Raw genomic sequence first — 144179 nt, forward strand, 5'->3', positions numbered from 1 at the left:
ATTGGAAATCAATTGGCACTGAGGTATCTAAAGCGCAAGGAGAATAGGGAAGGATCATTGATTATTTATGACTCAGGAGTAGACAATTCAGTCCATCTTGTCAACTGGTCAGTAAAGTGTATCCCAAACAAATTGCTCCATCCAGTACTGGGTCTGTGACCCCACTACACAAGGCCCTCACACACTACTTCTGTCTCCATTGTCTTTTGCATGTTGCGTTCCAGACTCACCCACAATCTCAGTGTTTTCACTTTCACCCTTGTCTAAATCTTCTTCACTGCAATGTCACACATTGCCTCCTACAAGCTTTCCACGAGAGTATCGATAATGTACACTGTTCAATCTATCTCACTTCCACTGTAGAACTCAGGTTATTCCACTCGCAGTATCGAGCTGCAGTACACAGATGACGTATGTGTCTCTCTGCACTTGTTGGTGTGAATGTTGTATGGAAATTTGGAAATATATAATAAAAAATATGAGAAAATATTACAGATTGCCCACCCAAACTCCTAATGCTATCTTTCAATAGTCACAGGATAGCAGGAGACTTTCAAAAATATTGCTATAATCCCCACAGTCAACATAAACCTTGTTACCTTCTCAAAAGGATTCAATTGTTAATTAAGCACACTTTTAACAAGGTTTCCTCTATGTCTTTTTAAGTAAAGATTTATGTTGTCCCTTAGATTTAGTAATTTGCCCGTCAGTCCCACTGAAGTTCCAGAATCTGCTGAATCGCTTGTTTAAAGTAAATTTATTATCGAATTGCATATATGTCACCATATACAACCCTGAGATTCAGTTTTTTTGTGAGCAAGTCCATCATTGAATAATAACCATAATACAATCAGTGAAAGTCTACTTCAACTTGGGCAATTCAACCAGTTTGCAAAAGACAACAAACTGTGAACATACAAGAAATAAATAATAATAATTAACAAATAAGCAATAAATATTGAGAACATGAGATGAAGAGTCCTTGAAAGTGAGTCCATGGATTGTGGGAATATTTCAATAATAGGGCAAGAGAAGTTATCCCCTTTGCTTCAAGAATCTCATAGTTCAGGGATAATAACTGTTCCTGAACCTGTTGGTGTGAATCCTAAGGCTTCTGTACTTTTTCCCTGATGGCAGCATTGAGAAGAGAGCATGCCCTAGTTGGTGAGGGACCCTGATGATGAATGCAGCTTGCTTGTGATAATGCTTTGTGTAGGTGTGCTCGATGGTGGAGAGGACTTTGCTGTGATGGATGTAGCTGTGATAGCCATTTATGAAGTTAAACTAACTGATCTAATATTACTTGGCTTATTGTTTCCTTTATCTGTAACCAACATTACAACAGTAGCAATTGTCCAATCCTGCTACATCACTGATTTGACCACGGACAATTGGACAATAAAAAAAGTTCAAAGCTCAAATTTTAGTATCAAAGTATATATATGTCACCATATACAGCCCTGATATTCATTTTCAATAAATCTATAGAAAAATAACCATAGCAGAATCAATGAAAGATCACCCACATAGGATGTTCAACCAGAATGCAGAGGACTTCAAACTGTGCAAATACAAAAAGAAGTAATATTAATAATGAATAGATAAATAAATAAGCAATAAATATTGAGGACATGAGATGAAGAGACCTTGAGAGAGAGCCCATTTCAGTGATGGGGCAAGTGAAGTTATCCCCTTTGGTTCAAGAGCCTGATGGTTGAGGGGTAATAACTGTTTCTGAACCTGGTGGTGTGAGTCCTGAAGCTTTGTACCTTCTTCCTGATGGCAACAGCAAGTAGAGAGCATGACGGTGGTGGAGGGTCCCTGATGGTGGATGCTACTTTCCTGAAACAGCATTTCATGTAGATATTCTCAATAGTGGGAGGACTTTACCCGTTATGGACTGGGACATATCCACTACTTTTAGTACAATTTTTTTGTTCAAGGGCATTGGTGCTTCCGGACCAGGCTGCAAACTACTAAGGAAGTGGAGGTGCTGCTATTCTTTCTTCATAATTGCACTTACGTGCTGGGCTCAAGACAGGTCCTCTTAAATAATAATACCTTGGAATTTAAAATTGCTAACCCTCTCCAGCTTTGATCCTCTGATAAAGACTGGCTCAGAGACTCTGTAATTTCTTTCCATGCTTTTTTAACAGCCATTAATACATTTCATCTGGACCTGGTGATTTATCAAACTGCAGATGATAAACTTAGAATACCACAAGTATGGTTGCCAGGTTTGTTGATGAGACAAATATAGGTACAAAATTACTTTGTGAAGAGTACATAACAAAAATGTACTGGACTATACCTCTTCGCACCGTTACTTCTAAAAACGCCATCCTCTTCTCTCGATTCTTCCATCTCCACCATATCCACTCTCAAGATGAGGCTTTTCATTCCAGAATGAAGGAGATGTTCTCCTTCTTCAAAGAAAGGGGTTTCCCTTCCTCCACCATCAACACTGCCCTCAACCCATCCCTTCCTTTTCATGCACGTCTGCCCTCAACCTATTCTCCCGCCACCCCACCAGGGATAGGGTTCCTCGTCCTCACCTACCACCCCACCAGCCTTTGCATCCAGCACATAATTCTCCGTAACTTCTGCTATGTCCAGCGGGATTCCACCGCTAAGCACGTCTTACCCCTTCCCGCCCCACTTTCTGCTTTCTGCAGGGATCACTCCCTACGCAACTCTCTTGTCTGTTCTTCCTTCCCCACTGATCTCCCTCCTAGCACTTATCCTTGCAAGTGAAACAAGTGCTACAGCTGCCTCTACTCCTCCTCCCTTACTACCATTCAGGGCCCTAAACAGACCTTCCAGGTGAGGTGACACTTCACCTGTGAATCTGTAGGTGTCATCTACTGTATCCAGTCCTCCTGGTGTACGTTGCCCCACTTTCTACTCTGACTCCTCATCTTTTTTTCCCAGTTCTGATGAGGGGTCTCAGCCCAAAATGTTGGCTGTACTCTTTTCCATAAATGCTGCCTGGCCTGTTGAATTCCTCCGGCATTTTGTGTGTATTACTTGGATTTCCTGCACCTGCAGATTTCCTCTTGTTTGGTACAAAAATGGAGGTTAAGTAAGCGGGCAAAGACCCTGCAAATTAAATGAAATGTGAGAAAATGTGGAACTATCAATTTGGTAGGAGAAAGGAAGAAGAAGCATGCTCTGTAGTTTCAGAGCTCTGAGATGCAGAGCAATCAGGTTGGACCAATAGAAGATTTGTAAAAGACTCGTGCTCTGGACAATTGAAGAAATGTGGGGAAAGTGAATTTAATTAGGAAGGTTATGCTGCAATTATATAGGGCATTGATGAGACCACATGTCATATTCTGTGTTATGTCAGTGTAGGGAAGTTATTGGTGAGGATTCCTAGGGATAGAACTTATGAGCATTTGGAAAACCATATCCAAATTAGGAACAATCAGTATGGCTTTGTGTGGGGCAAGTTGTGTCTTACTAACTTGATTGAGTTTCTTGAGGAGATGACAAAGATGATCAATGAAGGTAGAACTTGTTGTCTGTATGGACCTTAGTAAGGTATTTCATAAGGTCCCTCATGGTAGGCTCATCCAGAAGATTAAGATGCATGGAATCTATGGTGACGTAGCCACTTGGATTAGAATTAGCTTGCACTTTGAAGTCAGAAGGTATTGGTCAATGGGACTTACTCTGACTGGAGGTCTGTGATTAGTGGTATTCCACAGGCTTTAATTTTGCTTGTTTTCATTGGTTGAGGCATTGAGTTCAAGAGTTAGGAAGTTATGTCGCAGCTTTATAAAACTCTGGTTATACCTCATCTAGCATATTGCATTCAATTTTGGTGGTCTGTTTTAGGAAAAAAGTAGAGACTTTGGAGAATCGAGACTTTGGAGGTTCACTAGGATGCTGCCTTGATTAGATGGTAGACAGAGGTTGGAGCTTTGTAGATGAAACAGCAAAAGATGGTTTAGTTAAGGAGACTGTACTAAGGAACTCCTGTTGTAATATAAACACAAGAGATTCAACATATGCTGGAAAATTTGAACAACATACACTAGATGCTGGGCAAACTCAATAGATCAGGTAGCATCTGTGGAGGGGAATATAAACAGTTGGTGTTTTGGACCACAGCCCTTCATCAGGACAGAAAAGCAAGGAGCTTGGTCTCAGCCTGAAATATCAGCTGTTTATTCCCCTCCATAGATGCAGCCTGACTTGCTCAGTTCCTCCTGCATTTTATATGTGTGGCTGTGTACAGAGCCTGCAACAGCCACAATCATCTCCCTTTGTTCAAGACACACCAACCACAGAATGTCCATTGATCTCAGCTTTACCAGAGCTTCTTGATGCCATATTCAGTTAAATACTGCCTTGATGCCTCTATACCCATGACTGTGTGGTTAGGCATAGCTCAAATACCATCTATAAATTTACTAATGACACAACCATTGTTGGTAGAATCTCAGAGGGAGACAAGATGGTGTACAGAAGTGAGATATACCAACCAGTGGAGTGGTGTCGTAGCAACAACCTTGCACTCAACATCAGTAAGATCAGTAAGATGAAAGAGCTGATTGTGGACTTCAGGAAGGGTAAGGCAAAGGAACACATACCAATCCTCATAGAGGGACCAGAAGTAGAAAGAGTGAGCAGTTTCAAGTTCCTGGGTGTCAAGATCTCTAAGGACCTAACCTAGTCCCAACATATCAATGCAGCTATAAAGAAGGCAAGACAGTGACTGTATTTCACCAGGAGTTTGAAGAGAGTTGCTATGTCAACAAAAACCCTGAAAAACTTCCATTGACGTACCATGGAGAGCATTCTGACAGACTAATCACTGTCTAGTATGGGGGTGAGGGGGCTACTGCACAAGACCGTAAAAAGCTGCAGAAGGACGCAAATTTAGTCGGTTCCATCTTGGGTACCAGTCTACAAAGTACTCAGGACACCTTCAATGAGCAGTGTCTCAGAAAGGCAGCATCCATTATTAAGGACCTCCAGCACCCAGGGCATGCCCTCTTCTCATTGATACCATCAGGTAGGAGATACAAAATCCTGAAGGCACACACTCAGCAATTCAGGAACAGCTTCTTCCCCAGTGCCATTGAATTCCTAAATGGACACTGAACCCATGAACACTACCTCATTTTTTTTAGAACATTTACAGCACATTACAGGTTCTTTGGCCCACAATGTTGTGCCGACCATGTAACCTACTCTAGAGACTGCATAGAATTTCCCTCTATTTTTCTGATCTCTATTTAACTATCTAAGAGGCTCTTAAAAAACCCTATATTTTAGGAAAGGATGTGCTGACGTTGGAGAGGGTTCAGACAAGATTCGTTAGAATGATACCAGGAATGAGAGGGTTAACATATGAGAAATGTTTGACCGCTCTTGGACTGTACTCCTTGGAGTTTAGAAGAATGAGGGGGGACCTCAGAGAAACATTTCGAATGTTGAAAGGCATGGACAGAGTGGATGTGGCAAAGTTGTTTCCCATGGTGGGGGAGTCTAGAACGAGAGGGCATGACTTAAGGATTGAAGGGCGCCCATTCAGAACAGAGATGCGAAGATGTTTTTTTAGCCAGAGGGTGGTGAATCTGTGGAATTTGTTGCCATGGGCGGCAGTGGAGGCCAAGTCATTGGGTGTATTTAAGGAATAGATTGATAGGTATCTGAGTAGCCAGGGCATCAAAGGTTAGGGTGGGAAGGCGGGGGAGTGGGACTAAATGGGAGAATTGATTAGCTCATGATGGAATGGCAGAGCAGACTTGATGGGCCGAATGGCCGACTTCTGCTCCTTTGTCTTATGGTCTTATATCCGCTTCCACCACCGCCTCCGGCAGTGCATTCCAAGCACCCCCCCCCCAATCTCTGTGTGAAAAACATACCCTCTAACATCCTCTCAGTACCTATTTCCAAGCACCTTAAAACTATGCACTCTTCTGTTAGCCATTTCAGCCCTGGGAAAAAGCCTCTGGCTATCCACATGATCAATGCCTCTCATCATCTTATACACCTCTATCAGGTCACCTCTCATTCTCTGTCACCCTAAGGAGAAAAGGCTCATAAGGTTTCTCATAAGGTTTGCCCTCCAATCCAGGCTACATCCTTGTAAATCTCCTCTGCACTCTCTCTACACCGCAGGGGTGTCAAACTCATTTTAGGTCACGGGCCGGATTGAGCAAAATGCAGCTTCATGCGGGCCGGATCAGTCGGACGCGTGCGAACGCAGCTTTCGTTATCTCCGTTTTTTCAGCCTGCTCTCATGTGTCTCAGTCTCTGCTATAACTACAAAGTGTTTCACTTTACAAATTCCATTTCTTATGAACAAGACTGCCGAATAAACACTAAAAACCCTGAAAACCTGGTACCTGAATAAACTCAGCATTAGCCATATCATACGCCATAGGCGCTTCGATTACTGGGGCCAGCTTTAATAGTAATTAGATATTATCTCGCGGGCCAAAGATAATTCCACCGCGGGCCGGATTTGGCCTGCGGGCCTTGAGTTTGACATATATGCTCTACAGCATCCACATCCTTCCTGTAGTGAGGTGACCAGAACTGAACACAGTACTCCAAGTGAGGTCTGACCAAGATCTTATATAGATTTAGCATTACCTCACAGCTCTTGAACTCAATCCCACAGTCGATGAATGCCAACACACCACATGCCTTCTTGACAACACTGTCAACCTGTGCAGCAGCTTTGAGTGTCCTATTGACACAGACCCCAAGATCTCTCACATCTTCCATACTGCCAAGAGTCCACCATTTATATTATATTCTGTCTTTAAATTGGACTTACCAAAATGAACCACTTCACAGTTATCTGGGTTGAACTCCATCTGCCACTTCTCAGCCCAGTCTGCATCCTATCGATATCCTACCGTAACCTCTGACAATCCTCCAGACTATTCACAACACCCCCAACCTTTGTGTCATCAGCAAACTTACTAACACATCCCTCCACTTCCTCATCCAGGTCATTTATAAAAATCACAAAGAGGCGGGGTCCCAGAACAGATCCTGCAGAACACCACTGGTCACCAACCTCCATGCAGCTATAAAGCTATACATTTTTAGTATATATTATTTCTGTTTTTGCACTTTTAAAAATCTATCCAATATACATATACATTTTTAATCTATTCAATATACATATACTGTAATTAATTTACTTATTTATTTATTAGTTTGTTCTTCTATATTATGTATTGCATTGAACTGCTGCTGCTAAGTTAACAAATTTCATGACACATGCCGGTGATAAAAACCTGATTCTGAAAGGCAGTCCCTGTAAACTTACCTCTCGGAGTTTCAGCTCTTTGGTCTGTGTGTGAATCAAGGCTGTGATGAGACCCGGAGCTGTGCTCCTTGTGAAAACCAAACTGGGCATTGGTGAACAGCTTATTCATGGGCAAGTCTAGCTGATAGCATTGTTGACAACAGTTTCCATCATTTTGCTCTCAATTGGGTCTGATTGGGTTTGTTTTGCTTCTTGTGGACGGGATGTACTGTGCCTAGGCAATTTTCCACATTTTTGGGTAGATGCCAATATTGTAACTGTACTGGGACAGTTTGGAATTTTACTGTAATTACTGGTGTGATCTTTTCTAACCAGGGACTTCTCCGTCCTCTTGAATTTTCCCATACTGTACTTTATTTGCCAGATTTTTGTCAACTTACTTATACAGCATCCCTTTCGAATCATTCAGTGCTTTTGCTGTGGAAGAAGCAATAACTTCAAAAGTCTTCACTTAGAACCTACATACAGGAAGCAGAGATGAGGAGGAGGTCTGGGTAGCACTGGATAAAAGGCTGCATAAAAGGTTGCACCATGTATCCCACAAAAAGACAAACACAGCCATAGCTTTGATCCAGAAAAAGTGGCAGAGTCGTTCAATGTGAGGATGAGGTGACCCTGAGCTAATGAGGATTAATTGGGCCTTTTTTCAAAGAAGCCAAGGCCTCTCACAACCTCCACCCCCCCCCCCAAACTGATGTGGGATGGGGGTGCTAAGAGATAAATCAGAGAAAACTGGAAACTGTCAATGTGGTAGAGAGCAGTAGAAAGGGAATAGGCCACAAAGGAAAAGATGGAGTCAAGAATGTACAAAGAGCAGGGCACCCTGGAGAGTGTGGTAGGACTTATGAGACCTAGGGGTACAAGTACATAGTTCCATTATACAGGTGGATAAGGAGTTGAAAAGCATGTATGGCATTTTTGCCATCATTGGGTTGGGCACTGAGAACAAGAGTTTTATGTCCATGCAGGTTGTTGGTAAGACTGTACCAAAGTATATTTCTGGTTGTCATATTTTAGGAAGGATACAATTAAGCTTGAAAGGCTGGGTCAACATACTGGGGGGTGGGGGGAGGAGATTTAAAATGGAGCTGAGGGGCAAGTTTTGTACTCAGAGAGGTAGTGGTATATGGAACAGCTGCCTGAGGAGGTGGTAGAGGTGGGTACATTTACAACACCTAAGGTTTAGAGCGATATAGGCCAAATCCAGGCCAATGCGATTAGCTCAGGAAGGCATGAATGAGTTGGGTCAATGGCCCTGCTTCCATGTCATATAACTTTGTGATGCTAAACTAAGGAGAAATAAGGTTAATCGGATAAACCCAGGCAGCACTGTTTGTGGATGTTGGCCAGCTGGTAGAAGCAGGCAGTGAGGAGTTGTAGAGCTCCAGCCTCACACAACTTGCTTCAACTTCTGCCCAAGGCCAGAAACTGCAGAGGGAGAAGGTCTGTCACTGTGTGGGCGTCATGGGCTATTGGTCAAAATCTGGGATTTGGTCTGGGGGATGTGGTCAGGAGGTATCTCAATGCTAACGTTTGGTCTCATTTCACCAAAGCACAACCTCTCTCTTTTTGGTGGGTTTAATTGAGTATATTTTTAGTGTGTGAAGTGCTACAAATTCAGAGGGAGGGAGGTATGAATGAATGAGTTCAATAGAACCAATGTCCCATTGACGTTTAACAAAGAAGAGCTCTGCAGAGTATAAGGGGCCAGATGAAAGCATCCAGTTGGTTTGAAAACTCTGATGTGAGAGAAATGTCTGCAGTTAGACTCCAAACCAAGGAAATGAGCATAGAAGTGGAGGCGGTAGAAGAAGAATTCAAAGTCGAGTTGGGCTCGGAATTCACTCACACAAAATGAAGCGGAGGCCACTGATGAAGGTCAATCCTTCAGGAACAGGGAGGGGAAGTTGAAACATGGCAGGAGCTGGAGCTGGGAGGAGAGGTGAGGTCAGAAGAAAGTGATGCAGGTGAAAGGTCAGGATTGAAATTTAAGGGCCATTGAACATTGCAATCTGTGACCTCTAAAAGGGCAAAAAAGTTGTCTGTTATATTTCTCAATGCAACAGAGAATAAAGAAGAAACAGGGACCATGGCAGACCGAATTGATCTTGTTGCAGAAAGTGATCACAAAGTATGGATCTGATGTTGTGTTCAAGTTTATTGTCATTCACCCGTACACATGTATACTACCAAATGAAACAACATTCCTCCAGAACAAGTGCACAACACAGTTCATATAACTGACACACAACACACCAAGTAATGTCACCACAAATAAATTAACAAATAACATATTGTGGCGAGGAACTGCAGCATAGCTTGAATACTCCAGCGATCTTGGGTGGATCAATATTGTGAGCTGTGAAATTACAACTGGAATTGTTCTGGGATGAGTCTAAGTGAGAGAATCTTTAAGAGATGTGGCTACGGAAGTGAGCCTTTGCCTACATCTTTTCAAAGAAGGTGACAGAGAAACAGAAATCCTGTTGGAGCAAAGAGCCGAACTTGGGATGTCAAAACAGTATCTTCCTTCAATGTTAACATTAATGGAAGAGAAGTGGCAGTAATTAAAAACTCTAGTGTAATTACAGTAAATGAAAATCAGCATACTGCAGGAGCTAATTATCTGAAACAGAAACTGAAACTGCTGGAACACTTTGTTCAGGTTACCTACCCTTTGCCTGTCCCATATCCGTCTGAACCATTCCAGTTCACAAACCCATTAATTTTTGTAATAGTATATCCCATCTCTTATGCTTTAATGCTCTTTGACTTCCCTTCTTAGCCACAATTGCCTCATCCTCCCTCTACCATACTACTTCTGCTTCGCCTTGACTGGAAACCATTTCAGCCAGTGAAACTAACCTTTCCTCAGCTTCAGTTCCATTTTACATTTCTCTTTCCTCTCTATTTCCACAACTAATCTAAACCTCAGGGTACAGTGAATATCGCTCAGATATTTTCACCACAAATGTGCAGACTTTCCTCGGTTGTGTTACATTCCCCGGAATCAGATGCAAGATCCCATCTTGACAGGAGCCCAATACCTCCAAGGTAGCCACTTCCTCCTTTGGCCTTTTCCCTAACATTCAAATTTGTGGTAACTAACATCCTCCCTCCTATTCTTGCCCCCAATATCTCCATAGTTCTTGTGTGTTTTTGCTAGTTCCCAGCAGATTTGCTCCACTCCTGCTCACTAATGGTCGCTCTTGTTTGCCGGTAGAAAACCCACTGTGGCAGTGATATTCAGCTCTCAACCTTTAACTCCAGTTCTCAAGGCTATCCTGTCTTTCCAACCCCATCACTTCCTCCTTACCCGAGTCATGGGATTATACAGTACAGATTATACAGTTTTATTCAAGTTGCCTACCTAAAATACTGTCATTTGCCTGGGTTTGTCCCATATCCCTCTGAACCACTCCAATTCACAAGCCTGTCTAAATATCTTTGAAACATTGTAATTGTATCCTCCTCTACCTGCCCCCTGGGCAGCTTATTCCATGTACTCATCACCCTCTGTGTAAAAAAATCTGCCCTCAGGTCTCCTTTAAATCCTTTCTGTCTCACTTTAAGCATATGCTCTCTAGTTCCAGTCTCACCAACCCTGCAAAAAAGACTGTGACCTCATCTATGGCCCTCGTGATTTTAAATCTCTTTATAAAGTCACACCTCAGCCTCCTTCAATCCAGGGACAACAGTCCCAGCCTATCCAGACCCTTATTGTAACTCAAGCCCTCCTTGCCCAGTAACATCTTGGTGAAAATCAGTACTGTTGCCCCAGCTCCCATTCTTTCCCGACCTGCCTTTTCAGAACACTCTGCCTTGAAATATAAACCCCCAGCCAGGTTATAGTTATCAATTTCCAAAATTACTATCTTGATTTGCAGTTTATTAATCTTAATCACCATACCATACATTTACATATACACATCAAAAGCTATTTTAATATTCAGGAATCTGCCGTCAATAACATTCATAGTTCTGATATCATCCAATGCTTCTTGATTACTATCTAAAACGTGCACTGGGTTGTTTACCTCTGGGTTTCCTGCCATGGCAGAAACACTGGGGGTTTCCACATCTTCGCTCCAATATGGGCTGTTGACGGAAGAAACGGAAAACCCCAACTCCAGAGGCACATGTAATAATAATTGTGTAAAGTAACTGCATGTTGCTTGGCAATTTTATAGCATTAGCACTGAAACAGGCTTCAGTTCACCATTTGCCAGAAAATGTGGAAGCGGCTTGACTTCAGCGCAGAGCAGCAGAGACGATTTGGCAGCGAGCAATAATTTTGATGACAGCCTGCAAAATAACAAGCCACGAGGGGCCAGAGACGAAGAAGAATCCAGATACTAAACATGAAAAAGTAACTGAAAGTTAGGAGAAATTGATTGAGGCTGGTTGGTTTGATGAGTGAACAAGGACTGTGGATGAGAGCTGGGTTTAAATAGGCTGCAGGTGATGAGTTGGAAATGAGCAGCTAACTCCTGTTAGCTGGGTGGAGACTGGGAGGTGCCTGTAAGTTCAGGCCAGAAAGGACCCTTCTCCTACAGCTAGCACTTGACTGCCCAGATCGATCTGGATGGATCCAGTGGAATTCTTCCACGAGGAATGGATCCAAGATGAAACTGTGCGGCACCCAAGACCTTTCCTCTAGACCGTATCCTTGCCAGTTGACCAGGTACTGCACACATCCCCCCTGCCCCCCATCCACAAGGACATGAATCCATCAACTGCTTAATCATGTCCACTGGACCACCCTCCACCATCCTGGGCTCTGGATGTGAGGACAAGGTGGGTTGAGTCATCCATGAACAACTGGTTTGAGGCAGGACACATTGAAGGTAGGTGTAATCCTCAGGGAAGGAGACAGCTGGAGATGGTAAGTGACCAGATCGGTGTGTTGGGTGCTCTTGAAAGGACTGATGAACTGGGGTGAGAGCTTGTGGGAGGCGGTATGCAAGGCAATATCTCAGGTGGACAGCCAGACATGATCTCCAGACCTGGTGCCAATGGCGGTTAGCTTGGTGGTTGATAGCTAGAATGACCCTCCCAAAAATTCCAGCAATGACAAACCAGGACCCTGGTGGACAGGACCTTCACCATTGGCTCCTCTGCAGGGTACAACAGGGGTTGGTAGCCATGAAGCACTTCAAAGGGTGACATACCCATGGCAGAGGAGGTGTGTATACTGTACTGTGGGACAGTTCAGCCCAGAGCAAATATCATGTGGAAGGGTTAGAGAGGGTGAAGCATCGCAGAAAATTCTTCACTTGCTCATTGGCTCCTTCTGACTGTCCATTGGTTTGTGGACAATAGTCAGAGGACCAACTCATTGTTGGAGGGAGCAGAAAGCTCACCAGAAATGGGGGACAAATTGTGGGCACTGGTCAGATACAATGTTCTGGGGGAAGCCACGGAGGCAAACTACATGTTGGAGAACCAGGTCTGTTGTCTCAGTGGTTGATAAAAGTTTGGGGAGAGTGGTGAAGTGGGCCAGTCCACTGCTGTTTTAGCCCCAATGGAAGGTGACAAACCCATGATGACATCCATGGCAATGTAGGACCATGGTTGTCCAGGGATAGGCAGGGGCCACAGGAGCCTAGAGGACTATGTGTTGGAGGGATTGGACTGGGCACATTAAGGGTAGGCAGTGACAAACTAAAGTACATCTATGATCATGGTGGGCCACCAGAGCCAACACTGCAGAATATCCAGGGTCCATCGTGAGCCTGGATGGCTGGAGGGAGGTGAGGAGTGGGCCCACTGGAATACTTCCGAGCACAAGGCCAACAGTGTGATTGTCAAGTGTGTCAGCCAGAGCAGGATAGTGGTGTAGGGCCTCGTGGATCTGGTTCTCAAAGTCCCAGATGATTTGGGCTAGGATCTGGGAGGATAGAATATAGGGCTGAGCATCAATCTCTATTTCAGCTGGGTCAGACTATCATGACAGGTCATCTGCCTTAGTATTCTTCGAGCTGGGTTGGTAGGAGATGGCGAAGTTGAATTGCTCAAAGAAGAGGTCTCAGCAAGCATGACGTGGATTAAGTTGGTGGGTCCTTTGAATGGATATGAGATTGTGGTGGTCAGTACCGATCAGGAAGTCTCAGTGTTTCCCATTTGCCAATATTTCCATTCCTCTGAACCACTTAATGGCATGTAACTCCCTGTTTCCTTCTCCATAGTGGCACTGTGTAGAGTTGAATTTCCAGAAGACACACGGGTGTGTCTTCCTGTCCGGTCCTTGTTGGGAGATGATGGCCCCATCAGATGCATCTACCTCTACCACAGAAATCTGGAGGGGTTTGGATGGAGGAGAATGGGAGGGTGGTACAGCATCTCTTGGCCTCCTCAACAGAGTGATCCATTGCACCAGACCAGGTTATCTATGTGGTAGGTAAGGGGAGTGGCAATTTGGTTATAGCTTCTGATGAAACAGTGGTAGAAATTGGAGAAAGCCAAGATATGCTATAGCTTTTGAGGGTGCGCATTTGGGGCCGTTCAACAATAGCGTGCACTTTCTCTGAGACCATGGTAATGCTTTGGGGTTAAAGCACATAATCCAAGAAGCAAACGGCTAGGGTGTGGAGCTGGCATCTCTCTCACTTGCAATACAGTTGGTTTTCAAGGAGATGCTGAAGGACTGAATGGATGTGACGGATACAGTCTGGGGGTCCTTGGAGAAGATGATGTTGTCAAGGTAGATGAACACATACTTGTATGGCATGCCTCATAGGATCTCATTGATGAAGGCTTGGGACACAGCTGCACTGTTAGAAAGTTTGAATGGCATCCTCCAGTGTTCACAGTGGTCAGCATGTATTGTGAGCGCTGTCTTCTGATGGGTGCAGATCAGGTTGTATGCATTCCATGGATCCAGTTTGGTGAAGATCTGGGCTCCACGAGGTCTTCAAATGCACTATCCATCAAGGGAGAGGATAGTGGTTGTTAATGGCAATGTTGTTAAGTATCGATGCAGGGACAAAGACCCCCATCTTTCTTCCTGATGAAGAAGAATTCTGCATTGGCTGGGGACTGGGTTTGTCAAACGAAGCTGTGCTGTAGCGCTTCGATGATGTAGTCATTCATGGCTTGGGTCTCCGGAGGGGAGAGGGAGAACAGATGACATCGGGGAGGGGTCATGCTCAGGAGGTGGTCAATCAGCAGGGTGCTGGCTTCTCTTATATTGAAGATGATGGCTAAGTCAGGAGTTTGGTGAGAATGCTTCCTCCGTCTCCATGGTGTTACAGCTGAGATTGCAGGCAGGTGGCCTGGCAGGTCCCTGACTTAGCAGGGAGCTGAATGACCAGGCGAAGTGAGTGGAGAGCCAGAGCTGAATCGAGGCAGAGTTGGTTGAGTGGAGAGTAGTTGGCCAATGGTTTCCTGCTGCTTCTGGATAATATGCTCCTGTTGATGGATGACTTCATTTAGGCAAGCAAACTCTGCTGGATGAATCTCTGGTTCACCCATCCTGTCAGGAAACATAGAGGAAGCTTCACCCAAACACAGAGGAGCAGAGACAATTTGGCGGTGAGTGAGATCTTTGATCACAAGCAAACTGAAAAATAACAATGCACAGGGGGTGGGGGCACAAAACAAGACAGAGAAGATACTTGACACGACAAGGCAACATATTCTGCATCTTGCTTATAAGGGCAGGTATCCCATGTGGCTTCCTTGTCACCTTACCTATCTGTGATGTCACCTTTAAGGATCCATACACTTATTCACCAATGTCCTTCTGTTCCTCAGAACTCTGTATAGCCCTACCATTGTGATGCACCATCAATAACTCACTCTGAGACGTAAAGGCGAGGTATCGGCTTTTATTGACTGGAAGAAGGAACAAGCAGTGATTGACCACCATACTACATCCTGGAGACAGAGAGGCCGGGCTCAGACCTCCATCGCCTTTTGTACAGGGGTCTGTGGGAGGAGCCACAGGAGCAGTCAGCAGGGGGCGTGTCCAGACAGGTATATGTAGTTCACCACACATTGATACTCTTAGTAGATCTCTCAAACTACTATGCCTTGTATATCAGGATTAAATTCCATCTACCATTACTCTAACTTAGCTACTGATCAATATTGTTCTTTCTACCAAGACTACCCCCATATCTATCCACTGAATCTGCTCTTTATACATTTTGATATACATCTTCCAATAACTTCAATAAATTGTTCAAATATTTTCTTTCAGGAAAAACAACGTGATGTCCATGAATCAGTCGAAATTACTTCTGACATCATCAGAGATTCAGTTTCATTTATCACAAGTACATTGAAACATTCAGCGAAATGTGTCATTTGCATTAACAAGCAACACTGCCGAGGATGCGCTGGGACAGCCCACAAGTGGCACCATACATAATGGCACCAACACAGCGTGCCTGCAGTGCTTGGCATAACAACACAGAACGCAGCAAGCAATGAAACAACAGCAAAACAAGCCCTGTTTCTCCCCTTCCAAGAGTTTCCATTATTTTCCTGATAACCAGTCCGTGTTTCATTCCTCTCCTACCATCTCCACTTCTGTCCTCCTGTCCCATTTCACCTTCTCATCCCACTCTTCTCACCCTCCCTCCTTTGCCACATTGCTCTACCCCTCTCCTGCTCACTTTCATCCTACCCTTCCCTCCCTACCTCCAGCTTTCTACTCCCTCCATCCCAGTTCCACTCCCTTCCTCTCCCCTCACTCTCTCCCTCTCCTGTCAACCTTTATTTCCCACTTCCCTCCCTCTCTACACACCCAACCTCCTCTTCTGCTATTGCTCCTCCATACCAACTCAATCCCCACTTACGCTCTCTCTCCTATATTCGTACATCTTTTTCCCTCACTCCCACACTCTTTTGCCACCTCCGTCCTTCTCCATTTCTTTCTTCCCTCTCATCTCCCTTCCTCGTCCTCACCCCTTCCTTTCTCCCCCTCATTTCCTCTGTCTCCCCACCTTGTTTCTCAATCTCACCCCCCTCAACGCCTCTCCCCACACACTCACTCTCCCTCTTTCCTGCCCTCACCTGGCCTTAAGCTCTATAGCCACCTCCCATCTCCTCCCTCATTTGCCCTACCTCTCCCTCCCTCACCATCCTTCCCACTCCCCATCCTCCTCTCTCTCCTCCACTCCATCTACCCAATGAACCCCCTCCCTCATATTCCCAATCTTCCTCTACCTCTCCCTCTCTTCCTCACTCCCACCCCTCCATCTCCCATTTTCTGTCTTTTTCTGTCCCCTTCCCCATCCCTCCCTCTCTCACCCTTCCTCCCTTCTCATCCCTCCCTCTCCCCACCCCCTCTTCCCACTTTCTTCCTCTTCTCTCCCTCCATCCTTCCATCACACCCATATTCCCTCTGTCCCTTTCAACACACTCTTTCCCATACCCTTCTCTCCCCTCTACCTCCCTCCTGCCCTTCCCTCTCTCCTTTCATCTCTCCCCTTCCCTCTCTTCCTCACCTCCCTACCTGTGTCCCCCTCTTCATATCTATCTACCCCTCCCTCCCTTCATCTGTTTCCTTCCTCCCTTTTCTCCTCCCTCCTGTACTGCCCTACACCATCTTACCCCTCTCCCTTCATCCCACTGTCCACTCACTCCACACCCACTCCCTCCCACCCTCCCCATCCCTCAGCCTTCCTTCTCTCTCCTTCCTCTCCCAATCTGATCCCTGCTCCCCCACTCCATCTCCCCACTCAAACTCTCAACCTCCCCCTGTCCCTCTACCACCTCCCATAATCATCTCCCTCTGGTCTCCCCTCCCTTCGTCCCTCTATCCCCATTACACCTCTCCCACACTCACTCTCCCTCTTCATTCCTCTCCTCCCTCCCTTTCTCTTTCCAAATATTCATTCCCTCCTCCCTCCCCATGACACCATCTCCCACCTGATAACCATCCTCTCACTCGCTCACTCCCACTGCCTCTTCCCTCTTGTCTGCATCTCTCTCCCTCCCCTCCTCCCTACCCTCACACCTCTCCCTCCCCTCACCACCCCTCATCCACATCCCTCTACTCTCCTCCTCATATTCCTTCCTCTGCCCCATGTACCTCCCTCCCCTCCTCCTTTCCCTCTCCCTCCCCAATCTCCACACCATTCACCTCCCCTTGTTCCCACTTTTTCCCTCTTACTGCCCCATCCCCCTCTCTCTTCCCCCACCCTTCGCCCCCTCACCCTCCCACTTTTCTTCCCTTCAAACTTCTCCCCTCATCCCTCCTCCCCCACCCTCTCTCCCCTCCTGTGACACCCCTACATCTCTCTCCCCTCGTCCAATTCCCTCTCCCCCCACTTTCATCCCCCCTCCCTCCGTCTCTCCACTCCTCCCTTACCCTATCCCACCTTTTCTCCACCCACCACTCTCCCCTCGACTCCCTCATCTCCTCCATTCCCTTCCATCACCCCCACCCTCTCTCCTCCCCCTCCCGTCACTGCTGTCATCCCTCCCCTCCTCCCCCACCCTCACACCTCCTCCAATTTCTGCTCCTCTCATTCCACTCCTCCTCCTCCCTCTCCACCCACCTGGTCCCCGTGCCACTCCTTCCCCTCCTCCCCATTCTCTCCCCCTCCCTTCCCATTCCACAAATTTCACCCCTCCTCCACCACCCTCACAACTCTCCCTTCCCTCATCCCCCACCCTCTCATTATTCTCTCCCACTCACACCCTTTGTTCCCCACCCTCTGCCCCCCACTCCCCTTGTCCCCCTCCCCACTAACTCTCCTCGTTCCCCTCCCTCTGCTGATCTACCTCCTTCTCCTCCACACCCTCAACCTCACTCCGTCTTCCTTCCACATCCCCTCCCCACCATCTCCTCCTCTCCCTCCATTCATCCCCCACTTATGCCTGTCCCTCCCCTCATCCCTGACATTCTCCATTCCCCCTCCCCCTCGTTCCCCTCTCTTCCCCACCCTCTCCCCTCTACCTCCCCTAGTCTCCACCCTTCTCCATCTCTCATTCCCCTTGTCCCCATACCTCACCTCATTGCTCACCACCTCCTCCACTCCCTCACTCTCCTCCTTTCTCCATCCCCTCCTCCTTCCTCCACCCTCTCCCTCCCCACTCCTCCTGCATCCTCTCCCTCCCTTAGTTCTGCCCTCCTCCACCCTTTCCCTCCCCTCATCACTCACCATCCCCTCCACTCCCTCACCGCCCGCCTTTCTCCATCCCATCCTCCCTACCCACCTCCTCCCCCAATCCTCTCCTCCTCCACCCTCTCCCTCGCTCCCCCACCCCTGCCCCACCCAATGCTCCCCTCCTTTACCCTGCCCACCCTCTCCCTTCCCCACCCTCCCCTCTCTCCCCACCCACTCCCTCTCTCCACACTCCCCCTCCCATACCTACCCGCTCTCTCTCTCTCCACCCCTCCCCACCCTCTCTCCAACCACGTACTCACTGACAGTACCTAACCCACGCCAGCCGTTCCCCACACCCACCCAACTCTGCACCCAAGACCTCCCCCTCTGACTCCGCCCTTGCCCGCCCCGGGCCGAGGCTGGGCGGCGCCCGTATCCCAGCCACTGTCGGATCTGGTGGACATTGGCAGGTTCGCTGTTGTTGGAGGCACACCGGTGCGGAATCCCGGAACTCGGGTGAGTCTCGTCGGCGGAAGAAGCGCGGCCCGGAACCGGCGTGAGCTCAGTCCGGTGGGGTTGGAGTCGGGGTGGATGGGTCGGTGCTGGCACTCTCAGCGCGTCCCTGGGCCGGTACCCAGATTCACAGCTCCCGGCTTCCATTGTGGGGAGGTGCTACCCCCAACTCGTAATGCCCGACTCTCCGTGCAACTCCTGAAACGCAATGTACGCAGGTCCCTCTGTAACTCCCCCACCGCGATGCACTCGGTGCCTTCTCCGTGCATCCCCGCTCTCTCTGAAACCTCCGTCTCCACTGTACCCCCAACTCCTCCGTATCCCAGACCTCTCCATATTTCTGATGCCCTCTCCCATCTTACCCCTGCCCTCCATATCTCTGTCCCCTTTGTACCCTGATCCCTCCATACCCTGATGCCCACTCTACCCTGGATACACAGTGATGACAAGTTCCCAAGTATTGGCGGCATTTCAGTGTTCAACAAGTCACTGGATTTTCTCAGTACTGGAGCTGGTGAGAGTTGTAGCTTAGCTGGTCGTCATTGTGTTGCAGTCAGAATGGCGAAGGACGCGGCGAGAGTTGCTCGGATCGTGAACGAAACGGTGGCGGAGGGCAGGAACTCTTTGGGTAAGTGCCCTGGGATGAAGCTGAGCCCTGGTGGTTTGGGGAATCGGGTTTCCATGCAGCTGCCTCGGATTGAAGTTAACACCGTGGGATGCAGGGACATTCCTCTGGAAGGGGCAGTGTAAGACTATCTATGTTATAATTGCTTTGGCTGCGGCTCAGAGAGAAAGCATGGTTCTACTTATAACTAAACCAGTGTGGCAGATAACACGACTCAGAACCCAGAAGGGCAAAGCAGGAAGAGTATATAGAAATATCGGCGGTGCAGTGATGCAGAAGCTGGTTGCTAGGCAACTCCAGGCTTGTATTTTAACTTTGTACGCTGTAGGCCCAGATGGAGAGCCAGAGTGGTTAGGATCTTAACAATTGGAAAGGACGTGGAACCGCAGGAAATACTGGTCTGAGGCAGGTGACTTGTGCACAGAGAACACAGGGTGACATATTAAGCTGTAACATTTGATTTTCCAATCCTAGTCCCCGTTGTTGGAGAGAAACACATAGTGGGTCCTGATATCTATTGGCAGAAAAGCGGAATTTTGCTCAAAAACCAAAAGTCAAGTTTATTGTCATATGCACAAGTATGTGTATGCACAGGTCCTATGAAAAACTTAATAACAACAGCATCACAGGTACATAGCATTAGAGACACAAGAATAAAAACTAAACATAAATTGTGCAAAATTAGACCAGAACAAACACAACTAGAACAGAAAAATCCCCATTGTACTGCAAAGTGGTCATAGTGTTGCTACACTAGGGTTGTGTAGGTTTGTTTAAAAACAGAATGGTTGAAGGGAAGTGGCTATTCTTGAACCTGGTGTTGTGGGACTCCAAGCTTCTGACCCTTCTGCCTGATGGTAGCTGTGAGAAGATGGCATGGCCCAGGTGGTGGGGACCTTTGATGACAGAAGTTGCCTTCTTGAGGTAGCACCTCATCGAAATACTGCAGATGGAGGGGAGAAATGGCCCATGAGTATTGGGCTGAGTTCAGCACTGTGTCACTTTTTACATTCTTGCATCTTTGAATTGTTGCACCAGACCATAATGCAACCAATCGGGATCCTTTCAACAGTACATCTGTAGTTTATTAGAGTGTTCAGCATGCACTTATAAGGTTATTAGAGTGTTGTTAACCTTCTAAATAAAGTAAAGATGCTGGCGTGCCTTTTTTGTAATTGCATTAGTGTGCTGAGCTCAGGATAAGTCATGTGATATGTTAACACCCAAGAGAGGACATTTAAAGCTGCTGACTCTCTTTATTGCTTATCCTCCAATGTATACTGGCACATGTTTGTCCTCCTTTCCCTTGATGAAATTTGTGATCAGTTCTTTAGTTTTATTGATGCCGAATGCGAGGTTGTTACAGCATCAATCCGGATCACTTTCCGGTAATACTTCTGGAGATGCAGCCACTCGCACTTAGAGGCAACCAAAATCCAGTTGTGCATCCAGCTGTGAAGTTTTCCTTCAGCTGAAAGCCTTTGAATGATCAGCTCTGGTTAAATGGAGAATGGCTGAGAGCATGGCAGCAAGAGGTCATTCTTGGGATTGTGCCAAGCAAGAATTCTGCGACATTGAGAGAAGAAGAGGACTATTAGTCAAAAATAGAGATGGAAAAAGTCAGGACTAATCCGCAGGTTAAAATCCTAAACTAGAGCAAGGCTAATTTTGATTATGGCAGGAACTTGCTAATATTGATTGGAAAAGGCTTTTAGCAGGTAAGGGAACACAGGCAAGTGGGAGGCTTTAAAAAGCCATGTTAGAGTGAAAGGCAATGTTGGCAGGATCCCTGGTTGATGAGGGATATTGAGGCTCTAGTCAGGAGAAAGGAGGCATATTGTCAGGTTCAGGTAACAGTGATGAAGTATGACCCTCGAGTAAAGGAATATAGAGGAGTACATTTAATATTCTATCAGTATATTAAAAACAAAAGGGTAAATGGGGAAGAGAGTAGGACGTCTTAAGGATTAGTGTAATGATGGTTGTGTGGAGCCAGATGAAATTGGTGAGGTCTTGAATGAATACTTACTGTCTGTTTTTAACAAGGAGAAGAATGTAATAGCTAATGGGTTCAGTGATGTTCTGAAGTGTATTGACTTTAAAAAAGAGGAGCTGGTGGTGGTCTTGATACACCTCATAAGGTAAGGTATATCCTCAGATGTTGAGGGATAAAAAGGATGAAATTGCTGAGCCTTGGCAGATATTTTTGTACTTTCATTAGCCACGGGTGAGGTAACAGAAGAAAGCGGATTGTCTGATGTGGACAAGACAGAGAACTATAAACTGGTGATAAAATTGAAGGGTGTAGATAGGCTAGATAGGGGCAGTATTTTTCCCCAGGGTAGGGGAGTCTAAAATTACAGAGCATAGTTTTAAGGTGAGGGTAAATATTTAAAAGACAGAGGATGGTGGGTATGTGGAAGAAATGATAGAGGTGGGTACAATTACAATGTTGAAAAGACATTTAGATGGGTTCAAGGATCAAAAATGTTTAGAAGGATATGGGCCCATGGCAAAGGGTTTCAGGTCAGGTCTGCATGGGTGAGTTTGGCTAGAGAACCTACATCTGTGCTACATCTATCTCCATGAGTATACAGTATATCAAAACGGAACTGGTAAAAATGCCAGTGTGTGCTGTGGCCTTTTGCAAATCGTGACCCTGATCACTGCCTGGCTCTGCATGATTATTTCCAGATTTCTAATGTGCCTAACCTTTATATGTTTATAAGAACAGAATCATTGTCTGCAGTCTGCCCCACAACTACAATCAGTTGGGAACAGAAGATAAACCCTTCATAAAGGATTGCCAGCTTTGCCTTGGATTTTGCTGGGAATTAAAGTGACAACAAATTCAACCCTTGCTCATCCCAAACTACTGCTTGCACTCTATCTCGCAGCAGGTTACAGGTGTGCTTCCTGTCCATTTCTGGGTCCTCTGTAGGATTAGGGTGGAAATCCTTCATTTAAAATTCCTTCTGTGGCTTCCCCCCCTTCTTCCCTCAGAAAAGTGTCCAGGCCCTGCAGGCCTGTATGTAAGGAGCCATTTTTGTCAGATGGCTATAAGCTTGTTGCATAGTTGGGTAAATCGTTGGTAATACAAGTAAAATAAATAATGGCCATATTTGAGGTACTTAATGTAATATTTACAATTTTTATGGAGTTCTTTCTGAAGGAAATCTGATGGAGATGACACTGATTTTCAGCATAACTTGATAAGCTACTAATAGGGCATTGAAGAGAGTGGACAGCAAGAAATACAGTACTGTACAAAAGTCTTGGGCACCTTAGCTATATATATATGTGCCTAAGACTTTTGCACAGTACTGTATTTCTTGTTTATGGTTCAGATGCAATGTTGAAGTTAAGAATATCAAAGATATGGCTATTCCGTAAATTAGTAGAAAAGGAATTCGATGACAATTTGTTACAAGAATATTAGTTAAGGGTAAGTGGGGAATAATCCTTTCCTGATTAATAAATAAGTAACTAGGGAGATAATCATTCACGGGTTCGTGGCTAAGAAAGGGTTTTGAGGGACATGGAGCAAATGCAGGCAAGTAAGACTCGCTCTGATGGACACCTTTGTTCTTCATGGATGTGTTGCAGCAACAGGACTGTTTCCATATTGGATACCTCTGTGACTATGATTATAGGATCTGTGTCAGAAGAATAACTAGATGAGGAGAATTTAGGCACTAACCAGAAACCGCAGGGGAGGTAGAAATAGCTTCTAAAACAAGTAGATTTGTTTTTGAAAAAGAGTAGAAGTAAAAGATTACATGGGTAGCGATAAGAATGGAACTAAGGGATGAGCCCAATCAAAACAAGACTCAGAATAATATGGTAAGTAGCATCCAATCAAAACGAGGATGGAGGGCACTTTGGGTTCATTGGCATCCAGTCAGTGTGAAGGCACGGGGCAATGGCATCCTCTACACTGTGAATTTTTCTGATTCTTTATTTTCCTTCTGACAGCGTACATTTGTTATCTTCATTTTCCCAGACCTGTCGAACTGCAAGCTAACCTCTTTTCCAGTTGCGCTCTTCAAAGTTATGAAGGACGTGCTGGAGAACATTCACTTCATTTCTCTGGAAAACAATGAACTGAAGTCCATCACCGGTGACTTCATGACTAACTTTAACCAGATGCGGGGTAAGGCTTCTCCAGGTTACCTGTGTCTTATAATGATAACTAGAGCATCCAATAGTTGTCACTGAGTAAATTCCCTGTTCCTTCCCTGACAACAGTTACAGCATCATGTCACAAAAAAAATTATACAATGAATGCATTGTTGAAAAGTACAATTCATTACCCCTTTTCTGTTCTGAATTTGGCTATTGCCTAGTTATACATACAATTCTTCAATCTCTTTTGAGCTGGAACATTGGATGCAGAATCAGGAGTAGATCATTCAACCCCTGATACATTCTTTCACATTTGATAAGGTCATTGCTGATCTTTTATCTCAGTTCCACTGCCCTGCCCTCAGTCAAAATACTTCGATTCCCAAAATACTTAAAAATCTATCAATTTGTCCTGATTCCAAATGATCAATAAATCAATTGTTTGGAATCAAATCAAAATCAAATAGAGAGTTCTGAAGATTTACTACCTTTTGCATCAAGAACTTTATTTTCATCTCCATTCTGTAAAGTTGACCATATATTTTGAGGTTATGACATATGATGTATAGACATCTCACATGAGGGAACTATCTTCCCTGTATCTCAGCTGTCAAGCCTTGTAAAAACATTCTATCTGTTTCAATGAGATCATCTCCCATTCTTTCATACTCATGACAGCACAAGCCCATTCTATTTAGTCTCCCCAAAAAGGACAAATGAACCATTCTAGGAATTGGATGAACTGTTGCTTCACTCTAGAACATAGAAGAGTGCAGCACAGGAACAGGCACTTCAGCCCACAATGTTGTGCCAAACTTATTAAACTGGTAACTATAATCACCAGATTCTGCAGATGCTGGAAATCTCGAGCAACACACAAAATGTTGGAGGAATCATCCAATCAGGCAGCATTCATGGAAAGGAACACATAAATATTTGATGCCTTGGTCCAAGAACACAGCCCACCCCCACCACCAGGATGTCCTAATGAAGGGTCATAGCCTGAGATGCTGATCAGTCCACTCGCCTGCATAGATGCTGCCTGACCCACCTAGTTCCTCCAGCATTTTGTGTGTTCCTTAACCTAGTAATTAAATAATTAACCAAACTAATCCCACGATGTCTGCAACTACTCACATAGGTACTTGCCACATCACCAGTTTGGTTAAATTTTTTTTTCCTGTTGACACCTTATTAGCACGGAACCACTAGAGGATATTTGAGACTGAATACCAACATCCCAAGCACAGGATTCCAGTTACTGCTCCGAGATCAAATAACTGTTCAGACCATCAGGACAGTGTCTTTATTTAATTGGATTGACTTTAAAAAGAGTCTCATTTAATTGTGATGGATTCAAAATAATGTGTTAAAAATCGAATTGCATTGTGTGTTTTGTTCCTGAGGTGATCTTACTCCTATGTCCATTATTCTGCTCTCACCTCCAGGAAACTAATAATGGAACACAATGCTGTCTTCTGTAAACATGTGAATGATGGTAGGATGCCCTCCTGCAGGAATTTGTATCACCCTCATAGTTACTAAGAAACTCATCACTCTCTTTCAAACTACTCAGAAGATTGTCCTGTATGCTCGTTGAGTGTCAATGGGGTCACTTTCGTTCTTCTGATTTTGAGAGAATGAAGGTTTAGCTTACTGATATGATGTGCTTCCCATCACGGGAAATAGTCCAGCGAATTTTTGCTCGGTCCCTTCATAGGAAGAATCTTCTTCTTTAGGAGAGACCAGAACTGTACACAGTGCTCCACTCATTGTTTTACTGAGGCCTGATATAACTGTCATAAAATTTATGTACCTTAACACTCAAATTCACTTGTAATAAATTATTTTATAGGAGATTGCATGTTAAAGCCACTGAACCCTACTGTATATCTTGAAATTATTGAATTATACAGCACAGGACGGGGCCCTTTTCCATGCTTATCAATGATAAATCCATTTGCCTTCATCCCTCTAAACTTTTCCTGTCCAAATGCCTTCAAATGTTGGTAATCATTTCTCCCTCTACCACTTCTTCTGGCAGCTCATTCCAGAGAACCACTACCTCTGCTTCAGATCTCCTATAAAGCCTCTGCCCTTAGCTGTAAGCTCCACTGCCTGGGATAAAGAATGACAGTCTATCCCAGCTCATGTGAGTCAAAGATGATCTGGGACGCAGGATGGCTGGCATATATAGGATTCTCTGTGAATGTGGAGCAGTGTATATTGGTGAGATGGGGCACATGGTGGAAACTCGCACCAAAGAGCTTAAGAAGTGTATCTGGGTTGTCCAGAGAAATCAGTGGTAGCAAAACACTGCATTCGTAATGGCCATAGGATTGACTTTGACGACACAAAACTACTGTGCCATGCCAATGGCTTTTAGGACTGCCTGGTGATAAAAGCCATTGAAATAAGACTAGAGAATAAGAATTTTAACAAAGATTAAGCTCTCTCTATAGGTAGGAACTGGAATTCAATTATAAACAAGGTGGGACTAACCAATCAGGAGGGATGGACAATGGGAGTATATATACCATCAGACTGAACATGCTTAAGCATCATTACTGGTGAAGATGTTGGAGTTTGTCATTGATATGTCATTTAAAATTGATACCTGTACCTGGCTGGAAGTCCAAGAAGAGTTTATTGGACTGTCTAAACTATTTATAATTTTATGAACCTCAGTAACCACTATAAAGTCATGCCTCAGCCTGCTATGTTCCAGTGAGAATAAACCCAGCCTATTCAATCTCTCCTTAGAACTACATCGCTCCAGCTAGGAAATATCCTGGTGAATCACTTCTGTTCCCTCTCTATTGCTACTGCATCGTTGCTGGAGTGTGGTGACTAGAATTGTACCCAATACCCCATGTGCAGGCTCATCAAGGTTTTGTTCACCTGTGATGTGACATCCCAACTTTTGTACTCAGTGTCTTGGCTTATAAAGGCAAGCATACTAAGTGCCTTCTTCTCTGCCTTATCCACCTCTGTGACCACTTTTAGGGAACTATGGACTTACACCCCAAGGTTGCATCCCGTTGCTCCTAATGTCCCTCCCATTTACTCAAAATGCAAGAAATTTTTTGTGTTGCCTAAAACTTATTAATTAGAGCCTCTGATCTCATTCATTTATATGAATTACGAACAAAAAGGTACCAGCTCCTGCAGTACACCACTTGTAACAGGCTTCTAGTCAGATAAACACTCATCCACAATGATCTTTGCTTCCTATCACCAATCCAAGTTGGGTCCCACTGTCCCAAGGTTAATGACAGAGAGAAAGGCTTGTTTCTTCTCAGTAAAATGGAGAATGCTGGAAATTATCCACAATTCTTGTGGTATTGAATTGAATTGTCTTTATTACTTACATCCTTCATATAAATGAGGAGTAAAAATCTTTATGTTACGTCTCTGTCTAAATGTGCAATTTATAGTCATTTATAATAAATAGTATGTACAGTTGTGTCAGCATGAGTTAAGCAGTCTGATGGCCTGGTGGAAGAAGCTGTCCCAGAGCCTGTGGTCCTGGCTTTTATGCTGTGGTACCGTTTCTTGGATGGTAGCAGCTGGAACAATTTGTGATTGGGGTGACTCAGTTCCCCGATGATCCGTCGGGCCCTTTTTACACACCTGTCATTGTAAATGTCCTGAATAGTGGGAAGTTCATGTCTACAGATGTGCTGGGCTGTCCACACCACTCTCTGCAGAGTCCTATGATTGAGGGAAGTACAGTTCTCATACTAGGCAGTGATGCAGCCAGTCAGGATGCTCTCAATCGTGCCCCTGTAGAAAGTTCTTAGGATGTGGGGGCCCACACCAAACTTCTTCAACCGTTTGAGGTGAAAGAGGTGCTGTTGTGCCTTTTTCACCACGCAGCCAGTATGTACAGACCACATGAGATCCTTGGTGATGTAGATGCTGAGGAACTTCAAGCTGTTCACTCTCTCAACCCCAGATCCATTGATATCAATAGGGGCTAGCCTATATCCATTCCTCCTGTAGTCCACAACCAGTTCCTTTGTTTTTGTGACATTGAGGTTGTTTTCTTGACACCACTGTGTCAGGGTAATGACTTCTCTGTAGGTTGCCTCATTATTATTTGAGATTATCTCAAATAATAATGAGGCAGTGTAGTGTCATCAGCAAATTTAATTAGCAGATCGGAGCTGTGGATGGCGACACAGTCATGGGTATACAGAGAGTAAAGGAGGGGGCTCAGTACACAGCCCTGAGGGGCACCTGTGTTGAGGATCAGAGGGGCGGAGGCGAGGGAACCCACTCTTACCACCTGCCGGTGATCTGACAGGAAGTCCAGGATCCAGCTACACAAGGCAGAGTGAAGGCCGAAGTTTCTGCGCTTCTTGTCAAGCCTGGATGGAACTATGGTGTTGAATGCAGAACTGTAGTCCAAGAACAGCATTCTCACGTAAGCATCTCTCTTCTCCAGATGTGTAAGAATGGTGTGTAGAGCTGTGGCTATTGTGTCATCTGTTGATCGGTTGTGTCGGTAGGCGAATTGTAGGGGATCCAGTGTGGGTGGTAACATGTTGCAGATGTAGTCTGTGGAGAGAGAGAGAGAGCTGATATCTAAGATCACCGAAACATTAAAATCTGATTCAGTTTTATTACCACAGCCATGCGTCATGTTGGTTTGTGGCAGTAATACAGCGCAAGACATAAAATTATTATAAATTACAAAAATAAATAGTGTAAAAGACAAACAACGAGGTAGTGTTTATGGGAGCTCGAACCATTCAGAAATCTGATGGCAGAGGGGATGAAGCTGTTCTTAAAACATTAAGTATGGGTCTTCAGGACCCTGTACCTCCTCCCTGATGGTAGTGATGAGAAAAGGACATGTACCAAATAGTGCAACACACACAAAATGCTGGAAGAACTCAGCAGGCCAGGCAGCATCTATGGAAAAGCGTACAGTCAATATTTTGGGCTGAGACCCTTCACTAATCCTGCTGAATTGTCTTAGATTTCCAGCATCTGCAGTTTGCACCAGATGGTGATGAATGCCACCATCTTGAAGATGCCCTTGGATGCTGTTGAGTTTGCAAATATTTCAAACATTTTCTAATGAATTTCAGATTTCCAACATCTGCAGTCGTTGGATTTTGGATTTTTTTTTCTTTCCCTGTTTCTCTTACCCTTATTAAACTGGTTTATTTTACCAAATCTTTGTCCTCAGAATTAAATCTTGAAGGCAATTTCCTGAAGCAGCTGCCTGATGAAGTCAAGACTCTGACACACTTGAAAAACATAAATCTTGCAAGAAACAAGTTCTCTAGCTTTCCACACCAGCTAACGGAGCTGACAGCGCTGGAAAATATTAACCTAGAGGCAAACGAGATCACTGGTGAGTGTTGTCAGTCATTTGTTTCAGATGTGGCTGGCAATAGCAAGGCCAGCTTTTTTTGCCCCCAGGAAGGTGGCAGTGAGCTGCCTTCCTGAACTCGTTAACTCTTCTCAGTGAAAGTACGCCCACACTACTGTAGGGTTGACAGTTTCAGAACTTGGAGTCAGCAATGATAATTCAATGACATATACTTTCATGTAGTGAATTTGAAGTAGCGAGAGAAAGAGAGAGAGACATCATTGCAAGATAGGAGCCATTTGAAAAGAACAAGTCTCATTGGGAGTGAGTTTTATTTGAGCCAATTAAAATAAGGGAGGTGTAAGGAGAATTGTTGGAGTGGACCATTGTTAGAGTGGTAGTTTTTAGTAAGCTTTTCTCTGCTCCCCCCCCCCCAGCCATGCTTTGTTTATTTGTACATAGGTTGTGCAATGAGAATGGGTCCAGATTTAGAGGCATGGTCTTTGTGTGAGATGTGGGAACTCTTGGAGACTTCAAGTCTTCCTGATAACCACACCTGCATGTACTGAGCTGCAGCTCTTAGGAAGTGTTAAGGAACTGGAGCTGCAGCTTGATGACCTTTAGCTGATATGGGAGAATGAAAATGAATGATAGAGTAACAGGGAGGTAGTCACCCTTAAGTTGCAGGAGGCAGGTCCCTGGGTGACTGTCAGGAGAGGGAAAGGGAATAGACGGTCAGTGCAGAGTAACCCTGTAACCATCCCCCTCAATAATAAGTATATTGCTTTGAATATTGTTGGGGGGAACAACCTACTGGGGGTAGCCATGGCAATTGGATCTCTGGAATTGAGACTGGTTTTGTGGCTCAGAAGGGAAGGGGGAAGAAGAGGAGTGCTGTAGTGATCGGAGGTTCCATATTTATTGGGGCAGACAGGAAATTTGGTAGACATGAAAATTAAATCCTGATAATATTTTGCCTCCCAGGTCCCAGGGTTAGGGATGTCTCGGAGCAGGTCTACAGCACTATGAAGTGGGAGGGTGAGCAGCTGGATGTCATGGTACATATTGGTACCAATGACATAAGTTGGAAAAGGGAGGAGGTCCTGAAGAGAGAATATGGGGAGTTAGGTAGAAAGCTGAAGAAAAGATTTCCTGCTGTAAGTGAGGGGACCAATATTCTTGTAGGCAGGTTTGCTAGGGCTGTAGGGAGGGTTTAAACTAATTTGGCAAGGGATTGGGAACCGCAGTGATGTGGTTGAGCATGAAGCAGTTGGTAAACAAGTAGATGCAGTGTGTGGTGAGACTGTGAGGAAGGACAGGCAGTGGAGTGAGTTGAAGTACAACACTGGGGCAAAATTGAAAAGGATGATGAATACAGGGCTGAAGGTGTTACATTTGAATGCACACAGTATACAGAATAAGGCAGATGATCTTTTAGCGCAGTTAGAGATTGTAAGTTACGACATTGTGGGCATCACTGAGTAGTGGCTGAAAGAAGATCATAGTTCAGAGCTTAACATCCAAGGATACACATTGTATTGAAAGGATAGACAGTTAGGTGGAGGGGATGGGTGCTTTTCTTGGTAAAAATCAAATCAAATCCTTAAAGAGGTGGCATACGGTACTGTGCAAAGTCTTAGGCTCATATATATAGCTAGGGTGCCTAAGACCTTTGCACAGTATTGTATTTGTCAATGTGGAACGGATTGCGAGTTTGTAAATCTGGCAGGAGTAAAGGATGTTGGAAATGGTGAGGGGTGTGGGACAGATGGCAGAGAAGTGCCGGGGTGGTGGGGGGGGGGGGGGGGGTGGCATGGGTGCAGAAACACCCAGCCTTGAAACACTAGGCAAGGTCATTTGATTCCAAACAATTGGTTTATTGATCATTGTATAATGTTCTTCTGGTGCTCCCAACTGCTTCCCCACTCCCTTCCACTTTTCCCAACCATGACTCCCCTTTCCCCTGCCCCTTTCCCACTCTCAGTCCACAATGGAGACCCATATCAAAATCAGGTTTATCGTCACTCATGTATGTCATGATTTTTTGCGGCAGTGGTAGAGTGCGATACAATTACTACAGCACTGTTCAAAAGTATTAGACACTCTAGCTCTATATATACATGTAAGAATTTTGCACAGTTCTGTAGTATTAAAAGATGCAGAATCCTTGTGGATAGAGTTAAGAAGCTGCAAAGGTTAAAAAGTCCCTGAAGGGTGTTATATACAGCCAGGCCTCCGAATAGTACTGGGAATGTGGGATACAAATTACAATGGAAGATGGAAAAGGCATGTAATGATAGTGATGGGGGTTTCAATATGCATGTATATTGGGGAAATCAGGTTGGTGTTGGATCCCAAGACGGGGAATTTGTAGAATGCCTAAGAGATGGCTTCTGGTTGAGTTCACCAGGGGAAAGGCAATTCCGGATTGGGTGTTGTGTAACGAACCAGATTTGATTAGGGAGTTTAAAGTAAAGGAAGCCTTCAGAGGCAGTGATCATAATTATGATAGAATTCGCACTGCAGTTTGAGACGGAGAAGATAAAATCAGATGTCTCAGTATTACAGTGGAGTAAAGGGAATTATAGAAGCATGAGAGAGGAGCAGGCCACAGTTGATTGGAAGGAACACTAGCAAGGCTGATGGCAGAACAACAATGGCAGGAGTTTCTGGGAGCAATTCAGAAGATGCAGGATTGATACATCTCAAAGAAGTAGTATTCGAAAGGTAGGATGAGGCAACTGGGGCTGAAAAGCCAAAGAAAGCATAAAAGCAAAAGAGGGCATATAATAGAGTAAAATATAGTGGGAAGGAAAGAAAAGATGAAATATGAAGGTAAGCTAGCCGATCATATAAAAGAGGATACGAAAAGTTTTGTTCAGATATATAAAGAGTAAAAATGAGGCGTGAGTAATATTGGACCACAGGAAAATGACACTAAAGAGGTAGTAATGGAGGAAACAGAAATGATAAATGAACTTATTAAGTATTTTGCGTCAGTCTTTGTTGTGGAAGACAACAAAAGTATACCAGAAATTTGAGAGTGTCAGGGGCCAGAAGAGAGTGTAGTTGCTATTACTAAGGGGAAGTGCTTGGGAAGCTGAAAAGTCTGAAGGTAGATAAGTCACTTGGACCAGATGGATGACACTTCAGGATTGAGAAAGAAGTAGCTGAAGAGATTGTGGAGGCATAAGTAGTGAGTTTTCATGAATCACTAAATTGTGGAATGGTTCTGTAGGACTGGAAAATTGCAAATATCACTCCACTCTTTTCGAAGGGATGTTGGCAAAAGACAGGAATACACCACCTAGCCTGACTTCAATGGTTTGGAAGATGTTGGAGTCTGTTATTAAGGATGAAATTCGGGGTACTTGTAGGCACATGATAAAGTTGGCCAAAGTCAGTATGGTTTCCAGAAAGGGAAATCTTGCTTGACAAATCTGTTGGAATTCATTGAGGATAGATAAAGGAGAGTCAGTGGATATTGTTTACTTAGATTTTCAGAAGGCTGTTGACAAGATGTCACACATGAGGCTGCTTAACAAGATAAGAACCCATTTTACTACAGGAAAGATACTAGCATGGATAGAAGATTGACTGACTGGCAGGAGACAAAGCGTGGGACTAAAGAGGGGCTTCTCTGGTTCGCTGCCAGTGACTAGTGGTGTTCCACAGGGATCAGTGTTGGGACCGCTTCCCTTCATAGATGACTATGTTGCAAGGTTTGTGGATGATATGAATATAGGTGGAGGACAAGGTAGTGTTGAGGAAGAAGGGAGTGTGCAGAAGGACCTAGATGGATGAGGAGAATGGGCAAAGAAGTGGCAGATAGTGTAGTGAAGTTTATGGTCGTGCACTTTTGCAGAAGAAATAAAGGCACAGACTATTTTATAAATGGGGAAAATATTCAGAAGTCAGAGGTGCAAGGGTACTTGGGAGTCTTCATGCACAATTCCCTAAAGGTTAACTTGAAGGCTGAGTTGGTGGTAAGGAATGCAAATGTAATGTTAGCATTCATTTTGAGAGGACTAGAATATAAAAGTAAGGATGTAATGCTTATACTTTATAAGGAATTGGTCAGACTGCAGTTGGGGTATTGGGAATAGTTTTGGGCCTCTTATCCCACAAAAGATGTGCGGAGAGGGTTGGAGAGGGTCTAGAGGAAGTTCATGAGAATTATTTTGGGAATGAATGTGTTGATATACAAAGGGTGTTTGATGGCTCTGAGTGTACTTGCTGGAGTTTAGAAGAATGAGGCATTGAATGAATGACTCTTTGAAACCTATTGAATACTGAAAGGCCAAGATGGATGTGGAGAGGAAGTAGTTGGGGAGTATTGGCCCATAGAGCACAGCCTAAGAATAGAAGGCATATCTGTAGAATAGGGACAAGGATGAATGTATTTAGCCAGAGGGTGGTAAATCTGTGGAATTCATTGCCACCAACAGCTGTCCAACCGGGTTCAAGAACAGTTATGACCTCTCAACCAGTAGGCTCTTGAACAAAATGGGACAACTACACTCATTTGAGGACTCTTCTATCTTGTTATTTCACGTGTGTTGTTTATTGCTATTTATTTATATCCGCATTTGCACAGTGTGTTGCCCATTGTTCATGTGTAGTTACTGTTTGACAGATTTGCTAAGTATGCCCGCAGAAAAAGAATCTCAGGGTTGTATGTAGTGACATGTATGTACTCTGATAATAAATTTTACTTTGACTGCGAGGGCCAAGTCACTGGGGACATTTAAAGTTGAGGTTGGCAGGTTCTTGATTAGTAAAGGTGTCAAAGGTTACAGGGAGAAGGCAGGAGAATGGTGAGAGGGATAATAAATCTGGTTTGGTGGAGCAGACTTGATAGACTGTATGGCCTTCTTCGGACCCTCTTATGGTCTTGCTGTTTTTAATAAGCTGCCTCACAAGGTACTATTGATCAAGGTTGGAACACATCGTACTATGTGTTATATACTGATGTGGATTGAGGATTAGTTCATGGATAGAAACTAGAAAGAAGAATAAATGGATCTTTTCTTGGATTGGAAGCTGTATCCAATGGGGTTCATCAGAGACTTCTAACAGATTAGTTAATGAGAATCGTAAGAAATTCCACAAGTCTATTAAGAACAAAAGTAAGTTTCTTACTCAGGGAGTGGTGAGTGCGTGAAATGGGCTGCCGGCAACGGTGGTGGAGGTGGATACGATAGTTTCTTTTAAGAGACATTTAGATAGGTACAAGGAGCTTAGTAAAATAGAGGGCTATAGGTAAGCCTAGTAATTTCTACGGTAGGGACATGTTTGGCACAACTTTGTGGGCCGAAAGGCCCGTATTGTGCTGTAGGTTTTCTATGTTTCTAAAAGGTTAGCCAAGGATCAGTGTGGTTGTCTATGGTGAGGTGGCACCATTGAGAAAGGAAGAGGCTATAAGATAAGCTAGACACACCTGGATAAGAGCAAAAGGCAGCACAATGATACAGTTAGTAATGCTCTTGCTTCATAGCCCCAGAAATGTTGTTCAGTCCTGACCTCAGGTGCCATCTGTGTGAAGTCTGCACATTTTCCTGTGACCATGTGGGTTTATTCCCACACCCCAAAGACATGGGCTGACATGCTAACTGGTTGCTGTGAAATGCCCCTACACAAGCCACGTTGTGGAATCTAGGGGCAAGCTGAAGCAAATATGGAGAGAATAAGATTGGTTAAGGGTAGAATTAGTGTAAAAGTGGATGTTTGTTGATCAGTAAGGATTTGCTTGGTGAAGGGTCAGTTTTCACACTGCATCTCTCATTCTAATTCTGTGTGACTCCTCAGGCTGCTTCCCCCTCAAGTTGTAATGTGTCATTTCTGGTTTATAAACTGTGTGAGGAAACGAGGAACATTGATGATGAGCTTTGCTGTTAGTATTCTAAGCAATTTAACTTGCCAAAGAACAGAAAATGCTGGTAACACTCAGCAGGTCGGGCAGCATCCGTGATTAGTGAAACAGAGGTAATGCTTCAGGGCAACAACCCTTCATCACAACTGGAATGTGAGGAAACAAGTTGGTTTGAAGATGCAGGGAGGGTGCTGAAGGGTTGGATAGGACAAAGGTTTCCAGAGAATAAACCTTTCCACATATGTTGCCTGGCTTGCTGATTACTCCACACCTTTAAACTTTTATTTCAGCTTTTAAGCATCTGCAGGTTTTTGATCGGTGAATAACAGTTTATACAATGCTTAACCAGCACAGAAACAGTAAATAGGAACATGATAAAAAACACGAAATGCTGGCAGAACTCAGCAGGCCAGACAGCATCTATGGGAGGAGGTAATAATGACGTTTTGGGCCGAAACCCTTCATCAGGAGGGACATGAATAGGCCGTTCAGCACTTGAAGCCTGCTTGACCATTCGGTACTATCTTAGCTGATTATTTATTTGAAAACCACAATCCCAATCTCTAGTGCACATTAGCAGACTTGCATATATGAGTAATATACACATATCTGAGTTATAGACTGAAGTCCCAGTTTGTCCACAGAGAAGTGACTTGACCCCTAGTCTCTGCTCCTGCCATCCTTTCTGAGTTGGTAACAAAACATTTTACAAAGCAGACGTTTCAAGCTACTAGTGTCTGGCATTTGGACCCGGTTTTATCCTGGTAAGTGCCATGGAGCTGTCCAGGAGGCTGAAAACTTGTAGAGGAAAGAGAGAAAGTGTGTATCCTTCTCTCTCTTCTGGAGTTGAAGGAATACCTGCTGGTGATCAATGTAGAATTGTCAGTTTTCTCTCCTGGCATTCCGTGAAGCTCTTTGGGATTTTAATGCTGAATTCCAAATACATCTTTCCTTCGAACACTGAACTGTGATATATTACATTAATGAAATGTGGGAATTGTGTTTTGCACAGCAAGATCAAACTTGCAGCAGCAAATTAAATAATCAATGTACATTATTAGTGGTGAGGGAGAAATAGTGGATTTGGATTGTTCAAGTTTATTGCATATTATAGTAAAATGATTTTTTTTTGTTTTTTTCAGAGATGCCACTTGAGACCCTCAACTCTATGCCTTCCCTCAAGTTGCTAAATATGAAATTAAACCCTCTGAACAAAGAAACCCTAGCAGTTGAACAAATGGAATTTAAATTTGAATTGCTGGTAACAGTTGAATAGCTAATGTGGATTAGAATCAGAACTTTGATGTTTGAAGTGAACGTTGCCATGTGCCACGCAACTGCTCTCTCTTCGTAACTACGGCACCTCCCCAGGATTTAGATTACGTGTGGCTAAATTTGTTATTGGTGTGTGGAGACCCACTGGTGATCATCTGACAATGAAAAAAACGTGAAATATTGTTTACAAACAAGAGAAAATCTGCAGATGCTGGAAATCCAAGCTACATGCACACAAAATGCTGGAGGAACTCAGCAGGCCAGGCAACATCTATGGAGAAGAGCATAGTCGACGTTGCTCATCAGGGTTGGAGAAAAGACGAGGAGTCATAATAAGAAGGTGGAGGGAGGGGAGGAAGGAACACAAGGTGATAGATGAAACCGGAAAGGTGGGGGGGGGGGGGTAGAGGGGTGAAGTAAAGCTGGGAAGTTGAAAGAGATACAGAACCAGAGAAGGCGGAATTTGATAGAAGAGGACAGAAGGCCATGGAAGAAAGAAACGGAAGGATCACCAAAGGGAGTTGATGGGCAAGTAAGCAGATACAGTGAGAGGGAAAAAATGCAAATGGGGAATGTTGAAGGAGAGGAGGGCAATTACGGGAAGTTCCAGAAATTGATTTTCATGCCATAAAGTTGGAGGCTACCCAGATGGAATACAGGGTGTTGCTCCTCCAACCTGAGTGTGGCATCAAAGATGCTGCCTGGCCCACTGAGTTCCTCCAGCACTTTGTGTGTGTGTCTGAATTGTTGTTTCTTCAGATTAACAATGAAATGTACAATGATTGTGCTGAATTCTGAGTTTTAGTGTGACATATGAGATGTTTTTCCCTTAGAGGCAAAGCAATTATATTGATAACTGTTTGGACTTATAACTGACACAGAGCCTCAAGACAAAACATCAATATTTTGTTCCACTCCATAAATGCTGTCTGATCTGCTGAGTTCCTTCAGCACTTTATCTGCAGAATATCTTGTGTTTGGATTTGTAAGTGACAAGATTAAAACATATTTGGAATATATATTATATGCAATTGAGCAGCAAATATATAAATTGCAGAGAAAATCTGTTTTTTATTTGGTAAACTTTTGGTTATCACCCTGTGAAATCTTTCACTGAAGAACTTCCACTTGAAGTGCATCGCCCATGAGCTGGAGTGTATTTTTGAAGTAGTGTTGCCTAGCTGATTAAAAGTAATTGCATGATTGCATTGAATGATTTACAATTTGAATTAAAAGAACTGTTGTGTTTGATTCTTATAAAGTTCTCGTTATGCCCACTGATACACCAGCGATGAATGAATGTACAGTGGTGCCCTCTGCAACAGTGTTCTTGTCCTACAAATTTTGAAGCACTGACCTTAATCAGTCAGGGCACTGAATATAGAAGCTGGGAAGTCATGATGTGGTTGTGCAGGACATTGGTGAGATTGGAATTGGTGTACTGTGTTCAGTTATGGTCACCATGCTATAGGAAAGATGTAACTGGAAAGAGTGAAGAAAAGATAACAAGGATGTTGTCATAACTCAATGCCTTAGATATACAGAGAGGCTGTACAGGCTGGGACTTTTTCCTTCTCTCCAAGGAAAAAGAGATGACTTTATGGAAGTGTTCAAAATCATTACATGCTGCACTGAGGTAGAACAAGGTACAATAATCATACAATGCAGAATAAAGTGCCAAGTCTACAAAGTGCAGAGCAGGGAAACAATAAGGTGCAAGATGATTATGAGGTCAAGAGTCCATCTTACTGTACTGGAGAACCATTCAATAGTTTTTTTTAACAGTGGTCTATTGTGAGATTTGTGGTATGTGCTTTCAGGCTTTTGTATCTTCTGGTCAATGGAAGAGGGGAGAAGAAAGTGGGAAAGATCTAATAGGACCTGAAGGGCAGGTTTGTTTCACACAGGTGGTATGTGCTGTGTGTGGAATGAGCTGCCAGAGAAGTGGTTGATGCAGGTACAATAACATTTTTTAAAAAATTTGGATTAGAGTAGAGCAGTAAGTCATGGATGAAACATTGACAAATAGGATTGGCTTGACTGGTCCGTCTTGGTCAGCGTGGACCATTTGGCCTGAAGGTCCTGTTTCCAAGCTCTTTGTCATACTGGAATGTATGATATATAGTATCAAACAGTAATGTGCAAAAGTCATAGAAAACTACAGCACAGAAACAGGCCCTTTGTCCCATCTAGTCTGTGCCAAACCATTTAAACTGCCTCGTCCCATCGACCTGCACCCAGACCATAGCACTCCATACCCATCCCAACCATGTACCTATCAAAACTTCTCTTAAACGTTGAAATCAAAACTGCACACACCACTTGCACTAGCAGCTCATTCCACACTCTCACCACCCTCTGGATGAAGAAGTTTCCCCTCATGTTCCCCTTAACCATTTCACCTTTCACTCTTAACCCATTGTCTCTCTTTGTAGGCTCACCCAACCTCAGTGGAAAAAGCCTGTTTGTATTTACCCTATCTATACCCCTCATAATTTTGTATATCTTTGTCAAATTTCCTCTCAATCTTGTATGTTCCAAGAAATAAGATTCTAACCTATTCAATCTTTCCTTGTAACTCAGGTCCTCCAGTCCCAGCAACATCCTTGTGAATTTTTTCTGTAGTCTTTCATCCTTATTTACATCTTTCCTGTAGGTAGGTGACCAAAACTGCACACAATACTCCAAACTGCAGAGGAGATTCCACAGGCCAAATGGCCTAATTCTGCTCCTATATCTTATGGTCTTAAGCCTCACCAACATCTGAAACAACTTCAACATAACATCCCACCTTCTGTACTTAATACACTGATTTATGAAGGCCAAGGTGCCAGGAGTTTTCTTTACAACCCTATCTACTTGTGACACCACTTCCAATGAATTATGGACGTGTATTCCCAGATCCCTTTGTTTTACCGCTCACTGTCCAACCTAACCTGGTCGGTCCTCCCAAAGTGCAACACTTGTCTGCATTAAATTCCAACTGTCATTTTTCAGCTGGTGCAGATCCTGCTGCAAGCTTTGATAGTTTTCCTCCCTGTCCACTACACCCCCAGTCTTGGTGTCTGTAAATTTGTGAATTTGGTTTATCCAGATTGTTGATATAGATGCAAACAACAATGGACCCAGCATCAATCCCTGCGGATCTCCATTAGTACAAGCCTCCAGTCAGAAGGCTTCTCCCACAAAGCCAATGTCTAATTTACTACATTATTTGAATACCAAGTGACTGAACCTTCTTGACCAACTTCCCATGCAGGATCTTGTCAAATGTCTTGCTGAAGCCCATGTATACAACATCAACTGCCTTACTTTCATCAACTTTCCTGGTAACTTCCACGAAAAACTCTGTTTGGTTATACACAACCTGCAATGCACAAAGCCACTATCACTAATCAATCCCTGTCTATCCAATTATGCATATATACGGTTCCTTAGAGTATCTTTCGATAACATTCCCACTACTGATGTCAGGCTCACCAGCCTATAATTTCCTGGTTTATTCTTAGAGCCATTCTTAAACAGCAGAACAACATTAGTTATCCTCTAATCCTCCGTTACCTCACCTGTCACTAAGGATGATTTAAAGATTTCTGCCATGACACCTGCAATTTCTACACATGCATCCCACAGGGTTTGAGGGAACACCTTGTCAGGCCCTGGCAATTTGTCCACCCTGATTTGCCTCAAGACAGCAAATATCTCCTCCTTTGTAGTCTGTATAGTGTCAATGATCATCTTGCTGTGACCATCTCCTGAGTAAATATAAATGCAAAACTCATTTAAGATCTCCCCCATCTCCTTTGGCTCCACACATAGATTACCATTCTGATCTTACAGAGGTCCAATTTTGTCCCTTGCCTCCCTTTACTCTTAACACATTTATAGAAGCCCTTAGGATTCTCCTTCACCTTGTCTGCTACAGCAACCTCATCCTTCTTTTAGCCACCCAGACTTCATTTTAAGTGTTCTCTTGCATTTCTTATATCCTTATGTATGTCATTTGTTCCTACCTGCTATGCACCCCTTTTATTTTCTTATCCAGGGCCTCCATATCTCTCGAAAATCAAGTTCCCTAAACCTATTGTCATTGATTTTTATTCTGACAGGCACATACAAGCTTTGTACTCCCAAAGTTTTATTTTTGAAGGCCTCCCACTTACCAAGTAAACCTTTGCCAGAAAATGGCACTTGCCAGATCCTTTCTGATACCATCAAAATTGGCCTTTCTCCAATTTAGAATCTCAGCCTGCCAACTAGACCCATCTTTTTCCATATTCACTTTAATGGATCAATAGGTACAAAGTCTTCCCCTACACACCCTTCTGTCACCTGCCCTCTCCCATTCTCTAATAGATCAAGTATTGGATACTTTCCAAGTCACCTTAAAGTCACTTTTAAGTAAAAGTTAAAAGTCACCTACTATCATAAACTTATGTTTCTTGCAACAGGCTGCAATCTCTTTACAAGTTTGTTCTAAATCCTGCGGACTGTTGGGTAGTCTGTAATATAGCCCCATTAATGTGGTCATGCTTTCCTTATTCCTCAATTTCACCCATAAATCCTCAACTAGATGAGTTCTCCAGTCTGTCCTGGCTGAGTACTGTGTTACATTTTCCCTACCACCCCTCTCCCATTAATCCCTCCTGCTCTATCGTGTCTAAAACAGAACCCCAAAATATTGAGCTGCTGGTCTTGACCCTCCTTCAACTGTCTCCCTAATGGCTACAATATCATAATTCCATGTGTTGATCCATGCTCTGAGCTCATCTGCCTTTCCTACAATACTTCTTGTGTTTAAGTATATGCTGCTCAGAACATTAGCTCCACCATGCTCAACCTTTTGTTTCCTTACTTTGTCAGACACCTTAACAATATGTGCCTCCACAACCACTCTAGTATCTGTTCTGGCACTTTGGTTCACACTCCCCTGCAACTTTAGTTTAAACCTCCCCATACAATACTGTACTAGCTCAATGATCTGAAAATCTCCCTCCTACACCAACTCCTTACCCTCATGTTGAACTGTGTGGTCTTCTTATTTACGGCCTGACTAACAGGTGGCATGGTTCACAATACTGAGATCAAAAACCTGGAGGTCCTGTCCTTAAACTTAGCACCCAAGTCCCTGAACTAACTTTGCAGAACCTTACCCCCTTCCTACCTATGTTATGGCTATGACCTCTGGCTGCACATCCTCCCACTAAGAAACCCTGAAGTCTCGATCTGAGATGTCCCGGACCCTGTTTTCCATAAGGCAACCTACCATCTGGGAATCTCATTCTCATCCACAGAACCTCCTTTCTATTCCCATAGAACATTACAACACAGAAACAGGCCTTTTGGCCCTTCTTGGCTGTGCTGAATCATTTTTTTGCCTAGTCACACTGACCTGCACCTGGACCATATCCTTCCATACACCTCTCATCCATGTACCTGTCCAAGTTTTTCTTAAATGTTAAACGTGAGCCCACATTTACTTCATCTGGCAGCTCATTCCACACTCCCACCACTCTCTGTGTGAAGAAGACCCTCCCCCCATGTTCCCTTTAAACTTTTCCTTTTTCACCCTTAACCCATGTCCTCTGGTTTTTTTCTCTCCTAGCCTCAGTGGAAAAAGACTGCTTGCATTCACTCTATCTATACCCATCATAATTTGATACACCTGTATCAGATCTCCCCTCATCCTTCTACGCTCCAGGGAATAGAGTCCTAACCTATTCAACCTTACTCTGTAACTCAGTTTCTGAAGTCCCGGCAACATCCTTGTAAACCTTCTCTGCACTCTTTCAACCTTATTAATATCCTTCCTGTAATTTGGTGATCAAAACGGCACACAATACTCCAAAATTTGGCCTCACCAATGCCTTATAAAACCTTACCATAACATTCCAACTCTTATACTCAATACTTTGATTTATAAAGGCCAATGTACCAAAAGCTCTCTTTACAACCCTATCTACTGGTGATGCCACTTTTAGGGAATTTTGTATCTGTATTCCCAGATCCCTCTGTTCTACTGCACTCATCAGTGCCTGACCATTTACCTTGTATGTTCCACCTTGGTTTGACCTTCCAAAGTGCAATACCTCACACTTGTCTGTATTAAACTCCATCGGCCATTTTTCAGCCCATTTTTCTAGCTGGTCCGATTCCCTCTGCAAGCTTTGAAAACCTTCCTCACTGTCCACTACACCTCCAATCTTTGTATCATCAGCAATTTTGCTGATCCAATTTACCACATTATCATCCAGATCATTAATATAGATGACAAATAACAATGGACCCAGCACTAATCCCTGTGGCACACCACTAGTCACAGTCCTTCACTCAGAGAAGCAATCCTCCACTACCACTCTCTGACTTCTCCCATTGAGCCAATGTCTAATCCAATTTACTACCTCACCATGTATACCTAGCGACTGAATCTTTCTAACTAACCTCCCATGCGGGACCTTGTCAAAGGCCTTACTGAAGTCCACGTAGACAACATCCACTGCCTTCCCTTCATCCACTTTCCTTGTAACCTCCTCAAAAACTCTAATATGTTTGTTAGTCATGACTTACCACGCACAAAGCCATGTCGACTCTCCCTAATAAGTCCGTGTCTATCTAAAGACTTATAGATCCTATCTCTTAGTACTCCTTCCAATAATTTACGTACTACTGATGTCAAACTTACCGGCCTATAATTTCCCGAATTACTTTTAGAGCCTTATTTAAACAACAGAACAACATGAGCTATCCTCCAATCCTCTGGCACCTCACCCGTAGATACCGACACTTTAAATATATCTGCCAGGGCCCCTGCAATTTCATCACTAGTCTCCTTCAAGGTCCGAGAGCATACCCTGTCAGGTCCTGGGGATTTATCTTCTCTGATTTGCCTCAAGATAGCAATCACCTCCTCCTCTTCAATCTGTATAAGTTCCATGACCTCACTACTTGTTCGCCTTACTTCCATTGACTCCATGCCAATTTCCTTCATAAATACAGATGCAAAAAACCCATTTAAAATCTCCCCCATTTCTTTTAGTTCCATACATAGCTGACCACTCTGATCTTCAAGAGGACCAATTTTATCCTTTTGCTCTTAATATACCTGTAGAAGCTCTTTGGATTATCCTTCACCTTGACTGCCAAAGCAGCCTCATGTCTTCTTTTAGCCCTCCTGATTTCTTAAATTTTTTTTGCACTTTTGGTACTCCTCAAGCACCTTCTTTGCTCCGTTTCCTATACATGTCATACATCTCTCTTTTCTTCAGGAGCAGGGAGGTTCTACTGCAGTTGTACAAGGCCTTGGTGAGACCGCACCTAGAGCATTGTGTGCAGTTTTGGTCCCCTAATCTGAGGAAAGACATTCTTGCCATAGAGGAGTACAAAGAAGGTTCACCAGATTGATTCCTGGGATGGCAGGACTTTCATATGAAAAAAGACTGGATCGACTAGGCTTATACTCACTAGAATTTAGAAGATTGAGGGGGGATCTTATTGAAAAGTATAAAATTCCGAAGGGATTGGACAGGCTAGATACAGGAAGATTGTTTCCGATGTTTGGGAAGTCCAGAACAAGGGGTCACAGTTTAAGGATAAAGGACTGAGATGAGGAAAAACTTCTTTACCCAGAGAGTGGTGAATCTGTGGAATTCTCTGCCACAGGAAACAGTTGAGGCCGGTTCATTGGCTATATTTAAGAGGAAGTTAGATATGGCACTTGTGGCTAAAGGGATCAGGGGGTATGGAGAGAAAGCAGGTACAGGATTCTGAGTTGGATGATCAGCCATGATCATACTGAATGGTGGTGCAGGCTCGAAGGGCCGACTGGCCTACTCCTGCACCTATTTTCTTTGTTTTTATGTTTCTTTATCAGAGTTCCAATATCCTTTGAGAACCAAGGTTCCTTATTCTTATTCACTTTGCCTTTAATCCTGACAGGAACATACAAACTCTGCACTCTCAAAATTTCTCCTTTGAAGGCCTCCCACTTACCAATCACATCCTTGCCAGAGAACAATCTGTCCCAATCCACGCTTTTTAGATCCTTTCTCATTTCTTCAAATTTGGCCTTTTTCCAGTTTAGAACTTCAACCCGAGGACCAAATCTATCTTTATCCATGATCAAGTTGAAACTAATGGTGTTATGATCACTGGAACCAATGTGTTCCCCTATACTCACTTCCGTCACCCGTCCTAACTCATTTCCTAATAGGAGATCTAATATTGCATCCTCTCTAGTCAGTACCTCTATATATTGATTTAGAACACTTTCCTGAACAGATTTTACAAATTCTAACCCATCTAGACCTTTAACAGTATGGGAGTCCCAATCACTATGTGGATAATTAAAATCCCCTACTATCACAACTTTATGTTTTCTGCAGTTGTCTGCTATCTCTTTGCAGATTTGCTCCTCCAATTCTCGCTGACTATTGGGTGGTCTATAATGCAACCACATTAATGTGGTCATACCTTTCCTGTTTCTCAGCTCCACCCATATGACCTCAGTAGACAAGCCCTCTAATCTGTCCTGCCTGAGCACTGCTGTAACATTTTCCCTGACTAGCAATGCCAACTCCCGCACCCTTCATCCCTCTGCCTCTATCATGTCTGAAACATCAGAACCCTGGAACATTAAGCTGCCAGTCCTGTCCCTCCTGTGGCCAAGTTTCACTAATGGCTATAGTGTTGTAATTCCATGTGTCAATCCACACCCTCAGCTCGACAGCTTTCCTCACAATACTCCTCGCATTGAAATAGACACACATCAGGAGATTATTACCACCACACACAACCCTTCTATTTGTGCCTTTGCATGAACTTCTAACATTATTTATTTTCAACCCCTGCTCCACTATCTGCTCTGGCACTCTGGTTCCAATCCCCCTGCAAATCTAATTTAAACCCTCCCCAATTGGACTAACAAACCTCCCTGCAAGGATATTGGTTCCCCTGTAGTTCAGGTAACCCGTCTGTCTTGTACAGGTCCCACCTATGATCCTGAAATCTGAAACCCTGCCCCCACAGCAGTTCCTCAGCCACGTGTTCATCCGCCAGAGCATCCTATTCTTACCCTCACTGGTACGTGGCACAGGTAGCAATCCTGAGATTACCACCCTCGAGGTCCTGCTTTTTAACTTTCTACCAAGCTCTGTATACTCTTCAGGATCTCCTCACTCTTTCTTCCTACGTCATTGGTACCGATGTGTACCATGACATCTGTCTGATCACCCTCCCATTTCAGAATGCTGTGCATGCGACCAGAGACATCCCTGACCCTGACACCCGGGAGGCAACAAGCCATCTGGGAGTCTCTGCCACGACTACAGAACCTCCTCTAACTATCGAGTCCCCTATCACTACCACTCTCCTCTTCCTTCTGCACTGCAGAACAGACTCAGTGCCAGAGATCCGGCTGCCGCAGCTTGTCCCAAGTAAATCATTCCCCCCCCCCCGCCCCCAACAGTATCCAAATAGGTATACTTGTTGAGGGGAATGGCCACAGGGGAAACCTGCCCTGCCTGCCCTTTCCCCTTCCCTTGCCTGACGGTAACCCAATTATCTGTGCCCTGCTCCTTTGGTGTAGCTACCTCCCTGAAACTACTATCTATAAACTCCTCATTCTCCTGAATGATCTGCTATCAAATCCCCTATCACCATAGCTTTCCTCTTCTCCCCTCTTCCCTTCTGAGCCACAGAGCCAGACTCAGTGTCAGAGACCTGACTGCTGTTACTTTCTTAAACACCCTAGATTTTTTACTGTGGTTTCAGATGGTATGGCCTCCACAGAGCCCTGATCTCAACACCATTACCTGAAGAGACAAAAGCAAGTGAGACAACTAAAGTCTACAGAAGAACTGTGGCAAGTTCTCCAAGATGCTTGAAACAACCTACTGACTGAATTTCTTATAAAACTGCACGACAGCATACCTAAAAGAATTAACGTAATTTTAAAGGCAAAGTGTGGTCTCATCAAATACTGATTTGATTCAGTGGGGTTTTTCTTTGCTGTTGCTGCGTTTCATAGTAATTGTTTATAGCTGGAAACTTTTCCTTTCAATATTTTTGTAAGCATCTTCACTTTACAGAATTTTTTTACATATGCGTAAGACTTTTGTATATATTGTATTGTGTAAGTAGTATACATATTGATCGTATAAGCATACTAATCAAGTACAAGTTCAAGATTATTGACATTCATACAGCTAAATTAAACAATGTACCTCTGGTACCAAGGTGCAAAACATAATACAAATTTCACAAATAGCACATAAATAATATTAACAGATAAAAATATGTTCCGTAGATGTACGAGTTGATATAAAGTTCATATACAACATATAGCTAAATATACAACAGTAAAATGCTACTGGCACTGTCATAAATAATGTGTGTTGGGTGGTAGCAGGGTGTTCAGAAGACTGCTAGTTTGCCTGATAACAATACTCCTTTGGGCGGTCTTTTGGTGCAAAGATGACTTGCTTTTTCTTTAGTTCTGTGGATGAAACCTATATGAGGCCAGAGGTGCTTGACAGAGTGGTCGGGTCATTTCCAACTGATGCTCTCTTTCTGCCATTAACTGAGCATATCTGTGTACTCTGAATGCATGTACACAAGGTTTCCAGTGCCATCTGAATGCTGCTTTCCTACTTTGGTCATGGCCAGGGATCCTCAGGAGTTAATGGTAGGGTTATGCTTTCTCAAGCAGGCTTTGGAAAATTTTTCAAATCTTTCCTGTCAATCAAATTATATTTAGCCATTTCTAAGAGCTCAGAGTAAAATATCTGTTTTGGGAGTCTGGGGTCGAGCATAGAATCAATCTAGCTTTCCCGATTGAACCAGCTAAGTATAATTAGGGTCCTCCACCCATGCTTCTGAAGTTACCTATCAGATTTGTCTCCTTTCTTGAAGATGGGCATGATGAAGGCATATTTAAGGTACTTGGAATGACGCCCCTCTTCTCAGATATGGGATAGTGTATTTATAACTGAGGTCCCTCTTCACAACACTTCAGAATTTTATCAGGGATATTTTCTGCTCCTGAGTCTTATTTAATGGGCAGTGACCAACACTGTCTTTGTTAAGTTCATAAAGAGATTCTGCAGATGCTGGAAATCATGAGGACCAAGCACAAAATGCTGGAGGAACTCAGGAGGTCAGGCAGCATCTATAAACATTACTCTCTATAGATGCTGCCTAATTTACTAAGTACCTCCAGTATTTTGTGTTTGATGTTGTTCATTTGTTGTCAGTGAGATGGGCTCTTGGGTGTTTGGGCAAAAACTGTATGTGCTGAAGATTCTGTATGTGTGAAGGTTTCATTGAGTATTGAGCCTTTTGTTTACTCCCTATCTGCTCTTTAAGTCACAAGTTATTTCTTGGATGTAAACCTTCTAGTTGTTTTAGAGATGTTTCTTTTTCCTTGAGATGTAGCTGAGCATGGAAAATGCCTGAAGAAGTGTTTTAGACAATAATCAATGCAAGGGTCATTGGTACATGTCATAGCATGGGTAATGGGATATCATTATGATTCCTTACTCAAGCATGATGGAATCGAATTGGTACCAATGCCTTGAGTTGGGTCTTCACCTTGAGATCTTGTGCGGGTATCTGTTTTGTCAAGACCTGTACTGCAAGCGTGTTGTCAGAATTCTGTTGAGAGTTCTCCTTCCTTGCTGATCATGCCTTGATGGAGAACAGTATCTTGTTTAAACCTCAGTACTGAAATTGTCCAGAGGATTGATTTGATTACCTATGTTCTATGATTACCTCTAGAATGAGGCCAAGGATTCTTCAAGCCTGTCAAGTTCTCTTTGACTAAATCTATATCTTCCAAGGGTAAGGTATAAGGGCTACTGATGACTGAGGAATGCCAGCTCTTGTATTAGTGTGAGGGTCATGAGATATTCACTTTACCCCAAAGGAGTGATGCTGAGACCATGAACTAGCTCACTCTGTCATCAAAACATGCCCCATCAAGATAGAGTTCCAGAAAGTGTGCCCACTACATTTTTATTTAATCAGATGAGGTTTAACATCACTGGCATATGTTGTGAAATTAGTTGTTTGTGGCAGCAGAACAGTGTCATACATAAAAAACTATAAATTACAATAAGTATATACATATAAAAGTTACATTAGATAAGTAGTGCAAAGAGAGAGAGAAAACTGAGGTGGTGTTCATGGTCTGCTCAGACATCCGATGGCAGAAGGAAAGAAGCTGTTCCTGAAACATTGAGCATGTGTCTCCAGGCTCCTGTACCTCCCCTTAATATTAACAATGAGAAGACAGCATTTCCTGGGTGATAGGGGACCTTAATGATGGATGCCACATTTTTGAGGCTTCACCTTTTGAAGATATCCTCGATGTTGGGGAGGCTAGTGCCCATGATGGAGCTGGCTGAGTTTACAACCTTCTGCAGCTTTCTTCCAATCCAGTGCAGTAACCCCTCCATACCAGACGAACATGTAACCAGTTAAAATACTATCCACAGGATGTGTAGAAATTTCCAAGTGTCTTTGAGGAGTGACACACCAGTTCTCCTCAAACTCCCAATGAAATATAGCCATTGTTGTGCCTTATTTGTAATTGCAACAATATGTTGACACCCAGGAACTTGAAACTGTTCACGCTTTCCACCTCTGATTCCTTGATGAGGACTGGTGTGTGTTCCCTCAACTTCCCCTTCCTGAAGTTCACAATCAATTCCTTGGTCTTACTGATGTTGAGTGCAAAGTTGTTGTTGCAACACCACTCAACTAGCTGATCTATCTTGCTCCTGTATGCCTCCTGTCATCATCTGAAGTTCTTCCAACTATAGACGTATCATTGGCAAATTTATAGATGCCATTTATGCTGTGCCATGCCACACAGTTGTGGATGTAGAGAGAGTAGAGCAGTGGGTGAAGCATGAATCCTTGAGTTGTGCCAGTGTTGATTGTCATCAAGGAGGAGATGTGACTTCCAATCCACACTGTGGTCTCTCAGTGAGGAGGTGAAGGATCCAGTTGCAGCGGGAGGTACACAAGCTAAGTTCTGGAGCTTGTTGATTAGAAATGAGCGGTTGTCAATAAACAGCAGCCTGATATAGGTATTACTAATGTTTTGGTGATCCGAAGCTGAGAGGAGAGCTCGTGGGGATTGTAAGCTGTCCATCTCCTGCCCATCATGTCACATCCATGTCTAGTTCACAGCCTATTCCCTTCACCTCTGTTACCTTTGATCTTCCACATCCCTGAATCTCTCCATGAGTATTCAACCACTCTCTGTTTTAGATTAGCTGCCAGATGTTAAGTTCTGGAAACGAAACTTACCCAAGGGGTTGTCCAAAATGGTCTGTTGACATTTGTCCTGTGTGTATATACAGAGTAACATGGCAACAGGGACCATCTTGCTGGCCCAAAGTATCTGAGATTAAAGTGTCACTATTGCTTGTAGGATTGGCCCTGGAAGGCTGCCCCAGGATGCCTTGAAAGTTTTGCCTGTCCCCAGTTATAGAGAACACAGAACATTACAGCACAGGCTTTTCGGCCCACGATGTACTGCCGAAGTTTTAACCCACTCTAAGATCAATATCACACACACACACATATACTTAAGAATTTTGCACAGAACTGTATTTATAATTTAAAAACATTAAACATTCTGCAGTCTCCAGAGAGACATGTAGACTGGATTGAGAAGCAAGTAGAACCAGTAGAACAAACAGTTCCCAAACAATCAGTAAGTTTAGGACAATGAAAACATGCCCTGGATTTGCTTCCATCTCAATGGGGAGATGCCAATAAATCCATTCTTAAATCCAGTATTTACCAGCAAAATCAGCCATTGACAATGAAGAAGTTGCAGGAACTCTGAAATCGAAACAACGATAGTTGGTAATACTATAGTAGGCACTCAGCTGTGTAGAGAGAGAGAGAGAGAGCAATTTTGTTTCAGGTTCAGGACCTTTCCTTTGTCAGCATTCTCTGTTTCTAAATTAAGCCACTGTCATTCACAAGCGGCAAAGGACAGCAGAGTTATGCAGAAGGTAGAGCTCAACAACCCACGTTCAGCAAAGTCCGCCAGTGCTAACCACGTGAGGACCATGTTCTCCATGTGTCTCTGTGGGTTTCCCCTGGGTGCTCCAGCTCCTCCCACTTTCCAAAAAAAACATGTTGTTGGGTAGGTTGTCTGCTGTAATTACTCCATACATATAGTGGTGGAAGAAATAATGGAGGATTGGTGGGCATGTGAGAGAGAAAAGGTTACTGGGAAATAAATGGAGAATGTTTGCTCTGTGCTGGTAAGGCTTTGAAGGGCCAAATGGTTGCATTCCATGTCATAAGATGAAAACAGAGACACAAGATACTGCAGATGCTGGCATCTGGATCAACACACAAGGCACTGGAGGAACTCAATGAAACAAGCAGTATCACTGGAGGAAGATGCACAATTGTCATTTTGAGCCAAGAACCTTCATTCGGACTGACCTGATATGAAAGTTCCCCAACAGGTACTAATTCTTGCAGGGGATAGACATGAGAACTCAGTGAAAATGATAAAGGGTGTATGGGGTGTCTAGGGAGGGGTTGCACCTCTGATGAGGGGGCCTGCCGTGCCCTGTTCAGGGCAGCTCATCCACCTTTGGTCCCCACCTGGCGCTCAGCTTTCACCTGTAGCTCCAAGTAGTTGTAACACGTGCAGCGGCCACACCCCGGTAAACCATCTCAGCAGATGGGCCAAACCAGGGGAGGGTAGCCATTGGGTCTTCAACCCTCAGTGAGGTAGGGTATCGTCTATCCCAGCATGAGAAGTCTGGCCCTGGCAGATTGAGCGGAGGAGACTGATCAATGGTCCAACGGTCAAGAAGGCAAGCCAGCAGGCGTTGTGGAGTGCTAAGAGCACGACAAGACACTTGGACGTCCTGGTCATCCACTGCAGCAGGAGAGGTCTCCAGCCATAACATTTGTCCGTGCCACTGGATCAAGGTCTCTTCTGTCGAGAGTGGGATTGTTCCTGTGCAACGGCTGTTCCACTTAAAACTCCATCACGCACAGGTTTCTGAAAATTGAGATACAGTGTGGAACAGGCCCTTTGAGCTGCCCAGCAACCCCCGATTTTAACCCTAGACTAACCACGGGCCAATTAACTTACCAACCTATTAACATCTTTGGATTGTGGGAGGAAACGCACACGGTCACAGGGATAAAGTACAAACACCTTACAGAGTGGCGGGAATGTGAGACGTTAACTTATCTCACCACAGATCCTGCCAGACCTGCTGAGTTTCCACCATTTTCTATTTTTATTAAAAACACTATACAGTATGTATTTTCAACTACATCTTCCTCTGAGGTCCTTTGTCTTTAACACCTCAAAATATTTTTCCATTTAACCCATATTTCTTGTGCCTTCCCAAATGCATTACTGTACATTCAACTGCCATTTCCACTCCATAGACTGGAACATCCACAGCCTCCTGCTGTTTAAAGCCTTCCTTTTCACTGTTAGTACCCAGACGAATTTAGAATTGTATATCAGCTTCTTCCTTGTGCTCTTGGAAAGCAGGATACCATGATGAAGCCTCAGCTCACCCGTATCCAGTTTCTGAACCCCTGTACACCAAGCTACTGGAGTTGGAGGGGCAGTGACAATTGTGAATGTCTTGAAGTAGTGGTCGCCAACCCATCAATCGCAATTGACTGGTCGATCTTTGAGACTTTCCCAGTAGATCCAAAAAAAAAATTGAAAAATAAATACACAAATACTGTTCAGAGATTGTTTCCGGGTTGCGGGGTTTTAGTTCTGTTCTTTCTGCCCAGTGCGCATGTGTGTAGCTCCCCCACCACGCGCTGGTCCTCAACCACCGGGCCGCAAGGAAACAATATGAGTCAGCTGCACCTTTCCTCATTCTCTGTCACGCCCACTGTGTCATTACCCAAGCGTGCCAGGAATCACCGGTTGGCCTCGGGTGGCCGGCGAGAAGTGCCGGTTGCTACCGGCCTGGAGCGCGGACAGATGGGCACCGCCTCTAGACCTGTTCAGCACACCAAATGTTGGTGGGGAACCTGGTGCTAAAATATTCACAGATGACCTAATTCGGGCTCAGGGTTTCATAAGCAGCAGAGCAGCTACCTCGCTGCGATCTACTGAGACAAACTTTTGTTGGCCGATAGATGCTACAAGGTGGGCGGGCACATCCTGTCACACTCCTCGCCCGGTCGGTCGGTCACTCTCTCCGAACTGCGACCGCCGCAGCCCTGGTACAGGAACAGACGCACCTGGCCAAAGCGGCGGGCGGGAGGCTGGAGCTCGAGACCAGAGGCTGTCTAATGAGGCAATGAAGCCCTCAGAACTGTTTTGGCACCTTGAGTCCAAGCGCCCTGCACTTAAATACAAACCCGCTGAGTTTTTTCCCAGCGGTAAAACCGTGAGCTAGTGGGACAGAAGCTAAGCCATGTAAACTAAATTGCGGAATAGACTGGACAAATCTATTCCTGCTTCAAGTATCGCTGTATTCCGGTCGTGTTTGACGACCCCACCACCACCACGTTGGCCGGTCCACAAGAATATTGTCAACGGCGGTGCAAAAAAATCATGGTGACTCCTGGTGTTCATACATTATTTCTACTTCCGGGTTGCGGGGTTTTACTTCTGGTCTTTTCTGCTCCGGTGTGCATGTGTGTAACTAATCGATTTGGAGTCGATCTTGTCTTTCAGTAAGGCCGAGGCAGGGGATCTTGGGCTTAAAAAAGTTGGTGACCACTACCCGAAAGGAAGGAGAAAAATGTAGTCCTGAGCTCTGCCGGAACTATCCGAGCGTTAGCGGAGGGACCCGAGCTCTGCCGGAACTATCCGAGCGTTAGCGGAGGGACCCGAGCTCTGCCGGAACTATCCGAGCGTTAGCGGAGGGACCCGAGCGCTTGCCGGAACTCCCGAGCACTGGCGGAGGGATCCGAGCCCCGCCGAGAGCTACCTGACCGCTTGAGAACCGGTGGGTGGCCTGTTGCTCCACTCTGTTATGGAGTCTCACAGTTTGGAGACTGAAGGGGAGATCCTCCACAAGTCGCCAATGATCCATGGGAAGGAGCAGCTCCGACATGGACACAAACCCGCCGTCCTGCTGCCCGTGGTGAGTGTCCTTGCGGGGCCCAGGGCTTTTTCCGCAGCAGCAGCAGCAACATCAGCTCGCCTCTCCAGGACTCAGGTTAGGACTGGAGCTGGATCTTGCGGCAGCTTGGAGGGCGGTGACGGTGCGATTGGGGTCTTCCCCCCTACACCACTGCTTCCCCTTCCACCGGCCGACCCATCCCCTGCCGCCCGTCCTTTTATAGTGCTTTTATAACGTGGTTGGCTAGGGATTTACACCCAGCGAGAGTGAGGGTACAATAGTGGAGTTACTCGTCTACACTGTATGTCTCATGTAGGTGTAACTGCGGCTATTCCCTTATGGCAGTTTGGGAGGTGCTGTTAGAGGAGTCGGCTAATAACTGCTGAACGTTTTGTGGATGGTTAATCAGCAACATTGTTAATCAGAGACCTGCTCTTGTCGCCACTGTATCTGTGTGGCTGGTTCAGTTGAGTTTCTAGTCAGTATAACCTTTTAGATGATGACGAGGAACTTAGTTATGGTAAGTCACGGGTAGGTAGGTAGACTTTATTTTGTTGGCGGCGGTTGTCACTTGTATTTCTGTAATATAAATAGTATTTGCGACTTATCAGCCCATGCGTGAATATTGTTTTAGTCTTGCTGGATGCAGATCTGGAATGCTTCAGTTTTTGAGTTGCAAAAGAATTGGTTAACTTGTGGTGGAAGGTATGTCATTGATGAAAGAACTGAAATGGCAAGGCATAGTGCACTTGTGAAGAGCTTTTATAGTGATGTTCTCAGTCTAGATGATTCAACAACAAGAACCACAACTATCTTGCTTTTTGTTAGGTGTAACATCAGAATGTTTTCGCCCTGATGTCCATTTGACTTCAGTTTTATCATTTTTTTGCAAACAGAACATATATGGGCAATTTTGTGGTAGCTGGATAGAGGTTGGTGATGTAACAATACTGGAACAGCTTTTCTTGATGTGTGGCATATGCTGGATTACACCTTTCCTCTCTTATCAACAGAATTAGATTTGTCCTGTAGTTTTGTGTGCTGTTGGGTCGATGCCAGTTAGCTGTTGTACTGGAAGATGTGGCTGCAGTGTGTCTTTAACCCTACAGCAAGGATTTTGTGGCCTTTTGCTGTATCCAGTGCTTTCAGCTGATATTGCTGAAGTAAACTGTATAGGCTGAAGGCAGATTTCTGTGAATCAGGCATCTCAGGAGGAAGCTGAGGTGAATTTTATCTGGTGAACATGGATACAGGTGCTTCAGCCTTGTCCTTTCCACTCCTGTTAATTCTTTTTGTTATTGAGCGTGGGATGGTTTCAGATTGGCTCCTGCCCATTAACCATTTAATTGCCTATCACCATTCAGGGCACTGTTGTAGGACAGGAGGCCTGTGATGTGACCCTTCCATTGTGAAGTGACCTGGCCCTTTCTATTGCATAAAGATGAGAAAATCATGCTGCTTTAGTTGTTTAGTCTGATGGGGTTGGTGTCTAATTTTTAATCTATGTGTTCTTGCAATAGTGAAAATATCTAGAAGCCAGGTTTGTAGTCATTAGCAGGTTCATTTGGGGACTTGAGGGGAAATTTCATTCTTTGGAAATAATTACGATAAGGAAAATTGCTGCCGTGTAGAGTCGCCGAGATAAATAATGTAGGTGTGCATTTAAGAAGATCTTGTAAGAGCAGGAGGAACATTGTGTGGTGTGAATGCTGCTAGAAAATTGGCTTATTTAATTTATCTTTGCCTTTGTAGGATTTTAACGATTAGATGTAACACAGTAGTTACGGCACAGCTGAAGGATGGGAGTGCAGTTCTGGTCACCACAGTGTAAAAATGATATGAACATTATAAAAGATGCAGAACAGAGTCATAGGATTTTTTCTGGGCTGGAATGTTTCTGTTATTAGGATTGAATTAGCTGGGTTTATTTCTTTGAACCAGAGACTGGGATCTGAAAGATATATGTAAGTTTATGGTGAGTGAAGATCAGGTAGATTGTGAAGAATCCTTTCCCCACAGTTATATGTTACAAAGGAAATACGTTTAAAGTAAGGGGTAGGAGAGTGGGTATAAGGAGGAATACCTTTCACCTGGGATGTTGTGCAAATCTGGAATGTGCTGCCTGAAAAAATGGTAGAGGTTAATACTCGCAGCATTGAAGAAGTATACAGATTAATACTTGAAGTACCATGATATAGAAGCTGATGGGCCAGATGGGAGAAAATGAGATTAGTACAAAAAGGTATTTGATGGCTGGCATGATCATGGTGGGTTAAAGGGGTTTTTCCATGCTCTGTGACCCTGACTCAAATCCATTTCCAATTTCTCTGCACAATTTACCAGTCATGCTTGGTGTGGGCTAAAAGTAGACATTTCATTTGCTCGTCATGAACTTGCCTTTAAGTAGTTTTAACAGAAGCTTTTGGAAAATTAGCTCTTGGTTTGTCACTAAGTTGATTTTTTTTTGCTAGTTATTAATAGGAAGGCCAATAAGGAACACCCTTTTGTTAAATCCAGAGCAATATTAAGTGTTGCCTGCTTAAGAAGTGGAATCATTTTGAATTAATGAGAGTTACATTTTTTTTCCTTTGAATAGTCCACAAGCAATCATTCTCCAGAGACGTCTCTTTCTCCAATAGACACCATGAATTCTCTTTCCAATTTTGAATCGGAAATGGATCATGATGGACAGGGGAATTATTCTCTTTTCCCAGCCCTCGATAATGTGACCATCTTGCCTGCAAACAGTGAAGCACTAGAAGCGTAAGTTTTGTTGTCAGTGATTTCATTTTAATGGTGGTTGTAGGAATTTTTTTTAACCACAAACTGTCTCTTATTGGGAATTCTGAATACAATTTTTCATGCTTACTAACCACCCTTTTCTCTCATCTTTTGATGGGGTATTCTGGTCAATGCTTAACCTTAAGTCAGCATCATTTCACAGGGAATTGTTGTTTGCAGGATTTTCTGTGTCCTAAGTTGCAATTACATTTACCTGCAATCAATTCCTGATGACACTTCAAAATTGCTTTATTACCAGTGACACATTTTTGGGGCATTCTGAGTACTTTTATTTCAAATGTTTGCTGATTTTTTTTTTTCCCTTTCAGCTCCAATCAGCTGAGCACCAATATCCTGTAATATTAGGCACATTAAAAAGCAAAAAATTTGAAAACCTAAAAGACATTTAAGACCTGCTGTTTCCCTAAAAAGGTAAATAAATGGATCCATGTGTTCATTTGGTGGGCAAGCAGTCTCCCTGTTTAGAAATGGGCATAATCCATCCCTATCTGATGCTGCCTCACACAGGGGACAGGTCGATTTCTCACGAAATGCAGTTCAGACTTTGCCAGAAAATGTTGGAACATTATGTCATATCCAGTGTAAATTACCTTGGAATTTGTGAGCTGAGTCATACTTTGAGAAAGAGCAGGAACGCTGATGGAAGAACATTGGACGTATGAGGGGAAGATGTCTTGGAATTTAGCAAAGTTAAGACTGAAGCCTTTGGTTGGGTTGAATATGCAGTAATGTGGAATGCAAAGACCTTGGGATTGATGGGTGTTTAGAAAGGTGTGAGATCCAGACTGAGTGTGCTAATTGGTGGAATTTTAAACATTATCTACAGGAAGAATATACATAAGGCTGAAAGAGTGCAGAGAAAATTTACAAGGATGTTGCCAGGACTTGAGGACCTGAGTTATTGGGAAAGGTTGATTATGTTAAGGCTTTATTCCCTAGGATGTAGAAGGTTGAGGGGAGATTTGATAGAGGTGTACAGAATTTTGAGAGGTATAGCTAGGGTAAATGCAAGCAGGCCTTTTTCACTGAGGTTTGGTGCGGCTACAACTAGAGGTCATGGGTTAAGGGTGAAAAGTGGAATGTTTAAGGAAACATGAGGGGAATTGTCTTCACTCAGAGGTGGTGAGAGTATGGAATGAGCTGTCAGCGCAAGTGGATGCAGGTTCAGTTTCAACAGTTAAGAGAAATTTGGATAGGTACGTGGATGGGAGGGGTATAGAGGACAATGGTCTGGGTGCCGCTCGATGGGACTAAACAGATTAACTGTTTGGTACAGACAAGGTGAGCCATAGGGTCTGTTTTTGTGCTGTAGTATTCTTTGACGAGATTCTGAAGATGTTGGAAATCTTGAGCAACGTGTACAAAATATTGGAGGAAGCTAGCATGTCAGGCAGCAATTATGGAGTGGAGTAAAGAGACAATGAGACAATACTGAGACCCTTCAAAACATTGACTGTATGTTCCCCTCCAGAAATACTGCCTGACTTGCTAAGTTCCTCCAGCATTTGGTGCATGTTGAAACTGATGGAATCTGCCTTTTAATGGGAGCAACTTCACATAGTTGTTTGCTGGGGGAGCTCAAGGAAACCTCTTGGAAAATCTTTACTCATTATTATTTTCTGTCAGCTTATCTGAAGCCTTCCTTCTCCTGAGTCTATGGCATGGATCTAGGCCATTTGCCCCACAACACAGTGTTGATCAGTGGGCATCCATCTGTACTAATCTCACTTTATAGCACTGGGCTCTCTAGCCTTATAGACTTGTGTATTGAAATTCTTGGCTAGACCCTTCTCAAATGCTAAGATCTCACTACTCTCTGGGTGAAAATGTTCCCCCTCAGATTCCATCTAGATCTCTTGGCCCTAAATCCAAATTAACTGCCATTTACCCTCTCAGTACACCCCGTTATTTTATATAGCTTAATTATGTTCCTTCTTATCAGTCACCCTAGAACCAGAGTGGAAGCAATAATCCTTACTCTGAAGGGACTAAAGAGGATACAGTGCAGATATACATACATTGTGAAATCAAAGTTTGGAAAATCCTTGAATCTTTTACTGAATTCACAAGGTAGTTGCTTTTTTATGACAGAGCTTGGACTAGAGTGTCTGTTTGAAATCTGCTTTGACATTCTAATGGTGTGGCCTTACCTATCATGGCTGACTGAATGTAGTTAGAACCTCATTTCTGAGGATGTTGAAGATGATTGTTCACTTATTCTTCTGGTGAATTTGGAGGATTTTGTAGCATCTGTGATTGTTCAGTGCCTTGAGATACCTGTGTAGTTAGTCCAGGTCTCAGAAATATGTTGGAAAGTTGCGAACACTGCTACCCAGGAGCCATGTACAGTGTTTTCTATCAAGTTTGAAGTCTACAAACACCCTTTCCCTCAATTGATCAGGGTCATTGCTGATATATTCAGTGTGATGGAAGATTTCATCATCAATACCTGTCTTCACTGTGAGTGACTCTTGATTGTTTAAGAAGTTCACATTTTCTAGAATCTTGCCATGAACCCAATGGGCATGCATTTAAGGTGAGATGGGGTAATTTTAAAGGTGATGTGAGAGGCAAGTTTTTTTTTTACACAGAGTAGTGGGTGCCTGAAATGCAGTGCCTGAGATGATGGTAGAAACATTTAGATAGGTACAGGAATGTGAGGAAAATAGAGGGATTTTGTACCTTGTGTTTGCATAAGGGATTAGTTTGGTTGGCCATTTGATTTATAATTTAATAGGTTCTGCACAACATTGTGGTCTGAAGGACCTCTTCCTGTACTGTTCTATGTTGTTCTGATGGAAGGAAGTTTAATGAACTTTGTTCTGAATATGTGCTTTGATAATATTGCTGAAGCCTGACCATTGCCCTAAGGTACTCCTGCAATCCTAAAGTGAGGATGAAATGCTTCCAAAATTATAGCAATATGGGAGGGATATTTATGGCTTTGAGAGAAAATTTGGTGAATAAGAAGTTTCTTTACCCATGTTTGACCTGACACCATGAGACTTCATGGAATCTCGAGACAAAATCAAGGATTTTCAGTGCTACCTAGTTTTGTGCCACTGCTCCACTTTCTGTCGTGGTTTGGCCCAGAGATTAGTTTCAAAGGAAAAGGCTTATAATTTTGTCCAAAGTAAAAGCAGCTTACTTGAGGACCTGGAAAATTTCACAATTCAACAATGGGGGAAAGGAAAAGTAGAATGTAAGAGTAGTCAAGTGTAAACATAATAATCTGGGAAATTCTTAGATACGGGCCCTCTCTGGGTTATATACACTTGGCTTAGACACCCATACACAGGAACGAACTCCCATGACTATTATAAAAATTCAAACAAACCAGTCTTGCGGGGGGGATAAAAACTTAGCTCAGTAAGTAGTCAGTCCTCATCTGCAGATTCCGCATGTGCGGATTCAACCAACCGCAGATTGGGAAAACCCGGAAGTTCTCATTCCAGCACTCGTTGTTTGAGCATGTACAGACTATTTTTCCTTGTCATTATTCCCTAAACAATACAGTATAACAACTTTACATAGCATTTACATTGTATTAGGTACTATAAGTAATCTAGAAATTACTTAAAAGTACAGGCGGTCCCCGGGTTATGAATGAGTTCCATTCTTGAGTCCATCTTTAAGTCGGATTTGAAGTCAGAACAGGTACATCCGGTATTATTTAGCGTCAGTTAGTCAAACGTTTTTCTTAGTATATAGTACATATTTTACCTTTCTATGCAGATAAAACACTTAAGAAACATATGGATTTCAAAAATTAATTCACTGCGTTGCTTAGTAATAATTGTAGCTTTCACCGGGGCAGGGCCTTTCACATGCTCCATTAAAATTGTTCCGATTGTTGACCGACTGTAGCCTAACGCTTTTCCAATGACCGATGGCGTTTCACCTCTTTCCAATCGCTTTATTACTTCCACCTTATTTTCAATTGTGATTATTTTCGTGAACAGAAACACTGCGGATTCAGAGCTGTACCGCCGGGTCCTAATGTCCACCGCACTGAGGCAGGTTAAATAAGGTCTGGGGTTCTGCTGGGTCCTAAAGACCACCGTACTTAAACAGGTTAAATAAGGGACTTGAGCATCTGCGTTTTTTGGTATCTGCGGGGGGTCTCGGAACCAATCCCCAGTGGATAAGGAGGGCCGACTGTACTGAGCAGCCTTATTGAACTTTACTTATCATGCACCCAATCCTTTCATCTTCTGGTTACTGAAACTAGCAAACCCCTTGTTTTGTCTGAACCAAATTTTAATCCAACTTGCCACTTACTTAAGGGTCATTTAAGTTTTTATTTTTATGACCACTGCCATGTTGGATTTCATTAATGGCTTTAAAGCCATGTAGCTTACCTTCTTCATTAACCCTCGTCAGAAAATTTAATTATCAGTCAGGCATGACATTCCTTACAATTCTATGCTGAGTTTCTTTGATAAACCCCGTTCCCTCTAAGTGTTGTTTTATGCAGCCCCATTGGATTTTTTCCAGCAAGTTGCCCAATGTTAGATTGATTGACCACTCTCCTGTTGATAGCAATGAAGCATTATCATCTTAAAGGTATTCACGTGTTGACATGGACAAAGGGAAATAAACTTTTTTTTATCTCCTCCCTAGCGAGCCAACATCTGATGTGAGTGACAAGCCAAACATGACGTGGTTGGATGCTGCTCAGGTAAGTGTCATTATTTGCCCAACTTTTCATTGGTATTGTCTGTTGCTGTTTGAGGTATGTGTAAAGCAGCATGTATTTCTTGTATCACTTTAGAACTATCTTTTCCCTGATTCATCCTGCCACTGCCATCTGCCCTGTGGGGTATACTTGTCCACTGATGTATTCTTACAATCATTAGTTGTTGGGTACCCACTCTCCTTGCCAATGATGACTGTTGTATACAACATTATTTAGAAGTATGAGATTACAGCTCCCTTGGTGATCTCAGCACCCAGAACATCCTTAACCACAGAATCCAAAACCACCCAAAATCATCTTTTCTCCAAGTACCACCCCCCCCCACCAATTTCCCTTGTATGGGAAATCAAATACCCTGGTCTACTTAGAACCATAGAACATTACAGCACAGAAACAGGCCTTTTGGCCCTTCTTGGCTGTGCCGAACCATTTTTCTGACTAGTCCCACTGACCTGCACCTGACCCATATCCCTCCATACACCTCTCATCCATGTACCTGTCCAAGTTTTTCTTAAGTGTTAAAAGTGAGCCTGCATTTACCACTTCATCTGGCAGCCCATTCCACACTCCCACCACTCTCCGTGTAAAGAAGACCCCCCCCCCCCATGTTCCCTTTAAACTTTTCCCCCTTCACCCTTAACCCATGTCGTCTGGTTTTTTTCTCCCCTAGCCTCAGTGGAAAAAGCCTGCTTGCATTCACTCTATCTATACCCATCATAATTTTATATACCTCTATCAAGACTCCCCTCATTCTTCTACACTCCAGGGAATAAAGTCCTAACCTATTTAACCTTTCTCCGTAACTCAGTTTCTCAAGTCCCGACAACATCCTTGTAAACCCTCTCTGCACTCTTTCGACCTTATTAATATCCTTCCTGTAATTCGGTGACCAAAACTGCACACAATACCCCAAATTCAGCCTCACCAATGCTTTATACAACCTCACCATAACATTCCAACTCTTATACTATATACTTTGATTTATAAAGGCTAATATACCAAAAGCTCTCTTTACTACCCTATCATCCTGTGATGCCACTTCTAGGGAATTTTGTATCTGTATTCCTAGATCCCTCTGTTCTACTGCAGTCCTCGATGCCCGACCATTTACCTTGTATGTTCTACCTTGGTTTTTCCTTCCAAAGTGCAATACCTCACACTTGTCTGTAATAAACTCCATCTGCCATTTTTTCAGCCCATTTTCCAGCTGGTCCAGATCCCTCTGCAAGCTTTGAAAACCTTCCTCACTGTCCACTACACCTCCAATCTTTGCATCATCAGCAAATTTGCTGATCCAATTTACCATATTATCATCCAGATCATTGATATAGATGACAAATAACAATGGACCCAGCACTAATCCCTGTGGCACACCACTAGTCACAGCCCTCACTCAGAGAAGCAATTCTCCACTACCACTCTCTGGCTTCTACCATTGAGCCAATGTCTAATCCAATTTACTACCTCACCATGTATACCTAGCGACTGAATCTTTCTAACTAACCTCCCATGCGGGACCTTGTCAAAGGCCTTACTGAAGTCCACGTAGACAACATCCACTGCCTTCCCTTCATCCACTTTCCTTGTAACCTCCTCAAAAAGCTCTAATATGTTTGTTAGTCATGACTTACCACGCACAAAGCCATGTCGACTCTCCCTAATAAGTCCGTGTCTATCTAAATACTTATAGATCCTATCTCTTAGTATTCCTTCCAATAATTTACTTACTACTGACGTCAAACTTACTGGCCTATAATGTCCCGGATTACTTTTAGAGCCTTTTTTAAACAACGGAACAACATGAGCTATCCTCCAATCCTCCAGCACCTCACCCGTAGATACCGACATTTTAAATATATCTACCAGAGCCCCTGCAATTTCAACACTAGTCTCCTTCAAGGTCCGAGGGCATACCCTGTCAGATCCTGGGGATTTATCTACTCTGCTTTGCCTCAAGATAGCAGGCACCTCCTCCTCTTCAATCTGTATAGGTTCCATGGCCTCACTACCTGTTTGCCTTATTTCCATTGACTCCATGCCAGTTTCCTTAGTAAATACAGACACAAAAAACCCATTTAAGATTTCCAGTATTTCTTTTGGTTCCATACATAGCTGACCACTCTGATCTTCAAGAGGACCAATTTTATCCCTTACTACCCTTTTGCTCTTAATATACCTGTAGAATATTGACTGCCAAAGCTACCTCATGTCTTCTTTTAGCCCTCCTGATTTCTTAAGTATTTTTTTGCACTTTTTATACTCAAGTACCTTATTTGCTCCCTGTTTCCTATACATGTCATACATCTCTCTCTTCTTCTTTATCAGAGTTCCATTATCCCTAGAGAACCAAGATTATCCACTTTGCCTTTAATCCTGACAGGAACATACAAACTCTGCACTCTCAAAATTTCTCCTTTGAAGGCCTCCCACTTACCAATCACATCCTTGCCAGAGAACAACCTGTCCCAATCCATGCTTTTTAGATCCTTTCTCATTTCTTCAAATTTGGCCTTTTTCCAGTTTAGAACCTCAACCCAAGGACCAGATCTATCTTTATCCATGGTCAAGTTGAAACTAATGGTGTTATGATCACTGGAACCAAAGTGTTCCCCTACACACATTTCCGTCACCTGTCCGAACTCGTTTCCTAATAGGAGATCAAATATTGCATCCTTTCTAGTTGGTACCTCTATATATTGATTTTAAAAACTTTCCTGAACACGTTTTACAAACTCTAACCCATCTAGACCTTTAACAGTATGGGAGTCCAACCAATATGTGGAAAATTAAAATCTCCTACTATCACAACTTTGTTTCCTGCAGTTGTCTGCTATCTCTTTGCAGATTTGCTCCTCCAATTCTCGCTGACTATTGGGTGGTCTATAATACAACTCCATTAATGTGGTCATACCTTTCCTGTTTCTCTGCTCCACCCATATGGCCTTGGTAGACAAGCCCTCTAATCTGTCCTGCCTGAGCACTGCAGTAACAATTTTCCTGACTAGCAATGCTATCCCCCAACCATCATCCCTCTGCCTCTATCACGTCTGAAACATCGGATCCCTGGAACATTAAGCTGCCAGTCCTGCCCCTCCTGTAGCCAAGTTTCACTAATGGCTACAACGTCATAATTCCACATATCAATCCACGCCCTCAGCTTGTCAGCCTTCCCCACAATACTCCTCGCATTGAAATAGACACTCCTCAGAAGATTATTACCACCACACACAACCCTTCTATTTGTGACTTTGCAAGAACCTTTAACATCATTTATTTTCACCTCTGCTCCACTATCTACTCTGGCACTCTGGTTCCCATGCCCCTGCAAATCTAGTTTAAACCCTCCCCAACAGCACTAACAAACCTCCCTGCAAGGATATTGGTCCCCCTGTAGTTCGGGTGTAACCCGTCTCTCTTGTACAGGTCCCATCTGCCCCAGAAGAGGTCCCAATGATCCTCAAATCTGAAACCCTGCCCCGTACACCAGTTCCTCAGCCATGTGTTCATCCTCCAGAGCATCCTATTCTTACCCTCGCTGGCACGTGGCACTTCATTTTGTTTCCTCTTAAACTGCGATGGATCTAAGCCATAGAAATCTCTGTGATATCCTAATTTCACCTAGAGTCACCCTGATTACTCCATTATCTACAGTACATCAGAGAACAGACAAAGGTCATGAGGTTCCTTAACTCTCTGCAGTAGTGGTGCCAGGCAACTGGAGGATAGCTAACATTGTTTAGGAAATGAGGTAGCTTTAAACTAAGTTATTAAGTCCCATTGGATTTGATTTAGTAGATGATTTACTGTCATCCATTCTAAAGAACAGTATAAGTCTTGATGTAGAAATACACAGACTAATCAGACTATACAGGTGGTAAAGAAGGAGTATTGTTTGCTTGCCTTTATAAGTCAAGGAATTGAGTACAGAAGTTGGAAGTTTCAGCTTTATAAAACTTGTCACATATAGAGTATTGCATTCAGTTTTGGTTGTCCCATTATAGAAAGGATGTGGAGATTTTGGAGCGGGCTCAGAAAAAGTTCACTAGGATGCTGCTTGGATTAGAGTGAATGTGCTTTAAGAAGCATCATGGGGAGTTGCAGAAGACTGCAGCACAGAAACAGCTCCTTTCGTCTATCGAGCCTGTGTTGAATCATTTAAACTGCCGTTGACCTGCACCTGGACCATAGCCCTCCATACCACTCCTATTGATGTACTTCCCCAAACTTCTCTTAAATGTTGAAATCAAAATTGCATCCTCCACCTGCGCTGGCAGCTTGTTCCACACTCTCACCACCTTCTGAGTGAAGAAGTTCCCCTCATGTTTCCTTAGATATTTCACCTTTCACCCTTAACCCATGACCTCTAGTTGTAGTCTCACCCAACCGTGTGGAAAAAGCCTGCTTGCATTTACCCTCTCTATACCCCTTATAATTTTGTATATCTCTATCAAATCTCCCATCAATCTTCTACTTTCTATGGAATAAAGTTCTAACCTATTCAATCTTTCCTTATAACTCGGGTGTCGGCAACATCCTTGTAAATTTTCTCTGCACTCTTTCAATCTTATTTACATCTTTCCTGTAGGTGACAGAAATGGCACACAATACTCCAAATTATTTCCAACATATTATACAATTTCAAAATAATATCCCAACTCCTGTAAGCTTTGAAGGCCAATGTGCCAAAAGCTTTCTTTGCTACCCTATCTACTTATGAAGCTACTTTCACAGCTTGGGTTGTTTTATCTGAAGTGGTGGAAGCTGAGTAGAGATCTGATAGAGGTTTATAAGATTATGAGAGGCATAGATGAAGTCAGTATAATTTTCCCACGGTTGAATTATCTAATACTAGAGCACATGCATTTAGTGTGAGACAGGGAAATTCAAATGAGATATGTGAGAAAGATTTTTTTTTTAACAGAAGAGTGGTGGGTGAATGGTGGAGACAAATATGATAGAGGTATTCAAAAGACTCTTAAATAGGCAGATGAATGTGCAGGAAATGGAAAAATGTAGATGTTGTGCAGGTTAGAAGGGATGAGTTTAGTTAGATAGATAGATAGATAGATAGATACTTTATTCATCCCCATGGGGAAATTCAACTTTTTTCCAATGTCCCATACACTTGTTGTAGCAAAACTAATTACATACAATACTTAACTCAGTAAAAAAAATATGATATGCATCTAAATCACTATCTCAAAAAGCATTAATAATAGCTTTTAAAAAGTTCTAAGTCCTGGCGGTAGAATTGTAAAGCCTAATGGCATTGGGGAGTATTGACCTCTTCATCCTGTCTGAGGAGCATTGCATCGATAGTAACCTGTCGCTGAAACTGCTTCTCTGTCTCTGGATGGTGCTATGTAGAGGATGTTCAGAGTTATCCATAATTGACCGTAGCCTACTCAGCGCCCTTCGCTCAGCTACCGATGTTAAACTCTCCAGTACTTTGCCCACGACAGAGCCCGCCTTCCTTACCAGCTTATTAAGACGTGAGGCGTCCCTCTTCTTAATGCTTCCTCCCCAACACGCCACCACAAAGAAGAGGGCGCTCTCCACAACTGACCTATAGAACATCTTCAGCATCTCACTACAGACATTGAATGACGCCAACCTTCTTAGGAAGTACAGTCGACTCTGTGCCTTCCTGCACAAGGCATCTGCACCGCCAGGACTTAAGAACTTTTTAAAAGCTATTATTAATGCTTTTTGAGATGGTGATTTAGATGCATATCATATTTTTTTACTGAGTTAAGTATTGTATGTAATTAGTTTTGCTACAACAAGTGTATGGGACATTGGAAAAAAAGTTGAATTTCCCCATGGGGATGAATAAAGTATCTATCTATCTATCTATCTATCTGTGTTGGCAGTCCAGTCTAGCTTCTCGTCTAACTGTACTCCCAGATACTTGTAGGTCTTAACCTGCTCCACACATTCTCCATTAATGATCACTGGCTCCATATGAGGCCTAGATCTCCTAAAATCCACCACCATCTCCTTGGTCTTGGTGATATTGAGACGCAGGTAGTTGAGTTGGGCATTTGATAACAAATTGAATTAGTTCTGAACAACATTGTGGGTTGAAGGGCCTGTTTTTGTGCTGTATTCTTCTATGTTCTAGAGCCAACCAGTGTGGATTTGAGAGGGGAAGGTCATGGTTGACTATCTTAGTTTTTTTTTGAGGATGTGACATGGAGGGTCAATAAGTACAATGTAGTCAATGTCATCTATATGAATTTCAGATAGATCCCAAGCCTTGGACTTGATCAGTACAGTAAAGCTCATAGGATCCATGGGAGAGGCACACTGGATCCAAAGTTGGCTCGGTGGCAGCAAGCAGGGGGTAATTGTTGATGGATAGTTTTACAACAAGTCACGAGGGCTCAAGATATGTGATTTTTCTCTGTTATTCTCTAATGATTTAGACAGGAAGGAGAATGATAGAGGAGTTTGCAGATGATACAAAATTGGCCGGATGGTACAGAGATAGGCCAGAGGTAGAAAAGTGATAAATGAAATTTTATTTGGGGCAGTGTACTGAGGCAAGGGAGTACATAAGAGAGTGGGGGTGTACATGATCTTTGGAGTTAATGCCCACAGATTCTTAAGAGTAGCTGGACAGTAAAGTCCAGCTATCTTATAAAGGCATATGGAATGTAGTCCTTTATTAGTTGCAATAAGAAGGAGTATAGTAGAAGGTGGGAGATTATGCTAGACTTGTCTGTGATAGTGGTTCGGTCACATCCTGAGTACCCTGCCCATGTTTTGTTCATCATACTTAAAGAAACTGAATTGAATTAAAAGAAATTTTTGAAGGTGTCCAGGGTTAGAAACTTGTATCTGAGGAATGATTAAATAAACTGGGGATATGAGACCACTGATGTAGGAATAGGGAGCAACATACAAAGTGCTGGAGGAACTCAGCTTCTATGGAAAGAAATGTACAATCAGTAATTTGGGTCAAGACCCTTCATCTGGACTGAAAGGACGAGGAGAGATAATATAAGGGGCAGCAATGAGAAAGAGCTGGCAGATAGATGATTGGTGGATTCAGTAAGGGGGATTATAGGCAGATGAGGGAAGGGGGGAGAGTGGGAATTATGTGAGAAGCTGGGAGGTGAAAGGTGAAAGTGACAAAGGGCTGAAGGTGATGGAATATGTCAGAAAAGGAACATCGAATATGGAGATGGGGAGGAGTGTGTGGATGATGAACAGATGGAGTGGGTGAGAGAGGAGAAAGGTGATCTGTTGGGGGGGGGCCAGGTAGATCAGGAAGAGAGAAAAGGAAAATGGAACAGGGTGAGTGGTTACGGGAGGTTTTGAGAATTTGATGTTCATTCCATCAAGTTGGAAACTTTCCAGGTGGTTGATGAGGTGCTGTTCCTCTAACTTACATGTAGTTTGATTTAGTGGAGGAGGCTGAGGCCAGATGTATCAGTGTGAGAATGGGAAGTGGAATTAAAATGACTGGGCACTGGGAGATCCAGGCTGGCATGGCAGATGGAGCAAAGATGCTTGGCAGAGTGGTCACTCAGTGTGCACCAGGTTAGACAAGCTTAGGTTGTTTTCTTTAGAACAAAGGAGGCTTGAGAAAGATTTAACCAAGGTTCATAAAAATTAGGTTATTGAACAAGAATGACATGTTTCCCACAGCAGCGGGGTCAAAACAACAGTTTTTATCTATTCAAAGTAAGGGAAGGAGGGATTAGAGGAGAGAGGAGAAAAGTGTTTCTAGTGGGTAGTAGAGGTTGTAACTTTTTTCCTGAAAGGGTGGTGGAAACGGGATTCCTCACCATATATATGCTTGCATATATATTCAAAGGGCTTTGAGTTGGAAAGCCTGTATCTCATTTACCAACAGTGGAGACAGGATGAGCTAATTGTTCCACTCCTGTGTCATAAACTTTGTATGTGTAATGTTTTTAAGACTTAGTTTCTCCTGGATCTTTAGTTGTGCCACTGGGCTGGACCTCATCCTGTCCCATCAGATCTTGAGAACATCCATCAGAGGTTTAACTGAATTAGTTAAAAGTCAAAGTTAAATTTATTGCCATTGTGCAAATACATGTTTGTATAGGTGTACAAAAATCTTAGCAGCATCACAGATACATAGCATCAGATAGGCAACAATCGCAGGAAAAACATAAATCATATGCACCTCTTACACGAAAGAACACATTAGGACAGAAAGAAAGATTATTGTTATGCAAAGTGGTCATAGTGCTGCTGTACTAAGGTGATAGTTAGGTTTGTGCAGGTTGGTTCAAGAAGCTAATGATTAAAGGGAAATACCTGTTCCTGGACCTGGTGGTGTTGGACTTGAGGCTTCTGCCTGATGGTAATCTGGCCTGGATGGTGGGGATTTTTGATGATAGATGTGTCCCGTTGATGATACTGGGTAGTTGTCTTTGATGCAGGTCACCATGCTGTTGGGCACTGGTACAGTAGATACCTTTTTCAAGCAGGTGGGAACCTCAGATTGCAGAAACAAGAGGTTGAATATGCCCATGCCATTTGAACTACATAGACCTTTAGTATTCAGCCAGGTGGACTAGCTAGACCAGACGGCTTTCAGTGGTTCACCCTCTTGAAGGATGCATGGATGTTGGCCTTGGAGACAGATTACAGTGTGATCCAGAGATGTGGGCTTTGTGTGGGTGTGTCATAGTTCTGAAAGTGTGTTTAAGAGGCATGGAACTCATGGTGTGATGGGTTGCTGCCACTTGTGCTAACTGAACTTGCCTTGTAAGTAGTAATACCGTGGGGACAAGCCCCATTCAGATCTGAGCATCCAATTGAGAATGTCTCTTACTGTAAGATTTGACTGTCACTTTACTGTTGTCTTACTTATGGCTTATCACTTGAAGCTGTTGAAAAGTGTTCAAATGTTTTGCCACAGATTGTTCTGGAGGAAGCTGGAAGACCCCTGTACATCAAGGAAATCAAGCAGCGAATACTGGACCGAGGACTCGTGCAGTCGAAGTGAGATGAGTTCTATATTGGCCCAGCCACTAGGCAGACCTCAGGTGGATGTGGATTGATGCAAAAACCTGGTGTCTTAGAGCTGATCATTGGTCAGTGACTGTGGTTAACCTGCACTAATCAAAAGATATTGTGGTTTTGTGGGTTAACAATGAAAAAAAAAGTCAGCCCATTTTCCAAGTTACCTCTTCTGATGTTAAATGAATGTTTGAATATTCATCAGGATTGGAGTAGCTGATTAGAACTGGGTGTAGTTTTGAGGAAGAAGAATGTGTAATTGGTGGATCTGGAGAGCTTCTGTAGGCATTCAGAACTTGCACATCAGATAGCTGCTGATGGCCCATTGTTGTCTAATTGTCCCTAATATTGACCAAGGGCCACTGGGGGGAGGGGGAGAATACTGGTACAGGGAGACTTCCAGAAGTGTAATCCTACTGGAGTGAAACAGAGAGTGGGCACAAACTCACTTGTTGTGGAGTAGAGCTGTGCCCCTCAGTAATCATCAGTCCCGTGGGGTATTTTACTGTCAGAGCTTCCTGAAGGTTTCTCACTGAGTGGCTGATTCACTGTTCTGTATCTGATCGGTGACATCATTCCACCACTGGAGCAGCCTCCTTACTTTCAATTTCTGGTTTCTTTGACTGATCACTGTTTTGTGTTTTTCATATTGTTCTAATTCCACTTCCCAGAAGTGTAGACACATAATGCAGAAGGGCCCCCTTTTTGCCCCTTATCCCTTTTCCCTTTCCCTTTTAATATTTATGAAATGCTCCCACCATCTTTTCACTTAGCATATTTCAGGTTTCAATGGATAAGATATTTTCCTCACCTTCCCTCTTTTTGCAGATTATTTTAAATGTTTGTCCTCTGGTTGCAGCCAAACATTTAAAATAGTCTGCAAATATTTATCAAAACCCATTATGATTTGGGTCACTGGAGCCAGTTCTGGAGAAGTTACATGAATCAGCTGCACAAGTTGCACCTGAACCACAATGGGGGCAATGCCCTGCAGTGAAATTTGCTAATGCTTTGGTGTGGGTTTGATCTAATTTAGCAGGGAAATGAGACACAGTAGGGGGAGAGGTGCAGTCAAACGTAGAAGGGAAATTGAGTCCAGTATGCAAAGCAAGCAAGGGTATGATAAAGTATATATGTGCAGAAAATGCTAGACTAGATTGTATCTAGATTTAATGTAAGACTTGAGAAGGCAAATGAACTCTGACTGTTCATGCATGAGAATATGATATCATGCTATCAGGGAGATATGGTGCAGGACTGTAACTTCAGGTGTGATGGAAGAAAGGTGTTAATATAGTGGTGGTACTACCATATTGACCTAGTAGTCCATCACTGCATCTACAATATCCTTCTTAGGACAGAAGAATTTATTTATTTAAGACATCACTCACATTGTCTGGCTGTAAGGAATTAAGGATCTTAAATCTCTATACTCACCTTGTCCCTTGGGTTCTACTCTTTCCCTGAATACCCTCTTGGGAGAGGATATGCTAGAAACTCTTGAAGTGAGACCTTATGACTAGAGCTTGGGAACAAAAAGATGGTGATTACTTTGGTGGGATATGCTACAGTTTTTCTCACAGCCAACAGGAGATAGAGGAGCAGATGTATAGATATCACCTCAGTAGAGAAGAGGCAGTGCTGAACCTTGGATATCAGTGAGAGTTTTTTGGAGATATCGGGTACTGCTCTACATTTTTAGGTAGCTATGGAAAGGAGTCAGAATGATCCCGAACTTGATGTCCTGAACTGATGAAGTAATACAGTTAGTAAAGACCTTTCAAGATGGACTGAACCATTACTTGCTGGAAGTTTACACCCGACAAGTAGGGGTATTTTAAAAGAGAAATAATGAGCATTCCAAAACATGATGTTTGCATGAGGCTGAAATGCGAGGGCAGTAGGTCTAAGGAACCCTGCATATCAAGGAATAGAGGATTGGGTAAAGGAAAAAGTGAAGCATGTGATCAAGATATGAAAAATATGGAGATTGTGGAGCACAGAAAGTATATGAGGATACTTAATAAGTTAGAAGTGGAAAAAGTAGACAAGAAATAACTCTAGCAAACAAATTAAGGGGAATCCCAAAGCGTATTAAGTGTATTATGGAGAAGAAGGTGACCAGGGAATGCGTAGAATTCACTGAAGACTGGGGTTAGTGGACGAGAAGCTAGACTGGACTGCCAACACAGATGCCTTGTGCAGGAAGGCACAGAGTCGACTGTACTTCCTTAGAAGGTTGGCGTCATTCAATGTCTGCAGTGAGATGCTGAAGATGTTCTATAGGTCAGTTGTTGAGAGCGCCCTCTTCTTTGTGGTGGCGTGTTGGGGAGGAAGCATTAAGAAGAAGGACGCCTCTCGTCTTAATAAGCTGATAAGGAAGGCGGGCTCTGTCGTGGGCATAGTACTGGAGAGTTTAACATCGGTAGCTGAGCGAAGGGCGCTGAGTAGGCTACGGTCAATTATGGAAAACCCTGAACATCCTCTACATAGCACCATCCAGAGACAGAGAAGCAGTTTCAGCGACAGGTTACTGTCGATGCAATGCTCCTCAGACAGGATGAAGAGGTCAATACTCCCCAATGCCATTAGGCTTTACAATTCAACTGCCAGGACTTAAGAACTTTTTAAAGCTATTATTAATGCTTTTTGAGCTAGTGATTTAGATGCATATCATATTATTACTGAGTTAAGTATTGTATTGTATGTAATGAGTTTTTGCTACAACAAGTGTATGGGACATTGGAAAAAAATGCTGAATTTCCCCATGGGGATGAATAAAGTATCTATCTATCTATCTATCTATAGAGAGTTTAACAAATTCCAAGTCCATGGGATCTAAAGTCAGATGGCAAATTGGATCCAATATTGGTTTGGTGGATATTGATGGTTTAGAGCTTTTGTATGATTGGAAACCTCTGGAATCACAGGGATTGATGCCTGGACCCTTAATATTGGTTTTATACACTAAGTAGCCACCTTCTCATTAATACAAATATTTAATCAGCCAATCATGTGGCAGCAATTCAATGCATTAAAACATACATACATGGTCAAGGGGTTCAGTTATTCGGACCAAACATCACAATGGGGAAAAAATGTGATCTAAGTGACTTTGACTGTGGAATAATTATTGGTGCCAAACCAGGTGGTTTGAGTGTCTCAGAAACTGCTGATTTCCTGCAATTTTCACATACCACAGACTAGAGCTCACAAAGTATGACGTGAAAACAAAAAAAAATAGTGAGTAGCAATTCTGTGGGCAAAAACTCCTTATTAATGAGAGAGGTTGATGAAAATGGCCAGAGTGGTTCAAGCTGACGGGAAGGTGACAGTAACTCAAATAGCCATGTTATAATAGAGGTATGCAGAATCACATTGAACCTTGAAGTGGATGGGCTACAGCAGCAGAAGATCTCAAACATACACTTGGGTGCCACTTTATTAGGTGCAGTAGGTATCTAATCGAGTACCCACTGAGTGTATATTAGTGATTTGGATGTGAATGAAGCAGTAAGGTTTGGTAATTTTACAGATGACACAAAAAATAGTGCTTCTTGTAATGAGGAGGATGGTCTTCAACTAAATAATGATATTAATTAGTTGGTAAGACTGGCAGAGCAATGGCAGATGGAAATCAATCCTGACTTGTGAGGTGATGCATGTTTAGAGGAGCAATGAGGACAGATGACCGACACAATGAATGAATGTGCAGAGGTACAATAACACTCTGATAATCCTCTAATCCCCTGTTCAGAAATTGTAATGGTTCGACATCTGGAAATATGTATGGTTTGAGAAATGATTTAAGCTTGGAATATTTTAAGTTACTTGGGGTGGGTGGGGCAAGAGGAAAAAAGGATGTGCAGTATTTTTACTCTGAGCTAAGACTATCGAAGTATCGTTTGGAACCGGAAATTGTAGCCTCAGTGTAGAAAAGAAAATAAATCAACAAATAATGTGATAATTTAAGAGGAGAACTTTAATCTTAATTTTTTTTGGTTAATCAAGTTAGAAAGGTAGCCTACAATAGTTAATTTATAGAGTGATTTCAGGTTATGGAGTCAAGCAATTAAGCTATCTCAGATCGTGTAATGAATGGGTAATGAGGCACATTTAATAAATTACCTCAAAATAAAATATACCATAGGAAGTAAAAATCTAGGCATTATAAGGTCTTATCTGTTTAAGTACAAGAAACTCAGATTAGAAACCGTTTAATGTAAATAAAGGATTATACACTGGAATATGATTACGGGTTTTGGCTAAAATGGGTGAGTTGCATTGATTAGTAAGAAAAAAACAGGGAAGCAATAATAAGCATTTAAAGAGGTAATTCATGGCACTCACCAATTACATATTGCAGCATGGAGGAAGGGTTTTAAGGGTTGTTTAGAGCTGTTTACGATGTATATTGGAGAAAGGAGGAAAATGTACAGCAGTCAAATTTGTTGACAGAACAGAAGTAAGTGAAAACACCAGCTGGAAAGAGATACAGACAGAGGTAATGATCGGATAGTAGATTGGGGAAAACATTACCAAATGCTGTAAAATATGGTAAACTGTGAAGTTGTTTATCTTGTAAGGAACAATAAATATTAATATTTAAATGAAGGAAAAGCTTCAGAAACTGAGATTGGGCTCCTATGCATGAAACAGTTTTAGTGCACAAGAACAGACGGAATACTTGACATTACCTCAAGGTAGTCGGAATACAAAATAGGGAAGTCTTATTGCGTCTGCCTGAAGCTCTTGTGGGGCTGTGTCTAGAATACTGTGAATAGCTTAGCATCCCAATTAAGAAAAGATGCTATTTCATTTTGTGGAGGATCACTGGATGATCTTTGGTATGTAGGGACTGCCAATGAGGCAGAATTAAACAATGGGTCTCTACTAAATAGTGTTCAGAAGAATGTGGGACAATTTTATTTAAAAAAAACTTCCAGTTGTTGGGGGCTAGACAGGATAAATGCTGAGAGAGAGTATTCTCTAATGAGAGATGGGAGATTCCTGAAAAAGAGGACATCCACTTCAGACTGAGGAAGGAATTCAGTGTCCTGAGAGTCTTCAGAACCTTTTGCCACCGACATCTGTGGGCACACTGTGGGTATAGTTAAACCTGAGACAGATTTCTAGTTGGTAAGGGCATTAAGGGTTGTGTTGAAAAAGTAGGAAAGTGGATTTGAGGAATATCAGATCAACTATGATCTTACTGAATGACAAGACAAGCTTGAAGGGCTGAATGGCCTTATCTTTCAGCTTCTTATGGTCTTAGGATTGTAGAACAGCTCTGAGACAGAAAGAGAGGGATGCCATTTGGCTCAGTGACTCTGACAGTCCATAGCAAAAAAACCTTTCGTTGCCATTCTCCTGCCATAATGTAAAGAATCTGTAACAATGCCAGTATTGAAGTATCTTTCACTATTCACTGAATGTCTTGTTTTTCATCCTTGCAGCTCTAAATCCAGCCTGGAAGCTGTCCTCTATCGAGAGGTAGGCATTTTTGTTGTTTCTATCTGAATTTGCACCAACAATGGTTTTCCTACTTTTGGTAAAAGATGCTGTTTGCAATGCTCCATAATGATTGCTGTAAGATGAAGTCTGACTTGTGTCATAGTTCTAGTCACCCTACCATAGAAGTGATGATACTTACCCTGAGAGGGGACAGGACTGATGCACCAAGCTAGTGAAGATCTGAACCAACCCAGTTCTTTTGAGCTATTTTACTTCTGGGTTTAACCTAGTAATTTCAGTTATGAAGTCCTACACCATGTAAACACGACATTCAACCCATCACATCCAAGCGACCAGTGAGGACACATCTGAATTATCCCATACCTTGCCAATTTAAGTGCTTTTCTAGACCCTTCTTAAATGCTGTCCACAACTCTGCCTCCATCATTCTCTCAGACAGTGTATTCAAACTACTTGCCACTCACTGGATGAAAAAAGGTCCTCCTTAGATCCTCTAAATCCTTTACCTTGAAACTATGCGCTCAAGGTTTATCTCTTCCTGATGTATGCATAGTTCAGTGCAGTTTACCCTATTCATAAGTCGTAATTTTATTTTCCTCAATCATGTCCCTCTTAACCTCCTCCACTCCAGAGTAGAGGGTATTGCCTTATTAGTCTCTCCTCATAAATGAAGTGCTCTCTCCATACGACACTTGGATGAATCTCTGCACCCTTTGCAGGGCTATCATTATCGTTCCTATAGCGTGGTGACAAAAAGGTACACTGTACTACAGCTGTGATCTGACTAATGTTTTATAAAGTTAAACATAACCTCCTTGCTATTGTATTCAATTCCTGAACAAATGAAGGCCAGCACGGATCTGCCTTCTTAACCATTTTAACTACCTGTGTTGCCACCTGCAAGGATCGATGAACTTGGTCTTTCTGTTCTTTCCTACTCTAGGATTCTACTATTCATGGTTCATTAGTACTTAAGAAATGTATCACCTCACACTTATGTGGGTTAAACTCCATCTGCTACTTCTCAACCCATTTCATCGATACATTCATGTAACCTTTTAGCCTAAAATTAGCCTCCATGCCATCAAGAACCCCACCAATGTTTGTGCATCTTATAAACAGAAGGTTCACAGCACCCTGTGGTACTTTTCTGTCCACTCTTCACACCCTGCTGATCTCCCTCCTGCATTTCACCTTGCAAGCAGGATAAGCGCTACACCTGCCCCTTCACCTCCTCCCTCCCACCATTCAGGGCCCCAAACAGTCCTTCCAAGTGAGACAATACTTCACCTGCAAGTCTGTAGGAGTCATCTACTGTATCCAGTACTCCTGGTGTAGCCTCCTATACGTCAGTGGGTGAGACACAGCTGGTTTGTCGAGTACCTTTGCTCTGTCTACCCTAACAGGTGGGATTTCCTGGTGGCCGCCCATTTTAGTATTACTTCCCATTCCAATTCCAACATGTCGGTCCATGGCCTCCCGTTCTGTCAGGTTGAGGCCACTCTCAGGTTGGAGGAGCAACACACTGAAATCTAATCTAAAAAACAGCCCACTAACAACACTCGCTGTCTTCTTGCCGTTGATTCCATGGGCCCTAACCTTTTAAACCAGTTTCTCATGGCCTTCCTGAAGTTGATGTAAATCGCATCTTTTGCACTCATCTCATTAATACATTTATGTTACCTCTTCAAAAAATTAAATCAGATTAATCAGGCAAGATTTGACCTTGAAAAAGCCAGGTCAGCTATATCTAGTTTCAAGAAATCATTAATCATATCCCTCAGTACTTTATCTATTACCTTCCCCACTACTGATGTTAGGCTCTCGGGTCTGTATAAAACCATAAGATCGAGGAGCAGATTTAGGGCCATTCAGCCCTTTGAGTCTGCTCTGCCATTCCATCATGCTTGATTCCAGATCCCACTCAACCCCACACATTTGCCTTCTCGCCATATCCTTTGATGCCCTGACTATCAGGAAACCTTAAAAATACACATGGACTTGGCCTCCACCGCAGTCTGTGGCAGAGCATTCTACAGACTCACTACTCTGGCTAAAAAATTCCTTCTTACCTCTGTTCTAAAATGTTGCCCATCAATTTTGAGGTTGTGTCCTCTAGTTCTGGATACCCCTACCATAGGAAACATCCTTTCCACATCCACCTTATCGAGTTCTTTCAACGTTCGGTGGGTTTCAATGAGATATCCCCGCATTCTTCCAAATTCCAGTGAGTACAGGCCCAAATGCTCCTTTTATAACCTCTTCATTCCCAGGATCATCCTTGCGAACCTGCTCTGGACTCTCTCAATGACAAAACATCCTTTCTGAGATATGGGGCTCAAGGCTTGAGAATACTCCAAGTGTGGCCTGATTAGTGTCTTATAAAGTGTCAGCATTATCTCCTTGCTTTTATATTCTGTTCCCCTTGAAATAAATGCCAATGTTGCATTTGCCACCTTTACCACAGACTCAACCTGTAACTTAACCTTCTTAGAGTCTTGCATGAGGACTCTTAAGTCCCTCTGCACCTCTGATGTTTGAACCTTCTCCCCATTTAGATAATAGTCTGCACTATTATTCCTTTTACCAAAATGCATCTGTAGATGTCAAGTTTTTTCCTGCTGCCTTTCTTGAAAAGTGGGGCTTGTAGCCAGCAAAAGTTTAAAAATCTCAGTCAGAGTCCTAGCAATCTTTTCTCTTGTCTTCCATTGCACCCTGGAATAAATCTCACGTAGCCCTGTTGCCTTATCTATCTTTAAAGCCTGCTAAGGTATCAAGTACCATTTTTATGGAAATTTTACCTTCTCTGCTGACTTCTCCAACTTCAAAGCTCCTTTCTTATGAATACTAGTGAAGGGTATCCATTTAGAATCTTTTCTCTCTTTGTGGCTATGTCCATAGATTGCTCATGTGGTTCATAATGGTACTATTCTTTCTCAGGTTGTTATTTTGCCATTGGTAAGTATTCAAAACACCCTTGTATATGCCCTCATAATTCCTTTTTAAGTGTCTCCCTACACTTTTTATACTCTTGATTGGTCTCCTATTCATACCACAAACTTCCTTTTCATCTCTTTATTCAATATTTGATGTTCCTTGAACTCCAGAGTTTCCTGTATTTATTATGCTTGGCTTTCATCCTTGTAGGAACATGTTGACCCTGAACTCTCGTTATTTCTCCTTTGAATGCTACCCACAGTGCAGATGCAAATTTAACTGCAAGTAGATGCTGCCTGTTAACTTTTACCGGGTCCTGTTTTATTTTAATGATTTTTGCTTTCTTCTAGTTTTCTTGCTTAATTTCTGCATTCAGTTCAAGGCATGCATACTGTGCATCAGTAGAGTTTATTAATTCCATTAGTTACCAACTCTCTCTAGCCGTGTACTGGGCTGTTACTACACATTAGAAGTGTTTGGTCATATTTGCTAGGTGACACAAAATAGTCCTGAAAGGGTCCTGTTGTTCAGGGTAGATGGTGCACAGAGTTGATGAGGACCTGGCTTGAACATAGGAATTCTGTAAAAACAAGGTAGGTTTCTGCTCCAGCCAATGATCTGAGATTTTGGGTTCTCTTCCACATCAAACACCAGGCCAGTTCAGTCAGAAACGTTTGCTGTCTGAATGAAAATCAAATGTATATTAATCATTGCTATAAATGATCTCCTAAGCTTCTGGAAAAAAATTCTTTCCACTGGCTTCTAAAAATGTGAACTTTTCTAAATTGGAAGGCCGTGATTAAATTGAGAAAGAAGTATTCATCATATCACATTAATTGCATTACATTAAATGTGATGCACTGAATACCACTCAGTTGAATCATATTTTGATGCCAGCTGAAGGGCAATGTTGCAAATGAAATGATATTTATATGAATTATGAGGGATGATGAGAGTGCTGTTGGTTGAGGTAAGACCAGAAGCAGGCACTGTAATTTGAAGATACTTGGTGGGGGTGGGGGGTGAGGATGTATATGCTAACCTCATAGTGTACATGTACTCATAACTTAATATTGTGTATGTAGTTTGCATGACTGTCAGTGGCTAATGTCTTGTTTGCCCTAATCTTCCTCTGTGCATGCTGTAGGTGAGACTGTATTAAGTGTGATCAGTTCTCTCTTTGCTGCTTTCTTATAGACTCAGAAAGGAAGTAGACGATTCAAGAGGCTGGAGAATAAAAATGGGATATTTGCCCTACAAGTAAGTATGTTACCCAGTGTTATTTTCATTACCATGGTGGTGGTTATCATTCGTTTACTTCTCCCCTAGATGGGGGATTTTCTTATTGGAAATCTGTTTCACAAATAAACACCAGAAATACTCAGCAAATCACTTGGCATCACTGGAGAGAGATAATGCTAGTTTTATGGTTTCTGCAGGTTTTATTTTGCCACCATTTTCTAATTGCTTGTATGATTTAGGAAACTCTCTATTCCCTCTTGGAAAGCTCTACCTTCCCCCCTCACCCCAGTCCCCCTCATTTTTATCCCCACCCCCTCAATAAAAGTCTCTAAGGGACATCATTTTGCATTCTGCAAATCAGAGAGCACTCTCTTTATCCTATCCTGTGTTTTTATTTGTAACCCATGTTAGAAGGCTGCTGCCAGTATTTTGTTAATGCAGATCTGAAAAGTCCTGATCTTATGTGAAAAGACCTCAACATTTCCTCATAATTCTTCCACAATGTGTAGTCAGTGGCAAGCTGCCGGAGGAAAATGTATAGTTTGTATAGAAATGGCCCCAAGGATCACGGAAGGCCCCTTTGTATCTACAATGATAATTCAGTTATATGAGAGGATCATTTTGCAACCATGCATGGGTGCTTAAATGATCTTAATGGCTCTGCTGAAGCTGAGTTTACCAAAACTATCAAAGCACTACATTTCAGAAATATTCAATAAAATGAACCTTTTTAAAAAAAAAAATTTAAACAGTATTTTTGTGCACTTTAAAACAAAGAGTTAAAGTCTAAAGCTGTGAATGGCGGCACAGTGCAACAGCTGGTAGAGCTGCTGCTTCATGGCTTCAGTGACTCAAGTTAAATTGTGATCACTGGTTCTGTCTGCTTGGAACTTGCACATTCTCCCTGACGAATTTAATCGATAGCTGAGCTTTGCTGCAACCTTTCAGTGATACTCTCAATTGTTGAGTAACCCATTAACGTGCAAACACTCAGGATGACTAATCCATTGACATACCTAGGCGATTAGTAGAAGAAAGGTATAAAGCTAAATCATCAGGTTCTGGGGAATAAGAATGATGTTGTCTGGATTGGGGAGTATGCCTTAGGTCGAGTGAACTTGGCCTTTTCTCTTGGAGCAACAGAGGATGAAAGGTGACCTGATAGAGGTATATAAGATGATAAGAGACCTTGATCATGTGGATAGCCAGAGGCTTTATCCCAGGGCTGAAGTGGCTAACAGGTGGTTTAGTTTTAAGGTGCTTGGAAGTAGGTACAGAGGGGATGTCAGGCTAAATTTTTCACACAGAGAGTGGTGGGTGTGTGGAATGCACTGCTGGCAACGGTGGTGGAGGCAGATACAATAGGGTTTTTTTAAGAGACCTTTAGATAGGTACATGGAGCTTAGAAATATTGAAAGCTATGTGGTAGGGTAATTCTAGGCATTTTCTAGAGTAGATTACATGGTCGGCAGAACATTGTGGGCCGAAGGGCCTGTAATGTGCTGTAGATTTCTATGTTTTGTGTTCTAAGAAGAACATATTAGATGCACAGTGCTATTGAAGGTAGTCTATTTTAGTTTTCACAGAATAGCCCTGTCAAAAATATTAACATGTTTGTATCACACCAGAAGTAAGGTAAAACATCGCAAGGTGCCGTACAAGTGCACAGTCATAGGAAGTTTTGCTGCTCTCGGTACCAGGCTCTGTATAATCAGGTTTTACTTTGCCTTTCAGATGGAAAAAGAACATCAGCAGCTTCTCCCGAGCTACACAGCACAGCCTTTCCTTGTGCCTGTGACTCACCCAACTGAGTATCCTAATCCCCAGTTAATGGACCATCTCCCCAGCTTCCCTTCCCCCTCCATGTTCCAGGACTCCAAACCTAAACTGAAGAAAGTTCTGAAGAAAGCCCTGAATGAGAAGTACAGGACTAAGTATCTCAGACTGCGGAAGACTGTAAAAGCTCTGATCTTTGTGAGTATTTGCTGCACAAATTGTGCCATTTTTGTTTGTCATGGGTGGCAGGGTAGAGTATGTCTTCTCCAAAGGTGGAGTAAGACACTTCTTCCCTCGACTAGCCGGCAGGTCACCCTTGAGCAAGATGTAATACCTGCTTAGCCTTCCCCAATCGGAGTCCCGTGAAACCATGAGAGTAGCTGGTGGATGGTCGTATGAGTAGCTGGTACATATCACAAGTCTTGGTTATGTGACCACCAATGCCAGACAGACAACCTCTGATAACTCTGACGTCACCCATCTCGTAAAGACCCTACCCAGAAGAAGGCAATGGCAAACTACTTCTGTAGAAAAAATTTGTCAAGAAGAATCATAGTCATTTGATCATGATCACCCACGTCATACAACACGGAACATAATGATGATGGTAGATTGTCAATCTAATGAGGTTCCAAAGAATTGATAAAACAGGAGGAAGGGAGGAAATTGCAGAAGAATACAGCCTAATGGATTATAATGTTTAAAAAAAAACACCTAGATTTTAAATAAGTGCCAGAAGTATACATTTGCTTCAGACTCCTTATATAGATATTACTTCTCCATGTTTGTTTTCTCCCTCAGGCTTCCAGTAGGCACAGTTAGGTTTTAAGTTTTCTCTGTTTTATTCCAGGTATGTTTAATCTTTTAGCATGCCTGTGGTTCTCTTATTATCCTCATTCTGCCTAGGAGCCTCATTGTTGCTGCTTCAAGTGGAGTGTGCTGTAGAGCACTAATTGTGCATTTGGTTCATGTGTAGCTAAATAATGTAATCAACATGTATTTTTATGTCAGTACTGTTTAAGTATTTTGAAGAAACATGTGAGAAATGCAGAACTCTTGAGATAAGAGCAAAAGTGGGGCTCTCTCTTTCGAAGCTCCAATAGCTTTTTGTGCCACCTCTGTATATTAGCCCCAGAGACAAGATGGGGTTCAGAGTGGACAATGCTAATTCAGTTGGCAAGTCTTCTGATACCACCAACAAAACATTGCCAAGATAAGTTGATATTTGGGGCATGTATGATTTTAATATAAATATTGCACTTTGTAGTTGATTTTTTTTTACTGTGAACTGTTGTCTTCTGAGGAGTTGGTTTGCTTCTTCCCTTAAACTTTGAAGATGAGAATCCTCTTTAAAGCTCCAGGATCAATCAGGAACTGCACTCAAGACATCTTTAGAGTTATGTCCAGTCCTAATGAAGGGTCTCAGCTTGAAATATTGACTGTTTACTCTTCTCTGTGGATGCTGCCTGGCCAGCTGAGTTCCTCCAGCATTCTGTGTTTATTACTACACCTTTAGGGTTCCTCTGTTATCTGTACACCTATCTGTTAGGCAGGTGATGGAGGCTGTATGGTACATCAACTTCTCCAGGATATTACCGGTAAGAAGAAGGTAGAAATTAGACCTGTTGCTTTGGCTAGATTCCAATAAATGGTGGGGGATGTCTGTCTCACTTATGATACTCAAGAACAGTTCGAGGTTGGTCTTAACTGCAGCAGTGTTGAAGGCTGGCTACCAAGGGTGGCAGGCTACACGGTGAAGGCCTAGATTGGAGGGTTGCTAAATAAACTATAGGAATACTACAGCCAAAATGTTACAGATCCAAGTCATTGAAATACTGGAATCAATGCACAAAGGAGATGGAGGAATTCAGCAGGTCTGGCAGCATCTATGGAGGAATGTGAAAGTGGAAGTTTTGGGTCGAAATCCTTCATTTGGACTTGAAAGAATACTGAAGTGTGTTTTAGGTACATTGACTGTTCTGGGGAAATGTTTCTGCATACCTGCCTGGTATTACTATGCATTCCTTAGTATAGGAAGCAGAAAAGTTTGTTTACAGTTACCTGGTAAACTGCAGGCTCTTCAGAGAGACAAAAGAGGAGGTTAATGTGGAATAGGTTATATTTCTGAATGGGATGTGCAAGATACATTGTTGGTTACATCTGAATATCAGCCCTTCCCTACCTTGCCTCAGTGACCTACAATGCACATACCCATCCTGTTACCTTCCGTAAGTGCCTTATGCAGCTCTCATTGCTTGCGATGGAAGGTGAGGACCTCGATACAATAACTATCACTAAAGAGGTAGTGCTGAGCAAACTTGTGGGCCTGAAGATAGACGAGTCCCTTGGTCCTGATCAAATGCACCTCAGGGTACTGAAAGAAATTATAGTAGAGGTTTTTGGTGATAATTTACCAAAATTAGCCCCCCCAGGGCTGTGTGCTCAGTCCACTGCTGTTCACTCTGCTGACCCACGACTGTGCTGCAACACACAGCTCGAACCATATCATCAAGTTCGCCAATAACACGACCGTGGTGGGTCTCATCAGCAAGAACAACGAGTCAGCTTACATAGAGGAGGTGCAGCGGCTAACGGACTGGTGCAGAGCCAACAACCTGTCTCTGAATGTGAACAAAACAAAAGAGATGGTTGTTGACTTCAGGAGGGTATGGAGCGACCACTCCCCGCTGAACATCGAGGGCTCCTCGGTAGAGATCGTTAAGAGCACCAAAGTTCTTGGTGTTCGTCTGGTGGAGAATCTCACCTGGTCCCTCAACAACAGCTCCATTGCAAAGAAAGCCCAGCAGCGTCTCTACTTTCTGCGAAGGCTGAGGAAAGTCCATCTCCTACCCCCCCATCCTCATCACATTCTACAGGGGTTGTATTGAAAGCATCCTGAGCAGCCGCATCACTGCCTGGTTTGGAAATTGCACCACCTCGGATCGCAAGACCCTGCAGCGGATAGTGAGGTCAGCTGAGAAGATCATCGGGGTCTCTCTTCCCACCATTATGGACATATACACTACACGCTGCATCTGCAAAGCAAACAGCATTATGAAGGACCCCACGCACCCCTCATACAAACTCTTCTGCCGCCTGCCATCTGGGAAAAGGCACTGAAGCATTCAGGCTCTCACGACCAGACTATGTAACAGTTTCTTCCCTCAAGCTATCAGACTCTTCAATACCCAGAGCCTGGACTGACACCTTACTGCCCTATTATCCTGTTTATTATTTATTGTAATGCCTGCACTGTTTTGTGCACTTTATGCAGTCCTGTGTAGGTCTGTAGTCTAGTGTTTTTTTTCCTGTGTTTTTTAGGTAGTTCAGTCTAGTTTTTGTACTGTGTCATGTAACACCATGGTCCTGAAAAACGTTTTCTCATTTTTACTATGTACTGTACCAGCAGTTATGGTCGAAATGACAATAAAAAGTGACTCGACTTGACTTGAAAATTCTCTGGACTCTGGGCAGATCCCAGGAGATTGGAAGATGGTGAATGTCATGCCACTGTTCAAAAAAGGCTGTAGGCAAAAGGCAGGTAACTACAGGCCAGTTAGTTTAACATCTGTAGTTAGGGAAAATGCTTGAAGTTATCACTGAAGAAGAAAAAGTGAGGCATCTGGAAAGAAATGGATCCATCAGGCAGACGCAGCATGGATTCAGCAAAGGCAGGTCCTGTTTGACAAATTTACTGGAGCTCTCTGAGAATATAACTAGCGCAGTGGATAGAGGGGAACAGATGGACGTTATTTACTTGGATTTCCAGAAGGTGTTTGATAAGGTGCCACACAAAAGACTTATCCATAAATAAGGATGCATAGAGTTGGGGTGCGATGTATTAGCATGAATAGAAGATTGTTTAACTAATAGAAAGCAGAGAGTTGGGATATATGGTTGGCAATCAGTGGTGAGCAGTGTGCAGCAGGGGTCACTGCTGGGTCCACAACTGTTCACAATATACATTAACAATCTGGAAGAGGGGACCGGGTGTGGTGTATCTAAGTTTGCTGATGATATTGAGTGGAAAAACAAATTGTGCAGAAAATGCTAAGAGTCTGCAGAGTGAGGTTAAGTGAGTGGGCAGGGGGCTGGCAGCTGGAGTACAATGTTGGTAAATGTGAGGTCATCCACTTTGGAAGGAAAAATGAAAGTGCAGATTATTATTTAAATAGTAAAAATCTGCCCATGCTGCTGTACAGAGGGACTTGGGAGTGCTTATGGATGAATCAGAAAAAGTTGGTTTGCAGGTACAGCAGGCTGTCAAGAAGGCAAATGGGATGTTGACCTTCATTGCTAGAGGGTTTGAATTTAAGAGCAGGGAGATTATGCTGCAACTGTGTAGGGTACTGGTGATGCTGCACCTGGAGTACTGCGTGCAGTTCTGGTCTCCTTACTTGAAGGATGTACTACTTTGAAGGCGGTGCAGGTGGTGTCACCAGGTTGATTCCGGAGATGAGGGGGTTAGACAATGAGAAGAAATTGAGTTGCCTGGGACTGTACTCGCTGGAATTCAGAAGAATGAGAGGAGATCTTATAGAAACATATAAAATTATGAAGGGGATAGATAAGATAGAGGCAGGAAAGCTGTTTTCACTGGTAGGTGAGACTAGAACTAGAGGATTATAGCCTCAAGATTCAGGGGAGTAGATTTAGAACGGAGATGAGGAGGAACTACTTTTCCCAAAGAGTGGTGAATCTGTGGAAATCTCTGCCCAATGAAGCAGTGGAGACTACCTTAGTAAATGAATTTAAGACAAGGTTGGATAGATTTTTTCATAGTTGGGGAATTAAAGGTTATGGGGAAAAGGCAGGTAGGTGGAGATGAGTCCATGGCCAGATCAGCCATGATCTTATTGAATAGTGGAGCAGGCTCAACAGGCCAGCTAGCCTACTCGTACTCCTATTTCTTATGTTCTTGTATACTCTGTCCATGTTGCCCCCATTACCACATTAAGGCTATGTCTACACTAGTCCGGATAAATCCATAACCGAAGCCTTTTCTCTTCGTTTTTACCCTCCATCCACACTGAAACGACACTTCCCTCCCCTGAAAATGGAGATTTTCAGAAACACTCTCCAGAGTGAATAAATCTGAAAATGCCTAATATCTGGCATAGTGTGTATGGGGTAACCGGCTATTTTTAGAACTGCTGTCATGACATGCCGGAACAAATGTTGGCGGCACTGTGGCATTTTATTGTTTTATTGAACACAAACTCCAACACTACAACATATCTGACAATAGATGTGTAATAGCCTAATGTAACATTGTATGGAAAGACAAGATAACACTGATGAAGACATGTTTTATACATTTAACAAGGTGCTTTATTAATGTATTGCTTGGCAAACATTCAATAGATGCAATTGTCATTTTTGCGCAGTAAGTTGTTTTATTGCACATGTTAAATAATACACAAAATAACACACAAAGACATGGCAAAAGTAAAGGCAAACAAATGTGGTAACAGCAAATTTCACTTTTGCCCAGTAACAAGCCTTATTGCATTTAGTTATAGCTGTCGTCCCTTTCATCGGTGAAGAGATTATGGCTGTAGGAAATGTTTCTGGACAAACGTGCACCAAGTCTTTCGTTTGGCAATTTCCTTTTAAGTTTTTCTAGTCTGTAACTGGACAAATGCTCACCAAGTACACTGTTTCCTCTTTGCTTGTTTTCTGTGTGTCCTGCGCATGCCCAGTAGGAGGAGATTCACCCAAGTATCTGTTTTAATGTGAACAGAGGTATTTTTAAAATCGCCTAGTGTGGATGACTCGTTTTTACGCGAAACCGGCGTTTTCAAAATTATCCGGACTAGTGTGGACGTGGCCTAAGAAATGTTGTTGCTACAGACTGGAAAGTAGGTCAGACAATTTTGTGTGGCCATCTATGTGAACCCAAGTGCCATTACAATCTGTGAGTTGTACCTCAGATATTTAAGTCCACTATGTCCTTACCAACCATCAGATGCAGAACTATAGTATACTAATCCCAATTACCAGCATTTAGTCTGTAACATCCCTTGAAAATGTAAATGGTCCTATAAATACAGTATAGAGTCATAGAGCAGTACAGCTCAGAAACGGACGCTGGGTCACAGCTAGTCCTAATTTGTTGCACTTGGCTTTCAGCTCTGCTCCTCCATGTAGCTATGCAAGTGCTAATTAAATGATATTATTGCACCTGCCTTAACCACTTCTCTTATCCCATATAGTCACCACCCTCCACATGAAAAAGTTTCCCCTCAGGTCCCTTTTCAAATTTTCAGCTCTCACCCTAAATCTATGCCCCTTTTGGTGTTTCCTCCCCTGAGGAAAAGCCTGTTACTGTCCACCTTATTTATACCTCTCATAATTTTAAACATTTCTCTAAGCTCACTTTTCATTTTCCTATGTTCAAAGGAATAAAGAGCTATTGTGGCTAGCCTCTTCCTATAACTCAGGCCCTCTAGTCCTGGTAAGATCTTTGTAAATCTTGTCTGTGCTATTTCTGTGTGTAATAGAGAAACCACATCTTCTCTATAACAGGGTGATCAAAACTGTACACAGTACTCTGCAAATTCAGCCTCACCAATGACTGAAGTGAAGTGACCAGCACATGATGTTGCAACTCTGATGCGTAGTGCTCTGACCGAAGAAGGGCAGCATGCTAAACACCTTTTTCACCATATCTGTTTTCCATATAGTATACACTTGTACTCCAAGGTTCCTCTGTTCCATTACTCTCCCTATTACCCCACCATTCATAGTATGTCCAGTGCTGGTCTGACCTTAGAAAATGCATCACCTCACACTTATCAGTGTTGGAAACTACTAATTTTAATAATACTTTTTATAAGATATTTTTTAAACAAACTCATGTATTTTTCACATATATGGTGGTTTACCACCGCTTACTGGCAGAAAGCGGTATAGCACCTTTCTCATTTTTTCATTAGTTAAGTATTAGTACATAACCCATGTGATGTAATTGTTTTAATTATGTAGCCTATTAACTAGTTAATCCTTATTTAAGGAATTTCTTATCTATAAAAGTGATGGATTTTAAAAGGCACCATCTTTATTCCTTTTGTCTTCACATTCATATCTTGCTTTTAACATCGAAGAAGAGAAAATCTGCAGATGCTGGAAATCCAAGCAACACACAAAATGCTGGAGGAACTCAGCAGGCCAGGCAGCATCTATGGAAAAAAAGTACAGTTGACGTTTCAGGCTGAGACCCTTTGGCACAACTAGCACTTCTTGGATTCCCCCTAAGCTTGTCAGCAGGGCATTGTTGACAGCTTTGCTGAAGTCCAAACAGTAAACATCCTCTGCACTACCCTTCCTTTTCTAGTTATGGGAAATTTCACTATGCAAGTAGATTGGGAAAATCAAGTTGATGTGAATTCCCAGGAAAGGAAATTTGTAGAATGCCTGTGAGATGGCTTTTTAGAACAGCTTGTGGTTGAGCCCTCTAGGGAAAAGACAATTCTGGATTGGATGTTGTGTAATGAACCAGATTTGATTAGGGAGCTAATGGTAAAAGGACCCTTGGGCAATGATTATAATATGATAGAATTTACCCTGCAGTTTGAGAAGAAGATGATGCAGTAGAGTACTGTATTACAGAAGAGTAAAAGGAATTACTGTAATATAATGTAATAGAAACTCTATTACAGTGGAATAAAAGGTACTACAGAGGCATGAAAGAGGAGCTGGCCAAAGTTGATTGGAAAGGGATACTAGCAGGGATGACGGCAGAACAGCAAAAGCCAGAGTTTCTGTTAGCAATTTGGAACACATAGGATAAATGCATCCGAAAGATGAAGTAGTGTTCTAAAGGGAGGATGAGGTAACTAAAATAGCCATACAGAGAGAAAAGATGGAATATGTAGGTAATCTAGCCAATAATATAAAAGAGCCAAAAGGTTTTTCAGATACAGTATATAAAGAGTAAGAGAAGCTAGAGTGGATATTGGACCACTGCAAAGTGACACTGGAGAGATAGTAATGGGGACAAAGAAATGGCAGACAAACTTAATAAATATTTTGTGCCAGTCTTCACTCTGGAAAACACGAGTAGTATTCCAGAAATTCAAGAGCGTCAGGCGACAGAATTGAGTGTCATTGCTATAACTAAGGAGAAGGTGCTGGGAAAGCTGAAAGGTCTGAAGGTAGTAAGTCACCTGGACCAGATGGATTACACCCCATATTTCTGTAGGAGGTAGGGTGAAGAGATTGTGGAGCATTAGTAATGAACTTTTAAGACTCACTAGATTCTGGAATGATCCTAGAGGATTGGGAAATTACACGTCACTCCACATTAGTGGTGTTACACGGGTCGGTGTTGCAACCACTTTTCATATTATATGTCACTGATTTGGACGATGGAATTGATTGATGGCTTTGTGGCCAAGATTGCAGATGATAGATGGAGAGTCAGGTAATGTTCAGGAATCGGAATTTGCAGAAGGACTTGGACAGATTTGGAGAATAGGCAAAGAAGTGGCAGATGGAATGTTGTGTAGAGAAGTGTATGGTCATGCACTTCGTCTCTCGTTCGCTGCTGCCAGTTGAAGGTGTCTAGGTGTGATGGTCTCTCTCATTTGTTGCTGTCGGAGAGTGGTACCGGAGGTTTGTGGATTGGACGGTAGTTCCTGGTTGTTCTTTTTTCTGTTGATATTATGCTATTTTCGGTGACATTGAATTGGGGTGGCCTGCAGATGTTGAACACAGAGCTGAATTGAATATGGACTTTTCAATTCTGTGTCTTTGCTTGTTCTTTCTTGTTGCCTTTTGCGTGAGGGAGGCGGGGTTGATGTTCTTATTGCCATTTGCGTTACTTGTTTTATTGCATGTGTGGGGGAGGTTGATGTTTCTTGGAACTGGTTTTGTGGTTTTCTTTGCTTCATGGCTGTCTGTGGGGAAGATGAATCTCGGTTGTATACTGCATACATTAATAATAAATGTACTTTAATTCCTTTGAATCCATGAATCCTTTGGTAGCAGGAATATAGGTGTAGATTATTTTTTAAACAGGGAGAAAATTCAGATATCAGTGGTGCATAAGGACCTGGGAGTCCTTGTGCAGGATTCCCTGAGAGTTAACTTGCAGGTTGAGAGTCAGTGGTAAGGAAGGCAAATGCAATATTAGCATTAATTTTGTGAGGACTAGAACGTAAGAGTAAAGATGTACATCAGACCACACTTGGAGTATTGAGAGCAGTTTTGAGCCCCTTGTTTAAGAAAAGATGTGAACCTCTGGACCTTCTCCAATGCCAGCACAAGAATAATCCTGAGAATGAAAGGATTAATGTATGAGGTGGGTGTGATGGCTCTGGGCCTGTACTTGCTAGAGTTTATAAAAATAAGGTGGGGGGATCTCATTGAGACCTGTGGAATATTGAAAACCCTAAATAGAGTGGATGTGGAGAAGATGTATTTTTATACTGGGTGAATCTGGGACTAGAGGCACAGCCTCGGAAGGAGGTGCATCCAGTCAGAACAGAGATGAGTGGTGTATCTGTGGAATTCATTGCCCTGGGTGGTCATGGAGGCTAAGTTATTAAGTATTTTTAAAGCAGAGTTTGATTCTTGATTAGTCAGGGTATTAGAGGTTATGAGGAGAAGTCAGGAGATGGGGTTGAGAGGGATAATAAATTAGCCACAATGGAATGATGGAGCACATTCGATGGGCTGAGTGGCCTAATTCTGCTCTTGCGTCTTGTGGTCTTATGATCTTCCCACAAACAAGCCATGTTAACTCTTACTAATCAGACTCTTGTCTATCTAAATTCTGGTGGATCCTGTCCCTCATAATTTTCTCCAGCAATTTCCCCACTTCTGATGACAGGCTTCCAATCACATAAGCAATCCTCCACCATCAGCATCTTGTCACCAACATTACCTAATGCTTGTAAGTGTGGCCACCACCATGACTTTTGTAGAGGTAGATGAAGGCTTTGCAAATACCCTCAGTTTTGGAGGCTGTGGGAGCCACTATATGGTCTGCTCTTACTTATTCTGTATCTCAGCAACATGGCTATCAGGGCATGCACCAGGCAGTGTAACTAGGGATAGTGAAGGTGATGGTAAATGGAAGAGAAAAAGTTTTCTGATCAGTCTTTCAATTCTATGGCCTCTTGTTACCATCATTGCTTTCAGATTCCTGCTTCCTTGCTGGAAAAGAGTTATTCTTCTCTTTGATGCTGGTCATTTGAGTGCTTATGACCATAGCTAGGATATATGCCATCATATTCAAGATCCCATTCTAATGTGATTGCTGCATTCACTGTGTTGTGATGATGACCAGTGTTTTCATTAACTTGCTCATCCTGACAAACACCTCTGACATGGTTTCTTTCAAACATGAGGCAGGCTCCATCACTCTCCACAGTTTGCAAATTTAGGTTCGGCACCAGAGGTCTTTAGCAGTTTTCCCAGTACAGCTGTACCAAGTGGATGAGCTTGGATGGCTGTGCACTTTGAGCTAGTGTTCCTATTTCCTTTATACTCCTGCTCGCTTGGATTCCTGGGGTGTGGTGAGAGGTGATGTACAAATATCTAATGGAAGAAATGCAGAAGTTCTATGATAAGTGCTCTGCTGAGTGACTTCACAAGGAGCTAACATTGTTGTCATTGGTGTCATGTTAAACGGTGGTGAAGGCTTAAGGGAAATAGAAAATGCCAATTAGAATTTTGAAAGTAAGAATCTTAATTTGTGACTGAGTCTTCAGATGAGTGAGTGCATGAGAAGCATCTTGATGAGATAAATAAACTTCTGTCAACAAGATCTTCTGATTTAAAAATACACGCCTGCACCAATTACATACACACCAATCTTCCTACTTCCTAATCTTTGAGTTACCTTCAGGTCCATCTCCTCAGCAGATGTAAAAGACAATTTAACAAAAGAAGCAAGGATGGTGGTGAGGAAAACTCTGTTGATTGGAGAGCAGTTGTGATCTGGTAACAAGATCAGTCAGTGCCTTCCAAAGGGAATTAGAATGGCTCTGGTGAGGGAATAATTTGTAGAGCCATGGGCAAAGAGCAAGAAAATGGGATGATGGAATTGGTCAATAAGGAGCTGGCGATGTCTACACTGGCAGAACAGCTGCTGGCCATGGCAGACAATTCTGTGATTTATTATCTTTTAACTGGACCATGAGGGATGAGAATTAATTTTGTGAATAGAAGAGAATAAGGTATATTTGATCATGTTCTGGTGCTTCTATCATGTGTAAATGCAGCCATTCACCAGTTGTCAGTCTTCATTTGTAAGGTGAGTATACAGAGTTCACTTGTGAAGACAGAAGATGTGTGGCATTACCTGTCATATCCCAGGACCTTTGGACTTAATGCATCACTAGAGTTAATAAGGAATGAAGTGGCTGTGTCTGATTATGGGTGTGATAACTCTGTTTCAGGAGAATGCTGCTCTGTGTGATGAAATTGCTTACATGGAACTGAAGTTTTTCCGAACTAAAGAGGAAAGAAGGTAGGGAATATTGTTACAGGCCAGTACCTCAGAGTTGTATCTCAGGTGATTAGTCCTGTGACTAGTACATAGGCTATTCAGCATGTTTTCTATTTTGCTGCAGTTTGTGTCCTTGTAACAAAGAAGGAGACTGTTCACACCCTCAAGTCTATGCTGACTGCTGCAGCAATACTATCAGTTACTTCCCCATACTTTATTTTCTTGTAGCCTATTCTCTGTAACATGCCCATTAGCTCCCCCAGTATTTCTTCTACATCCCACTTACATTCTGGCCAATTAACCTACCCACCTGAATGTCTTTGGAATGTGGAAGGGAACCACAGTACTCAGGGAAGCCTATGCTTAGAGTATGGAAACTCCACGCAAGTAACACTAGGGGTTAGGATTAAATCTGGCCTGTTGGAGCTATGCCCATGTGATGCCCTGTACTGGCATTAAACTGTTCCCCTGAAAGCTGTGAGCTTGTAACTTCACAAGTGATCGAGCTCAGATATTGTAAACCCATCAGCATTCAGCTACCATGCATGAAGTAGTAAACACAAGCTAAAATATTGTTGACTAAATGTATGTATCTGCTGCTTATAATTGTACAGTATAAACAGACTCTATATAAGCACACAACCCAGATTGTATTGAATAAGGGTGTTCATGTTTAAGTATATGGCCTTGAAGATGTTCTTGAATAATTCCAGTGTTATAATCCTAGCAATGCAAAAATTAGCAATGTCTTGGGCAAACTAGAGACTTGAATTCACATTTTATTCTGGATCCAAGGTCACAGCAAAGTCTGTATGTGTTGCTTATCCCTAATTGTACTTGAGAAGATCAAGTTAACAAATTGCACGTCACAGTGATAATAAACCTGATTTTGATTCATGGTGAGCCATCTTGTCCTATTGAAGACAATATTGCCTAAATACCAAGAGTTCCAAACTTAATCCCAAACACACTGAAGGTCTTGTGCTATATTTCTGTCAGAATGGTATACATCTTGGAGGTGAACCTATGGACACAGATGTTACCAATTGCAAAAACAAACTAGAGTCCATCATTATATGTGCTTGGTCATTTTATAACCTAGTGCATTGTACACAGCTCTATGACGGTGAATTAATGTATGATAAGTGTAAGAAAGTTCTTTAAGGATATTACCTGCCAGCTGGAAAATGGGAAACCAGTGACTGTAGTGTACTGTATCAAAAATGCATTGGATATGATGCCACAAAAGAGGTGCAAGCTCAATGTGAAGGCTCTTCGTATTGATGGATTGTAGCAAGGATGGAATATTAATTAGCCAGGTGAAAGAATAGATTTGATAAAGCAGAAATAAGCTGGATGAAAAACTGTGTGTTGAATTCTGGTGTTCAAGGGCATCTCAATGACCCTGATACCTTTCTGCATTTCTTGGACATGCAGGCACAGCAAGCAATTAGGAGGGCAAATGGAATGTTGTCCTTTAAGGATTGTAAGATTACACTAAAATTGTACAGTGTGCTGGTGAGACTACGCCTGAGGTACTATGCAGTGTTTTAATTTCTCCATTTAGGAAAGTACATGCTCTGGTGGTGTACGATAAAATAAGTTCAATGCCCTTTACAATTTTGGACCAAAGCATCTACAGAAATAATAATCAGTGCCAAGTGGCCAATTGTATACAGTCATTTAGCACAGAAGCAGGCCCTTTGGCCAAACATGTCTATGCCAACCAGCAAATACCCATCTATTCTAATCCCATTGGCCAGAACTTGATCCACAGCTGTCAATGTCTTGATGATTCAAGTGCTTATCAAGATGGTTTTTAAATGTCAATAGAGTTCCTGTCTCCTCCACTTTCTTAGACAGTGTGTTCCAGATTGCAACCACCCTATATCTGGGGTGGGGGGGGGGGTTGGGGGGAGACACGGGGGAATTCTTGTTTCCCTTTAAATTTTTTGTTCTTCTGTGTCCTTTTACCTTGGACACACCTACCATGAGGAAAACTTATGAACTATCTACCATATCTATCTATCGCATTTTATAGTGGATAAGATGACAAAGGAAATGTGACAAGATTCCTTAAGTAAAAAGGAGTACGCAGTGTCTCAGGAGGCTTAACAGTGGATAAATTCCCAGGGCTAGTTGAGATTATCTCAGGCTGCTGTGGGAGGAGAGGGAAGCAGTAGCTGAGGCTCTTGTTAAGTTTTTTATATCTTTGATTACCTCATTTATGGTACCAAATGACTGAAATATGGTGAATGTGATACTCATTTTCAAGAGGGGCAGCAAGGAAGAGCCTGGTAATTATTGACCTGTGGGCACGCCATCAGTAGGTAAGGTATTAAAAAAACAAGTTGCTGAGAGACAAGATTAATGATCACTTGGAAAGATGGGAATCTGAGATAGCCAGCATAGCTTTGTCAAGAGCAGATCCTGTCTGATCAACCTGAATTTTTTGAAGAGGAAACAGTATTGACGAGGGCTTGTCAGTAGATGTGGCTTGTGTAGACTTCAGTAAGGCCTTCAGCAAGGTCCAACAGTGAGGGCCCTTGAGATCCGGTGCAGGTTCACAAATTGTATCCAAAATTGGTCTAGCAATAAGGTTGCTTCATTAGTCGAGGCATTAAGGAGCAGGGCTCTATCTCTGCTCACCCACCATGATGTGAAGGTGCAGAGAAGATTCATTAGAGTGTTGCCTGGGATGGAGAGTCTCAGTCATGACGAGAGGCTTGGTCTGTTTTCCCTGGAGCAGAGGAGTTTGAGGGTAGATTACTGAGATACATTAAATTATGAGGGGTATAAACTTTCCCCATCTCAGGGGTAGATAAAACCAAAGGACATAGATTTAAGGTGAGGGGTAGGAGATTTAGAAGGGACCTGAGAAGGGACCCTTTTCACCCAGAGAGTGGTGAGTACCTGGAACACACTGCCTGAGAATGGTAGAAACAGAATTATTAAGAAGTGCTTCTATAAGCACTTGAACCATCAAGTCATAGAAGACTCTGAACCATCATACAGGTGGGTGCCCAGTAGTTGTGATTGATGTGGTGGACCAAATGGCTTGTTTTCATGCTGTATGTCTCTGGCTCTATAATTTTTGTCACCTCTTTTAGGTCTTCCCTTAACTTCCTCTGTCCAAGGAAAGCAAACTTTATCCCAGGCAACATCTGAGAAGAATCTACTCTGCACTCCCTCCAGTGCAATCATGCCCTTCTTAATGGTTGTGGTGACTAATACTGCACACAGTCTGCTAGATGTGACCTCTCAGTGTTTATAAATGCTACTATCACCTCCATGCTCTTGTGTCTGTGCCCAGCTAATGAAGGCCAGCATCTTGTTTGTATTCACTCCATCTAAAAGGACCTCCACAATCTGTAATCTTTAGATTTGCACTTGGTTTCTCCTTAAATCTCCCTCGGGCCTTAGCGTAGGACACATTTGAATACATGAGCAGGAGTAAGCATGAAGTGCCAAAGCAAACACGAGGAAATCTGCAGATGCTGGAAATTCAAACACACATAAAATGCTGGTGGAACACAGCAGGCCAGGCAGCATCTATAAGGAGAAGCACTGTCGACGTCTCGGGCCGAGACCCTTCGTCAGGACTAACTGAAAGGAAAGATACCAAGAGATTTGAAAGTAGTGGGAGGAGGGGGAAATGCGAAATGATAGGAGAAGACCGGAGGGGGTGGGATGAAGCTAAGAGCTGGAAAGGTGATTGGCAAAAGTGATACAGAGCTGGAGAAGGGAAAGGATCATGGGACGGGAGGCCTCGAGAGAAAGAAAGGGGGAGGGGAGCACCAGAGGGAGATGGAGAACAGGCAGAGTGATGGGCAGAGACAGAGAAAAAAAACAAACAACTAAATATGTCAGGGATGGGGTAAGAAGGGGAGGAGGGGCATTAACGGAAGTTAGAGAAGTCAATGTTCATGCCATCAGTTTGGAGGCTAGGTTACTATTGATGCAATGCTCCTCAGACAGGATGAAGAGGTCAATACTCCCCAATGCCATTAGGCTTTACAATTCTACCGCCAGGACTTAAGAACTTTTTAAAAGCTATTATTAATGCTTTTTGAGATAGTGATTTAGATGAATATCATATTTTTTACTGAGTTAAGTATTGTATGTAATTAGTTTTGCTACAACAAGTGTATGGGACATTGGAAAAAAAGTTGAATTTCCCCATGGGGATGAATAAAGTATCTATCTATCTATCTATCTATCTATCTATCTATCTATCTATCTATCAGCCGGTATATAAGGTGTTGTTCCTCCTGAGTGTGGCTTCATCTTGACAGTAGAGGAGGCCATGGATAGACATATCAGAATGGGAATGGGACGTTAAAATGTGTTGCCACTGGGAGATCCTGCTTTCTCTGGCGGACCGAGCGTAGATGTTCAGCGAAATGGTCTCCCAGTCTGTGTCGGGTCTCACCAATATATAAAAGGCCACACCGGGAGCACCGGATGCAGTATACCACACCAGCCGACTCACAGGTGAAGTGTCGCTTCACCTGGAAGGACTGTCTGGGACCCTGAATGGTGGTGAGGGAAGAAGTGTAAGTTTAAGGGAGGCAGAGTCAATTAAATGTGAGTACCTGGGATCCTCAGGAGGTCCAAATTGAGAAGCTCGAAAACGGATCCTGAAGCCAACTGGAGTCAGTTGGCGGCGGAGACACGTTCCAAGTTGAAGTGCCAAAGGACTTGTTTCAGTGCCATATGACTGTATATAACAGGCCACTTGCCACTGAGTTACTAAACTTTGGTCTAAAGTTTCAGTGAATTGATTATTTTTTCAGTACGATGGTTTCATCAAAACATTAGAGTTAAAAGAAACATTTATACTTAATGAATTAAGATTGGAAGTGGAAAATGTATCAAAGGAGCTTTCTCAAGCACTTCCGTCTCTGCAGCTAGAGAATTAGTTGTTTACTATTTTTTTTGGCTCTGAATTGAATGTGGTTCTATTACAGATGTATAAAGGAGATATAACTGATAATAAAAGAGATATTTACATCCTTTTCTTTATTTATCTGTGCCTTAGGTTCCTGTTAAAGAAGTTGTTGCAGCACCAGAGCTTCAGTGATGGCACAGATCTGACAGGCAGTGCTGGCACCATACTTGCCCCCCCCATGTACAGTGTACCCACAGGAAGCAGCCAAGTGGCAGGAGTTTCAAGCCTTCCCACAACACCAGTCGCCAGTACTTCAGCTGGAGAGGAGGCTTTAGGTAAAAAGTCAAAGAAAGACAAGCGGGACAAAGGAAAAGATAATGGCAAAGACGATGGTAAGTATTTGGGTATACTCGATGCACTGATGGAGTGTTCAGTGTACTTGTTCAATGCACAATGGTGCCATAAGGTTAGTGTTAAAAAGCTTGACTTGTGTTTGATGTTACAGTGCTGATGCAGTTATTAACTTCCATCAGAGCATTGGTATCACCATGGGTTGCCTAACTAGCATATCGTTTATTAACTCGAGCGACTGTTTTATGTCAGTACACTTTGCTATGTTAAAGGTGAAACAAATTTGAAGAGGATCTGATATAAGGTCAATTAATGTCCCTATAATGTTAACTCTTTTTTTTCTCTCCACAGATGCTGCCTGACCTGATGAGCATCTCCATTATTAGCTGTTTTTATTCGAGGAGGGAAATATTGACAGATGCAGGGCAGCATGGACAGGGCGGCATGTCCAAGAATAGAGGTTATGCCTGATGTACACAGATGATGGAAACAAGATTTGGAAGGTGATGATCAAAGTAAAGGGCAGATGTCAGTTAAATATTGCTTTAAATCTGTAGAAATCTTGGATATATTTGCTGACTAGTCTGATAAAACTTCATTATTTCCCAGTTTATGGTGTTAGAGTGATTATCAGCATCAATAGAGAAACATTGGAGGATATACATTCAGTATTCCCACTACTTGAGTGCAGAGACCCCAGTTATCCCCATTTCCTTCCTCCAGTGAACCTGCTGACTACTTGTTCCTTGAATTTTACCAACCCCTGAATACCTGTGTATCCAAGATCTCGTGTAATGGTTTTTTATAAATGAGGCAGGATGGAGTCCAAGTCATACATTATGAAAACTGATCCTTCGACTATTTAGCACCTATTTTATACAAATACAATTGTTTTCTCCGCATTCCCACAAAATTAACCTCCCAGATTCAACCACGTCCTACACACCAAGAGCCATTCACAGTGGCCTTTTAACCTACCAATCACTGTGTGATGCGAGAGGAAAAGGAATTATCTAGGAAAATCTGATGTTCACAGCAATGTTGTGCAGGCTGCACACAAACAGCATTAGGATTGAACCTGGGTCATTGGAACTGTGAAGCAGCGGCTTTACCAGTGGTGCACTCTATATCAAGGCCACGGTGTACCAGCCACGGGAATATTTGAGAGAGCTTTACTCCGTGTCCTTACCAAGATGAACTAGCCAAAATGCATTTATGGAGCAATGTATAGAGTGCTTTACTTAAATCGTGTACACCCTATCTGCCCTGCCGGGGAGTGTTTGTTCAGTAGAGGGAACTCTGTCCTGTGCAACACAGGTCAGGCGTAAGGCAGGAGTGTTTTGTAGGACAGTTTGGAGAGAGGTTGACTTTGTATCAAACCTAAGCTGTATCTGTCCTGGAAGAGTTTGATGGAATAGGGCAAGAGTTCTGGAGTGCTGACACCATCAGAAAATGAATACCAGCTCTCCATCAAGAAAATACTTATCAATGTTTGTTTCTTGTCGCAGACTAAATCTATTTTGTTTAGAGTAGGTATTGTGGTTTTTACTTCCAGAGAACTTCTCAGCAGTGTTTGGATTAACAAAGGGGTTGAACTGTACAACTATAACATTTTGTTAATATAAACTTGATATAATATTTTGAATTTATGTAAATATGCATTTGTTATTAAATTTTGTCTGTTTGAACCAAACTGTGAGACTTAAATCTTTGCTAAACTCAGGTTAGAACAGTAAGTTCCTGCATTGGCAAGAATGTAAAAGCTGTACTCTAGTTTGATTTTAAAATATACAGTTTAATATATAAAATGCAGTAGTTTCTCTAGAGGAAGTAACAGTTAACATTTATTTTTAAATAAATGTATTGTATATTGCTACTATTTATTCCTGTATTCATCTGTTCAATAAATTCATTTGGCATTTGAAGCAAAATAAAACAGGTCTGGTGTGGTAATGTTTTGCAAATTTGTTGAGGGCTTAAATAGACCTATAGATAAAGGAAAGCTAAGAAGTTTAAGAAATCTGAGGGTTTCTTTTATCACAGAAACACTTGAGGTGCATCTCAAATTTCTTGTGGAGGCAATAATCAACAGATGTATCAAAAGTAGCTTCAGCTCCTCACATGTGAAAGGTGTATTGCCTCCCCTATCTCAGCTGTTACTTCTGGATAACAAATCTGGGAATATCTTTCTTGAAATTCAACCAGTTGCTTGATTATTGAGTCAAATTCTCCAAGTCCACACAGACCATCGTTTGTAGTCAAGATGAAGGCACCAGAGCTCCAGGAATGTCATAGTTGTGAGAGCATCAGCTGAGAAAATCTCTGAAAGTACAAATGGGCCTTGAGATCCTCATTATAATGCTGCGTCTTTTTCTGCTCAGATTCACAACGGTTGACACCAAACCAGACCAACTTGTTGATTTTCCAGCAGCTGACAAATGACTGATAATGTTGGTCAAATTTAAATATTTTCTCCAGCGTAAACTACTCCTCTCCACACTAAGATGACAGCTACAGCGTGTGGCATGATGTGAGGTATTCATCCACATCTCGTGCATTAGCATCTTTTCAGAATTTTAAGAGATCGCTCAATCTTTCAAGCTTGTTCCACCATTCTATTACATCACAGATTAATCTGTAACTTGAAGGTCTGTAATAATGAGAAATAGTGTTCCTCGATGATAAGTGCTGGTACTATGTTCATTGTTCACAGGTTGATTTGGTTCTGACATTGCAAGTATAGTTTTGAAAGTTGTAAATGATGTCAAACTAACTGTGGTTAACAAAGGTGAATTCTGACAAGATACAGGAAGGTTTATAGAATGGGGTGTAACTGACAAAGGAACAAAATAGGTAAGTGCAACAGAGTTTAAAGTAGATAGGAAAGAATGAGAGGCTGCCTGCTAGGTCTACAGCAGACGAAAGTTATTAAAGCCAGTCTAAGGCTGCAAAGATCTGTACATATTTGTACATATTCCTGTTGATCTACACATAGTCATCAGAGGGCAAAATTGAAGAGTAATGTTAAAGCTGTAAAAACCATATTCAGGCTGCATGTATTTATTTTTAATTACTTAAAGATACAGTACAGAACAGGCCCTTCCAGCCCAGTGAGCCGAATCATCCAGCAACTTAACTATTTAATAGGGCAATACTGCAAAAAATTAACCTACTAACCATTATGTCATTGGAATGTGGGAGGGAAGTGGAGCACTCGGAGGCAGCATCAGAATTGAATTCTGGTACCCTGAGCTGTAATAGCGTTGTGCTAATTGCTATGCTACCTTGGCACCCCACCATTGGTAGGGATAAGTACAGCTTGGCCTGCTGCTATGGACAACATTTACTAGAGTGATGTCATCATTACGGTTGCATCCAAGAATGGAAGAGGCTGAGGGATTTTATGTAGGGGATCCAGGGAGAGTTAGCTAACTGCATGTAGAATTGGCCCAGTTGTAGGAAGCAGAACATAGTAGCAGAAGGTTCTTTTTCAGACTCAAAGTTTATGATCAATAGTGTTCCATGGTGCCTATTGTTTGGCATTTAGGTGAGAATGTACAAGCACCGTTAGTAAGTTTGCAGAAGACATTAAAGTATGTGGTATTGTATAAAGTAAAGGTGGTTATCAGAAATTAAAGGGTTTTCTTGATCAGCTGGGTAAGTGGGCCAAGGAATGACAAATAATGTTCAATCTAGTTGAGTGTGAGGTGTAGCATTTTGGAAATTTAAACTAGTGTAGAATACGTGGAGAAAGTTGAGGCCCTAGTGAATGCACTCAGTCTTTTTCCCAGAACTGGGGAATCGAGAGCTGGAGAGCATAAGTTAAGGTGAGAGGAGAAGGATCTAACAGGAACCTTGGGAGTGGCAACTTCACACAAATCACGAGGGAATGAGTAAGGAAGGAAGTTACTCTGAAGACCATTATTGGAAGAGTTCTGTATACAGCTAGGTATACAGAGAGAGGTATCGTACACCTATACCGGGCAGATTTTCCTCCTAATTTGACCCTTTTATATCTAGTATCATTCCAGTGAATTGCTACTGTACACTGTCCAAGGTCAATATACCCTTCCTTAAAGTGCTGTGTCAACAAACAGGAATCAATTCTGATTCTGAGGATGGATAATTGAAAATGTTCCCTCAACGGAGAGCTGTCTGTAGTTGAAGATGTAACATTAGGATGAGGGGATATTGAGAGGGATTTTTTTCTTGCACAAGCATTTGGAATCTGGAACACATTACCGGGGGTGGTGGACGCAGCGACTCTCATAATATTTAAGAAGAATCTGGGTGAGCACGAATCGTCAATGCAAAGGGCCAAATGCTGGTAATTGGGATTGGTATAGATGGGTACATGAGGATCAGCATGGATATGGTCTACTTTCTTGCTGTATGCATCTGACTAGTTGCTCCATAATTGATTGCAGACTTTTTATATAGTGCATATCAGATCTACAGGCTATAATCTGTGCCTCACAGCCTGAAGTTGCTCACAATGTAGGGTTTGATGGGATCATGGTTGCTCAGATAAACAAGACCTCTGTGTACTACCTCCCTCATCCATGTGGCTGTTCTTTCTCTGTTGACAGATTGCTTGAGAGTTTGTTCCACTCTTCCCAGGGATGATTGCAGCAAAACTTTAGTAGATAGGACCTTCTCACACAGCTCCTGACAGCCACCCCATGGTTGGGAACCACACTGCTTTAGTATGTCACAGATCTGGCCAATAGAGTGTTTTTTTTTTGTGGAGAATCCAGCTGGGTGTTAGTGATAAACTGAATGCATGGTTAACACACCAGAAGACTAAAACCCAGTTATTGAAAATAATGTTTTACCTGAACAGTGCCAACCCATCATGTTCACCGCCATCAACGCAGGCAATCTTGAAGTGGCATCCAGCTGTTACATTATGTTGTGACAATGCTCAGCAATACCGTAAGTTGTTCTCAATGTGTTTGTTCAAGGAAATGATGGCCTGCTTTCTTTGATTATGTTTTTTTAAGGTCTTGTTCTGAGCAGCAAAGGAGAAGCATTCATATGCACCTGATATGTATGGCGTGGTAAAAATGCTAATGTGCAATTGATTCCAGGTCTGAGAAAAGTATCAGAGAGGAAGTGAGTGGTTGAGAAAAAACATTGACACTGGTTCAGCCAGTCCCTCTGGACCCTTGTGTAAAGCCGAATTTTCAACTGTGCTGAGGACTAAGCTCACAATTTAAGAGAGATTAGGATTCTCATTTGTTCTTTGTAATTCCAAGAGAATCATTAGTTAGCAGGATAATTGATTTTGCAGCAGCAGCTTTAAGGAAACTATAATAAGTTGACAGAGTTTGGAGGGGCTGGGTGGTTAGTGAGAAACTGTGAACTATCAGAATATCTACCAATGCTGTACCTGCCATGACCCTGTTTCAAGCATAGGTGCGAGAAGATTTGTTCCATATTTAATTTATGCCATTGTCAGCCAAAGTGAAGTTGCCTCCTCTGTTACGTTTAAGACAGAAGGTTGTGGATTCAAACCTGAATGCATTAGCTAGACTGACAATCCCAGTGGGGTAATGAGGGACCGTCGTCTCTTTCTGAATGTGACATACAACCTGAGGCTCAGTCTGTCCTTTGGAGTGGCTGATGAGATCTATAGTCCATTCCGTGCTGTTTGGGGCAATGCTTACTGACAGATAGGATCACAATCTGACCAGTAAACCATCACAGTCTGTGCAGGCTCTTCAGCAACACACAACATCATTTTGCATGTATTTCAAATGATGCTACAGTTCAAAAGCAATTCTTTAGCAGTAATATTCTTTGGATCAGGGAGGCTTATAACCATATAACAATTACAGCACGGAAACAGGCCATGTTGGCCCTTCTAGTCCGTGCCGAACGCTTACTCTCGCCTAGTCCCACTGGCCCGCACTCAGCCCATAACCCTCCATTCCTTTCCTGTCCATGTACCTATCCAATTTTACTTTAAATGACAATACCGAACCTGCCTCTGCCACTTCTACTGGAAGCTTTTTCCACACAGCTAACAACCTCTGAGTAAAGAAATTCCCCCTCGTGTTACCCTTAAACTTTTGTCCCCTAACTCTCAACTCATGTCCCCTTGTTTGAATCTCCCCTACTCTCAATGGAAAAAGCCTATCCACATCAACTCTATCAATCTCCCTCATAATTTTAAATACCTCTATCAAGTCCCCCCCTCAACCTTCTACACTCTAAAGAATAAAGACCTAACTTGTTTGACCTTTCCCTGTAACCTAGGTGCTGAAACCCAGGTAACATTCTAGTAAAATCTTCTCTGTACTCTCTCTATTTTGTTGATATCTTTCCTATGATTTGGTGACCATAACTGTACACAGTACTCCAAATTTGGCCTTACCAATGCCTTGTACAATTTTAACATTACATCCCAACTCCTATACTCAATGCTCTGATTTATAAAGGCCAGCATAGCAAAAGCTTTCTTCACCACCCTATCCACATGAGATTCCACCTTCAGGGAACTGTGCACCATTATTCCTAGATCACTCTGTTCTACTGCATTCTTCAATGCCCTACCATTTACCATGTATGTCCTATTTGGATTATTCATACCAAAATGTAGCACCTCACACTTATCAGCATTAAACTCCATCTGCCATCGTTCAGCCCACTCTTCTAACTGGCCTAAATCTCTGCAAGCTTTGAAAACCTACTTCATTATCCACAATGCCACCTACCTCAGTATCATCTGAATACTTACTAATCTAATTTACCACCCCATCATCCAGATCATTAATGTAAATGACAAACAACATTGGACCTAGTACAGATCCCTGAGGCACACCACTAGTCACTGGCCTCCAAACTGACAGTTATCCACCACTACTCTCTGGCATCTCCCATCCAGCCACTGTTGAATCCATTTTACTACTTCAATATTAATACCTAAGGATCAAACCTTTCTAACAAACCTTCCATGCGGAAACTTGTCAAAGGCCTTACTGAAGTCCATATAGACAACATCCACTGCTTTACCCTCGTCAACTTTCCTTGTAACTCTTCAAAAAATTCAATAAGATTTGTCAAACATGACCTTCCACACACAAATCCATGCTGACTGTTCCTAATCAGACCCTGTCTATCCAGATAATTATATATACCATCTCTAAGAATACTTTCCATTAATTTACCCACCACTGACATCAAACTGACAGGCCTATAATTGCTAGGTTTACTCTTAGAACCCTTTTTAAACAATGGAACCACTTGAGCAATACGCCAATCCTCTGGCACCATCCCCGTTTCTAATGACATTTGAAATATTTCTGTCAGATCCCCTGCTATTTCTACACTAACTTCCCTCAAGGTCCTAGGGAATATCCTGTCAGGACCCAGAGATTTATCTACTTTTATATTCCTTAAAAGCGCCAGTACTTCCTCCTCTTTAATCGTCATAGTTTCCATAACTTCCCTACTTGTTTCCCTTACATTACACAATTCAATATCCTTCTCCTTATTGAATACTGAAGAAAAGAAATTGTTCAAAATCTCCCCCATCTTTCTACCCTCACTATCCTTTTGCTATTAATATAACTGTAGAAACCCTTCAGATTTATTTTCACCTTACTTGTTAAAGCAACCTCGTATCTTCTTTTAGCTTTTCTAATTTCTTTCTTAAGATTCTTCTTACATTCTTTATATTCCTCGAGCACCTCAAGGTGCTCTTTAGATGCAATCCTTTTATAATGTTGCCCCTGTTGTAGGAATGTTTGATAGGCACTGGTGTTTGAGTTCAGTGGGTTGGAACAGCAGAGTAGGGGCTGAAATTCTTGGACAAGCATGTGACTGTGTTCTATGTTTTATGCTATTTGCCAAAGTCCCAGCTTACTTATAAGGTTTATAATTTTTCTTCACTTGAGTGATAGATACTCGAATGAGATTCTTGTTTGTTAAAGGGCTTCACTCTGCCACACCACTGCCAGTCCGATGTTCCCCTGCTTTAGATGTTCATTGAGTACTGATGTCCCAGAAGGTCCCTCTGACAGATCCTCCCATGTGATGGTCTTTGTGATCACAAATTTTCCAGCGTGATTCTCTCACTCTATCCTCCACACAACAGCATAGAATCCAGAGAAAGGCTCTGTCCTATTGTGCACTGTCTAGGAACTATTAGAAGGACTCCAGTGGGGCTGTCTGAGGTTTGCTGTGTGTCAATATTTGTTTGGGAGTGTAATTTGGATTCTCTGGTGCACATAGGCCTTCCTCTGTGTCAAACTTTGCCTTACCTGGATGGCAGATGAAGCCTGTGGAGAGCCTGTAATGTTGAAACTAAATACCTGACAATTGAAAAGTTTGTCTGTACTAGGGTCTCAAATCTTAATGAAATTTAATCCCAAGTTTCTAGAAAATGAATACATGCAATTTGTCAACCTTGCCTACAATGTCTTTGCAGTACATCAGTTTAGGAGTGGTACCAAGGTTAGCAGAGCTGCAGTCTTGCAGTTAAAGTGACCCAGGCTTGATCCAGATATCTGGCACTGTCTGTGTGGAGTTTGCACACTCTCCCTGTGACTGTGTGTGTTTGCTTTTGGACCTTGGTTTTCTTCTTCATCCCACAAATGTACTGGTTAGTAGATTAATTGGCCGCTGTGAATTAGCCCTTGTGTGTAGGTGAGGGTCAAATCTCAGGGAGGCTGATGGGGAATGAGTGGGAGTATAAAGTGGGATTGGTGTAAATAGGTGTTTTACGATCAAGTGCTTGTCTTTGTGCTGTGTGACTCTATAAACAGTAAATTATAACCATGAGTTTCTAGCTGCAAGGGCCAGGCTGTGCTGTCCTGCATGGATATCAGAGCAACTACAGACTGTCATCAGCTCCTGTATGGAGAGTTTCTGAGTGATGAGCCATCTCTTCCCGATGGTCAGCTGCTTTAACGGAGGAAGGTGCTCCAGGCATACCATTTTCTAAGTGGAGGTTAAATGATACATTAATTCCGGGGAAGGAGCTGGATCAGCAGGAACTGATGAGTCCCCGATGTCGACCAATGAAACCCGTGCTATGCTGGTGAAATGTCTAAATTAGTTACTTTGGCTTCAGTTTCTGTAGGCTCTGAAGGAAACAAATTCAGCCAAGATTCCTCTGCCTGACTGCTGCCCAGCAACTCTTCCTGCCCATACTTGCTGGTCAGTATGTGGCTGACTAGAGACTTGGTCACACCCTCAGTACTCCCCTGGAGTGTTATGCACTCGGATATCAGGAGTGGTATCTGAACTAGTTCACACAACTCCAGTGTTTTCCCACTCCATATGCAAGGATACTTTGGATCTCTAAGTGTCTACAGAAAAAATGCAAAAGAGAAATCTGGTTTTATCTCACCACATCTCTCGGAATCAGTGTCACATAATTTTCAATGATGGAGCTGTGGCAGTCTGTACTGTGGTTATGGCAGGATTCTGTGCCTACAGTGTGTGGTAGAAAGTGTGCTGATCGGTCGCATTATGGCTTGATATGAGAACACTCATGCTTTTGATCAGAAAATCCGACAAAAGGTAGTGGATTCGGCAACGCCCTCCCAACCATTGAGCACGTATACGTGAAACATTGCTGCAGAAAAGCAGCAACCATCATCAAAGATCCTCACCAACCAGGGCATGCTCTTTTCTCGTTGCTGCCTCGGAACTCCAAGTAACACACACAAAATGCTAGAGGAACATTTTGGCTCGAAACATCGACTGTACTCCTTTCCATAGATGCAGCCGGGCCTGCTGAGTTCCTCCAGCAGTTTGTGTGTGTTGCTTGGATTTCCAGCATCTGCAGATTTTCTCTTGTTGCCTCAGGACTCCAATGATTTCACTTTAAGCACCCTTTATCTTGTTATTTCATATTCATTATTTATTGCTATTTATTTATATTTGCATTTGAACAGTTTGTTGTTCATTGACCCTGTTTACAGTCACTGCTCCATAGATTTGCCAAGCATGCCCGCAGGAAGAAGAATCTCAGGGTTGTATGTGGTGACATGTATGTACTCTGATAATAAATTTCACTTTGAACTTTGAACACTGAAATGCTCATGCTCACTGGTCACCAGTTACCATGGTCCAGTCAGGCACTATTATATGATGCACGTCTTAGCCTGGTTGATGGATTGAATCATTGATTGGACACTAAACTCGGCTGGTTTGAATGTTGGATAATTACAGACTGATTATGCTTTTGTGATGAGAATGTGAGGTTTTGTAGCACTTGAGGGTATAACAGTGTGAAGCACCCTGACCAGCTGCCAAATCAAAGCTGGTGGAAATTGAAAGGCCTGGATAAAGTGGACATGGAGAAGATGTTTCTAGCAGTGGGAGAGTGTAGGATCAGAGGCAGTCTCAGAAGGATGTCCTTTTAGAACAGACATGAGGAGAAATTTCTTTGGCCAGAGGGTGGTGAATCCATGAAACTAGTTGCCAGAGGCAGCTATGATTTAGCACATATATCTAATTCTTGAATATATTGGATGATTTGGCCTCCAGTCTTCTGTAGAAAGATTTCCATAGTTTTATAATCCTCTGGGTGAAGGAATTACTTCTGAACTCCACTCAAAACTGGGATTACCCATATCCTGAGATTGTGATCCCAGGTTCTATGCTCTAAGTTCTAAACCCGCCGGCTCTCAGGAACATCCTCCCTGTATCTCTTCTGTGTTTTTCTGTGTAACCTTCTCTCATTCCTCTAAACCCCAGTAAATATTGGCCTAATTACTCCAATTTCTCCTCATACATCAGTGCTGTCATCCTAGTCTATGTTTGTTTAACTCCGTGTGTGGCAAGAACATCCTTCTGCAGATAAGAAAACTGCAGACAGAATTGGAGATGGCATCTCATTCAAGCCTTGCATGACTACACCTGTATTCATTGATAGCTAACATATCATTTGCTTTTCAGACTGCCAAGTTCAATATTTCCCTACAATTTATGAAGCTCTCATTGCACTTTCCCTTTACCCTGTGCCCCCACCCACCCAAGAAAAATAACTATTTATTTATATTCTTTCCTATCAACTGATTGCCAATCCTTGTCAGTATAATATTCCCAATCTGATGTACCTTAGTTTTAGGTGCCAGTAGATCAATATCAAGCTGCTTTCCGAAGCTCTAGCTATACCACTCCCCCAGTTCACACTGACCTATTCTACAAGTTATGTCCCCAAAAACCTTAAATTAGTTTAGCAAAATTTCTTTTTCATAAATCAATGTTACCTTCATCTAATTCCTTTAATGCTTTCCATGTGGTCTGTAAATGCAAGTCTAGCAACAGATTCTACCATTTCCCACCACACTAATTCCATGATTGGCTAATTAGATATTTGCATTAGGGAGCAGATGTATATAATAAAATGGCCACTAAGTGTGTATTGAAGAGTCAATGGGTTTTGCTGGATTTCTTTCACCCAAGGAAGTAGGGACAGGGTGGACACTGGAGACAGAACATGGCAGTGTTTGTTCAGTGATTGCCGATGAAACAGCAGGGGTAATAATGGTGGCTAGATGACGGAGGAGTAGGGTGATCTGTGAGGCAGGTGCAAGAGAGTTGAAGGAAAGAAGGGTAGGGAGATGGATGAATGGGATAATGAGATTGGATAGTTGTGGGACCGAGAGGTAGAAAGTTGGGTGAAAACTGATGAGAGAATTTGTGGGGGTAAGGAAATGGGTGAACATGAATGGGAGAGTTGTGGAGTGGAGGGATAGAGAGCTGGGTGAATGGGATGGAATTGTTGTTGGATGGTAGGATAGAGTGTTGTGTGAACAGGATGGGAGAGATGTGGGATGATAGGGTAGAGGACTATGTGAATGAGGTGGATAAGTCAGGAGGGGTTTCGGGAGATGGGTGAATGAGGTGGGAGAGTTGTGTGGGGTATAGGGAAATGGGTGAACTGAAGGGTGGGGTCGGGAGATGGGAGAGGGGATGTGAGAGGTATGGGACAAAGGAGCTAGGGATGGGTGAATTGTGGGAGATGGTTGAACAGGATGAGGGACTTGTGGGGTATAGGGTAGGGGGATATGTGAATTGGCAGAGGGAGTGGAGATCAGTTACTGTGGAGGAACGAAGGCACATTGGTGGGCAGAGAGTGGTGTTGATGGGAGGAGGGGATCAGACAAGGCCACATGGGCAAGGAGTTTGTGTGATTCTCCTTGTGCATAGGCCTTCAATGGTTCTTTGCTTGACATCGTTGTCATTTGATTACTGCTTCACTGCAATTAAACTTAAACTGGAGCCATGTTTCCCAGCAGCCTTTGTTACCTCAGCTGCCATCTCCACAGCAACAGATTACCTCAGCACAACAGAGCAGCCTGATCTTAACATTGCCCTTGGCCACGATGAGCTCAGGCTTTGACTGCGGGCCCCCTTCAGCAGAGTGTAACATTAATGTTGACGGGTGAAAAGATCTAACCTGATGACCACCTTTTATTAAACTTCTTTCCTATTTGTTTCTAATTAGCTCTTCAGCTGTCACTCAGCTCACTGTCTGCCAGCACTGAAGATCTTTGCAAGTCGCAGGTGGTTCTGTTCGTGTTCACACAGGGATGTGATTTGGTGGGTACTCGGGGCCTGGCTATGTAGTATCTCCACCAGAACATAGCACCAACCAGTGTGCTGATAAAGGAATCCAGGGTCAGTGGGGTAAGTGGCAATATATCCATAGGCTCCAGTAGCATCCAGTGAAACTGCTAAGTGGATCCAGTGGATTTGTCTGCTGCATCATTCACAGCCTCGTCTCTTTCATGCTCTTCTGCCCAGGAGAACCAACATCCCACAGGAAAGAACTTTCTAGAGTGCAGATTGTGAAAGTGTTTCAATCTATGGTGAGGATGTACGTGGCCCCACTCCTCCACCGAGTACATAAATGTGCTGAGAGCGTTAAAGATGGAAGAGACACTTAACCGCTTTGCATCAGTTTTTTAGATGTGAAAGCTCTTTGAGGGGAAAAGTTCAGGTTCCCACACTTGCTGAGGTTACACTGGGTGAGTCTGGAGACAAACGTCAAGATTGCTAGCTCTGCTCTCAGTGGACCTGCCAACCAAGGATTCCTCTTGAGGTGTTGAATGCAACCCCGTCTTCATATATGTGATCAAGAAGCATCTTTGGGGATAATGAGAATTTTTATGATTGGTCAATCGCACTAACTGGAATAGTATAAAGGTAGCTTGCCGGACACCAGTTCTATCCCAACTACATTCAGATCCCAATCTGAATCCTTGTCGATGTACTTTTCACTGTTATAATTGTCTTCGCTTTGCCAGATCATTATGTGGTTATCTGACACATAAACATGCGGTTTAGTGGCATTTATGAAGAAAGCAAATCCAAGTCTGTTGCAATCCATTGTGAAGTCATTGTCAACATCTCGCAGCCAAAAACTTCAGCCAGCGACTTTTATCAAGCACGACTCTTGTAATATCTGCTATCAACAAAATTAAAGCTCATCCATTAAATAACGGAATATGTCATCAGTTATGCCAAGATAATGATGAAGAGTTGAACACTTGCTTCTTTGTATTGAAATGTGTTGGCAGTCAAAAGGCTGCTGGTTAAAATGTTTCTTTGATCTTTTTGCACTGTGGTTGAACTTTTGGTCAAAGTCGATAAGAGCTTGTGAAACAAGATCAAACTTCTACATGGAGATGTGGCATACATAGCCGATCTGTATGACAAAATTAACTTTCTAAATATGACACTGCTGGGTGAAAATTTAAATTAATCCAGGCAAAAAGCGCAGTGTCCACTTCTATTGGAAAATTTGAACTATAATAGAAAAACATTGGGAGAAGAATGCTCTTACAGTTTCTTGCATGGATAGTATGGCACTCTCACAGACAGTGATTTGCAAGAGTACTGCTTACTGTCACTGTCACTGAAGAAGGATTTTCAGAATCAATTCAAGGATTTGAACGATCTGGAAATTCTGGACTGGGTAATTAACCTATTTCTTTGCAAGGTGGAAGAACAGGAAGAGAGCTTGCAAGAAGAAATTAGTGAAATTCAGAATGATGAAGCAAAAATGCTTTTTAAAAAAATCAGCTTTTGTGGTATACGAAGTTTCCTGGTGTTTGGAGAATAGCCAAACAGCTCCTTTTTTTAATTAGTTTTTTTATACATTTTCTACATAACTACAGATTTAAAAAAACCCAGATCGAAATGAAGAACATTGATACAGTGCAAAAATAAACATACAATAATAATATGATACAAAGAAAGATAATTGAGAAAGCACCCAAATTGAGGACATGTAAAATTAGTATCCTCCCCAAGCCCCGCAACAAACAAAAAAAAACTCCAGACCAACCACAACACAGTATAGGGAATATAAATCAGGACAATCAAACCCCCAAAACTGTAAATACACTTAGCAACAGAAGATATTAATGCCTACTACCAACAAAAAAATGAGCTGAAAGCAAGGGACCGAAAAAAAAACCCTAGTCAAGAGGAAGGTTATGAAAGTACTCAATAAAAGGTCCCCAGACCTTATGGAACTTTAAATCCGAATTAAGAACTGAATAATGAATTTTTTCAAGGTCTAAGCAGGCCATAATATCGTTAAGCCATTGAGCATGCGTGGGCGGGGCAACATCTCTCCATCGAAGGAGGATTAAACGTCTAGCCAGGAGAGAGGCAAAAGATAATATCCGACACTTGGTCGAACTCAGACGTAAATCTGTCTCGCCCCAGAAACCGAACAAAGCAATTAAAGGGTTAGGTTCTAGGTGGTGATTCAGAATATATGATAACGTTATGAAGACATCTTTCCAAAATTTCTCCAAGCTAGGACAAAACCAGTACATATGAATGAGAGAGGCCTCGCCCCTTTTACATTTATCACAAAGCGGACTAATGTTAGGGTAAAATCAAGATAATCTAGATTTAGACATATGGGCCCTATGAACAATTTTAAACTGTAAAAGGCAAAGGCGAGCACAAAGAGAGGTTGAATTAACCGATTTGAGAATCGAGTCCCAAGTCTCATCAGATAGGGAGGTATTTAGATCGTGCTCCCATGCCATTTTAATTTTATCCACAGGGGCACATCGTAAGGCTGCTAATTTATCACGAATAAATGATATTAAACCTTTACCTAGTGGATTAATAGAAAGAAATAAATCCATAACATTTTTCTCAGGCATTTCAGGGAAGTTAGGAATTAAATGAGTAATAAAGTGTCTAATTTGGAGATATCTAAAAAAATGAGCATTGGGCAGATTGAACTTAGCAGAGAGCTGTTGAAAAGAAGCGAAGCGATTATCAATAAAAAGATCTTCAAAATGTCTAATGCCCTTCCTATACCAATCATGGAATGCTGAGTCATACGTAGTAGGTAAAAAAAGGTGATTATGTAAAATAGGGCTAGAAAGGGAAAAACCATGGAAACCATAAAATTTCCTGAACTGAGCCCATATATGCAAAGTGTGTCTAACAAGAGGATTAACTATTAATCTGGACAAACTACTAGGGAGTACAGAGCCAAGAAGTGCAGAGATAGATAATTCCTTAGTGGAGCTCAACTCCATTGCCACCCAATTAGGGCACTCGGGTTGGCCATGGAAAAAGGACCAAAAGGTAGCACAGTGTATATTGGCTGCCCAATAGTATAAACGAAAGTTAGGTAAAGCCATGCCACCCTCTTTTTTAGATTTTTGGAGATAAGCTTTATTAATTCTAGAGCGCTTGGCCAAACAGCTCATTATTGCATTTCCATCTTCATACCTTATTGAAAGAGGCTTCAGTGTGGTGACTATGTACTCACAAAAGCAGAAACCGCTTGGATATTGTTACATGTGGGAATTTAAGGCTTCTTCTGTCACAACTTGAAACAGATATTTCAATTCTTGCTGAAAACCATCAAGCTCAAGGATCACATTGATACTGAAGCTGCTGTACAGTGCACAAGTACTGTGTAAACTAATTTTGAAGACAAATTAAAAATAAGGCAGTATCAATTTTCTCATGTTAGTATATGGTAGACATGTTTTACACTATGGGGGTGTTGGAAAGTATATTGTGCCTAAGAGGGGCATTGACAAGTATGAAGGTGCTTTAGGGGGAGTGTTGGGCTAACAAAAGGTTGGGAAACACTGAGATAAAGGGATGGGTGAAAGTGATGGGAGAGTTGTGAGGAGATAGGTTAAAGAGATGGGTGAATGGGATAAAGAGTGTGGGACAGAAGGTGTAGAAGATGGGTGAGCAGTATGGGAGAGTTGTGGGATGGAAGGATAGGGAGATGGAGATAGATGAATGAGTTGGTAGAGTTGTGGAATGGAAGGGCAGACAGTTGTGTGAACAGTATGGAAGAGTTGTGGCAGTTATAGAGGGATGGATGAACGAGATGGGGAGTTGTGGGTTGGGGGGTAAGGAGATGGGTCAACTAGAGCCATGTTTCCCAGCAGTCTTTGCTACCTCAGCTGCCATTTCCACAGCAACAGATTACCTCAGCACAACAGAGCAGCCTGATCTTAACATTGCCCTTGGCCACGATGAGCTCAGGCTTTGAATGCGGGCGGTCCCCTTTCAGGAAAGTGTGACCTTGATGCCAACAGGTGAAAAAATCTCATCTAATGATCACCTTTTATTAAACTCATTCCCATTTGTTTCTAATTTGCTCCTGAGCTGTCAATCTGTCAACACTGAAAGACCTTCGCCAGTCTCAGGCTGTCCCATTCCATGTCTTTACTAGGACATGTTTTGTTTTGTTAGTGGGGACCGTGGGGACTTTGTCATATAGAATCTCACTTCAAGATACTACCAACCATTGAGCTGATAAAGGAACCCAGGGTCAGTTGGCCAAAGGGAAAATAACCACTGGCTGCTTTAGTGTCCAGTGGAGCTGTTAAGTAGATCCAGAGGATGCATCTGCAACATCATTCACATCTGCATCTCTCCCCAGGAGACCCAGCACCCCATGCTAAGGAACTTCCTAGAGTGTAGATTGTGAGTCAACGTTTCCTCTCATCTCTATCCTGAATCATTGGCCCTTTGAGGCACAGACTCCTGTGTTCCAGGCACACAACCCAAGGAAACATCATCCACTCAGTCCTCATGGTTTAATCCCTTTTCCAGTGGGCTGTCTGCTGCTTTTTACCTTCATGCTGGGAAATATGCATCAAATTCCGTTATGTGTACAAGTGCAGCTGAGTGAAACCTCCGCACATGTTTCCATATCTCTGCGCAGGTCGCAACATCTCGAGGGAGGAAACCAGAGAAGATGTGGCCAGCAGAATTATCAGATAAAGAGGTTAGGAGATGCAAAAGAAAACTAGTTTAACTGATAAGCAGCAAGAATCACCTAAAACATCATCCTGTGACGGTAAGACATAAGAGCAGAATTAGGCCATATGGTCCATTGAGTCTGCTTTGCCATTCAATCATGTGTTACGTAACCTCGTAACCAGGTAACTTACCAGCAAAGATAGCGGGATCAGCTGAGTCGGATGCTACTATTTTCAAACGGTTTATTCAAAAAGGGGCACAAACGTATGGTTAATACAAAACATTCAGATCATATACATCGTCAAAACTCAATCTAAAACACCCATGTAATAATAATCAATCAGAAATAAGCTCTATAGTTGTCTAGGGGTTAATACTGAGTCCAATTGAAATATAAAGAGTCACTCAGAAGTTTGCAGGCTTTTCCCTTTTGGGAACTGCTGGGGTTTCACGTTGTGGAGAGAGAGAGATGGTTGAGAAAGGATAAACACTTGCCCGTTGTCTTTACAGAGCAAATCCTTGGAATCAGGGGAGCAGGCTTCCCCGTTGTTATTTAAAAGCGGTCTTCCGATGGTTCCAGCCACAGATTCAAAATTTGGAATCTGACGCACGTGGCTTCCTTCAAAATGGCTTCCCGCTCCCACGGGAATCGGTATCGTGCTTCCTTGGTGTCTCCTTGGTGCGTCTGAGGGTTTCCCCCCCCTCAGACCCTCCTTTATACTTCTTCACGGGATCGCAGGTGTCAATCAGGTTGCAGGTGATGCGATTTCTCTCTCAACCAGCCCACTTTGCCCGAGGGCTTTTCACGTGGTCTCCATGAGACAATAGTCAATATCGCCTTTATTCTGCTTCTCGGGAGAAAGTGGTCTTCCGCACGTCTCTCTCTCTCTCTCTCCCATTTCCTGTGTCTATTCAGCACGTCTCTCCCCCTCTTGGGTCAGTTGACCCCCCCTTGACTAGGGCTCTTGCGATTCTCACAAAGGAGGGGGCCGAGGTCATAACACATGGCTGATTCTTTTTTCTTCCCCTCCTCAGCCCACTGCCGACCTTCCCCTAGTAACCTTTGATGCCGTACCTAATCAAGAACCTATCAATCTTTGTCTTAAATACACCAATGACCTGGCCTCCACAGCTGCCCGTGGTAACAAATTCCACAAATTCACCACTCCCTGGTTAAAGAAATTTTTCTGCATCTCTCTTTTAAATGGACGTCCCTCTATCCCGAGGCTGTGCACCCTTGTCCTCAACTCTCCACCATGGGAAACATCCTTTCCACATTTACTCTGTCTGGGCCTTTCAAGGAAGGTTTCAATGAGCTCCCATCTCCATCCTTCTAAATTCCAGCGAGTACAGGCCCTGAGCCATAAAACATTCCTCATATGATAACCCTTTCATTCCCAGAATCATCCTTGTGAACCTCTTCTGAAACCTCCCCAATGCCAGTGTATCTTTTCTGAGGTAAACAGCCAAAACTGTTCACAATACTCGAGGTGATGCCTCACCAGTGCCTTATAAATCCTCAGCATCACATGCCTACTTTTGTATTCTAGAAGTCTTGAAATGAATGCTAACATTGCATTTGCCTTCCTCACAACTGATTCAACCTGCAAGTTAACCTTTAGGGTGTTCTGCACAAGAACTCCCAAGTCCCTTTGCATCTCAGATTTTTGTACTGTGTTTCTTCCCATTTAGAAAATAGTTTGCACATTCATTTCTTCTACCAAAGTGCATGACCATGCATTTTCCAACATTGTATTTCATTTACCACTTTCTTGTTCAATCTCCTAATCTAAGTCCTTCTGCAGCCAACACACACACAAAATGCTGATGGAACACAGCAGGCTAGGCAGCATCTATAAGGAGAAGCACTGTCAACGTTTTGGGCCGAGACCCTTCGTCAGGAAGTCAGCCAGTCCTGATGAAGGGTCTTGGCCCAGCATCTGCAGATTTCAATCGTGTTTGCTCCTTCTTCAGCCATTTTGTTTCCTCAACACTACCTGCCTCTCCACCAATCTTCGTATCATCTGCAAACTTGGCAACAAAGCCATCTATTCCATCATCTGAATCACTGATATACAGCCTAAAAAGAAGTGGTCCCAACACCAAAACCTGTGGAACACCACTAGTCACGGGCAGCCAACCAGAAAAGGATCCTTTTATTCCCACTCACAGCCTCCACCAATCAGCCAATGCTCTAATCATGCTAGAAACTTTCCTGTAATACCATGGGCTCTTAACTTGATAAGCACTCTCCTGAGTGGCACCCTGGTAAACACCTTCTGAAGATCCAAACATACAACGTCCCTTTATCTATCCTATGTGTGGTCTCCTTAAGGAATTCCAACAGCTTCATCAGGCATGATTTTCCTTTAAGGAAACCATGCTGACTTTGTACTATCTTGTCCTGTGTCAGCAAGTACTCCGTAACCTAATCCTTAACAATTGATTTCAATATCTTCCCAACCACTGAGGTCAGGCTAACTGGTCTATAATTTCCTCTCTGCTGCCTTCCTCCTTTCTTAAACGGTGAAGTTTCATTTGCAATTTTCTAATCCTTTGGAACCTTTTGGAAGAGTCCAATGATTCTTGAAAGATCACTACTAATGTGGTGGCGTGTTGGGGAGGAAGCATTAAGAAGAGGGACGCCTCACGTCTTAATAAGCTGGTAAGGAAGGCGGGCTCTGTCGTGGGCAAAGTACTGGAGAGTTTAACATCGGTAGCTGAGCGAAGGGCGCTGAGTAGGCTACGGTCAATTATGGATAACTCTGAACATCCTCTACATAGCACCATCCAGAGACAGAGAAGCAGTTTCAGTGACAGGTTACTATCGATGCAATGCTCCTCAGACAGGATGAAGAGGTCAATACTCCCCAATGCCATTAGGCTTTACAATTCTACCGCCAGGACTTAAGAACTTTTTAAAAGCTATTATTAATGCTTTTTGAGATGGTGATTTAGATGCATATCATATTTTTTTACTGAGTTAAGTATTGTATGTAATTAGTTTTGCTACAACAAGTGTATGGGATATTGGAAAAAAAAGTTGAATTTCCCCATGGGGATGAATAAAGTATCTATCTATCTATCTATCATCTATCTATCTAATGCCTCTGCAGTCTCTACTGTTGTCTTTCAGAACCCTGGAAGTATAATTCATCTGGTCCGGGTGACTTATGTACCTTTTTGAGCACCTTCTCCCTTGTAATAGTAACTACACTTGCTTCTCTTCCCTCACAGCCTTCAACACCTGGAACGCTGCCAGTGTCTTCCACAGTAAAGACTGATGCAAAATACTCATTTAGTTCATCTGTCATCTGCTTGTTCCTGTTATTGTTTCTCTGGCCTCATTTTCTACAGTCCTATATCCAATCTCATCTCTTTTATTTTTGATATACTTGAAAAAGCTTTTTCTATCCACCTTGATATTGCTTGCTAACTTGCTTTCAGATTTCATCTTTTCATCCCTAATGATTCTTTTAGATGTTTTCATAGGTGTTCAAAAGCTTCCCAATGCCCTATCTTCCTGCTAATTTTTGCTTTGTTGTATGCCCTCCCTTTTGCTTTTACATTAGCTCTGACTTCCCTTGTCAGCCACGGTTGAACTATTTTGCCATTTGAGTATTTCTTTGTTTTTGGAATACATCTATCATGCACCTTCCTCGTGAAAAGGGGGGTTTCTTCTTTTTCTTTGTTACTGCGTATGTTAATCAAAATGGCTTCTTTGTTTTGTTAAAAGTAGGAATGCTTCTTTGTTGCGAGAGAGTGCTGGAAGCTTGTTTGGGTTAAAATTTACTGATAACGAGAATTGTATTCCTTTGTAAACCAATTGGGATTAATGTTGTTCTTTCTTCTGAGTCTGTAAGCTATTGTTGGTGGGCTTTAGGGGAGATTCGGCGCGAGGGGTTGAGAGAGAGAGGACGCGATGCTGTAAGCTGGGCGAGGAATGGATCCCAAGTGGGGGTCCAACGCAAGGAGGTACCCCGAGGAGAGGAGACGAAGATAGATGTGCTTGGTTAACCACTTCGGGTGGTCCTGAGCTGCGAGTCGAGGAGTTCGGAGGGGATCGAATGGTGGTCAGAAGACTTCAGTAATTGAGCTCCAACGGTTGTGCACGAAGTGGTTTGGACTTTGATAAGTTTGGCGCCTTTTCTTTATTTTCTTTTCCTTCATATATACTGTATCATTATTAATTACTTAGTTATAGTAATCTTTATAAATTGTACTCATTTAATCGCATAAGGTGTACTGTCTGTTTTTTGGGCGAGGCGGGGACATCACACAGCATCCACACCAGCTGATTACCCAGTTTGGCAGGGCCGAAGGCTGCTCCCCCTAGACGAGAACGAGCTGAGCGAGCCTGAGGCGACCCAGGGGGTTACACTCGTTTTACCCAGAAACTCGTGCCATTGCTGCTCTGCTGTCATCCCTGCCAGCATCTCCTTCCAATTTACTCTGGCCAACTCCTCTCTCATTCCACTGTAGTTTCCTTTACTTCACTGACATACTGCTTCTTTAGACTTTATTTTCTCCCTATTAAATTTCAATTTGAACTCAATCATATTGTGACCACTGTCTCCCTTTACTTAAGCTCTCCAATCACCTCCGATTCATTACATAACACCCAATCCAGTATAGCTGATCCCCTAATAGGTTCAATGACAAACTACTCTAAAAGGCCATCTTATAGGCATTCAACAAATTCACTCTCTTGTGATCCATTGACAACCTGATTTACCCAATATACCCACAGGTTAAAATCTCCCATGACTATTATAACATTGCCCTTTTGCCACGCCTTTTCTATTTCCTGTTGCAATCTGTAGTCCACATCCCAGCTACTGTTTGAAGGCCTGTGTATAATTGCCAGCAGGGTCCTTTTACCTGAACTCAACCCACAAGGATTCAACATCTTCTGATCCTATGTCACATCAATCTACTGATTTGATGCTATTCTTAACCAGTAGAGCCACACGAACCCTTCTGTCGGTCTTCCTATCCTTCCAATACAATGTGTAACCTCGGACATTCAGTTCCCAACTACAACCATCCTTCAGCCACGATTCAGCGATGGCCACAACATCGTACCTGACAATCTGTAAAAGTGCAACCAGATCAACCACCTTATTTCTTATACTCTGTGCTTTGAGATATAACCCTTTGAGTGCTGTATTTGCTACCCTTTTTAACTCTGCATCCCCAATGCACTGATACTCACCCTGCTGGCTACAATTCTGTCCTATCCTCTGCCTGCCCTACCTAACAGTCTGATCGCACGCTGTCTTTGCTTTTTTACCATCTGTCCTACCCTCAGTCCCTTCACTCTCGTTCCCATTCCGCTGCCAAATTAGTTTAAACCCTCCCCAACAGCTCTAACAAACCTCCCCGCGCAAATATTGGTTCCCCTCAGATTCAGGGGCAACTTGTCCCTTTGGTACAGGTCATACCTCCCCCAGATGATCCAAGAACCTGCCCCCTGCACCAGCTTCTCAGCCACACATTTATCTGCCAAATCATCCTGTTTCGACTCTCACTGGTGTGTGGCACAGATAGCAAACCAGAAACTACTATCCTGGAGATCCTGCTTCTCAGCTTTCTGCCTAGCTCTCTAAATTTTCCCTTTAGGAATTCATTGCTTTTCCTTCCTATTACCAGTATGTATCAAGACAGCTGGCTGCTCTCACTCCCTCTCCAAAGTGCTGTAGACGCAATCCGAGACATCCCCGATTCTGGCACCTGGAAGGCAACATACTATCCGGGTGTCCCATTCACATCCACAGAATCTCCTGTCTGTTCCCCTGACAACTGAGTCCCCTATCACTACCGCTCCCCTCTTCTCCCTCTTTCCCTTCTGCACCACGGACCCATGCTCAGTGCCAGTAACCCGGTCTCCGTGGCATTTCCCTGGGAGATCAACCCCCACAACAGTATCCAAAGCAGTGTACTCATTATTGAGGGGAATGGCCACAGGGGTGCTCTGTGCCCTCTGCCTATTTGCCTTCCCATTCCTTTTTCTGACAGACACCCAGCTACTCGCCTCCTGCAACTTGGGGGTGACCACTTCCCTGTAATTGCGATCGGTGATCTCACTCTCCCGTACAAGCCTAAGGTCATCCAGCTGCTGCTCCAGATCCCCAACTCGATCTTCAAGCAGCTGCAGCTCGATGCTCTTCATACAGATGTAGTTCCCTGGGGGACTCTGGGTCTCCCAAGACACCAACATCTGGCATGAAGAACACACAATAGCCATTTAAACTACACTAAGTGCCCCTGACACAGTAAGAGAAAAGGGAACCTTAACAGAAATTGTCCGGATAACTTACCCTGAGCCGAAGTCTGACACTCCCACTCCCACTCCCAACAATGGCCGCTCCGTTTGTCCCTTCTGTACTTTTATTTACTCCTCTCTGCTCCCGCCACTGATTGGGCCACCGGAATGACAGCAGTGTGTTGGGAGGGTCGATTGAGTGATTGTGTATGGTATGGAACCAGGACCTTCAGCCTGGCGTGAGCTGACCACCAAACACCCATTTTGGGTGGGTAGTTTAATGCATGAGTTTATTGTGACTGGGATGTCTCAATGTGGCACATGAGGACTGGATGATGAGATAGGTTTTAGACATGTAGAAATGCTTCAGAGGCAGAGAGGCTGGGTGAGATGGCAGGATGCTGTAGTGATTCAGATAGTGGATCAGGAACCAGGCTCTGGGGCAACAGTGCAGGGGGCATGGTGAAATCCTACTCCAGCAGCTAGGTTTGAATTCAGTTCACTAAACGGATTGGAATTGGACCCTACAGAATAATCGTAGGATTGAACACTACATCTATTGCTTCTGAACTAGGTTATGTGCTCGGAGATACGAAAGACCGGAGATTCTAGAATATGGAGCAAACAGCAAAGATGCTGAAGGAACTCAGTGTGTCAGGCAGCGTCTGTGGAAGCAGAAGGGTGCTGGACGTTTCAGGACTGGATTCTGTCACTGCTGAGGCAGTAATAGAGGGGGGAAAAATAGACTGTCCCAGGTACTAAATATTCCTGAAGACTGGAAAGGTAAGGACATGAAGAAAGAGGGACGGCTGTGTTAATTGAAGGAGGATATTTCAGTGCTGGAGAGAGGAAGTCCCATAACTGGCAGAGACAGTGATCAGGGGAAAAGATTAAAGGCCTGAAATGTTCCATCCATCTGTGGGTTCCATCCATCCAGCTGAGTGTTTCTGCATTTCCTCTTTTTTTCAGATTTTTAGTATCTTACCTGGATTTTACAGGTGGACTGCATCTGTTGGTTAGAATTAAGGAAGCTCTAGAGGTGTGATTATATTGACACCATTCAACACAGGAAGGGAAAACTGGGGAATTACAGATCATTCCAAATATGGATGAGAACAGGGGCAAAAGGAGAGAGGAATGTTTGAAGTGCATTCAGGAAAACTACACATTCACATTCTTGGCCTGTGTATCTTGTAGGAAGCTAGGATTGTTGGACGTAATTCTTGGAAATGAGACAGAACAAATAAAGCAAATATCAGTGGAAATATTTTAAGGAGCAACAATCATGATGTCAATGTTTACAATATGAATGCTGTTACGTACCCCGTAACTGGGTCACTTACCAGCAAAGATAGAGAGGTCCGTTGAAGTCTGATGGTACTATTTTTAACAGTATTTATTGATAGAAATACACAAAAATAATATCAATGCAAACACACAGATAATATACGTCATCAATACTAAATCTAAAAGCGCGGGTATAATAATAATCAATAAGAAATAAGCTGTATCGTTGTCTAGGGGATAATGAATTGTCCGATGGAAATATATAGTTCGTTCAGTTCATACAGGCTGCCGCCGTTGGGGACCCTGTGTGGCAATTGTTGGAGAGAGAGAGAGACGGGTTAAAACTTGCCCATTCTGTTTATGATGTCAATCCTTCGAGAGTCGTTGAGAGTTCAGTTCCCCGTTGTGAACTTCACATTATCTCCTGACAGAAGGAGGCCATTTGGTCCATTGAGTGTGAGAGAATCCCATGAACAACATTACCCTGTGTCATCTTCTCTCCCATCGACTCTGCCCTCGTTCTCTCACCTCCCACATGGGGACAACTTGCAGTAGCCACATGACTTTGGGCCATGGAGGAAAATGGAGCACTTGGAGAGAGCATACGTGGTCACAGGGAGGACGTGCAAACTCCACACAGACATCAGAGCAGGTCAGATTGTCAGCGACTCTATCCACCTTTGCAAGCTGGTGTGATACAGGAGTGTGGGAGTGTGGTGCTGATAGGGTCAGGGATCAGAGACGACTGTGGAGGGGCTGAGCAGCCAGGCGGCTGGTGGCAACAGCTGTGCCCTGTGTGTGGAGAACGATGATGTGGGTGAGATGTGCTCTGTGCCTGCTGGGGGAGACAGTTCTCCACCACTGATCTCTTTGTTCAGTGACTCACACACTGCAAGTAGCAGATACTTGGTTCAGCCCCATTTTAGCTCCACGCAGATGATGCACCCATCACATTGTTCCTTAGATTCAGGATCAGTTCCTGAGGATTGGAGAGTGGCTAATGTTATCCCACTTTTTAAGAAAGGAGGGAGGGAGAAAACAGAGAACTATTGTCCTGTCAGCCTGACATCGGTGGTGGGGAAGATGCTAGAGTCCATTATTAAAGATGAGATAGTGGCATATCTAGATAGCAGTGATAGGATTGGGCCAAGCCAGCATGGATTTACCAAGGGTAAATCATGCTTGACTAATTTGTTGGAGTTTTTCGAGGATGTAACCAGGAAGTTAGATGGGGGAGATCTAGTGGATGTAGTGTACCTCGATTTTCAGAAGGCATTTGATAAGGTCCCACATAGGAGATTGGTGGGTAAAATCAAAGCTCATGGCATTGGGGGGAAGACATTGACATGGATAGAAAACTGGTTGGCAGATAGAAAGCAAAGGGTAGTGGTGAATGGGTGTTTCTCGGAATGGCAGGTGGTGACTAGTGGGGTGCCACAGGGCTCGGTATTGGGACCACAGCTGTTTACCATTTACGTTAACGATTTGGATGAAGGCATTGAGAATAACATCAGAAAATTTGCTGATGATACTAAGCTGGGTGGCAGTGTGACATGTGATGAGGATGTTAGGAAAATTCAGGGTGATTTGGATAGGCTGGGTGAGTGGGCAGATACTTGGCAGATGACGTTTAATGTGAATAAGTGTGAGGTTATCCACTTCGGGAGTAAGAACAGGAAGGCAGATTATTATCTGAACGGTGTAGAGTTAGGTAAGGGAGAAATACAAAGAGATCTAGGAGTCCTTGTTCATCAGTCACTGAAGGTGAATGAGCAAGTGCAGCAGGCAGTAAAGAAGGCTAATGGAATGTTGGCCTTTATTACAAAAGGAATTGAGTACAAGAGCAAGGAAATCCTCTTGCATTTGTACAGAGCCCTGGTGAGACCACACCTGGAGTATTGTGTACAGTTTTGGTCTCCAGGGTTAAGGAAGGACATCCTGGCTGTAGAGGAAGTGCAGCGTAGATTCACGAGGTTAATTCCTGGGATGTCTGGACTGTCTTACGCAGAGAGGTTAGAGAGACTCGGCTTGTACACGCTGGAATTAAGGAGATTGAGAGGGGATCTGATTGAAACATATAAGATTATTAAGGGATTGGACAAGATAGAGGCAGGAAATATGTTCCAGATGCTGGGAGAGTCCAGTACCAGAGGGCATGGTTTAAGAATAAGGGGTAGGTCATTTAAGACAGAGTTAAGGAAAAACTTCTTCTCCCAGAGAGTTGTGGGGGTCTGGAATGCACTGCCTCGGAAGGTAGTGGAGGCCAATTCTCTGGATGCTTTCAAGAAGGAGCTAGATAGGTATCTTATGGATAGGGGAATCAAGGGACATGGGGACAAGGCAGGAACCGGGTATTGATAGTAGATGATCAGCCATGATCTCAAAATGGTGGTGCAGGCTTGAAGGGCCGAATGGTCTACTTCTGCACCTATTGTCTATTGTCTATCTGACAGCTCTGTAGGTCCTACCCAGTGGCTGAGGGGTCTGCTGTACTCAGCTCAGGCATTGGACAGGAGCACCCTCGAGTGTGAGGGGCATCTGTCTCTTCCCTCAATGCTTTTGTCTAACTGAAGATAATGGAAATGGAGCTAACTTCCCATTCTTGGAGGGTGGATGGGTATTGGGGTTGGTGCAGAGGGTAGGTGTAGAATTAGAGCTGTGAGTTTGTGTGTGTGTGTGTATCTGGGTGTCCATGTGTGCGTATGTGTGTGCGTTTTCACGTGGGGTGTATGAGTGTGTGAACAAATACCAGTGTGAGGGAGCAGTATTCACCGTCTGGGAAGTCTGGCTGTCCGATCGGGGGGGGAGGAGACCATTCATCCCATCATGTCCATGCTAGCCCACAGCGCAATCCCATTCCACATCAATTTCCCCAGTAATGAATTCTTCCAACGTTTCCCTCAGTTCCACCAGCACCAACAGTAGAGGCAATCTACAGCAGCCCAGTAGTCTGAAGGGTTTTAGGATGTGGAAGGAGACCAAAACATTCTGGTAAATCCACACGGTCACAGGGATGAGCAAACTCCACACAGACAGCACGTGAGGTCAGGATTGAACCCAGAGAAAGTCATTGAATGGGAGAAGTGAGGCAGAGGCTCTGCTAGCTGTGCCACTCTATGTGTGAGGTTTCCTTTACTCATCTTCAAAGTGATGGTATCAGCTCATCATGGGCTGGATGTCATTGTTACCCATTTCCTTAGAGGTCTGAATTTCAACATTTATCTAAATATTTGGTTCTGATCCTTTTTGAATAAGGTTGCCACCGGAGTACTGCGTGCACTTGTGGTCTTCTCACTAACGGAAGGAGGTGGTTACACTGAAGAGTTAAGTCTTTAGTTGAACTCTCCAATCATGACAACAAGCTAAAAGCTGATTCCTGGGTAACATGTTTAATGTACATGAGTGCCAGGTGGCTAGCATGGACCTGATGGAGCAGAGAGAGGTCCTGCTTTCTTGCTGTACAATTTGATGATCCTACAACTTTGGAGGGCACAGTCTCAGAATAAAAGATTGCCCCTTTAGAACAGAGATGAGGAGGTATTTCTTCAATTGCCCCTTTAGAACAGAGATGAGGAGGAATTTCTTCAATTGCCCCTTTAGAACAGAGATGAGGAGGAATTTCTTCAATTGCCCCTTTAGAACAGAGATGAGGAGGAATTTCTTCAATTGCCCCTTTAGAACAGAGATAAGGAGGAATTTCTTCAATTGCCCCTTTAGAACAGAGATGAGGAGGAATTTCTTCAGCCAGAGGGTGATGAAACTGTGGAATTCTTCGCCATAGTCTGTGGGGACCAGGTCATTGGGTATACTTAAAGCAGATATAGATAGGTAATTAGAAAGGGCGTCAAAGTTTATGGGGAGAAGGCAGAAGAATAAGGCTGAGAGGGAAAATAAATCAGCCATGATCGAATGGTTACAGCAGACCTGATGGGTCAACTGGTCTAATTTTGCTCCCATGTCTTATGGATTCTCCTGGGCTGCCCATCCAAAACCTGTCCCCACCACTGAACTGTAGGATTTTATGAATAAAGCATGTGAGAGTCATTTATGTGTTTAACAAAAGCTGCAGCCCTTTACTTTAATTATGAACAAACCAAAAACAGTCACTTTAAACAGATGCCACTACGTCAGACATCGTCTCTTATGAAGTCGAGCAGAAATGGTGAGGACTGCCACTGGCCCATTGTAGTTCTGTGTCTTTCCATTTTACTAAGCTAGTGGGGACCTGATCTAGCTTTCAAAGTTCAAAGTACATTTATTATCGAAGTATGCATCCATTAAACAACCTTGAGATTCATCTCCTTACAGGCAGCCACAAAACAAAGAAATCCCAAAAGAACTTATTTTAAAAAAGACCATCAAACTCCCAATGTGCAGAGAGAGAAAAATATCATGCAAACAATAAAAGTAAGCGAATAACTTCAGAACTGAAGTTTAACAAAAGTCAGGCAACACTACAGCCAGAGCAGGCCACAGCCTCAGTTTAGTGTGGGGCTGAGTAAACATCGCAGAGCAGCGAGCAGAACTGAGCAGAGCCAGGCAGGACTGGCCCTTGCTTCAACTCTGGTCCTGACACCCTGACCTTTTTGATCTGGCTTGGTGCTTAAATTGTCCAGATGTCAGGTTGTTCCTCACTCTCAGGCCATTCTGGGGCCTGAATCCCATCGCCACGGCCCTTCCCTGACCTTTCCAATTCAGACCCGCACTTAAATGGAGCAGACGTCAGGATTTTCCTTACTGTCATGGATACCATGCCTCTGCCTTGCCTCTGCTTTCGCTTGCTTCAACCATTCCCTCCCTGCCACTCTGCCTCCACCATCACTCAGTTCCACTTTCATCAACCGATTCTCACCTGCACCTCCGCCATTGCACACCTCTGTAACATTAACAATGACCATTATTGATAAAGAGTTATCGATAAGGTATTTAGTATTTTTGTGAAATGCTAGTGGTGTCACCAGGGTGGGTGGGGAGGATTGAACTGCCAGCTCAGGGCCAACTCTCCAAGGCCTATCCTGAATAAATGATAAATACAAGAGATTCTGCAAAATCTAGAGCAACACAAAAAAATGGTGGAGGAACTTAGCAAGTCAGGTAGCATCTGTGGAGGGGAATAAACAGTCAAAGTTCTTAGCTTCTTCCCCCCTTCCTTTCCAGTCCTGATGAAGAGTATTGACTGGAATCGTTGACTGTTTATTTCCCCCCATAGATGCTCCTGAATGTCTGGGAGAGGTGACCCTGTCCTCTCACCGCACACGTAGTGCGGAAGGCTGCTTACTAGCCTTAGCCTGAGCTATGCATGTCCTCTCCAATCTTCTGTGGACAGCTCCAACAACCCAAAGTGCCTCTCCTACACATCACACACTTCAGTGTGACTCCCAGCTCCGGGCACTGCCCCTTCCAGAATGCTCACCAGTTCTGCCAGTTCCCAGGTATGGAACAGCTAGCTGTCATTGGAAGACTTAGAGCCAGGAACATTGAACGGAACAGCACAGGAGTGGGTCCTTTTGATTCACCATGTCTGTGCTGAACCACAGTGTTAAGTTAAATTAATCCATTCTGCCTGCTCCTGATCCATATCCCCCCTTTCCCTGCAAAGCCTCTGTCGTGTTTGTCTGCACCACCATCCCTGACTGCACATTCCAGCCACCCACCACTCACTGGATAAAGAACTTACCCCAAACATCATCTTTAAACTTTCCCCCTCTCACCTTAAACTATGCCTTCTGGAATGAGACACTTCCACGCAGGGATAATGATTCTGTCTAACCCTATCAAAATCTCCCACAATTTTATAAACCCCTATCAGGTGTCCATTCAACCACCTCCACTCCAGAGAAAATAACACAGGTTTGTTCAGCCTCTATGTACAGTACATCATCTCTTGCACACCCTCTCCACATTATTCTTATGATGGGGTGACCAGAACTGCACACAATACTCCAAACACGAGGAAATCTGCAGATGCTGGAAATTCAAACAACACACACAAAATGCCGGTGGAACACAGCAGGCCAGGCAGCATCTATAAGGAGAAGCACTGTTGACGTCTTGGGCCGAGACCCTTCGTCAGGACTATATACTCCAAATACTGCCTAACTGAAGTTTTATACAACTGCAGTATGACATTGTTACAAATGTGCCACAACTCTGAGGGGCCGAAGGGTACAAAGTCGCCCCCTCCTTTTTGAGAATCGCAAGATCGCTATTAATTCGGGTCTGGGACCCAGAAAATGAGAGAGAATCCACAAGGTTTGGAATGTGTCCTGGCCTCAGCGGAACGGAGCCACTGATAACAGCCATTGTCTCTTGGAGACGGGATTGTGTACTGAGTACTGTACTATTCATTGAAGCCCCTCAGGGGACGACCAGAGTGGGCTGGTTGAGGGATTGCATCATCCCAACCTGATTGACATCTGAGACCCTGTGAGTAAGGATAAAAGAGGGGTCTGGGGAACAACCCCTTTAGACGCACCAGGAGAAACGCTAGAAATCCCGTGACAGCGTTTAATAGCGACAGCCGGTGGGGGGCTCGTGTGTGTCCTTCCCTTGCCTGAAATTGGTGGGCCCGCCACAGAAGAACGGCTTTAGCTAAAGGAGAGGCCACAAGTGAACGACGGATGGAACGATGGATTTCGATCCCGATGGATCGAAATCATAAAAGGAAAGCCGGCAAGTTTTTCTCCCAAAAATCTCTCTCTCTCTCTCCAACCATTGCAAAACCCAGCGGTCCCCAAGGCTGCAGCCTGCATGAACTGAGTGACTTTTATATTTCCATCGGACAATACATTATCCCCTAGACAACGATAGAGCGTGTTTCTTATTGATTATTATTATACCCGCACTTTTAGATTTAGTATTGATGACGTATATTATCTGTATAATTGCATTGATATCATTTTTGTGTATTTTTACTAATAAATTCTGTTAAAAATAGTATCATCAGACTTCAACGGACGTCTCCATCTTTGCTGGTAAGTGACCCAGTTACGGGGTTTGTAACAACATTCTCTGTGCCCACAATGATGAAGGAAATCATGTCATACACCTTCATTACCACCCTATTTTCTTGTGTTTCGGCAGCTGCAGAGTTGAACTTCAAGCTTCCTCTGTACACCAAAGCTGTTAAGGCTCCTGCTGTACTCTCCCCTTACATTTGACACTTTGTCACTCTGTTAATGATGGGCTGACAAGCAAAAGTGCATAAACAAGAACAAAATCATTTAAAGATAATGTGGATCCTTTATAGACAGAGATGGGAGAAATTAAATGGAGGTACAAACAAAAAGTAACCCATTAAAACCGGGGAGGACAAAGGTCAGTGTGAATGTGGAGCTAAAAGAAATTAGTTATTTAAAAGTAATTAGAGAATGAATAGGCCTAGATGCCTAAGTACATCATGGGGTTTGAAGATGTGAACACTAGTGGTCGCCTTCTAAAATATCGGTATTCTAGAAAGGTTCACAGAAACAGGAATGTCTCAAACGCGATCCTATCATTTCAGAAAGGAAGGAGAAAGAATACAGGGAGATAGACACCAGTCGTCTTGCGGCAGCAGTAGAAAAGATGCTGGAATCTATTATTAAGGAAGGACTGGGTAGAATCAGGAAGGGTTTCTGAAAAACCTGGAAAATTTTTGAAGTTTGTACAACCTGAATAGATAAAGAGAACCAGTTGATCAGGGTGTGTTTGGACTTTCAGAAAGCTTTTTTGGAGGGCTTCAGACATTGCAAGCACTTGCTTGTTGGAGAATGGCACAAGGTTTAAAAAGTGTTCGGGGACTTTTGGGACTTTTTGGCAGGCTTTTATAATCATGAGCACTCGCTTGTTGGAGAGGCGGTATGATGTTTATAAAGAGCTCGGGGCCTTTCGGAACTTTTTGGGATTAGTATCAATGTATCCTTTTCATTCCCACCACCCTCTGAGTGAGAGAGATCCCCCTCATGTGCCCCTTAAACATTTCACCTTTCACCTTTATCCCATGCCCTGTGTTTCTAGACTCACTCAACCTCGGTGGGAAAACGCTACTTCCATTTACATATATGCTTCATAACTTTGCATAACTCTGTCAAAGCTCCCCTCATTCTCCTAGGCTCTAGGGAATAAAGTCCTGACCTATTCAGCCTTTCCCTACAACTCAAATCCTCAAGACCTGGAGACATCCTTGTAAATTTCTCTGCACTCTTTCAATCTTATTGTCATTTTTCCTGTAGACAGGAGACCAAAACTGCACACAATACTCCGAATTAGGCCTCACCAACATCTTATACAATTTCAGAATAACATCCCAACTCACATACTCAACACTTTTATTTATGAAGGCCAATGAGCCAAAGACTTTCTTTATGACCCTCTGTTCACCCATACTTCTCAGTGCCCTACTGCTCACCGTGTCAGTACCCTGGTTTTTCCTTCCAAAGTGCAACACCTCACACTTGTCTGTATTAAACTCAATCTGCATTTTCCAACTTGTATTGATCCTGCCCCAGGCTTTGATAGTCTGCCTTGCTGTCCACTATATCCCCAGTCTTGGTGTCATCCACAACTTCGCTGACCCAGTTTACCACACTATCATCTAGACTGTTCATATAGATGACAAACAACAATGGATCCAGCAGTCACAGGATTCCAGTCAGAGAGTTAACCATCTACTACCACCCTCTGACTTCTCCCATGAAGCCAATGTTTAATCTAATTTACTACCCCGTCTTGAATACCAAGCAACTGAACCTTCTTGAAAAACCTCACACATGGGACCTTGTAAAAGGCTTTGATAAAGTCCATGTAGAGAACGTCCACTGGCTTGCATTCATTAACTTTCCTCAAAAAATTCTCTTTGGATCTTTACTGAAAGGTGATCTAAATACAAGAGTAATAATGTCTTACTACAATCATATACAGTAGTCATTTTATGCATTGAACTGTACTGTTGCTGCACACAAAAAAACAAATTTCATGAGATAAGTGAGTGGTAATAACTCTGACTCTGATAAGGGTCACCATTGTGGACTGAGAGTCAGAAGGTGGCAGTGAGAGGGAAATCATGGTTGTTGCAAAGTGGAAGGGAGCGGGAAGCACCAGAGAGACATTCCCTAATGATTAATAATCCAATTGTTTAGATTCACCTTGCCTGGTGTTTCAGGGCTGGGTGTATCTGCATTCATGACACCCCTCCACCCCTGGCACTCCTTCTCTGCCATCTGACCCACACCCCTCCCGCCAGGTTTACAAACTCACTCTCTGCTCTACATTGACAAATACAGCACAGTGCAAAAGTCTTAGGCACCCAAGCTATATATATGTGAATTTTGCACAGTACTGCAGGTGAGACAGCACCAGAGTACAATGCATTGACCGGCAACATTAACTCTCTTTCCCTCTCCATAGGTGCTTCCTGACCCAATGAGCATTTCTGACATTTCCTGGTTTTATTTCAGAATTGTGGAATCTGCAGCGTTATACTCTGCGATAATTGCAGATCCTAAGGAATTTGATAAGTTTCTGGATGTTGCTGGAAGGGATGAAATATTTTTAATCTGGCTGGTAAACGTGGCTGAGTGACAGGCAAGCTCAAGCACAATGGGATAACAGTATATAACATTACTGCTAACATTTGCAGTCTATAAAAAGTTACGTATGTGTATTTGTCAGGAACACAGGAGTGGGTGGCATTGTAAATCTTGAGGATAGAAGATTGTAAATATAAAGACATTGATCAATTTGAGATTTAATTGTGACATGAATTTTGGACCAAGCCAATATGACCTAATATATATCTAACTTGAAAAGAAGAGGAAAAGTACTTTCTAAATAGTAAAATGTAGAAGCAGTACAGGTCCAAGGTTACTTTGGGTCTCTGTCGACAGCCCCATGCCTGGGCTTTATAACTGGAGGAATGGGCAATGGGCAATGGGCTCCAGTGAGGTTGATGCAGAAGTGCAAAGCCCTGGTTCAAGCTGTGATCATTTTTGAGCACCACACATTGGGAAAGAGAGACTGGTAACAGTAAACCACAGAGGAGTCCTGGATGGCAAGGCAAGGGGGTGACACAAAATGGGGTTGTACTTGCTGGATTTCAGAACATTAATAACTGTATCCAGAGAGGCGTGCCTGTCACATGACAGCACTGCCCTCACCTGGTCGGAGGTCACACCACCTGCCAGTCAACATTTAACCCCTCCCAACTAATCAATGCACACTTAACCATTGGCTACCTTCATTGGATTAACCCATTTAGCACCAAGCCATTGGCCCCCTGGTGAATCACCTGGGCTGGACCCTCCAGCCCCCTGACCTATAAAGGGTGCTACATGTGCTTGGCCCGCTCTCTTTTGCCATCCTCGAGGGACCACCCTGCTTCACTCCAGGCTGAAGACTGCAGAACAGTGCTGGAGACACGTGGTAAGGTGTGCATTGAATAGGGTTGTGGGAGCATTTATTGTTGTCCCTTTAGCAAAGAGCCGTGCTTGCCCAGAGTCAAGGGGTGGCAGGTATTGTAGTTACTTTTCCCTTGCTTGTATGTGTACCTGTACTCCGTCCCCACACAGTTTTCCCATGTATTGTACTGCCAACCCGACTTTTCCCACTCTTATCTATTCTAAGCGTGTTTGTGCGAATATTGAGGCCACTTGTGTTGTTCCCAAGCTTTTTCTCCCCTTGTAAATAAACTCCTTATTACTAAAACTGTGTGTCCAGAGCTCTTGCCTTTGAGACCCAAAGAATCTTTCTCACTTCCATCACAACAATAACTCACTTCAGCAAATAGCTGCCTCTGCTTGGCCAAAAGCTAATTACAAATCTGGCACTGATAAATATCTGAATCTGATGTTATTGAGGGATATGAAGTAAGTTCCAAAGGATATGTAGTTAGATTGGCTGATATGTGTCAAATATACTTCAAAACATGCTATGTTAGCAAGAAATAGAATGTTAACCTTATTGCAAAATGGATTGTAAATGCAGGGGAAATCATTCTATAATTTACACAGCTTTAGTTAAACTGCATCTGGGGTACTGTGCTCAATCCTCATTAAGGAGGGAAACACTTATATTGGGAACTGTGCAGAGAAGGTCCATCGGTTAATTTTGAGGGTGGAGGGGTTGACTTATGAAGAGGGGTTGAACAGGCTGGGCTGTTAGCTTGGAGTTTGGGAGAATGAGAGGTGATTGACAGGGTGGATCTTGAGAATATGCTTCTCTGTTGAGGTAATCTGGAATCAAGGGACATAGTGTCAGAATTAAGGTTCCTCCAGTGGGGAAGGAGTTTTCCTTTCAGAACAACATGAGTCTTTGGAATTCTGTACCCCAAACAACTATACAGGGTGTGTTGCACATTCAGGGCTGAGGCAGACCTTACCTTTGGACTGAGCGGAGTCAGAGATTTGGGGGAATATACAGGAAATTGGACCTGGGAGCAAGGTCAGACCAACCCTCAAGTTACTGAACATGTTTCCTGTGCTTTGGGGAATTAATGGAAGTTGAGGACCACATAGCTATCAATAATTTACATTTGGTTTAATAAATAAATCTCTACAGGTAGAATCTCTGGTGGTGACCACACAACTACCAGAAGATCCTGAAAGCTTTCCCAGCTCCACCAGGGAAGTGATCAGCCTTTGTGTGTGACTCAAGACAGAGTAGTTGACTCTCACCTGTTCTGTGAAATGGTCCAGACAGCCAAGGTCTCATACTGAACTACGCATTTAGTAGTACACATCCATTTATTAATCATCTATTGCCTTGCTACTTACAAGTTGCTTCATTATCACATTGAGAGATGACGTGTATTTTAGAGAAGGAGAAAATGAGTCAGTGTAAGCTCCTTATCTGATTTTTCTAGCTCACAGCAAAATGAACAGAAATCTGCAGCCTCAGGATGTTTGAGTAAAACCACAAAACGGGCCAAAATAGGAGTCAATGTTTGAGCAGGTTCCTGAGACGTTCCTTCCCACAGACAAAGATTACTACTCTGTGCTCAAAGACCAGAATCCGCGTCAGAACTTGGTGCATTACCATCATCTTAAAGGACAAGTAATTCTGGTGTTTTACAGAGCAAAGAAATGAAATTGCTATAAATTCCAAAAACAAATAGTTCAGTGTTCACAGGTTCAAGAACCATTCAGAGATCTGATGATGGATGGGAAGAAGTTGTTCTTGAATATTGAATGTGGACCTTCATGAATGGCTTCTGTTCTTGGCTCTTGGAGAGGCTGTCATTGGTAATTTGGGCTGCAGATGAGGCAGAGGTCATTAGCTATTGTAACCTAAGGCTACCAACAATACCACCATTTTCACACTGTCTATAAGTTACTGATTATACTTCAAAAATTCATATCCAGATTATTAATGTATGTAACAAACACTGAATTCCAGCACTCATCCCTATGGTACACCACAGGTCACAAGCTCTCAAGCATAAAAACAGACTTCACTATCACCCTCTGCCTCTTCTCACAAAGAGGGTTTGGATCAATTTCCAACTTGCCTTGGATCTCATGAGATCCCTTAGGTTCTTTTTGGACATTTTCCTGTGTGGAAGCTTGCTAAAATTCTTAGTGGTCCATGTAGACTACAGTTATCACTACAAGAAATTAATTTACGTCGGTCAGACAGATTCTCTCAACGTCAAAGCCACCTTTGATCAACCTTGGCCATTTTGTGTGTAATCTTATTCCTTGGCAGTTTTTCCAATAAATTATCTTGGGATTCAATAAGGACATTGTTATTGGAGAAAGCAGGATGCACTTTGTAGGTCACGCACCATGAATGATAAGGCCCTAGGGCAGGGGTGTCAAACTCATTTTAGGTCATGGGCCGGATTGAGCAAAATGCAGCTTCATGCGGGCCGGATCAGTCGGACGCGTGCGAACGCAGCTTTCGTTGCCTCCGTTTTTTCAGCCTGCTCTCATGTGTCTCAGTCTCTGCTATAACTACAAAGTGTTTCACTTTACAAATTCCGTTTGTTATGAAGAAGACTGCCGAGCAAGACTGCTGAATAAACACTAAAAACCCTGAAAACCTGGTACCCGAATAAACTCAGCATTAGCCATATCATACGCCATAGGCGCTTCGATTACTGGGGCCAGCTTTAATAGTAATTAGATATTATCTCGCGGGCCAAAGATAATTCCACCGTGGGCTGGATTTGGCCTGCAGGCCTTGAGTTTGACATATATGCCCTAGGGAGTGGTGAGGAACTGAGAAACATTGGTGTATTGCTGTGAAGGTCCTTGAAGACAACAGCTTTGCCAACTGATCTGAAGAGGGTCAAAGTCAATTTATTACCAAAGTACATACTGTATGTCAACAGATACAAATTGAGATTCATTTTCTTGCCAGCATTCACTGAAAAATAAATAAACCAAATATCATTTATAAAGAGCTATACATAATAAAGGCTGATAAACAACCAATGTCCAAAAGAAGACATTGTGCAAACAAAATAAACAATTAATTAAATCATACTGAGAACAGGAGTTGCAGACTCCTTGAAAGTGAGTTGTGGAATCAGCTCACAGTTGAGGTGAGTAAAGTCGTCCATATTGAAGTTGAGTGAAGTTATCCCCTTTGGTTCAAGAGCCTGATGGCTGAGGGGTAATAACTGTTCCTGTATGTATTTTACTGTATGCTTCGATGTTTTGTTGTACTTGCAACACATAAAACTAATCTTTCTGCCAACACAAACAGGTGGAGCAACACCTCATATTCAGCCTGAGTAGTCTACAACCCAATGGCATGAATACTAAATGTTCCAATTTTAGGTTAACCCTCTCCCTGCTTTTCCCCATTACCTTTTTCTTTTCTGATCTTCCTCACCACCATTCCCCCCTACCCTTCTCATCCTTCAGTCCTCCAACTTATGTCCCTCTCCCCACTCTCCCTCCCACCTTCTTTCTCCAGGCTCCATCCATCCGTTTCACATACAAGTATCCACCATCATTCCACACCCACTCCCCTTCCACCATGATCTGGTTCCCTTCTCTCCCAATGGTTCCCATTCTCACTTCTCCCATTACTTATCCATATCCGGCTCTGGTGGTACTTTGTGTTCCTGCTTATCTCCGTCCAGCAGCTGTCTCATATGTTCATTCTCTCCTTGCCCTACCTCATTCCATTTCTTCCCCCCCCCCCCCCCCCCGTTGGCTTCCATCTATCATTCACCTGCCACAGTCTCCCAACTCCACCTCTGCTCACCTCTCCTACCTGTAACAATCTGCCAGTCAACCTGTACCCCTCATCGGTCCACCGGTCATCTTGGGCTCCTGTATCATCACTCCCCTGATGACGGAGCAGTACAAGGATCAGTGCTTGGGCCAACTATTCACAGTTCAGTTGAGGACACCAAGGATATATTTCCGAGTTTGTTGATAATACAAACCGAGCTGAGAATGAGAATAGACCATCGGGAAGTGCAAGAAAGGTGCTGCAAACCAGCCAGTGTCCTTAGGATCATGGCCCCAGACCAGCAGTGGATAAGGCAACCAGGACTTCCAGGAATATATGTGAAATATGTGATGCTGTCAGTGTCCTACACTGTATGATTCCCCCAAACATGAAGGTTTTCACCAGGAAAGTGAGATCAAGTGAGACAGGATGTCACAAACCATGCCATGACCAGAGGGAGCACATCTGTTGTCAGATTAATGGTGAAGATTTAATTTGAGAACATTCATCCACAAAAGGGCTGAGGAAGTTGTGCCATTGTGTGTGAATGGTTGTAAAATTCTCATTGTGTGGCCTGGTAGAACGTTTGGTTGGTGAGGAAGGGTTAAAGATTTGTGTGCCAACATGTAATTACATATACACCTGAATTGTCTCCGAGACACCTAGGAAGGCAATCGGGGAACACAGCAAGATCCATCAGAGGTGATGTTCCAGTGGAGGACACGGGAACAGACTTGCACAGCCCAACAAAAGCCCCGTGTGTTCCAGCCCAAGGTGGGAAGGTACGGAGAGCTCCCTCAGAATTCAAGGGCAGCTCTGTATTCATTGTTGGGACCTGGACATTGAACCAGCAGTCCTCTTGAGAAGGTGGTGGTAAGGCACCTTGTCAAACAACTCTACTCCCACAGTGCTGATGGAGAGGGGTTGCCTTTGGTGATGACATCAGCCCAGCCACAGACTTCAGAGTCAGAATAATACGTGACAAGGAAACACAGAATTAAAGGGAGAAGGTTTCCCCATTTATTTTAAGGCATTAAAGATGAGAGGGACCTTTGTTCATTCACACTCAGCAGGGTTAAAAGACAAAGGGCCCTCCCTCCAGTTTTCATAGGACCATAAGACAAACAGTAGGAACAGAAATAGGCCATTCCATAATGGAATAACTTATTATCATTTAATTATTTATGGTTTTATATTGCTATATTTCTACACTATTCTTGGTTGGTGCGGCTGTAACGAAACCTAATTTTCCTCGGGATCAATAAAGTATGTCTGTCTGTCTGATGGTTTACTATCCCTCTCAACCCCATTCTCCTCCTTGTAACCTTTAACGCTATGACTAATCAAGAACCTGTCAGCCTCCACTTTAAATATACCCAATGACTTGACTTCCACAGCCGTGTGTGGCAATAAATTCACTATCCTCTATCTAAAAGGATTCCTCCTCATCTCTATTCTAAATGAACATCCTTCTTTTCTGAGGATGTGTCATCTGTCCCTACACTCCGCATTATCGGAAACATCCACTCCACATCCCATTCTATCTGGGCTTTACAATATTCAAGAGGTTTCAATGAGATCCCCTCTTATTCTTGTAAACTTCAGCTAGTACAGGCCCGAAGTAATCAAACACTCCTCGCATGTTAACCCTTTCATTCCCAAAATCATTCTGTGAACCCTTTTTGGCCCTCTCCAATGCCAGCTGATCTTTCCTTAGATAAGAGGCCCAAAACGGTTCACAATATCCAACTAAAGCCCCAGTATTACATCCTTGCTTTTACATTCCAGTCCTCTCAAAATGAGTGCAACTTTCATCAGTCTCTGTGGTGGCATAGTGGTTTGTTTTTGGTCTGCTATTTGTTTCCATGGGTGTATTGCTTGCATTTGCAGTTACTATTTGTGTCTTTCTGAGAACTCTGATCAACATGTTATTTTTTACATATGTTGGTCCCTTTGGTTTACTGATAGGTGACATGCCACAGCTATGGGTTGGAGCTTGTGGTCATAGATCCACGCGGTTTCTTCTCAGAGGTGTCCTGCACTCTGTCTGAATCTGATAGGAATGCGGAGCTACTTCCTCTTGCACATATCCTTGCGTGCACCATGTGCCAGAATCATGATCTCGGATTCACACTTGGTCTCCGGGCTTCAGGACTGGTAGGCTTTTCACAGTCTTGTCACGATACTGATTCTGTTTTTCTTCCCTTTTGCTTTTGCTGGTTTAACCTTGTGTGCCCCTTTAGGTGTCAACAAGTTGTCAGGCTTTGGAAGTTTAGTGCGTATGCATTGACCCATCAGTATCTGGTCAGGTGAAAGACCATCTGCAGTTCCACTCTTCGGTAAATCATTAGACTTCTGTGGAAATCCATCTTGCACTTTCTTCAGGAGGCCCTTCACTACCTTGACTGAAATCTCTGCTAGGCCATTAGATTTTGGGTGATGTAGGCTTGAAGTTATATGTCGAAACCCCCCAAGCATTGGCAAGAGATTCAAATTCACAGCTGGAGAATTGTGGACCCTTGTCTGATAATATTTCAGATGGAATTCCATGCCTCGCAAACAGTTTTCTGGAAGGCAATAACTGCTTTGCTGGGTGGCCAATTTGAATTAAGCAGTCTTGCACCCTCTGGGTAATTGGAAAAATAGTCTGTTGCAACAACATGACTCTTCCCATTCCAATCAAACAAATCCTCTCCAACTTTGAAGTGTGGCCTGCCTGGTACTAGGTGTGTTGTAAGCATTTCTGCTTGCTGCTTTGGTCTGCAGGTAAGGTATATTTCACATGAAGCGATATTCTGGCTGATGTCTTGGCTCATTCTTGAGCTTTACATTTACATTTTTCTTCACCAAGATGTTCTTCGTGTATCTTCTGGAGCATTTCCTTATGTAGCGACACTGGAATCACAAGCCTGTTCCCTTTGAAGACCATATCTTTCACTACCCACAGTTCAGATCTGCATGCCAAATAATCCTGAATACCCATTGGACAGTCATTCTTAGCTGCTGACCATCTTCCTGTATTATATCTTCGAGTTCTTGTTTCATATGACCCTGATGCTTTTCCAAAATGCTTTGTTCTACCAGGAGATACGGGAAGAAAGGTGACAATTATGTCAACGTAGGCCTGTATATCCGCATTAACCTCTTGGTCACTCTTGTCTTTCTTGTTGACTGCTCAAGACAACGCATCAGCAGCAAACATATATTTTTCCAGTCTGTAGATCATCTACACATTGTATTTCTGCACTTTAACAACATGTGCTATATCCTCAAGGGACAATCATTCCGTAGTTTGGACATAATTGAGTCCAATGGTTTATGGTTTGTCTCCGCTTCAAAAGTTTGTCCATAGGTGTACTGATGGAACTTTTACATGCATATATGCTGACAAGAAGCTCTTTCTCTATCTGTGTGTAGTTTTCCACACTTGTTAAAGCCCTTGATGTGTAGGTCACAGATTGCCATGTGTTATCATGCTACTCCAGTAGTATTGCTCCAAGGCAGTGCCTGAATACATCAGCCAAGATCCTAGTACACCTTTCCGGATAGCACAGGCTCTTCAGTTAAGAGTTTTTTTTAATGAGAAGAACACTCTTCTTGCTCGTGAAACCAAATCCGCAAAGGCATTTTTTAATTTCCTCATCAGCTGTGTGCATCTTTCTCTTGGTAGCCCCAGCTTTGCAGCAATTTGCAAAATGATTCTTCTTCCCACAATTATTGCAGGACTTCCCATAAGCAGGTCATGTTTTTGGAATGTGACTACCTCCATATTTGCTCCCAGAAACTCCAGCCATTGCTGTTCTGCTGTTATCCCTGCTAATCAACTTTGGCCAGCCCCTCTGTCATGGCTCTGTAATTCCCTTTACTCCACTGCAATATTGAAACGTTTGTCTTTTAGCTTCTCCCCCTCAAACTGCGATTGGAATTCTATCATATAGAACACACAGAATATTACAGCACAGTACAGGTTCTTCAGCCCACGATGCAGTGCCGAAGTTTTAACCCACTCTAAGAACAATATAACCGTTCCCTCCTACACAGCCCTCCATTTTTCTATCATCCATGTGCCCATCTAAGAGATTCTTAAATGTCCCTAATGATAGATAGATAGATAGATACTTTATTCATCCCCATGGGGAAATTCAACTTTTTTCCAATGTCCCATACACTTGTTGTAGCAAAACTAATTACATACAATACTTAACTCAGTAAAAAATATGATATGCATCTAAATCACTATCTCAAAAAGCATTAATAATAGCTTTTAAAAAGTTCTTAAGTCCTGGCGGTAGAATTGTAAAGCCTAATGGCATTGGGGAGTATTGACCTCTTCATCCTGTCTGAGGAGCATTGCATCGATAGTAACCTGTCGCTGAAACTGCTTCTCTGTCTCTGGATGGTGCTATGTAGAGGATGTTCAGAGTTTTCCATAATTGACCGTAGCCTACTCAGCGCCCTTCGCTCAGCTACCGATGTTATACTCTCCAGTACTTTGCCCACGACAGAGCCCGCCTTCCTTACCAGCTTATTAAGACGTGAGGCGTCCCTCTTCTTAATGCTTCCTCCCCAACACGCCACCACAAAGAAGAGGGCGCTCTCCACAACTGACCTATAGAACATCTTCTGCATCTCACTACAGACATTGAATGACGCCAACCTTCTAAGGAAGTACAGTCGACTCTGTGCCTTCCTGCACAATGTATCTGCTTTTACATCACCTACCACACACCCACCACTCTCTGCATTAAAAAACATATCTCTTACATTTTTGTTATGACTGTGATCAAAGTCACATACCTATATCTATATATACACACACATACATACACATAAACCTAAGAGTTTTGCAGAGCTGTATTTATAATTTAAAAACATTAAACATTCTGCAGTCCCCAGAGAGACATGTAGGAGTAGAACCAGCAGAACAAACAGTCCCCAAACAATCAGAAGTTCAAGATAATGTATCTGGAAGTACAGTTAGACGAGAAGCTAGACTGGACTGCCAACACAGATGCCTTGTGCAGGAAGGCACAGAGTCAACTGTACTTCCTTAGAAGGTTGGCGTCATTCAATGTCTGTAGTGAGATGCTGAAGATGTTCTATAGGTCAGTTGTGGAGAGCGCCCTCTTCTTTGTGGTGGCGTGTTGGGGAGGAAGCATTAAGAAGAGGGACGCCTCACGTCTTAATAAGCTGGTAAGGAAGGCGGGCTCTGTCGTGGGCAAAGTACTGGAGAGTTTAACATCGGTAGCTGAGCGAAGGGCGCTGAGTAGGCTACGGTCAATTATGGAAAACTCTGAACATCCTCTACATAGCACCATCCAGAGACAGAGAAGCAGTTTCAGCGACAGGTTACTATCGATGCAATGCTCCTCAGACAGGATGAAGAGGTCAATACTCCCCAATGCCATTAGGCTTTACAATTCAACCGCCAGGACTTAAGAACTTTTTAAAAGCTATTATTAATGCTTTTTGAGATAGTGATTTAGATGCATATCATATTTTTTACTGAGTTAAGTATTGTATGTAATTAGTTTTGCTACAACAAGTGTATGGGACATTGGAAAAAAAGTTGAATTTCCCCATGGGGATGAATAAAGTATCTATCTATCTATCTATGTAAACATGCCCTGGATTTGCTTCCATCTGAAAGGGGAGATGCCAGTAAATCCATTCTTAAGTCCAGTATTTACCAGCAAAATCAGCCATTGACAATTAAGAAGTTGCAGGAACTCTGAAATCGAAACAGGGAGAGAGTGAGAGGGGGAGGGGGGGAGGGAGAGAGGGAGACATTTTGTTTCAGGTTCAGGACCTTTCCTTTGCCAGCATTCTCTGTTTCTAAATTAAGCCACTGTCATTCACAAGCGGCAAAGGACAGCAGAGTTATGCAGAAGGTAGAGCTCAACAACCCACGTTCAGCAAAGTCCGCCAGTGCTAACCACGTGAGGACCATGTTCTCCATGTGTCTCTGTGGGTTTCCCCTGGGTGCTCCAGCTCCTCCCACTTTCCAAAAAAAACATGCTGTTGGGTAGGTTAATTGTCTGTTGTAATTACTCCATACATATGGTGGCGGAAGAAATAATGGAGGATTGGTGGGCATGTGAGAGAGAAAAGGTTACTGGGAAATAAATGGAGAATGTTTGCTCTGTGCTGGTAAGGCTTTGAAGGGCCAAATGGTTGCATTCCATGTCATAAGATGAAAACAGAGACACAAGATACTGCAGATGCTGGCTTCTGGATCAACACACAAGGCACTGGAGGAACTCAATGAGATGAGCAGTATCACTGGAGGAAGATGCACAATTGTCATTTTGAGCCAAGGACCTTCATTGGGACTGACCTGATATGAAAGCTCTTCCAACTGGTGGTAATTCCTGCAGGTTGATAACTCGGGATAGATATGAGAACACAATTCTGATGTAAATATAATCTATTTATTGAGATGCAGTGTGGAACAGGCCCTTTGAGCCGCCCAGCAACCCCGATTTTAACCCTAGACTAACCACGGGCCAATTTACAATGGCCAATCAACTTATCAACCTATTAACATCTTTGGATTGTGGGAGGAAACCCACAGGGTCACAGGGATAAAGTACATACAGCTTACAGAGTGGTGGGAATGTGAGACGTTAACTTTTCTCACCACAGATCCTGCCTACCTGCTGAGGTTTTCCACCATATAATGATCACTGCCTCCAAAGGGTTCCTTTATCTTAAGCTCCCTGAACAACACCCAGTCCAGAATTGCCTTTCCCTGAGAGCTCAACTACAAGCTGCTCTAAAAGGCCACGTCTTTGGCATTCTACAAATACACCCTCTTGGGATCCAGCACTGACCTGATTTTACCATCTATTGCATAATGAAATTCCCCATATTACTATCTTAACATTGCACTTTTTACATGCCTTTTCCATCTCCCATTGTGATTTGTATCCTACATCCTGGCTACTGTTTGGAGGATTGTATATAACCCCCATCAAACTGTTTTTACCCCTGCAGTTTCTTAACTCTACCCATAAGAATTCTACACCTCTTATCACCATTTTCTAAGAATTTTTTTTTACCAACAGAGCCATCCACACTCTTTGCCTACCTGCTTATCCTTTCAACACAATATCTGTGCTCGGACGCTAAGCTCCCAACTCTGATCTTCTTTCAGCCACTGCTCAGTGTGTCACACAACATCATACTTGCCAGTCTCTAACTGCCCTACAAGATCATCTACCTTATTCTATATACTATGTGCACTCCAACATAACATCTTATCTCCTGTATTCATTGCTCTTTTCAATTTTGCTCCCACATTACACTTCAATTTATCCCACTGTCTGGAGTTTTGCTCTATCATCTGCTGTCCTTCCTCACAGTCTCACTAAACACTGCATCTGCTTGCCCACCAACTGCCACATCCT

The 144179-nt window shown here is 43.0% G+C and overlaps 2 protein-coding genes across 6 annotated transcripts; both read left to right on the forward strand.

Annotated features, from left to right (window-relative positions):
- Nucleotides 1-18730: 18730 nt before the first annotated feature.
- Nucleotides 18731-37345, forward strand: LOC140714190 (leucine-rich repeat-containing protein 20-like). 2 transcript variants are annotated; one of them, XM_073025093.1, is made up of 5 exons: nt 18731-18879; nt 19430-19504; nt 23505-23654; nt 28827-28994; nt 35967-37345. In XM_073025093.1, exons 2-5 carry the CDS (start codon nt 19435-19437, stop codon nt 36098-36100), a joined length of 522 nt encoding a protein of 173 aa, XP_072881194.1. In that variant the 5' UTR covers nt 18731-18879; nt 19430-19434; the 3' UTR covers nt 36101-37345. The 2 variants fall into 2 exon arrangements, with proteins under 2 accessions (XP_072881194.1, XP_072881195.1); XM_073025094.1 differs by having other exon boundaries at nt 18767-18879; nt 19434-19504.
- A 15655-nt stretch (nt 37346-53000) lies between these two features.
- tbrg1 (transforming growth factor beta regulator 1) lies at nt 53001-99759 on the forward strand. Of its 4 annotated transcripts, none has more exons than XM_073025095.1 (10): nt 53001-53285; nt 55786-55952; nt 60615-60672; nt 69593-69675; nt 75150-75186; nt 79303-79365; nt 81082-81321; nt 92532-92602; nt 97623-97864; nt 98175-99759. In XM_073025095.1, the coding sequence occupies exons 1-10, from the start codon at nt 53100-53102 to the stop codon at nt 98183-98185; spliced, it is 1158 nt and encodes a 385-aa protein (XP_072881196.1). In that variant the 5' UTR covers nt 53001-53099; the 3' UTR covers nt 98186-99759. The 4 variants fall into 4 exon arrangements, with proteins under 4 accessions (XP_072881196.1, XP_072881199.1, XP_072881197.1 ...); XM_073025096.1 differs by having other exon boundaries at nt 53002-53210; XM_073025098.1 differs by lacking the exon at nt 55786-55952 and having other exon boundaries at nt 53001-53210.
- Nucleotides 99760-144179: the final 44420 nt, after the last annotated feature.

This window comes from Hemitrygon akajei, chromosome 21, assembly GCF_048418815.1.
Source record: "Hemitrygon akajei chromosome 21, sHemAka1.3, whole genome shotgun sequence".
In the NCBI taxonomy this organism is placed as follows: domain Eukaryota; kingdom Metazoa; phylum Chordata; class Chondrichthyes; order Myliobatiformes; family Dasyatidae; genus Hemitrygon; species Hemitrygon akajei.

What these genes read in the sequence shown, in the direction of transcription:
- LOC140714190 (XM_073025093.1), top strand. Translation starts at nt 19,435, where the DNA reads ATGGCGAAGGACGCGGCGAGAGTTGCTCGGATCGTGAACGAAACGGTG. An exon ending in GGAGGGCAGGAACTCTTTGG is followed by an intron (nt 19,505 to 23,504) that starts GTAAGTGCCCTG and finishes TCATTTTCCCAG; the next exon opens with ACCTGTCGAACTGCAAGCTA. An exon ending in TAACTTTAACCAGATGCGGG is followed by an intron (nt 23,655 to 28,826) that starts GTAAGGCTTCTC and finishes CTTTGTCCTCAG; the next exon opens with AATTAAATCTTGAAGGCAAT.
- tbrg1 (XM_073025095.1), top strand. Translation starts at nt 53,100, where the DNA reads ATGGAGTCTCACAGTTTGGAGACTGAAGGGGAGATCCTCCACAAGTCG. An exon ending in CTCGCCTCTCCAGGACTCAG is followed by an intron (nt 53,286 to 55,785) that starts GTTAGGACTGGA and finishes TCCTTTGAATAG; the next exon opens with TCCACAAGCAATCATTCTCC. An exon ending in AAGCTGTCCTCTATCGAGAG is followed by an intron (nt 75,187 to 79,302) that starts GTAGGCATTTTT and finishes GCTTTCTTATAG; the next exon opens with ACTCAGAAAGGAAGTAGACG.